Genomic DNA, 144,179 nt, shown 5'->3' on the forward strand with positions numbered 1-144,179 from the left:
AACAACCCTAGGATTTAACCACCCTACTATTTACCCCCATTTTATTAATGAGGAAACTGAAGCAAACAGAAGTTAAGTGACCTGCCCAGGGTCACACAGCTAGTAAGTGTCTGAGGGTGGATTTGAACTCAAGTCTTCCTGACTCCAGACCTAGCACTCTAGTGCTACCTATCAGCAAGACATCAGGTCTATTAGCCTCAAGAGCAGAGCCTCAAATACCAGGCCCCTTGCTGCCAGGACCTCATCCAGAGTAAAGCTTCAGATACCAGAGTGATTCCCATACAGGGAATCTTCTGACTATTTTGGGATGAGACAAAAATAAAACAAAACAAAACCTAGTGCTAAATGTGAGTTGTTAGGCCCCTGAAGGCCTAGGGTACCCCCAGGTATTTCCTGATTCAGATGTCTTACCCTTCTCTATTGACATTTGAGAGAGAACAAACCAAAGCTCTCATCCATGCTCAAAGCACCCCTTCAAGAGGAGAGCTGCAGTCACATGGCATGAACTCACCATTTGGATAGCAAACCCAACTTCTTCTAAGCCCAATGATTCAGTGCTGGGTAAAAATCCCCTTCTTCTGGTACTGCTCCCCTAGCTCACATTCCCATCTACTTCGGCTCTACTCTTCTGAAGTTCCCATCCTGCTCCCCCAGGGTCTCCATTGTGTCTTCTGGAATCCCTTTCCCCCTCATCTTAGATTTCTTCCTCTCCCACTCCCTCTACCTTCTTGCAGTCATGGAAACCTGGCCTCCCCCTGTGAAACCTTGTCCACCCTCCCCAGCAATGTCTAACACATGAATCCAAGAGGACAAGAAGCATATTCTTTGTTCCTAATTGCCATTTTTAGACCTTCCTTCTGCTGCCATCACCCAGCAACGTCTCCTCCTTTTAAGTGTTAATCTAAGATCTGGTAATGGGACTGCTCTCCTTGACCACTATTTGAAGAAAAGCTCAGTCATGCTTCACTTTACTTCCCAGCCTAGCCAACCAGCTTGCTGTTGGGTGAATACAGTGTTCTTCCCTCTTTCCACTCCTTCTTCTTAGTTTGGGAACCATGAATCAGTATCACATCATCTCTAGCATTGTTCAGGACAGGGTATGTCAACTTACTTCTCTCTGGTGGCTTTCACCATCCTCTTTGCTTTCAGCATGAAAGTACTCATCCTAGGTCCTTACTCCCCTTTGTGTGCTATTTCTCCTTTTAGCATGTAAGCTCCTTGAAGACTATCTTTGCTTTAGTATTTGTGTCTCCAGCACTGAGCATAGTGCTTGACCCATAGTAAGCCCTTAATACATGTTTTTCCATTCATTCATTCATACCTTAGATCTTGCTTATTATCACCCTTAGATGTTCTACCTCTGTGGTCCAGAAATTAGTCTCTCTGATCACAATATCTGATTTTTTCTTTTCTCTCTTTGTCTCACTCCTGCTAAACTCATTCTTCACTCTCACCACAACCTCCAATCACTCCATGTCTTCCTATTCTTCCAATCCATCATCACCCCTAACCTGGCCTCATTTTCTTCCCTGTGTCTTGACTTTATAAAGTTTTTTACTTTTAACCAGTTCAACTATAAGCTGTCCTCTGCCCCTGAATCCCTTCCCTCCTTTGTGCTATGATTGCTCATGCCTTGCTATGTACCAACCATGGTTTACCTCCACCATCCACCTTCTCGTGTGTTCCATTTCAGCCAAAATGGCTGCCTTACTGGTGCTTGAAGACACTGTCTGTCTGAGCTGCCATTTTCTGTTCTTAAAATGAGAGGAATTTCAGCTGTATAGAAATGGACTGGATTCCCATCAGAATGAGTACCTCATTTCTATAAATCTTCAAATAAATGCTGAAGGATACAAAGAGAATTCTTGTTTGGGTTTAGATTAAACTAGATAACTTTTGTGATCACCTCCTAAAACTGGGGTTCTTATTATATGAGCTCTGAGGTTCCTTCAACTTCAGTGTTTAGGGAAATAGCCACCAGTTATGCAATGAGCTTCCCAAGTCAGGAGCACTGGGGTGAGAACATTCTACTCTGTCCCAAAGGTCTTGTAATCACCCTGTCTACAGAAAGCCTCAAGGATACAAGTCCAAACCCAGTTCTATAAGGCCAACTCTCACAGAGAGATGGACCAAAGTTAGTTGGCTACCTTCAGTTTAATTCTATAAGCAGTTATTAAGCACCAACTGAATTCCAGGTACCATACTAGGCAATGGGGATAGAAAGCAAAGGTGAGAACAGTCTCGGCCCTCAGGGAGCTTATACACTACTGAAAGGAAGAAAAAGCTAAATACACCAATAAGGAAATACAAGATAGATACAAAGTACAAAATATTGGGGCAGGGGGCAGCCACTAAGGGCTAGAGGATAGGAAAAGTTCTCTTGTTGGAAATGGTGCTTGAGCTTAGCCTTGAAGGGAGTTAGGGGTTACCTGATGTAGAAGCTGAAGGTGGAAGGCATTTCAGGCATTTGCCTATACAAAGATGGGATGGGAACAGGGAACAACAAATAGGCCATTGTTAGGAATGGAGATCAAATTAGGGGAAATTATATGTAATCGACCTAGAAAGATAGGTTGGAACCAGATTATGAGGGACTTTAAGAAGCAGCAAGAAACACATTCAGTTGATAATTGTGCTATATGCATTTCTATTTTACTTGTCTCCCTCATTAGAATGTAAATTCTTTGCAAATAAAGGTTATTTCATTCTTGTTACCTATATCCCCAGCACCTAGCACTGTTCCTGGTCCATAGTGGGTACTTAATGAATTCTAGTGATTGATTGATTGGGTTGGATTGACATGGCCAGACCTGACAAGAACATTTTTCCTGAGGACTTTTGAGTTAAGTAAAGGTCATCCCATATTCAATTTGCATTGTTCCCTTTAGTAATTGCATTAGAGCTGGGGACCCTTTTAACCTCCATCTGTGTCAAACTAGGCACCAACTATATTAAAAGATATTTTTCCCAGTGTAAACACCAGGGGTAGCACCAAGCCAAAAAAAAGAAAATGACCTTCTTGGGTCAGTCTCCATGATTAGATCTAGTCCCTATGAGCTCATAGTCATGGGGGTTAGAGGAAGAGCTGTGACATATATTACATTTTCATGTGTAAATGTCATCTTCTCAAGTAAACTACAATTGCCTTAAGAGCAGGAATTATGTTTTATCGATTCTTTGTATATTGCTTACCTCCAGAGTGCCTAGAGCTCAATGCTGAGCATTTTGTAGGCGTTAGTAATTTCTGGTTCACTTAGTGAATGGTAATAGAAATTATACATTTATGGTACTGGTGGTCTACTGTTCACTGTGGCCTGAGATATGCATGTGGCTCTTACTCTTCAGAGCCTGATAGTCATGTAGGGGATTCTGTGAAGCAAACTAGGCTAATCCTCTTCGCTCCCCCAATAACACTTGGGCAACCCTGACCATATCTCCCAGGCCAAATACTCTTCCCTTCCTCTCCTTCCTCACATGCCTCAACAGTACTTTCCTATGGGAGCAGTGGTATTTTGCTACAGTATTCTCCCCTCTCCCTCCTAGAATCTGGCAGAGAGGATTGGATCGAAGACATAAGACCTGGTAGATGCTTCTCGGGGTTCCCTGACTGGCTGGAAAGCAACTGCTTTCTTCCCCTCTCCCATGATGGAAAGGACCCCATGTACTGTCTGACCCCAACACTACCCCACCTCCTCCTCCAACCCCCAGCTCACTCCCTGTGTCTCTTTTTAGGAACAGAGCACAGCTGGCCAGTGGCTCCATTGCTCCCATGGATCCCTTGAACCTGTCCTGGTATGATGATGACCTGGACGGCCGGAATTGGTCCCAGTCTTTAAATGGGTCCGAGGCAAAAGCAGACAAACCCCACTACAACTACTATGCCATGCTGCTCACCCTGCTCATCTTCGTCATCATCTTCGGTAATGTGCTGGTGTGCATGGCTGTGTCTCGAGAGAAGGCGCTCCAGACTACCACCAACTATCTAATTGTCAGCCTTGCTGTGGCTGACCTCCTCGTGGCCACGCTAGTCATGCCCTGGGTCGTCTACCTGGAGGTAGGTCTGCATCCTTCCCCATGCTTTTTCTCTTCTCATACCCCCTGCAAAAGAGTAATGGGTATCAAAACTGCACTTCCAGTTCCCACCATTAAACCACCATGTAGCTTTAATATGTGCCTTCACCTTCTTGGGCTTCATCTTCTTTTCTCTATAAAATGGGGGGGTATACTTCCCCTTTTCAACCTTCTCATTTTTTGGAATGTTCAGGACTTGGCTAATGCCATAGCTCTTAGTAACACAGTTGAGATTTAGAAACCATGGCACCACAAGATGTGACAACCACCCTAGGAGAGAAAGCCATATGATGCTTTTCTTTCCAAGTCTCCCACCAGACTCCAGAAAGAGATTTGGCAGGAACTGGCTTAGGTTAGGTGGATTGGTTTGGCCTGCTCTCCCAGTCATTTAATGATTGAGGACTTGGATCTTCCTGTGCCCTCTGTTTATGTTGGAATCTTTTTCTCTCCCCTTACAAAGAAACTTCAAGTATGGCTCAAGTTTGAAGTAGAAAACAGAGGGGGTTAGCTGTGCAGAGACAGTCCCTTGTGGAAGCATTGATCCAGGGATGCAGGAAGGGATGATAGTCAGTGGAACTTCAAGCTGCCATCTTGGTACCATTTGGATGGAAGGAATGGGTTTAAGGGTAAGCACTGCTCCCTGGGAGTTGTGGAATCAGTGTTTCTAGACTTGTTCTTTCTCCTGTCATACTTTATGACCTCTCTGCTACTTTCTGAAAGGTAGCTGTGCTATAATGGAAAGAGAAGTAGATTTCCAGTTAGAGAATGCTTATATATGTGCATATGGGTATGTGTGTATATGTACATATATATGTATACATACATACACATGTAATACATATTATACTCCATAACATATAATATACTATGTAGAAGATGAAATATACTACATGAGATATAATATATACCATAATCAAAACTAGCTATTAATATATTATTAGGTTCAGAACAAAGTGAGATCTGAGGGCTAAAGTGGAAGGTCATTCCAGACCAAAAGCTAAGGATATTTTCTCACTTCAGATGAGCACATACAACAGCCAACATCCATATAGATAGAACTCTACAATTTACAAAGTGTTCTATTTAAACCACCATGTAAGGTAAGTAGTACAAATATTAACATTTCCATTTCGTAGATCAAGCACTGAGTTGAAGTAACTTTGTCCAAGTCACATGACTGGTGAATGGCAGAACCAACACTCAATTCAATTCAATTCAGTGAACATATATTAAGTGCCTACTATGTGCCAGGCACTGTGCTAAACTCTGTGGATACAGAAAGAGTCCAAAGACTGCCCCTGCCCTCAAGGAGCTTACAATCTAATGAGAGAGACAACATGTAAACAAATATGTACAAAGCAAGTGATAGACAGGATAAATAGGAAATAATTAACAGAAGAATTAAGCACAGGAATTAAGAGAGGCTGGGGAAGGCTTCCTGTAGAAGATAGGATTTTAGTTGGAGCTTAAAGAAAGGCAGGTCAATAGTCTGAACCTTGACGTGAGACCCAGTGCTCTTTCCATTGTGCCTGGGTTTTAGCCCTGAACTTTATTGCTTTTCCCCTGACCTAATCAAGGCCAATTTCATTACACACAACTCTGCCAAGAGACAGAGCTCTGGATCCCTAGAGACAAGGCAGAGGCCAGGGCTGCATGGGAGGGGCCACCCTGCAGGGCTGCAATTGCCTAATTCAGGGCAGGGTGGCCCCAACATCCTGGATTGGGGATGTGGGTCAAACAGGATCTGCAAAAGAGAGGAATTGATCACCAAGCACTGTCCCTCCCCCACCTTCTGCCCATGATGCCTCTTCTCTGGGATTCACAGACTCAGAGGGAGGAGGCTAGGCAGTGAGGGGTGGGTCCAATGGATTCATCCATGCACACATTAATAAGTTCAGCTGCTCAGCAACTCTGGGAGCAAAATGGCTAAGAGAGTGGAGGATGGAGGGTGTACCTTCTGGTGACTGGCCTAAACCCTGATGCAAACAGGGCCAATGGTGAGGGGTCAGTGTTCTAAGGAGCTTCTATGGTCCAGTATCCAGATCACTGAAATGGTGACCTGGCCCTCTCCCTTAGGACCATAACTAGGACCTAAGGGCCTCTCATTAGGAGTTCTCACATCCCCCAGAGCAGGCAGCTCAAGCTTCCCCCTCCTTCCTGCCCTAGCTTTTAAAGCAGAAAGACAAATGAGAGGGAGTCACCACCCTAAGCCAGAGGAGGGATGCCTTAGGTTTTGCTGCCCATGTGCTCTTAAGGGAAGATATTGTTATTATTCAGATGGCCCCAACCATAGAGCTGGCAGAGTCAGTGTCCAGGATTCTGGTGAATACATAGGCTATGTTGATGCCAGGAATGCTTGTCCCTGCTACTGTTTCTCAGATGGGCTCTATCCAGACCTCTGGGCTAGGATCCAGCTACAGTGGATAGCGAAATGAACTTGGAGTCAGTAAAATCTGAGTTCAAATCCTAACTCAGTCATTTACTAGAGATGTTACCCTGGGAAAATCACTTAACCTCTCTCAGCCTCAATTTCCCCATATGCAAAATGGAGACAACAGCACCCACCTCATAGGATTGTTGTGAGGATCAACTGAGATAAATATATAAAGTCCTTTATGAGCCTTAACATGCTAGATAAGTGTTTAGCTATTGCTATCCCCATCATCATCACCATCACCATCACCATCATCATCACCACCATTGTTCTCATAGCCCCACTCACTACACATCACTCGGTAATAACCTGTGTCCCTGAACTCTAAGTATGAGGGAGTTTAAATGGTCCCAACCTGTTCATCATTGTGCTTACCATTAAAGACTTAGAAAGCTTTTCCCTGGCATCAACACTTCAAAGAATTACTATCTGCATTTTGTAGATGAGGAAGTGGAGAGGTTGACAGATTTGCTTATGGTCATGCAGGGGCCATCACAGCTAAGACATGAATCCAGGTCTCCTGACTCCAGATCTGGGTGTTTTTTCATGACATAATAGTGGTCTCTTCTAGGCTACATGGCTTACAAACCAGATCACACCTAACCTATTCCAGATGGATGGTGGAACAGCTTATTTTTTTAAGATGACTAAGGGAAAAAGATGTCACAATCTCCCTTAGTCTTCCATTTCCATGTCCTATAATCCTCAATCCTAAAAAGTTCTTGCATAGAGCCAATCCATCTTCTCCAATTGAAGCCGATGTCCATAACAAAATCCCTATTGGAAGGAATCATTGTTCACAGGGAAGAGTCCTCCCTCTCTCGGTTCTTTGGGAAATAGATGTCTTTAATGTCTCTCACTTATGTTGAACATTAGGACAGCAGATGTAAAAAAAAAAAATCAGAGATTAGCAAGCAAATCCAGCCTGCCCTAAGGTTAAAAGGCTGCCCAGCAGAGGCTAGAAAGAGTGGCTGTTTATAGCAAAAAGGTGAGAACTTTGCACCTGGTGTAAGAAACATCTTATTGGCATAAATTATTCCCTACTCCCCTCCCACCAGCTCAGACACAACTATAGAGTCCCAAATAAACTGAGTTACTCCCCTCAGAATTCTGGGGAAAGAGCAATAAGAAGTCACCAGAAGATAAGAATTTGTTGTTGTTAAGTCTTTTTTTCAGTCTTGTCTGGCTCTCTGTGACCCCATTTGGGGCTTTCTTGGCAGAGATACTGGATAGTTTAGCTATTCCCTTCTCCAGCTCATTTTACAGATGAGGAAACTGAGGTAAACAGGGTTAAGTGACTTGCCCAGGGTCACACAGCTACTAAGTGTCTGAGCCGAGAATTGAACTCTTGAAAATGAGTCTTCCTGATTCCAGGCCCAGTGCCCTATCTATTGCATCACCTGAAGATCATTCTCAGTGCTTGATTTAGAGTCTAACCTTGGGCAAGTCACAACCTCTCTGGACTTCAGTTTCCTCAGTTGACAAGGGTGGGGGCAGTACATTAGATAAGCTCTGATGATCTTGTCCAGCTCTAAATCTTGATCTTATGATCCAGGAGCTGAGTATGAAAGCCTGGAGTAGAGGTATTTGAATTCTTTTGATTATACCCTTGTTAGTCAAAATATTTTTTTCATGGTGGTTATGCTGGGGCGGAGGGCGGGGTAAGGGTATCAAGCTCAGAAAGGGGAAGGTTGAGAGCTTGAGGTGGGGATAGAGGAAGTAATGGGCCATGTCGCAGGTAAAGGGAAGGGTGCATTTGTATTGGAATCAGCCCCGAATTGACTATCACCTATCTTCCAACCCCACACGCTTAGGGGCTTCTGGCCACCACTTTGGAGACTCCTGGTCTAGAAGGGAAGGTATGCAGTGATACGAGGAATGGAGGCAGAAAAGGAACTATAGAACTTCTGGGATGCCTCTGTAACTCATCCAGACATCTTTGCCCAGCCAAACACATACCCAGAGATCCCTGAGGCACAGGTATCTGGTGCTCCCTGTTGCACTGCCTGAGAAGCAGGAATGGAATGACCAAAGATCCCAGGGGCTCCCTGGAATGCCCTTAGCTTTTCCTTGCTCCCTATCAAACCGTGGCCCAGCCTCAGAAGCTCCCAGGGGTCAGGGAAACAATATTCTCTTGCTCCTACTCAGGGCCTGTAAGAAAGAGCCTTTGCCTATGCTTTGTGGACTAGTGCCACCCCTAGAGGAAAAGTATTTAGAATGGCTCCCTTTAAAGCCATGGATACAATTCTTAGCATAGAGTGCTGGACTTGAAGTTATTTAGCAAGACCTGGGTTCAAATCCTACCTCTGGTGCTTAATAGTCATATAACCCTGAGCTGTATGACCCTTAATCTCTCTTAGCCTCAGGTTCTTTTTTTTTTAATGAAGGGGTTTGGACTTAATGATCTCCAAAGTCCCATGATCATAAGACCATGGAGAAGGGAATTAAGCTATGAAGTTGGCAGGGGCCAGAAGGGGAGGGAGAAACAGAGATACAGCAGACAGTGACCATGGGTGTGGTCCAGGGGGTAGACCTGTCCCTGACCTTTCTTAGCTTTGCCAGCCCACAAGCATCACTCCTTCCCAAAACCCACATTTGCCCCCAACTTCCACTGGATCATCAGCCATTCAAAACTCCCAAGGAATGAGGGGTAGAGAGGATGGTTTGTTGACTGCAGTGGAAAGGAATCTCACCCCCTCCAGGAAGCACTTAACCCCAAATATCAGTGCCTAAGACAAAGTCTTGTCAGACCTACCCTAGTTACAGCTCACTCCCTATTCACATAGGAACACAGATCTAGTTTTAGAGCTGGGCTGAACTTTTGCGGTCATTCTAAACTATCTGTTTAAATCTAAGCTCCCAGACATTTAAGTGCCTCTCGGGCTCTTGGATCACACATTCTTGCTCGTAAGAAATCAGGCTTGAGTAAAGCAAAAGCATTAACAGTCTACATGGGTGTAGGGTGATGGAAAGAGTGCTGGATTGGAGTACTGGACTGAGTTCTTGGCCTAGCTCTTTCACTAACTGTCCATGGGAACTTGGGCAAAGTATTTTCCCTCTCTGGGCCTTGGTTTCCTCATCTGTAAAATTAGGAATGATTGCTAAGATTCCTTCCAGATATAAAATTCTACTAGCCTACCCTTTCACTACCTGTTTTCTCTAACCTCCTACCCAATGAGGCATTCTTTGAGTTTAGAAGGGCTTAGGACCTGGGAAAGGCCAAAAAAAATGGGCCATCATGAATGAACGAATTATTTTTGTTTGTTTGTTTTCTTGGAAGGGGGAAGGCAAGGCAATTGGGTTAAGTGACTTGCCCAAAGTCACACAGCTGGTAAGTGTGTCAAGTGTCTGAGGTTGGATTTGAACTCAGGTCCTCCTGATTCCAGGGCCGGTGCTCTACTGACTGTGCTACCTAGCTGCCCCCAAATGAATGAATTATTAAAGTCATTATTAAGCATTTACCAACTCTGGGTGTATTCTTAAACTTCAGTCCTGAGCAGCTAGATGGCATAGTTGAAACAGTACTGGACCTGGGATCAAAAAGTCCAGAGTTCAAATCCTGCCTCATACACTTACAATGTGACCCTGGGCAAGTGACTGAACCTCTCGCAGCCTCATTTTCCTCTTCCGTAAAATGAGGTTAATAATAATAGCATCTTCCTCCTAGATATAACTGTAATAAGCACCTGTGAACCACAAAGGGCTATACAAAAGCTGTTGTTACTTCTATTCTCTCTAAACTCTTTTGGTGATCTCATAAGCCATAGGTTTAACTGTCATCTCTAGGCATGCAGTTCTGAGATCTATGTATCCAGCCTTTTTCTCTCTCTCCCTTCCTGCCATCATCTCTGTCTCTGTCTCTCCCTCTCTCTGTTTGTCTCTCTCCTCTCTTCTCTCAGTCTCTTCTCCCTATTTGCCCCTCTGTCTCTCTGTCTTCCTGTCTCTCTCCCTCTCCCCATCTCTCTTCCTGTGTCTCTCTGTGTCTCTGTCTCTTTATCTGTCCCTTTCTCTCTCCTTCCCCCATCTCTTCTCTTCTCTTCTCTCTCTCTCTCTTTCTCTCTCTCCCTTTCATTCTCCCTCTTCCTCTCTCTCTGTCTCTGGCTCTCTCTGTCTGGCTCTCTCTCCAATCCTGCATCACCAACAACCCTTTGGACATTTCAAACTGCATGTCTAATAGGCATCTCAAGTTCAACATGTCTAAAACAGAATTCATTTTCTTTACCCTAAAACCCTTCGTGCTATCAAATCTCCCCATTTCTGGCATCATCATTCTTCTAGTCATCCAGGTTCATAACCTTGAAGTCATCCTCAGTTCCATCCTCTCTCTCACCCAACATATCTATTCAGTTGCCAGGTCTTGCCATTTCTACCTCCACTACATCTCTCCCATCTATCCCTTTTGATCTATTACAAAGTCATCACCTTAGTTCAGGCTTGGCCTAAACTATTGTAATGACCTCCTAATTGGCCTCCCTGTCTCAAATCTTTCTCTTTGTTAATACATGCTCTAGTCAGTTGCCAGTGATTTGCCTCAAGCACAGATCTGACCGCATCACTCTCCCACTCCGCAAACTCCAGTGGTTCCCTATTGCTTCTAGGAAAAAATATAAAATCTTTTGTTTGGCTTGGAGCAACCTATCTTGCCAGCTCCAATATATCATAATCTATGGTCCAGCCAAACTGGACTTTGTTCTTCCCACATAGAACTTCATCTCTTATTTCCACGCCTTTTCATCCATTCTACCCTCATTTACACTTCACTGAATCCCTAAGTAGTTCAGAGGGAAATCAGACAAACTGTAAGAGAGATTTCGAATTTGCTTACTTCAAGACAGCTTAAAAATCATCTTCTCTAAAAAGCCCTTCCTGATCCACCTAACTGCTAGGGCCCTCTCTCCCCCATATTTATTGTACATATAGGTACTTGCTGATTCATTCAAAGAACATAAGCTTCTTGTGGTCAAGGGTTGCTTCATTTTTGTCATTCCACCTCTCGTGTCTAGCCTCTGTCTGACACTTGGTATATGCTTAATAAACGCTTGCTCATTAATTGATTGATTACTATGTGCCAGGTACTGTGGTGAACTCTCCAAATACGCATATAAAAGTGAGCTAGTCATTCCCCTCAAGGAGATTACATTCTAACAAATAGGAGGAAAGAAATCATATATAAGAGTTGAGATAGTAACAATGTCACAGGGATGGCAGGTGAGTTGATCTGTAGGGCAATACTTTGACACACTCTTTTCAGAAACACTGGTAATATGGTAGCACTGATTTGATTACTGAGACCAGAGCAAGAGGTGGCAAGAGGGAGGACATATATATATAGGCAGATAGTAATATGGATAGTTTGGATGGATGTGAAGCGTGGTCTAGCCTGGAGGTCTGGGGATCACTACATAAAGTGGTCTGGCTGAATGGGCGCTCATTCCCTTACCAATAGAGACAACTAGACCCCTGAGTGGGCATTCCAAAGCGAAGGGCTTAACTTTCCCTCAGGGGCATTTTTCTGTCTGTCAGGTACAGAAATGCTGCTCTAGATAGGGTGGGAGCAGAGTGAATGGCAAGATGATTGGGCTGGCTGGTTGGCCGGGATATGGAACAGGATCACATGAAGGAAATCTTATTGTCGTCACCCATTCTCTCTCTGTCTTTTTTTCCTTTAAGCCTAGGTAGGATGGGAAGGGAAAAGAAAGGGGAAAAGCATTTAATAAGTGCCTGCTATTCACTAGGCACTATGCCAAAAGCTTTGCAAATATTATCTCATTTGATCCTCAAAACAACCTTGTGAGGTAGGTGCTGTTACTATCTCCAGTTTTGCGAATGAGGAAACTGAGCCAGCCAGGCAGCAGTTAAGTAACTTGACCAGGATCACACAACTAGTCGGTGTCTGAGGCAGGATTTGAACTCACCTTCCTGATTCCAAGTCCAACATTCTTACCCGCTACCCCATCTAACTGCCTCTAAAAACCTGCCCCTCTTCACATAGATAAGTATAAGGTGCCCCATCACTATTGGCGCAATGCCCAAATCCCTTTCCCCAGAGAAAGCTTCTGAAACTGGGAAGCAGCTGCCAGCTAATGAGGGCTGGGCAAAGTGTCCTTTACAGGTAAAAAAAAATGTGCTCCGATTCTGACGGTTTTTCCCCTCCTCCTCCCTCCCCTCTTCCCACAGGCCTTATGATGGCCCATCCAGCTGTCATTCAGATATCATTAAAGAGCTTCCTCCCATCTTGTTAGCACATCTCTTTCCCTATGAAGATCAGGAAGCCCAGGAGAAGAATCTTCAAGTCATCTTTCTATTTCAGAACCCAAACAATAATACCCTGGGGGAAGGTTTCCTGTCTTCCAAGGAGAGGCTTCTCTCCTCAGCATCTGGTGAGAGCTGCTCCAATGCCCACTATTGGGCTTAAATGCTGAGTTTGGTTTCATGCCCCAGAGCCCAAGAAAGCAGTGACTGGAACAGGACAAGTTATAATTAGTCCCCACATTATGACATGTGTCAGAGTCAGCACTACTCAGCTCCATTTCTCAGGGAGTGAAAGGGAAACATTTCTTTCTTGCCTGTTTTATTTTTTTTTCTTCTATTGTTAAAAGCAAAAAAAAAAAATCAGCCTGGGTCTACGAGCTTTTTGGGAAAGTTGTACCCTAACCTTCCTCCCACTTAATCCCTGTGGACGACATTCATTTTAAATAGAGAGTTGTGCTTTAATTGCAGCATGAAGGGTGTGGGTCAGTGCTAAAAGCCTTTCATTCCTCTCTGACTCTGCTACTGACTGACTCTATGGACTTTCTGTACCAGGCACAGAAGCCGTCTCACCCTGGAAGATTACACCACCCTTGCAGCTCCTTCTTCTGATTGGTCAGTTCCTCCCAGACCCTCTCTTTAAGGAAAATGCTCAGGCTAACACTATTAACTTCTTCATTCCTCTCTGAGCTCCATTCCTGACACTATGGACATTCTTCACTACGCCCCCACACAGTCTCTTCACCTTCTCTTCTTCCCCATTCAGTTTCTTTTTATGTTATCTTCCCCCATTAAAATGTAAGCTCCTTGAGGGCAGGGCTTTTTTTCTTTTGTTTTTATTTGTATTTCCAGCTTAGCACAGTGTCTGGCAAGTAGTGAGGGCTTAATAAATGCTTATTGACTTCATTACAGAAGGATTTCCTAACAGTGGCTGGTTCGAGATATTAGAATATGACCAAGGCAAGGTTGTGACATCCATCTTCTTTTAGGGGGCTTCTTTGGCACCGTAGAAAGATGAAAGAGTTAGGATTGGCTTTATCACTTACTGGATGTATAACCTTGAGCAAGTCGCTTAATTTCTTTGAACCTCAATTGTGCTGTATTTTGGGCCCTCCTGGCTTAGAGTGAATGTCAGTGGTAACTGTTTCTCTCTGGAACAGCAACCCTGAGGGTCTTCCTCTCCTAGCTTGATTTTTAAACCTTTTTTTCTAATTACTGGGACCATCCCTTGAATCACTTCTTAAAGAGGCCTATTCATTGAATGAGTGTTATCTCACTCTAAGGGAGTACCTGAAAAGGTTTTAGCCTAAAAGGGCCAGTCCCATTGCATCCTGGGCCATCTCCAGTCTTCCTGTTGAATATCAGGCCACTGGACTAAGATGGCTCTGGAGGAGAAAGTGAGGGTGGTGACCTTGCCCAGCCCTCCCTCATTCAAATCAAAGTCAACTGTAAGTCATGTCATCATTCCCTGATGCCATGGTCCTCTTTGAGAATGAAGGACAAACACAACAAGCTTTATTGACACTGGGCAAGTCATTAATTTGGTGTGGTGTAATTCATTTGAACAAGTATCTATTGTCCACCAAGTGCCGGGCACTATTTTGGGCACTCAGGATACAAAGACAAAACAAAAACAAAATGAAATAAGACACTGTAAAATAAATACCAAGTAATTTGGATAGTGATTACTAACAAGTGAGGAATCAGAAAAGACCTCTATTAGAAAGCAGAACTTGAATTTAGCCTTGAAGGAAGACAGTGGAAAAAACACTGAACAAGGAGTAGAGGACCCACATTGAAATCCTGGTCCTGCTGTTTGCTGCCTTAGTGACCTCTCTGGGCCTCAGTTTCCTCATCTGTAAAATGTGGGGATTAGACTAGATGATCTCTAAATTCCTTTCTAGCTCTAAATGTATTTGTGACCTCTAAGAGCCCGAATTTCTATATCTATAAAATGAAGACACCCCCTTCTGCACTAATCTACTTCATGGAGGGTGAGGAAAGTAAAGAGTTTATAAACCATATAAGTGCTATAGAAATTGGAGCTGTTAACCTGTTGCTGTTGTTGATGATGATGATGATGGTGGTGGTGGTGGTGATGAAGAAGATGATGAAGATGGTGATGATGATGATGAAGATGATGATGGTGGCAATAATGAATGTGATGATTGTGGTGGTAATGATGGTGGTGATGATGAAGATGATGATGGTGATGATAGTGGTGATGATGAAGATGGTGATGATAAAGATGATGATGGTGGTGATAATGAATGTGATGATGGTGGTGGTGATGGTGATGATGATGGTGATGATGAAGATCATGATGATGGTGATGATAGTGGTGATGATGAAGATGGTGATGATGATGATGAAGATGATGATGGTGGTGGTGGTGGTGATAGTGATGATGATGGTGGTAGTAATAATGGTGATGATGATGATGATGATGATTGTAGTGGGTACAATAAGATGAATATGGGGAAATACCTGCCTTGCCTCTTTCACAGTCTTGTTGTAAGGTTCAAATAATATCATAGCTAGCATTTATATGGCACCTTCAGGCTTGCAAAGTGCTTTGCAAATGCTATCTTTTTTGGTCTTTGCCACAAGCCCATGAAATGAATGCTAGTATTATCCCCATTTTATAGATTAGAAAACTGAAGCAGACAGAGGTTAAGTGACTTGCCCAGGGTCACACAGCTATCAAGCATCTGAGGCAAGATTTGAATCCAGGTCGTCCTGACTCCAGGCCTAGCACTCCATACACCACACCACTTGTCTGCCTTATGAGGCAACATTCAAAGTTCCCAGCTGCCCTGTATGTGCTAGGGATACTCTGACCTATGTGACTAAGGGTCCTGAATACCCCTTCTTGAACCTTTCTTCTTACTTTCTTAAAATTGAAAGCACAATTGCACTCTCCTGGGCTTCCTCTAACCGGCTTCCCAGATATTGCTTCATAGGTTCTGACAATATAGGGAAGGGGAAGCCTCCAAGGTCCCTCCAGTTCTCATTTCATTATATTTATGACTTGCCTGGCATCACATGCTATGAGTAGAAGATCTATCCCTTCCCACCCCCCAGCTCTGATCTGTGAGTCTCTGCTAAGGCAGACTTGCCAGCTAGCCTGTCTTCCCAGAGATCTCGTGAGCCTCTAGGATCCACAATATTCCCCTGCCATACTCTGGACAGGATGTAGGGGATGGGTGGATCAAGAACCATTACTGGGGGGAAGCTTCAGACCCACCAACTTGGTGTGAAAGCCTGTGTTTTAGAGAGATCCTGGAGCCTGTTGCTAAGGAAAACATGTGTCTACCTCCTAAAAAGTCAATTAGTCATCAGATATTTATAGAATTACATGAGGGATGCCATATATATCTGTGCTCAGTGTAAATTTATGGTCATTGATTGCCAGACACAATAGCTTGTAAGACTGAGAGATCAGGAGAATGACATAGAGCAGCATACATGATTTTGGCAAGGAATTTGACAGTCTTTCATATTGAGTGTGTGAAAGAGATGGTGAGAAAAGGGCTAGACTAGAGTAAAGTTAGATTCAGAACTGGTTGAATGACTACACTCAAAGAATAATTGACAAAAAAGCAAGTTTGCATTGAAGCGTTCCACAGATCTGGGCTTGGTCTCCTGCTGTTTAATGTTTTTATTAATGACTTTAGATAAAGGTATCAATGGCATGTACCTCTGAGGGACTGAGGCCTTCCTTTTATTTATATTTTGGTATTTTCAGTGCCTGATACATGTCATTGTTGTTGTTCAGTCATGTCTGCCCCTTGGTGACCCCATTTGGTGGTTTTCTTCACAGAGATATTGGAGTGATTTGCCATTTCCTTCTATAGATGGGAAAACTGAGGCAAAGAGGGTTAAATGACTTGCCCAGGGTCACACAACTAGTATGCATCTGAGTCTGGATTTGAACTCAGGTCTTCCTCATTCCAGGCCCTCTGTTCTATATACTGCTCTTCTTACCTGCCCAGGAAGTACTTAATAAATGCTTATTTGGTTGATGTTGAACCCATCAAATCTGTAGATGGCACAAAGTTGGGAGGGACAGTTAACATTGGATAACAGAGTCCAGATCCCAAAAATATAGAGGCTAGCACAATGGAAAACAAAATTAAGGACTTGAGTGGACAACAAACTCAATATGCATCGACAGTGTGATATGGCAACCCAAAAATCTAATTTGATGTCAAGCTACTTTAAACAGAAGTCTAAGATACTCTAGAACTAGGGGGATGATGGCCTTGATATATTCTGCTCTAGTTAGAACATAACTCTAATATTAGGCTGAGTTCTGGGAGTTGTATTTGAAGAAGGCCATAGACAGAAGAAATCAAAGCTTTGTTCTCTTCCCAGGTGGTGGGAGAGTGGAAGTTCAGTCGGATTCACTGTGATATCTTCGTCACCCTGGATGTTATGATGTGCACCGCGAGCATCCTCAACCTCTGTGCCATCAGCATTGACAGGTGAGAGCCCAGCTCAGGTGTCAGGAGGGAAGGGCACAGAGGAGTTACTCCCCTGCTGGCTGCTCTCTGTTTTCTTACATGGTGGCGTTCATTCTGTCCTCGAATTCATTGAGAAAGGTAATTTGGGGCTCCATTTGCCAGCTTTGCAGTTTGGACCCATAACAAGTAGAGGTAGAGACTGATGGAGCTTCTGGGAACACTTAGAACAACAACCCAATCTCATGACAAGTAGGAGGGGAGCACTGATCAGAGGATCCTTGCTGGGACCACATACAATAATAAGCTGGGGGACTGAGACCAGAGCTTATTTCAATCAATCAGTAATTAATAAATTTAAATTGATTAGATGATAAGTATTAATTTTGGAGTCTACCTTCACATCCTCTCTTGTATATGACTCCTTTTCTCCACTTAAATAGCCAATGCCCTGGTACACGTCCTTCTCATCCCACTCCTAGACTATTGACGATGGGTCCATCTCCAGTTTTCCTGATCTACATCTGGCCACTAGACTCAGCTCCAGAGGAGAAAAATGAGGCTGGTGACCATGCACAGCCCTGTCTCACTTAAATCCAATTCACTTGCAAATCACTTCCTGATGTCATGGTCCACTTTGAGAACAAAGGACAAACAGCAACAACTATCAACAGTAAATAGCCTTCTGGTTGGTCTTCCTTCCTCAAGTCTCTCCCTACTCTAGTCTATCCCTCACTCGGTTGTCAGACTAGTATTCCTAAAATGTGGGGCTGACTGTGCCATACCCTCCCTGATTCAATAAATCCCAGTGGCTCCCCTAGGATCAAATATAAACTCCTCTGATTGGCATTTAAAGCTCTGCATAAACTGGTGCCTTTCTACCTTTCCAGATGTCTTAGATCTTATTGCTTCCCATGTACTCTAGGATGTTGATGATCTGCCTACAAGGATCTTCTTGCTATTTCCCTCTCATAATATATCATCTTCTAACCTGGAGCCTTGTTATTGGTTGTTTTCTATGCCTGGACTGTTCTCTCTCTTCACCTCTACCTCCTGGCTTCCACTGCTTTCTTCAAGACCAAATTCAAATTCTATTTGCTACAAGAAGCTTTCCTGGTAGCCCCCTCTGCTAGTGCCTTCCCTCTGAAATTGCCTTTCATTTGCACTCTATTTATCATATATATATATACTTCTATCTATCAATCAATATTTATTAAATGCCTTCTATGTGCCAGGCACTGTGCTAAGATATGTGGATACAAAAAGAGGCAAAAGATTGTCCCTGCCTTCAAGGAGCTTACACTCTAATAGGAGAGACAACATGCAAACAAATACATATGTGTGTATATATATATGTACACACATACATATATATGTATATATATGTAACACACATATATGTATATATATATATATATTAGTATGGCTCCAGCTATATAGTAATTGTATAATAAATGTTGACTGAATTAAGTACTGTGTTAGTCTCTGCAGAAAATTCAAATAAATGATTCAACCCAGTTAAGCAGGAATTTATTGTGTGGCTAATATAGGACAGGCATTATGCTAAGGAGTGAGGATATAGACAATAGTAAAATAAAACAATTCTGCCCCTAAAGAGCTTATATTTTCTTGGGGGAAGGGAGAGTCCATCATGGATTGTGAGATCATAGACCACAGGCTAGAGTCATTTTGTGGAAAAGGAAAGGCATGAGCTAGGCCCTGAAGGATAGGTGAGTAGTCCAAGAAGCCAGGAGGGATCAGATGGTCTTCCCTTTGTCTCCTTCTCTTCCCTTCACTCCTTCAATAACTGTCTCGCTCCCACCCTCACCACTTTAGGTACACAGCAGTAGCAATGCCAATGCTCTACAATACCCGCTACAGCTCCAAGCGCCGTGTTACCGTCATGATCACCGTTGTCTGGGTTCTGTCCTTTGCCATCTCCTGCCCGCTGCTCTTCGGACTCAACAACACAGGTAAATCCAGCTGTATGTACCTGGTGCACCTAGCGGGCCCAGTTGCTGTGCCAATTAGGATGGAGATGTCTTCCAGATACTGAGCAGGGGGATACCTGTGTTTGGAGGGGAGTTTCAGGATATGTACTCCCCTGGCTATATCAACCATGGGTCATTTAACTTCTTGGTTCCCCAAACAACTAAGACTCTAAGTTGCAGAGGAGTTGACTTGGTTTCCAATTCTGGACTTCCTCATGCTAATGGAGTCACAGTTCCAGACTCCTTCCCTGCCCCCAGACCCAAATGAATGCTGTGTAAGTGTTATGCCTAATATGCCACAAGGTGAGTTGTTACCTTAGGAGCTTTTTATAGTGGGGCTGTGGCCTTGGTCTAGAGAGAATCTGGTGGAGCTAGGAGGCGCTCATGTAAATAATTACTGAGATCTACTGCATGCCATAAGCCTATGTTAATCATTGTGGGGAATATAATGGAAATGGAAGATATATTCCATGCCCTGGAGGGGATTAATTATGGATACAAGGTTATTTAAGGAGAGTGACAAGAATGGTGAAGGAACCAGAGATTGTGCTATAGGAGAATTGGTCAAAGGAACTTGGGATATTTGGTCTGGAGAAAGATTGGGGAGGGACATCATATCTGTCCTTGAGTACCTGAAGGGATATTAGGTCAAAGATTAGATTGGTTCTATCTGCTTAGCCTGGAAAACAGAATAAAGGAGTAATGGGTGAATCTGTAGAGAGGAGAAGATTTCAATTTCTATATAAGGGAACAATATTCTAACATTTATAGTTATCCCACAGAAGAATTGTCTGTCCTGGGAGGCAGTAGCTTCCCCCTCCCCAGAGGGCTTCAAGCAGAGGCTGGGTGGCCCCTTGTTGGGATGACATGAAGAGAATTCATACTCAGGTCTCCAGGAGGGGTTGGACAGAATAGCCTCTGAGGTCCCTCCCAGATTTTTGATTATAACCCACAGAAGACACCTAGTGAGCAAGGCAGGACACAACAAAGAATTAAGTGAGTAGGGAAATACTTTAACATTCAATCAATCAGTCAGCAAGCATATATTATATTATATTATATTATATTATATTATATTATATTATATTATGTTATAGCCAGTACATATAAGTGCAAAGGATAAGCAATTCCTGCTTGCTATGAGCTGATGTTCAGTACTACCTATGGGTGCTTAAGGAATTCAGAGACTAGAGGGTGAAACGGAGGCTTGGGATCATCAGGAAAGATTTCATGGAGCAGGTGAGACTTGAGAATGGGAGAAATTTGATTAGGAAGAGGGGACAAAGAAATAATTTCAAATGATGGAATGACCATAGACTGTTGGGATGCTGTGAGAAGTCAACTGTGGCTGCAGAAGGTTTATATTGGGGAGTAGTGGAAGAGAAGTTCGAGTTGGGCTGGATTATGGAGAGGTCTCCAAGGCCAGGCTGAGGAAATTGAGCCCAGCTGACAATCCTGTCTACTTTCGTTCCCCTCCCAGATGAGAAAGACTGCATCATTGCTAATCCTGCCTTCGTTGTCTACTCCTCCATCGTCTCCTTCTACGTGCCCTTCATCGTTACCCTGCTCGTCTATGTTCAGATCTATATTGTCCTTCGAAAGCGCCGGAAACGCGTCAACACCAAGCGCAGCAGCCGGGGGCTGGAATCTGATGCACGGGCTCCACTCAAGGTTTACTATTCATTGGCATTTCCTTATTCCATCCCACTCCACCAGGCCTTAATGCCAGCTCACCCACTGAAGCTCCCCTCCTTCCAACCCTAGGCCCATTTTCTATCCAGGGCCATGTAAAATGCTATAGACAGTCTTGGTTACTCAGGAGTCCAAACCAGATTTTCCAAGCAAAGATGGGCAAGCCTGATCTAGGGAGTTTTGAGGGAGCTTGCCCAGGAGTGAATCCAATAACAGGGACCATGTACAAGAATTTGGTGTTAATGGGACATCAGGAATAGTTATAGGATACATCCAGAAGTGATTGGGGTGGGGAGGATAGTCTTGTATCTGAGGAATAATGTCTCAGTGTGGTTATGGTTATGTTTAGAACTGATGTGCAAACCAATTAACTTCTCTGGGCTTCAGTTTCTCCATCTGTAAGTGAGAGATTAGACAACATAATCACTAAAGTCCCTCCTACATCTGAATCTATGAAGCTATGATTCTGGAGCCATGTTATCAGAGACTTTTAATCCACTCGACTCTATCCCTGAAGAGTTTTTATCTTATCGTTTTGTTCTTAGGATGGACCTCTTATTCTTCACCCTAAGTCCTTTGCATCTCCTGAAGATTCTACTTCTCCCCTTTACTTCCACTGACCTCTTTGCTCTTTCCCCCTAATTTGGTATTCTGGCCCCCCAAATCCCCACCACCTTTCTGCTGTTCAATCTCCTTGTGTCTTACCTGTTCCTGCCTCAACCTTCCCTTCCTCTGATTCTTAGTACCTTAGTACCTTAGTACCTCTAAACCTCTCCCTACCCACCCTATCTCCTATTTCTCCTATCTATTTTCACACACACACACACACACACACACAACTTCTTCTAGGCTGCCCACTTTTTTCTACCTACCTCAAAAGGCCGACCTCTCTGGCAACCTTCGTACTTCTCCCTTCTGGCCTCCTTTCTGTGTGTGTGTGTGTGTGTATACACATATATGTATACATGCATACATAAATACATATATATACTCAACATATATACATGTATGTATATGTATGTAAATATATTTTCAAATTTAATTCAGCAATATTTTTGGATTACCTAGTACATATAGGGCACTGTTCTAAGCCTTTTCTTCTTCCCTCTTTTTGATCTCTCTTTTCTGACCTCTTTTCTCTCCCTCCTCATCTTTTTCAGTCTCATTCTTCTTAACTCCCTTCTCTTCCAACTATACCCTCTTACCTTTTACTTTCTCTGACCCTCCCCTCCTCCTTTGGATTCTCCATTCATCGGGTTTCCCTGCCTCCCTTTTGTAGTGGATGGAGCACTCACCTTGGTGTCAGGACATCTCTCACTAGCTGTGTGACAATGGGCAAGTCAGCTCCTACCTGATAGTGTTTTGACTATGTGACATTTGACTATAAAGTCAAATGAAATAAAATACAGAAAGTTCTTTGCAAACCTTAAGGCATTATGTAAATGCTAGCTATTTTTATTCTGTCCTCACCTACCTGCCCTGAACCCATCCCTACTCCCCTGCCCTGTGACCTCTCGGGTTTTCTCCCCACAGGACAAGTGTGCTCACCCTGATGATATGAAGCTCTGCACGATCATCATGAAATCCAATGGGAGTTTCCCAGTGAACAAGAGGAAAGTGGTAGGTATTATAGGATAGAGTGTCAGGCCTCACCCTCCCCTATCCCCAGGACACGCAGCCAGCCCATGGCATCTACCACACAAGGGAAATGAGAAATTCTCATACACCACCTGGTCACAGTAGGGTGAGCCTATACTAGGAGACCTTTGTTCTCTGCCCACCAAATTTCTGCCTCCTGATCCTTTACAAGTCAATACTGGCAGCATTCAGGGATATGCTACAGATAGAATTTTCTGAGATTTTAACTTCTATGCTATTCTTATAGATAAGATAAAGTGATGTGGGCTAGACCAAAGTAGTTGGATGGATTTAAAACTTATGTAATGATCACATCCAAAGAGTAGTAGTAATTAATATTCCCTTCTTAATGTGAAAGGAAGACTCCAGCAGAATGCCCCAGAGATCTGTTCTTGGCCCCATGATGTTTCCCATTTTTATCAACATTCACATAAAAGCATAGTTGCCACACTTACCAATGTGCAGATGACACATGGGAAAATTAACTAATAGATTGGACCACTCATGATAGCCCTGGGCTGAATTGAATCAGATGAAATTTATTTATTTGTTTGTTTGTTTTTTGGTGAGACTATCAGGGTTAAGTAACTTGCCCAGAGTCACATAGCTAGTAAATATCAACTATCTGAGGCTGGATTTGAACTCAGGTCCTCCTGACTCCAGGACTGGTACTCTATCCACTGGGCCACCTAGTTGCCCCCAGATGGAATGTAATGGGAATAAATGTAAAACCTTACGCTTATGTTCAAGAAATCAACTTCACAAATACAAGATTGGGGACCATATCAGGCACCACTATGCATGAGCTACTGTAGCATCTACCTCATAGCGATAGGGATGGCAAGAGATTCAAGTGAGACAATGCACTTAAAACAACTTGTGAACCTCAGTCACTGTGCTTCTCTACATTTGCATTAACTCTCAGATTGCACTGACACTGCTGACTCATTTGCAGATCATTTGGAAAAAAAAATCTGGGATATTTTAGTGGACTTCAAATGAGTCAACAAAGTGACAAGTCAGACAAAAAAAGTTAACGCGACCTTAGAGTTAATGCAAATTTAGAGAAGCACAGTGTCCAAGCATAATGTGTTTTAAGTGCATTATCTCACTGGATCATCTTGACAACCCTTTGAGGTAGGGATACTGTGACAGGTCATGCTAATGCGGATCAGTCTAAGGACCTGCGGATGTTTAGCCTAAAGATGAGAAGGTTTGGGAAAACAGACCAGGTGTCTGCAGGTGTTTGAAGGGCTGTCATGCAATATGTGGGTTAGATTTGCTCAGTTTGGCCTGAAGAAGCAGAACTTGGAATAATTGGTGGGAGCTGGGAAAAAAGGAAAAAGTAGCAGATTCATTGGAGTGTGATCAATCAATCGATCCATCAAGTATTTATTAAGTACCTACTGTGTTCCTGGCACTGAGGGGAGGTGATGGGGATACAAGTACAAATCATGAAACAATCAACCAACAAGTATTTATTAAGCACCTACTGTATTCCTGGCATTGGAGGTAGGTGCTGGGAATGCAAGTACAAATCATGAAACAATCTATCATCAAGTATTTATTAAGCATCTACTGTATTCCTGGTACTGGGGTAGGTGCTGGGGATACAAGTACAAATCATGAAACAATCAATCAACAAGTATTTATTAAGCACCTACTGTATTCCTGGCACTGGGGGTAGGTGCTAGGGATACAAGTACAAATCATGAAACAACATTTCTTAAAAATTAGACCTGTCCAAAAGAAGAATAGGCAATCTCTAAAAGCAGTAGTTACCCACTTTACCCATGATCTTCAGGCAAAGTCTAGATGACCAGAATCATAGAACTAAAGAGTTGGAAGAGACTTCAGCAGCCATCGAGTCCAACTCGTATGCAGGAATCCCTTCTATAACTTACCCTACAAGTGGTCTTCCAGCCTCTGCTTGAAGACCTCCGAGGAAGGGGACCCCCACCATGGTAGCCTCTTCCCCTTTTGGATCACTTCTTGGGTAGGTTATAGGAAAATTCTTCTTCAGGTATAGGGTTGCCCTCGATGACCTCTGAGGTCTGTTTTGTGAATCTATACTAAGAGGCATTATGGTACCGTGGAAAGATCACAGGACCTAGAATCAGAGGGTCTTGGTTCAAATCCCACTTTTCTCACTTGCTGCCTATGCTGTCCTGGGCAAAACATAACTTCTCCAATTGTAAAATGAGGCGATTAGACCAGAAGACCTCTGAGACCCCTTCCATCTCTACATCTCTACATCCACAGCCCTGGGAGCAGGGGCCCACTGGATCTATCCACAAGTAAATTTTGAGTTTCTAGAAGATGGCTCCCTAACATCATTGACAGTAGGAAAGAACTGGGTCTGTTCTTCACGAGGTCAGCCAGAGCCTGCAGGTGTTGGTGGCAGCAGCTGCTGATGGAAAACTGAACACATTTTCTCATTCCAGATGAGCACATTCCATAGCTCAAAATTATATGTTGCTTTGCAACACCCTTTGCATACATCACCTCGTTTGATCCTCATGATATTTGTTAACCATATGACCCTGGGCAAGCCACTTAATATCTATGAGCCTCAGTTTCTTAATTTGCAAGATAGGTATAATACATGTTTATAGTAGCAACCTCACAAAGTTGTTGTGAGGAAAGCATGGTACACACTTCAAAAAGCTATGTTAGCTAATATTATTATTATTAATTGCCCAAAGGGACTCCCTGCAAGTAAATTCAACTTAGTTTGACAAACATTTATAGAGTACCTACAATTTTCCAGTCATTGTATTAGGCCCTGGGACTACAAAGAAAAAAATAAAAATATGCTTGCCATCAAGAAGCTTACATTCTACTGGGGGTGGTGGGAATACATCATGTAAACAGCTAGTGAAAATAGTAAGTAATTATTTTAGAAGAGAGAGAAAAGGAGAAACAGAGAGGATGAGAGAGAGAGGAAGAGAGACAGAGAAGAAGAAGAGAGAGAGGGAGATAAGGAGAGAGAGGGAAAGAGAGGGAAAGAGAGAAGGAAAGAGAGAGAAGAGGGAGAGAGAAAAAAAGAGGAGGAGAGAGAAGGAGGGAGGGGGAGAGAGAGGGAGAGAGAGAGAAGGAAGAGAGAAACAGAGGGAGAGAGAAGGAGAGAGTGAGGGAGAGAGAGAGAGAGATTAAGAAATAGAAGGGTCAAGAAAGGCTTCCCACCAAAGGCGGTAGCTGAGATAAGCCTTATTTATCTCTATCCTGAGCTCATTTTTTTCTTTCTTGCTCTGTCCTGGTGACCTCATCAGCATCAGTTTCAACTATGATCTCTATGCAGATGACTCCCAATTCTATCTATCCAAGCAAGCTTCATCTCTCTCCTGAGCTCCAGTTCTGAGTCAGGTCTCCACCTGGATAGCCTACAACTATCTCAAACTCAACATATTTAAGACCTAAATTGTTATCATTCCTCCCAAATCCACCTCTATTCCTAGCATCTTTGTCTCTATTGAGAGCACCATCAGATAGTCATTCACACTTTACAGTCTAGGAGTCATTCTCTACTTCTCATTCTCACTCCTTCCCTCTCTCATATTTAATCAGTTGCCAAACATTGTTTTGTTGTTTAGTTTAGTTTAGAGTCGCAGAATTATAGAATTTGAGAGCTGGAAAGGACTTGAGAAACTATTTAATCCAACATGTGCCCGAAAAACCTACAGTGACAGGGACCCCATCTCTCAGGGCAGATCGTGCCACTTTTGGGCAGCATTCATCATTAAGAAGTTTTTCCTGATACCAATCCTGAATTCAACTCTTTGCAACTTCTCATTCTCCTAATTCTGTGCTTTGGGACCAAACAGAACAAATCCTGGGTCTTTTCCACATGAAAGCCCTTCAAATACTTGACGGTAAGCATCTTGCCCTGGAGAGTTCTATCTTCTCTAGCCAACACGATGTTGTATCTGCAAGAAAATTAATGTGATTTGGGGCTACATTAAGAAAGCGAGAGAGAGCCCCCCAGGAATGTAGAGGTGATTATCACAATGTTTAAGTATCACTATGTACTCTGCCCTGATCGGATCTTAGCTGGATATACGTTCAGTTCTGGGCAACACCATTTAAGAAGGACAACGATCAGCTGGAAAGCGTCCAGAGAAGGGCATGACATGGGAGGGTGAATTGGTGTCCTCTGGATGTTTTCCAGATAATCATAGCCCTTCATATTCTAGCTGTGGAATTTATTTTTCCTTTTTTTTCCTCTCTCCTCCACCCCACTCTGAGAGATGGCTACCATTAGACACAAATGTGTGTATATGTACATATATGTAAAACCATTCTATATAGACTTCTATTTATCAATTCTTTCTCTGGATGCAGATAGCATTATCCTTCATAGATTACATGATGATTTTATTATTTATTTAAAAAGAATAGGAAGTTGTACATAGTAGATTTGCAGTTTCAGGTGCAATCATCTTTTTTTCTACTCTACTATGTTACGGAAATGATTTTTTAATTTTTATGTTCAGAATAGAATAAATAAGATTTTTTTTAAATTCCAGCTGTGGTCTGAGTGAAGTAGAATACAGGGGGTGATCACCCCCATATTTGTGGGAGTTCTGTCTTTCTTAATGCAGCCCCAAACCACATGAGCTTAAAATCACCTAATACTGCTGATCGTTATTCAGTCTGCAGTCTGCCCCAGCTGTGTTTCAGGTAAAAAAGCTATTTAACTATGCCTATCCCATCCAGCACCTGGGAGGGTGATTTTTTGAACTCCAGTGCAAAAGTTGATGTTTATCCCTGTCAAATTTTATCCTATTAGATTCAACCTAGTGCTCTTGCTTGTCGGAATCTTTTTGGATCCTCATTCTGTCATTCAGTATGTTAGTTATCCTTCCCAGCTTTGTATCTTCTTCCACATGTCTTACATCAGTCCCCATCTCACACCAGTCATCCTAATTCAGGCCCCCATCACATCCTGCCTAGACTAATATAATATTCTCTTAATTGGTCCCCCTGTTTTCAGTCTCTCCTCTCTGCCATCAGTCCTCCACACAGATGCCTAAGTTGTTTTCCTAAATCTCAGGTATGAGCATATCATTCTCCTGTTCCGGAAGTTTCATTTATCTTACTGTCATTAGGATAAAATAGAAACTCTTCTGTCTGCCATTAATAGCCTTTTATTATCTGGTTCCAGTTTAACTTTCCAGGCTGATTACTCCCCCATCACACACTCTACTTCAGCTACTGTCACTGGCCGATTTGCTGCTCTCTATGGATGCCACTCCATCTTCTGCCCCTGAACACTTTCATTGGCTGTCCCCCATACTTTGAATGCCCTCTATCTTCACCTCTGCCTCTTGGAACCCTTTGATCTTTCACAAGGCTCAGATCAGGTGCTATCTCCTTCCTGATTGTCCCAGGAATTCCTCTTCCCATCTTCTGCTGAAATCACCTTGTATATATCTAGCATATATCCAATATGTACTCATCTGTGAAGGTGTTGTATCCTCCTAATGGAATGTCCTCCATGAGGACAGAGTCTCTCTCACTTTTGCATTTATTTCCTGTCTTAGTTCCTAGCACCGTCCCTGGAACAAAGTAAGCACTTAATAATAACTGTTTGTTTAATTGGTTGAAGGAAGGAACCTAGGAATTCTAAGGGGCAGAGGTAAAGAAGGAGTGGACTCAGGCATCAGCAAAGGCACTGAGGAAGGAGACAGAATGTTGAAGTCAGGGCATATCTAGTAGGTTAATTTTGCTGGGACTGAAAATTTAGGAAGAGATGAGTCTGAAAAGGAGAGGTATGAACTGGACTGGGAAGGGCTATGTATTTTATCCTCAGGACAATCAGGGGACATTTAAGATCTTTAAGTAGGTGAGCGATTTTGTCAAATGCTTATCTTAGGAATATTAATTTGTCAGCTGTGTATAGAATGGTTCGGAGAAGAGACTGGGAAGCAGAGATCCATTAGGGGTCTATTGTAATAAAAAGGTTGAGAGGTGATGAGGGCCTGAACTAGGTTAGAGGCTGTGTAATAGAGAAAAGAGGAACATGAGGGATGTCACGGAGGTAAAACTGGCATGCTCTATTGGAATGGGGCATGTGGGACAGGGAAGGGGGAGGGTCAGTTTTACTTGACTGGTGGAGTCAGGTCAGATTGCAATGGAATGAGAGTTGAATGTAAGGGGATGAAGTGAAGGCAATGAGTGTAGACAGTTTGAGCGTATTTTGGGTTTTTTTTTATTGGAGTATAGCCATGAAAGAGAAAGGAGATCTAAGGAGTGGCAGGGTTACATAAAGATTTTTGGTTTTGTCTTTTTTGGTAGAGGAGACCTGAGTGTGTTTGAAAGGGATGGGAAGGAGCAATTATATAAAGAGAGATTAAAAATGAATGAGAGAAAATGATCAAGGGGGAAAATTCCTGCAAGAGGATGGGACCAAGAGACCCAACAGAAGGGTTAGCCTTGGCAAAAGGAGCCTTAGAGATGGGAGTAAGAGAGGAGAGAAAGGAGGAATGATATAGAGGGACTTTGATGTGTAGAGTGGAGAGGGGAAGGCATTAACAACTGATAGCTTCTGTTTTCTCAGCAAAGTAGTGGGTGAGGCCCTCTGCCTCCCATTTATGGGAAGCTCAGGGTCAAGGACAAGGTCCTATCCTCAAAAAAAGGAAGATGAGGCAGTTCTCTCCTCATCTTAACGTGAGCTTTCAGAATGGAGGAAGAAATGTTGTGTTGTAGGCAGCTTGAGAAGAGAAGGTTTGGAACAGCTACTGTGAATACCGTGTTAGAATCAATCTGGGAAAAATTAAACCGTTTAGGGGGTGATGTGGACTCACTTGAGTAGTATGGCATAGTAGAATGATTCAGATGATTTAAAGTCAAAGGGCTTGAATTCAAACTGCAGTTCTGACAATTATGATCATTGATGTGACTCTGGGCCTCGGTTTCCTCCTCATCTATAAAATAAGGTGGTTGGATTCAATCATGTCTTAGATCTCTTCCAGCTGTTCTATTGGTCCATTGGGAGATTAGATAAAATTAATTTGTAGTGCACCATTCAGCATAGTTGCATGACGTTCTTGAGCAATACTGGGCAGCATGAGGGAGTAAAGGAGAAAATAGACACTGGAAGTAACCTAGGTTTAGGACCCAGCAAGGGGTGATTGGAAATAGGATGCTGGACAAAGGATTCAAGGGGAGAAGACAGTATAGAGTTGAATTTCTTTACCATAGGATTGAGACTGATTTGAAATCCCATATCTACCACTTACCCCAAGGTATGTGACCTTAGAGAAGTCAGGGTACTTCCATGGCCCCTTCCCTCCCTAAGTCTATGATCCTAAGGTCATGTGAATGTGAAGGGAAGAATGTAAGGCCAGAGCAGGAATGAGAAGATGAGAGAAAAGGGTGAGGTGGAGGGAATGGGAGACAAGGTGAGCATGAAGACTAGATTTAATGGCAATGAGGCAGAGGGAATATGGAGGCATAAGTGCTCAGGAGGTCAAAGATATAGTCTCTAGCTGGCCATAGAGGTTGTGACAGGTGTCTAGTGTAAAAAAACATTAGTTGTACCCTTACAAATTGTACTTCTTCAGCGTTCTCCTGAGTGTCCCTGGTCTCTGGTCCCTACCAGTGTCCCTGGTAGATATTTCCCCTTCTGCCCCAAAGTGTTCTCCCATAGAAACAAATGTACAAGCCTATATACATACACACATACTACATATATGTATGTGTATATATACATATATGTGTATGCATATGTGTGTATATGTGTGTGCATGCATGTGGGTGTACACACACTTGTACCCAGATGAATATATGAACCCAGGCACTTATCTAACACTTCTTCAGTGGATCCATGATCACATCCACATAGATATTGGGGGATATTCCCTCCACCAGGGCAAGTCACATTCCATCTGCTCTATCTCATCCTGAATGATTCTTGTCCTCCAGAAAGGTTCTACTTAATATGCCAGAGGCCTCACTTTAGGTTCTTGAATATTTCTTGGATACCAGTCAACATCTGAGCTGTGCATCTGTGATCTTCGCTATGGGATTGACCCAGCACCATTTTTCTTTCAGATGTGCTCTTGATGGCATGCAAACCTAGATATAAGTAGGTTTTTTGGGGTGGGGGGAGAAGAGACAGGCATTTGGGGCTGGTAATAGCTCTTCTTAAGCCCAGAAACTTCTCAATCCAGAAGAACTTCCTAGAAGAATGAAAGGAATGATTTTTTGTGAATTTTGGGAAAGAACCAAGAATTGGGTTAGATTATTCCATTATCTGGATGAGGTAAAAACTTTCATTGTGATAGATTTCATCCTCTCCCTCTTTGGGGCAGAAGGGGAAATATCTACCAGGGACAAGTTTGGCCAAGATGGAAGTGGGCAGGGCAAAGTCATGGGTCATATCCTCTGGGGAGTCCAGGGTTCAGGAATACTACAGTGAAAGTCAGTGAGACCAAGCGGGTGTTTGGGGGTATCCATATATAGGGGTACTTATCTGGCTTTATTTTGGTGGCTTTTGATCCTTGTCCAGGAAGCTGCACGCCGTGCAGAACAGATGGAGATGGAGATGATGTCCAGCACCAGCCCACCAGAGAAAACCAAATACAGCCCCATCCCCCCAAGCCACCATCAGCTCACTCTCCCTACCCCCTCCACCCAGGGAGTCCATTCTTCCCCTGACAGCCCCATGAAGCCAGAGAAGAATGGGCATGCCAAAGGTCACCCCAGGTCTGCCAAAGTATTTGAGATCCAGTCTATGCCCAATGGCAAAACCCGGACTTCACTCAAGACCATGAGCCGGAGGAAACTTTCCCAACAGAAGGAGAAAAAAGCCACCCAGATGCTGGCCATCGTCCTTGGTGAGTGAGTCTTCCTACTAATGATGATCCCACACTGTTCAGCCTTCCTGGGATGGAAGCCATTGGTTTAGCTTCAGAAATGCCTTTGCCCCTACCTGCCCCCTGTCCCCTTGATCAATCCCCAGTCATAGACAGTGGGCCTTGAGTACTAGTGAGCAAAAATATAATTAGAAGGAAGAGAGTCCATGGTACTCTATAGTAAAGTGCTTGCTTAAATAATGTCATTTGGTCCAAAATTAACTGACCAGGGAAAGGAACGATTTAAGTGAGCTGGGAATGTGAACAAACCAAGGAAGGTTTAATGGAGAAAGCGGTACTCACCTAAGCCTTGATCATCAGAGGGCAATAGAGTGTGTGTGTGTGTGCGCGTGCGCGCGTGTGTGTGCGTGAGCATGCGCACATGCGTGTGTGGTGGAGGAAGGCCTGGATTATATGGCTTCCTGACATGGAGAACAATAGTACAAGCAAAGATGCAAGGCAGAAATAAGTTTGATGCCTGTTGATTGCTTGGAAAAAAAAATCCTGTCCCTGTCCTCAAGGAGCTAATATTCTCTTTGTCATTAAGAGATAATGACACTTTGAATTTCTAGAACACTTTTCAGAGTGACTTTACATAACCACAGATAGAATTTATTTTGGTCTTCACCAATTATTCCCATCAATTGAGGGGTTAGGAGGGGAAAGATGGAGGTGGGATCTGGAACATGTGAATCCATGAGCGTGGGGAATTCCCAATGTGGAATATTTCTCCATCAAAGCAGATCTGCAGCTCATCTTTAACTCCTAATCTTAAAGAACTGTTCAGGGCACTAAGAAATTAAATAGCAGCTATAATTGTGTCAGATTCAGTACTTTCTCAGCTCAGTTCTTTCTGCCTCCAAGGTCACCCCTCTTTTCACCTAAGAGCACTGGGTTGGTTCAGATCTTCTGAGATTTTACCACTTGTGTGACCATGGGCAAATCACTGAACTTCCCTGGATCTCTCTTTCCTTCTCTGTAAATGAGAGATCTCAGATGCAGCCGATGTGTTGATTTGTTTTACTTGAGTATACATTTGTCACAAGAGCCAAGAGAGAGGTTAGTTGGCAGTGATAGATAGATGTGGAGAGGGGGGAAGCCCCAATAAAACTTTTTTAAATGAAGAAACAAATTTTAAAAACTAAAATGAGGGGGTTGGATTAGATGGCATCTGAGGACCTTTCCAGCTCTCAATCTGTGCTTTTCCCTCAAGTTGCTTCTCTTACAGATGAGGAAGCTAAAGCCTACATAGTTTGGTGACTTGCCCAAAGACATACGGCTAGTTAGCAGTAGAGCCTGGACCATAATCTAAGTCTCCTCTACCACTAATACTCTGGATAGGCAGTGCTCTTAACAGTGGGTCCAAAGACCCTCAAAGGGTCCATGGATATTTCAAGGGATGTATAAATTTAGGGATTTTTTTAAGTACCTTGATAACAATATTTCAATACATTTGGCTTACCTTGTACTCCTATATATTTTCTTTTGTGAATTTAAAAACATTCTGAGAAAGGGCTGGTAGGTTTCACCAGACTGCCCAAGGGATCCAAGACACAAAGAAGGCTAAGAACCCCTGCATAGTGGAAAGAAAATTGGATTTTGGAGCTAAATATCCCAAGTGCCATTCTAGGTTCCCACGTTCGTTTGCTGGGTGTCCTGGAGGAAGTCACTTAACTAAATTTCCTCAGCTATAAAATAAGTGTGATGCTATTTGTACTGCCTCCCTCGGAGTTGTGAGGGAAGCCTTTGGGACCTTAAGGTGCTGTAAAAATATGAGTTTTTCTTATGATGACTTCCTTGTCCTGCATTCAGGAACAGGGACAGTATCCAAAAAAAGGTAAACAGTCCCAGAATCTGTCTGACCCACTCCAGAAGTTGGGTTCTTGGTGACTGAGACAGGATACTAGGCAGCCTTATTCATGCCCACCTCACTGGCTCCTCTCTCTTCTAGGAGTGTTTATCATCTGCTGGCTGCCGTTCTTCATTACTCACATCTTGAATATGCACTGTGACTGCAACATTCCGCCGGCCATGTACAGCGCATTCACGTGGCTGGGCTACGTCAACAGTGCTGTCAACCCCATCATTTACACTACATTCAACATTGAGTTCCGCAAAGCCTTCATGAAGATTCTCCATTGCTGACCCCAGCAGCTGCCTGCCCACCCGCCTGCCCACCCAACCACTCTCCCACCTGTGTCGCCAAGCAAAGAGCCTATGGTGATGAGGGGAGGGAGAACTGGCCCTCCTTGCTGAGTCCGATGTGTCCTGAACAGCTCCCCCACCACCTCTCTGGTAGGCAGGGTGGGGGCCCTAGGGGCAGATTCAAGGGAATTTGTTACAGAGTCTCATTGCCCACAACTGCAGCATCTAAGCTTCCTAGCAGCAAGATGCTTATTGGCCCTGTTCCCAGGGCTGGACCCCTTGGGGACTCTGGGGAACAGCTACTATGGAGAGCAGGGTCTGCTCACAGGGACATCCCCCTCTGCTTCCTGGATGTCTCCCCTTTGCACCAAAGACAAAGCCACCAGCTGCTGTCACTATTTTCTGCCCCCATCTCCTCTCTGGCTCTGAGCATGGATGCAACAGCTGAGAGACCTAACTGAGGTCTCTTGACCCTGCTCACTCTCTACCTGCCTGGCCCTGGGTGGGGTTTGAGAAGTTAGTGGGAGGGGTTTGGTCAAAATCAGGGACAGTGGCAGCAACAGCTAAGGTTCAGTCTGGTACCCATCTATAGCACCATGAGACCTATGTAAATACTAGACCACAGGATGAATCCCAGAGAAGCCCAAGTCAAAAAAAAGAAAAAAGAAAAAAAAAAGTAAATCATTCTCCAAGATGCTGCTTTGCATGGCAGTGAATAGTGGTCTAGGGGCTCCTCCCTATGCACCCTCCAGCTTCCTATCTTGTGGCTGCTATATGAAGGACTGACTGGAACAAATGGGCTTTGTGCATTAATCTGGGCAACCCACGGGCCGCTTAAGCAAAAGGGAGAAAGAGAGATGGGCTATGAGACTTTGCTTACTTTCTGAGAGACCCCATGGTCTAGCATACTAATAAGTGATTACAGATATCTGCCTCAAAACCTTAAGACATGAATATTGGCCTGTGGCTGAAGTGAAGGCATCTAGGCTAGGGGATGGCAACCTGTGGCAAGGGCATCATAGTATTACTTGAGGCGATAATGTTGGTAGCCATGTGCCACCCTTCCTCTTCTCTTCTTCTCTTCTTCCTCTCTTCCTCTTCCCTGCCCCTGCTTGTCCCTTTCCCTTCCCCATTCCCTGCCTCTGCCTTAGACCTGCCATCAGCTAAACAGGCTGTTGACCCTGGCCCAGCCTAGCCTGACGTGGTCCTGTGGGGGCCAGGAGAGACTGTGGCTGCTGTGGAGGTTACTTGACTCCTGTGTCTACAAGGCCACCGGCTGCCCCCAGGCCCCAGTCTTTCTGTACCATCACTGTACATATGACAATCCAATAAAATCTAATGGAAACAGGTGGACTGGGCTGAGTGTTTGAATAAGCCCAGTAGGACGTAGACAGATCTCCATCTTCTTCTTTCCATTGCAAGAACAGTCCAATCCCCTTAGGACAGAGTCACATCCTTTGTGTTCAAGGGAGAGCGCAGGGCACCTGTTCTTCATACCTGGAGGTGCTGGCGTCTGAAGAGGAGTGTCTATGTGTGGAGGAGGGAGCAAAGTTGCACTAGGCTATGTAAAGGAAAGGGGATAGGGAGCGGTGAGTTCTCAGAATCAAGGATACTGGGACATTGTCTGGATCAGCCCCTCAATGGGGCAGCTGGGTCATGTGTTGGGGAAGAGGGAGAGAGAAGAATTTTTTTAAAATGTGAAGCCCCCTAGAAATATTACACTCCCAGAGCAGCAGGGAGAGGCAGCTAATATGTTATATGATGGAGTCAGCATCCAAAGATACCTTAATAGGCTAGAACACTGGGTCAAACTAAATATCATAAAATTTAATAGGAATAATGGTTAAGTCTTACACTTGGATTTTGGAGAGAGTGCCAGGCCTGAAGTCAAGGAGGCTCCTCTTCCTGATTTCAAATCTGATCTCAGACACTTACTAGCTATGTGACCCCAGGCAAGTCACTTAATCCTGTTAACCTCAGTTTCCTCATCTGTAAAATGAGCTGGAGAAAGAAATAGCAAACTACTCCAGTATCTTTGCCAAGAAACCCTCAGATAGGATCACAAAGAGTCAGGCACAACTCTTAGATTTTAAAAATATGGCTAGATCAATCAATTACTTATCCATACATATTTACTATGGGCCTATTATCTGCCAGGCCCTGTGCTAGGTAACGGAGATCCAAAAATAAAAGTCAAACTACTTTCCCTCAAAGAGCTCAAGTGAAGCAACACATTATATACAGAATCATAGAACCCCAGAATTTCCCAGTTATAAAGGACCTGAAAATGAGGGTGCAGAGAGCCTCATGCTCTGTATGAGTCAACAGTGACCTGTCAGAGAAGAAAAGTAATCCATGTTTAGCTTACACTAAGTCCAGGCCCGGAGCGCTGACACTTCTCCTGTACTCTGCCCTGGACACAATATATCTGCAGTATTGCGTTCAATTCGAGGCACCCCATTTTAGGAAGGACGGATAAGCTGAAGAGTGGCTACCAGAGGATGGCAACCAGGAAAGCGAAGGGTTTCAAGACCATTTCACATGGGGATCAGTGGAAGGAGCTGGTGCTGTTTAGCCTGGAGGAGAGAAGGCTCAGGGATGCATGATGGTTGTCTCCAAATATTTAAAGGGCTATCATGTAATTCAAAGGGTAATTTAGTTAGTCCTGTTTGACCCCAAAAGGCAGAACTAGGAGCAATGAAGGGCCATTTGAAAGAAGAACATTTCCTTAACATAAGGAAAATCTTCCTAATGAGTAGGGCTATTCAAAAGAATAATAATGTGCCTGAGGAAGCAGTGGGTTCTCCTTCACTGGAGGTCATTAAATAAAGACTGAATGGCTACTTGTTGGGTGTGTGGTAGAAGGGATTCTTATTTGGTTATAACTTGGACTTGAAGGCCTCTGAAGTCCTTTCTAACTCAGATTCTGTGGCCCCTGGTGGAGTGTGGTTAGTCCTACCTACAGCAGAAATGAAGAAGCCATCAGCATTTTCTCTTTCACCTTTAGAGACCTCAAGCAAGAATTGGCACTCCTCCCTAAGAAGACTTCAGGTCCATTGTCTTTATTCATGCTCATTGCGGGTCTCTACTGGTTAAGTCTGCACCCCCCTCCCTCCAAAAGGCAATTCCCCACATAGGCATGACTTTGGAATAGGCTGCTCTCTCTCAGTCTCTGTCACTTTTCTCTATTTCTTCCTCTCTCGATCCTCTCTGAAGCATATCTCCTCTGAAGCATCAGAAACCCCTCTCTGGGGCCAAAACAGAAGTTGGAAGGTGGGTTAGGTGACCTGTGTCAGGCAGTCAATGCAATTTTAACCGCTATTCATTCTTGATCTTCCTGTCCTTGCTCTCCTTGGTCCAACCCAACTTATTCCCTTGACCAGGGACCAAGTTGATATGACCTCAGGCCTTTTCTGGAACAAGCCTTGCTGTTGCTGCTGCAGTCAGAAAGTTGGCTTTAAAAATGAACAATAAATCGACCTCATGAAGAGGAATATTATCACCACCTTGAGAATAACAGGGCTGATGACAAACAAGGTGGAGGCGCCCACGGGCTCCCACTTCAGGGAAAATACAGGGGAGCTGTCAGGGAACATGGCACCAGGGATAATTTGCATGCTAAATGCAATATTTTTAGCACCAAAGTTTAGAGCACTCTACTTGCCCTGAACACTTAATTATGGACTTGGATATCTACCTGAACCAGAAGTTCAAGATCAACCCTAAGGGTGGCTCCAGCTCTTACCAACATTCCCAGGGGCTCAGGAGGTTGGTCAAGAGAGAAGTAGATATAGGAAGCAGGAATCAAGGTCAAGAGACATACCCCTGAAACCCAATGGCCTCTTTGTGGGAAATGGCACCATGTCCACAGCTGACACATGAGCCCGTCAAGCCTGAGAGGTGGTTCAGCTGGTACTGCAGGACTAAGGGCAGCATCGACAGAGCACTGAATTTAGAGTCAGAAAACTGGGGTCCAAATCCTACCCCTGTCACCGTATCGCTTTAGACAAGTCATTAATTTCTCTGGGTCTCTGTTTCCTCAACTGTAAAACTGAGGGCATTGGACGAGGTGTCATCTAAGGTCCCTTCCAGTGGTAATTCTAGGATCCTATGATATGGTGCCAGAAGGAAATATTCAAAGGTCATCATTGTCAACTCTTGTTCCTCTCAATCCCCCGTCATCATTCTACCCACCCCCACCACCCTCCCCCAGCACCGCTCCCCATTGTACACTCTCAAACTGAAGCCTTTTGGATTAGGAATGAAGGAAACAAGCGTTTGTTAAGCAACTACCATGTGCCAGGCCCTTTACTGAGTGATTTACAAATTTCAACATGTTTAATTCACACAACAGCCCTGGGAGATAAGTAAGGTACTATTGTTATCTTCGTTTTACGGTTAAGGAAACTGAGGCAAACAGTGACTTGACCAAGCTAGTAAGTATTTAAGGTCGGATTTGAATTCAGGTCTTCCTGACTCTAGGGCCAGAGCTTTGTGTGCTGTACAACCTAGCTGCCTCTTTCATTAGAAATCTCTACAGGAGAGAAATCAAGTTCAAATCGTCTGGTTCATAGAATTCAAACATGAGAGGGATCATCTAGTCCAGGAATGGTAAACCTTGAGGCCACATACAGCCTCAAGGCCACAGGTTCCCCACCCCTGATCTAGTCCAACCCTGTCAATTCACAAATGAGAAATAGGAAATCAGCAGACTTAGGTTCTAGTCCTGCTTCTAACACTTACTGCTTCTATGATGTTCACATCTCTGGCCTCACCTGTCAAGATAGAGTAGGACTAGGTGGCCTCAGAAAGCCCCTCCAGTTCTATGGCCTGCAGGCCTAAGTCTAGAGCTATACTCCTGTAAAACCCAGAGGAGCTGAATGATCTGCCCAGAGTCCCCTCAAGGAATAAGCAGCAGGTCCAGAATCTGAACCCAGGGCTTCTGACTCCGAACTCAGTGGTCTTTCTTATTATCAGCTTGGTGGGGATGGAAGAAAGATGACACAAGATTTTGAAACTTAAAAAAAAAAACAATTTACAGAGAAAAGCAGCACTAAGTTGATTCTGCGAGAAAAGTGCCAGAAGAAGGAAGGAAAGGGAGGGCAAAAAGAGAGGGGTGATAGGGGGAAAAGTGCTGCAGCTGTCATCAAGCTCCTCTTTGTTCCTGCCAGAGCCAGATTGACAGCTGGAGTGGGCAGGGGGCGGGCTTGGCTCATCCCCAGCTCCCGCTCTCAGTGGGGAACACGGGGAGGTAGGGTGATGGTAGGAGATCCCTAGCCTTCATCTGGGCAGGCTCCGCTGCTTCCAAAGTGGGGGCAGATGAAGGGGCAGAAAGGAGGTCAGAGGCAGGACCAGGGCAGGCTAAGGGTTAGACATGGTTTTTCCAGGGTCTCTGTGTATGAGTCTGTGTGTCCATTTCTATCTGTCTCTGTCTCTCCCTGTCTCTGTTTCTCCCCTCTCTCTGTCTCTCTTCTTTCTGTCTCTCTCTTTTCTGCTTCTCTCTTTCTGTCTCTGTCTCTTCCTCCCTCTCCCTGGATCTCTCTTCCTGTCTCTCCTTTCTCTCTCTTCTCTCTCTTCCCTTTCTCCATCTTTATCTGTCTCTCTCTCTCTCTCTCTCTCTCTCTCTCTCTCTCTCTCTTTCTCTGTCACTCCCTGTCTGTCTGTCTTTCCCTGTTTATCTCCTCTATCTGTCTCTTTCTGTCTCTCTCTGTCTCTTCCTCTCTCTCCCTGTCTCTCCTTTCTCTCTCCTATCTCTGTTTCTTCCTCTTTCTCTCTGTCTCTCCTTTTTCTTCTCCTCTCTGTCTCTCTCTCTTCTCTTTCTCCATCTTTCTGTCTGTCTGTCTCTCCCTAACCATCTGTCTTTCCCTATTTATCTCTTCTCTCTGTCTCTTTCTGTCTCTCTCTCTGTCTCTTCCTCTCTCTCCCTGTCTCTCCTTTCTCCTCTGTCTCTTTCTGTCTCTCTGTTTCTTCCGCTCTCTCCCTGTCTCTCGGTCTCTCCTTTTTCTCTCTTCTCTGTCTCTGTCTCCATCTTCCTGTCCGTCTCTGTGTATCTGTCTGTCTTTCCCTTTTTTTTCTCATCTCTCTGGCTTTCCCTTTCTGTCTCTGTCTGTCTGTCTCTTCTTCAAAACCAGATGAGCACTGTAGCCCTTGGTTACTCCCTCCCCAATCCTAAGTGTCCCAGGTAGCAAAGCTCATGGGGCTTTCTTTCCTGGCCCTGGAGGGCTTCTTGCACTCCAGAGGCCGGTCTGGCCACAAGCTGTGAAGGACATCCTGAGGACGCTAAGAAAAGCAGGCACAGTTTCAAGGTTAGCCACCTCACGAGCTCCTGTGAGCCTCCGTCATGGATAATAACCCCAGCTCCACTGTATATGCCACTTTATGATTACAAAGTGCTTCATATTCCCTAGCTAATTTGCTCTTCACAACAATCTTTCAAGGCAAGTACTATAATGGTTCCTTCTCCTGTATTTAATACTTCAGAGTTTATAAAGCACTTTCCTTACAACAGTCCCATTGAAGTAGTCAGTAAAAGTATTAGTCCTCATTTTCCAAGTGAGAAAACTCACACTCAGGAAGTTGAGGGATTTGTCCACAGACCCACAACTACCTCAAAGCCAGGTATTTCAATTGCAAGACCAGTGTTCTTCTCAATGAGGGGAGGGAGGCAGAGGGAATGAGGGATGAGGGGTTTATTTTAGAAATTGTATGCTTTTTTGTTTTGTTTTGTTTTGTTTTCTGGGGAAGGAAGCCTAGTGGGAGAAGACTGAAGGCTTTGTCCTGGGGAGGTAACCCTTTCAGGGAGTTCTTTGCAGCTGGCTGCCTCACCCCATGCAGGAGAAAAGAAGAAAAAAAAAGACAGAAGTGAGAATACTCATTGGCTAAAAGTTGTGAGAGACCTTGAAGGGGTTTGCAAAGGCAAATCCTGGAGACCTCTCAGAAAAGGAAGGTTGGACATTTAAAGCTATCCCAGACACTGGTTAAAGCATTTCTACCAGGCCTCAGCTTTCCTACTTTGGACCCCGCCCCTTTTTTTCCATTCCCAGACCCTACAAAAAGTCCCTGGTGATTTTCCTTTATCAGCTGGGCCCCACCCTATGTCTTCCCACCCATCCCCAAAAGAAATCATAACAAATCCTAGTCCTGACTGGTACTGCTGGCATTCAGTTCAAGTTCACCCATATCTTCCCACCCTGCTATGCCAACAGAACAAAAATTCCCTGAGATCCACATGGGGCTCCAGATTTTCAGGGCTGCAGCTTCCCTGAGAACTGTCTGATGGCCAATAAGAACTCAAATCTCTGTGTGAAGGGCATGGAGGGGGATGAGACTGAAGAGCTCTAGAGAATATTAGCAACCGGGATCCTGAAGACACTATGGAGAGAGAGACAGACAGACAGACAGATATAGAGAGACACAGACAGAGACAGGTGGACAGAGACAGAGAGAGTTGGCAGTTCTTATGGAGAGAGAAATGATCCTCGATCTCTTGTGGCACAAAGGAGCCAAACTAGTGACAAGTGTAGCTTTCAGGAGAGGTTCTAGTACCCAAGTGAATTATGATCTAGATGGACAAATGATACCCTTGCCAAGACACAGAATGAAGAACCCTGTTAGGCTGGAGAAAGTCAGAACCTGATACCTCAAAACTGAAGACATAGTTAAAAACAGCAATAGAGTAAGGGACTCCTCTCTCCCCATCTCTCTCCATAAAGGATGTGGAAAGCTCATTTATACCCCAAGAGTCTGTAACAAAGAGAGATCCCAGATCCTAGAATGAAGACCTTGTCAACAGTGTCCCCTTCCAGGCATCTCCCCCACCCCTTCCCCCAAAAGGAACCACATGAGGCTTCTCCCTTGGAGATCTTCCTTTTGACATGACCAGTTCTGGAAAGATGTGAGAAAATTGTGTCACTGAGATACAGGGCATGCTAGAAGTGGAGAGATGTAAGAAGAGGAGCATCTGAAGCAATGGGAAGGGCAGGAATGATGGAGTTACAGATCTGGAACTGGAAGAAACCTCAGAGGTAAACAACTGAGGCAGGATTTAAACTCAGGTTTTCCTGACTCCAGGACCACCAGTCTATCTGTGGTGCCACACAGGTGCCCATAAGCAACCAGAGGCAAGATTGGAAGCCAGCTTCCCTGACTCCAGAGTCAGTCCTCTTTCTAGGAGTGAGAATTAAGGAAAGAGATGGTGCTAAGCCTGGGGATTTCATGTGGTAGCTAAATGAAGCCATGGATTGACCACTGGGCCTAGATTCAGCAAGGCTTGAGGTCAAATCCTTCCTGAGACACTGACTAGCTGGGCAAATCACTTAGTTTTGTTTTTTTGTCTGCCTCAGCTTTCTGATTTATAAAATGGGAATTATAATAGTACCTATGCTGTGCCAGTCACCATTGATAGATGCTTCACAAATATCATTTCATTTGATCCTCACAACTACCTTGAGAGGTAGGGGCTATTATTATCCCCATTTTACAGGTAAGAAAATTGAGGAAGGGGTTGAGTGACTTTCCGGTGTCCAATGGGTAGCAAACACCTGAGGCTGCATTTGAACTTGGGTCTTCCTGACTCCAGGCCCAACACTCTATCTACTGCACCACCTAGCTGCCTAGAGTAGGCAGTGACCTTAGAGACAAGTTATCCAAAATCCATTATTTTCCAAATGTAGATACAAAGTGAGGCCCAGACAAGTGGAGTGACTTGACCCAGGCCACACAGGTAATGAGTATTTGGAATTCAAACCCAACTCCTGGGCCTCTGGTCCATGCTCATTCTCTGCTCTTTTAGTGACTCGTGCTCTTTCTACCAAAGCAAGTTACTTCCTACATCATTTCAAAGGTGTAGTTGAAACAAGGCCGAGCTGAAGGTAAGCAGTCCTGGGTTCCAGTCTTGGTTCTACCATTATTAGCCATGTGGCCTGGGCGTCATTTAACTCATCTGTAAAATAAAAGAGCTGAACTAGATTTTTTAAAATTGGCTGGAATTTAAAAAAAATATTTTGATCTTTTTTGTTTTTATATACTCTTTCCTACCCAGAGAGCTATCCCTTATAACAAAGAATAAAAAAAAAAGATTACAATATCAGTCCAGCAAAACAAACCAATATATCAACTGAGGCTGACAATATTCCACATCCACAGTCCATCCCCTCCCTGCCCCCAAACTCTGCAAGAAGTGTGTGTGGGGGAGGCTTTCTAAGGTTCCCTCTAGCTCTAGCTTCTATTGAGGGGGCGGGGGGAAAAGTGGAGGGACCTAAAGGCCAGCACTGGCCATCACAAGGACAGCTGGAATTTGGCCTCAGGCTGTGTCTGAGCCAAGTGGAAGAAGGAAACAGCAGAGCTCTTCTTATTCAGCCCAAACACCCACATAATGAAAATTCAGACCAATCCTATCCATACTTTATTGACACAGCTTTGATGGAATCCAGGCAGTAATGCAAACTTCTTTGGTGAGTCGCCTTGGACTCATTCAGAGAGGGTTCCTTTGCAACTCATGACTCAACGGTTTTGAAGAATTTTCCAAAATCCTAATTTCTCCAGTGCTTTGTTGAGAATGCTCTCATAATGATACTCAACCATTCTGCATTTTCACACTACCAATATTCAATGAATGCAAGAAATGAATAAATGAAGGAATGAAAAAGTCTTGAAGTGCTTATGATGTGCCAAGCACTGTGCAAATGGAAATTTACAAGAGAATGCTGAAAGTGGGGAAACCAGCGACAACATAAAAGGGATCCATTAGCCCTGCTAATATACAAATGCACAAGACAAGATGACACATATTTTATCTCTCTGATACTGGGGGAGAAAATCCTCTTCCCTTCTCCTCTCCATCACAGTACATGTGGAAGTGTGCCAAATAATTTTCACCTCTCTCTGGGTCTCAGTTTCTTCATCTGTAAAATAGGTCAGAGTAAATAGAAGATCTAGGTGTGGAAGAAGTCTTCCAGGTCATGTAGTCACCTCTTACTTCACAGATGAGGAATTGAAATCCAGAGAATTCAAGTAATTTATGCAAGGTTGTTGTGTTTGTCCTTTGTTCTCAAAGAGGACCATGACATCAGGGAAATGATGACATGACTTGCAGTTGACTTCGATCTGAGTGAGGGAGGACTGTGCAAGGTCACCAGCCTCACTTTCTCTTCCAGAGCCATCTGGATTCTGTGACCAGATATTCACCAGGATGCATTGGGAGACCCTGGCCCCTGCCCCTGCCTCTGCCTCTGCCTCCTCTCCACACTCCATTTCCATGGCTGAAGGCTGTTTCCTTAACTTTGGGTTTATTGACTAGATTTCTTTCTCAAAACCCAAGATTTAAACCCAATTCACTCTGGAGCTCATAGATTGGACAATAAGTCCCTGCCCTTCTAACAGAGAGTGAATGTAAATACTCAATGGTAACTGTTTTTCTTTTGGACGGGAACCCATAGGGTCTTCCCCTCCCAATTTGATTTTTTTTTTTTGAGTTTTGGTTAAAGGGGCCATAGCTTGGTTAACTTCTTAAAGAGGCCTATTCACTGAATGCAAAGTTTATGCAAGGTGACATGGGTAAGTCAGCAGTCAGTAGGGATTCTAAGTAAGGTCATGGGATGGTGTATATGTAGGGCCAGAAAGGAGCTCAATTAACCAAACCACCTCATTTCGAAAACATAGAAACTGAGGCCCAGGGAAGCTAAGGGACTTATCCAAGGTCCTCCAAATCCATTATGGGTCATAGATTTAGGGTGGGGAAGGGAGATCATCCAGTTCACCCCTTTCATTTTACAAATCAGGAAACTGAAGCTTAGAGAGGTAAGAAGTGGCAGAGCTGGGGTTTACTCCCAGTCCTGGGGCTCTAAGGTCCACCCTTTTTCCACTGAACCACACTGGGTCCCTTTTACCTCTAAATCTATGGTCTTGGAATCTCACGACCCTCCAAGACCATAAGAACTACTCAGCTACTGTTCAACCAGCCCCGTCTCTAAACAGAATTTTGTCTGCCTCCTTTTAATGCTCTGGGGAATTTTGGGAGCTCCTTCTTGCTGCCAGCCCAGCCTCTCTCCCACCCTTTGCCGCTGCTGGCCTGGCCTTGATAATTTATCTCCATCACAGCCTTCCTCCTCATTCCCCTCCCATGCCATCCTATGCTACAGCATTGCTGAATCTTCTGAATGCGTCATCCTAATTCCCTCATCATCTCTCTGCTCAGAAACAGACATCAGCTGCAGCTTGCCTTCCTATCAGACTCGGCAGCCTGAGTTTCAAGGCCCCAAGTCCTGAATGGCCCTTCTCTCCATCAGGCCTTCCCACTGGGTCAAACCACAGCATTTGATCTAGTGCTACACTCAGCCCTTGTCAAGTAAACAAGTTTGCTCTGTCCATTGTTAGAACTGGCTCGTTTCTGTTGATAAGGTTTTCCCCTCACATGCCCACCTAGAATGAGCTTTGGCCCTCTTTGCTAAGCAGAGGATCGTTTGACCTTCCAGACACAGTTCCTCAGGGAAACTGTCCCCCTTAGCCTTGCCTGGTTCTGTCCCCTTTCACTCATTCCAGCTGAGGTGGGGGAGTAGGAGACTTTTAGGGGAGTCCTTCAGGACACAAGGCCTTATGGAGGGAGACCCTGTGAGGAGGAGAAAAAGCCTCTGATTCTCCCAAGGCTGCTGCTGGTAAGAGAGGAGGGTGGGGCCAGGCAAGAGAGCAGAAAAAGTCATGTCTTAGATGTGGGGCCAGCAAAAGACATAAGAGACATAGATGAGAAACCAGAAGCTCCAGATTTGGGGCCAAGTAGATAAAAGCCTTCATCGTCTTGGCCTACTCACAGCTCTGGCTGGCTAGGTCATTTGGTCAGAACAGGGTACTCAGGAGATCAAGCCTGAGTTTATTACTAATAAAAATCATCACAGCAGTACCAGTGCCCTAGGCCCTTGCTACCACACAGGGTTGTGAGGATCACCCTAGATGTGATTGTGTATATAATGTAATATAAAGTATCGATCTATTTTCCAGTCACAGTGTGCACCTATAACCCAAACAGCAGATGGAAAAATGAACTTGTCAACAGAAGAAAAGTCAAAAAGAAACACAGACAAGCAGGACAGCTTTGAAAGCTACAGGTTGAACTTATGACCTTTTTTTTAAAAAAAAAAAAAACTCAAGCTGTCCAGATCAGAGAAACACAGCTCTATTGTGTTTAAATTTAGAATCATAAAAAGTTGTGGTTTTTTTTGAATGAACTATTTTTGATCACAAGCAGATCTAGGCAAAAAAAAAAATAGGGAATGGATTGGTGCCTGTCACACAGTAGGCATTTAATAAATGCTTCTTGGTTAGTTGATGGGTTCAAAACCACCCCCAATTCCAGAAGGACAGGGGAAAGTAAAGGTATGATCCAAAGGTCTGAGGACAAAGCCGCAATGCACTCGGTGCATTTTCCTTATATGTGCCTTGTCTTTCTCATGCAGGGCCCTGGACTTGGGTGTGAGGAGTAGCCAGGACAGAGGTAGAGAATATTCTTCCTTACCCAAGCCCAGTTCTCCCACTCCTGATTGACTGGTTCAAAAACCCCTGCAGGTTTGATCCTGTAGAGCCTAGCAGTGTCCATTCCAACTCTTCCCCCTCTTCCCTCCTTCCTCCTCCCTCCTCCCCACCCCACTGCTGGCTCAGGCATGTTCTGGAGGAGAGAGATTTCCCAGGAGCATTTTTGACAAGGAATTATTTGTTTCTAAATTCAATTATGCCTTTCAGAAGAGAACAGTTTTACCCAGGGCTTAGCCTTAGAGAAAACAAAGGGAGATCAGGATGCTGGCAGGGGAGACAGGGTTTTCTCATAAGCTCAGTCCTGTGGCCTCTAGCCCCCTGGCTACACTCATTCCAGTCCATCTGACCCAAAGAGGAAAATAAATCAATTCAGAGACAACCTGTGGGCCAGGAAATGTTTGCCTGGTGGTGCTAAGGAAGGGCTCATAGGAGTGTAGGTTTGAAACTGGAGCTCTTAGAAGGCATCCTGTTCAAGCTCTTAATTTTATATAGAGAAAGCTGAGGTGCCAAAGGTTAAGTGACTTGCCCAGTGTCACACAAGGAGTATCAGTAGTGGGACCCAGCTGCTTTATGTCTAAATCTGGCACTCTTAACCTGAGGTCCACAAACCCACAAAGGGTCTGTGGATAGATTTGGGCGGGGCGGGGTTGGTACATTTATTTTTTAAATATTTTGACAACTATTTCAATATAATTGGTTTCCTTTGTAATCCCATGCATTTTATTTTTGAAAATTTACAAACATTCTTCTGAGGAGTCCATGATACCAAAAATGTTTAAAAATCCTGCACTATAGCACAATGCCTCCCTAAGTGGATGCAAGTGAGCACACAGTGAGATGACATGCCTGTTTGTTATTTCCCCAGATCTCTCTATTTGTTGCTGCTCTCAAAGAAAATAACAAGGGATAGGAAATCTGGATGATCACCCTGAGTCTCATGCTCCTGCAGGAACCAGGGAACTGGAGCTTCCTTCAAGTCAAAGCTAAAACCCCATCTTCTACAGGAAGCCTTTCCCAACCCTTCTTTAATCTTCCAGTTTATCCTGCATGTAGCTTGTTTGTAAATGTTTGTTTGTTGTCTCCCCCATTTGACCAAAAGCTCTTCAAGGGCAAGTGACTGTCTTGTTCTCCTTTGAATCCCCAGTGCTTAGCATGGTGCCTGACACGTAGTTGGTACTTAATGAGTGCTCACTGATTGACAGACTAGAGCTGGGCAGGGACTGAGGGAGGCAACTTGTAGGAGGAAAAAGAGGTATCCCCACAAGAGGGGAATAAAAAAGACCAGTGACTTATGTGGGACTGGCCTTTAAACTTCTCCCCCTCCTCCACTGTCCCTTAAGACTGCTGAAGCTGGCTGCCTAGCGACAGTGCACCCCCTCTGTTCCTGTCCCCCACACCCATTATTTTTTTCTATCGATTTTTTAGGTTCTTAGATTTAGAACTGCCAAGGATCTTAGAGGCCAGCTAGTCCAAACCCATCATGTCATAAGTAAAGAAACTAAGGCCGAGAAAAGTTAAGTGGCTTCCCCAAAGTCATACAAGTAGTGAGTGGAAGAGCTGAGATTTCAACCTAGGTACACTGATTTCAAATATAAAAGCTTTTTTTCTCCACTGTACCATGCCTGTTGTCTTTTTCCCATTTAAGGTTGCCCTTAACGTTCCTTTCAAGCAGATTTCACCAGGACACAAATCATTGTCCAGGCCCCTACAATGTGATTTGTTCCTTGTTTCATGTCTGCCTAGGACTCTATTTGGATGCTCTGACTATAGGAAGACCATTTCTTAAACTGCCACCTAATGCTAACATGTGTTGTTGTTTGTCCTTCATTCTTTTTTTGTGTGGGGGGGGAAGTCAGGGCAATTGGGGTTAAGTGACTTGCTCAAGGTCACACAGCTAGTAAGTGTGTCAAGTGTCTGAGGCCAGATTTGAATTCATGTCCTCCTGACTCCAGGGCTGGTGTTCTACTCACTGTGCCACCTAGTTGCCCCCTGTTTGTCCTTCATTCTTGAAGAGGACCAATGGCATCAGGAGAGTGAGGTCTTGACTAGCAAGTGAACTAGATTTAAGTGAGGCAGGGATGTGCACAATCACCAGGCTCACTCTCTCCTCCAGGGTCATCAGTGCCCAGTGGTAAGACATATAAGAATGGAGGCAAAAGATAGCCTAGTTTGCCTTCACAAAACAATCTGGGAGGAGACCCTCAGAGTTTCTAGCCAGAGAAGAAACAATTGCTATTTACATGTGACAATAGACCAGGTTGCTGTCCTAAGACTTGGAATAAGGTTGGACTGGGGATTTCCAGCCTCACTCAGGAGAGTGAGTTTGGCTGAAGATTTTAAGACTCAAAAGATAGGCTCCTCTAGTTACCACTGGCACAAGTTTTGTTTCTGATTCCTCCTCATCCACCTTTCCCGAATGTTTCGGAAAGAAATCCCAAGATCCTTTGATTATTGCAAGATAACAGGCCCTCCAATGGCGTATGGACTGGCCTCTCCTTGGAATGCAAAAGACTGGGTGGGTCACAGCTGTACCTCTGACCCTAAACCCATTTAAGTCTCAAAGGCAGTGACAGATGCCTGCTATCAAATTCTTTATATTAGGGGTTCCTGAACTTGAGTTTTTAATATCTTGATAATTGTACTTCAACATAATTGATTTCCTTTGCAGTCTTATATATTTTATTGCATTCATTTAAAAACATCATTCTGAGAAGATATCATAGGCTTCACCAGACCACCAAAGAGGTCTTTAGCACATAAAAAGGTTAAAGATCCCTGCAAGAGGGTTCTCTGGGGTCCTGTTTTTTCATCTCTGTCCCCATCAAACCTTTCTCTAAGAGCTTGAACCCAATGTCCTAAAAAGGACTGGGCAGGTGTTAACAAGTCTATTCGCATGTAGGTGAAGAGAGGAAAGAGAAAAAATACAGTGCACAGTTGGGCTGGGATTGAGGTCACGTCTGAGAGGCAGCCTTACCCTGTCCCACCCCTCCCATGGCTTCTAGCTCCTCTGCTGCCTTTCTCCCCAGACCTGCTGGACAGGCTGGGCTAGGTGGAAGTGCTACATGCATGAGAGGCCTCTGAGACTGAGAGTGGGACGGGGAAATCCCTGAAAATACAAACAGCAACTGAGCATGGGTGTGTTAGGAGCTGCCCAACATCCAAACCTTCAGGTCCCCCTGCCCACTCAGCCCAAAGGACTCCATCTCCAAGGTGACGGATGGACAGCTGTCAGATGTGCTATATAAACACGAGCTATGATTATCATTATAACAGAGACATGGCTTTATTCAAATGAGGACACACATCTGGATACAAAATGCACATCAGGGTCAAGGACACAGTGAGGTCAGGAAAAGGTCAGAGAAGGCAGGTAACAGGATAAGCAATCCAGGTAAAGGCACATTCCAGATCAGTAGCCGGTTTGTGGACAGGAGAACCCAAGAGGCCTGGGCAGCAGCGGTACCTGGGCATGAGGAGGGGGTGCCCATGGAGTGAGGAGAGAGCTGGAAGCAAATTAAAGTCCATCTAGTCCAACTTCTCATTTTACAGAGGACCAAACCAAGACCCAGGGAGGCTTGCCCAAAGTCACACAGGTAGTCAGGAACAGAGGTAGGATTTGAATTCAGGCCTTCTGGCTACAGACCCACTACCTTTCTCCCCTGTACCACACACCTGGGTTGTGTGTGTGTGTGTGTGTGTGTATAGATATATGTATATAAAGATATAAAAATATGTTTGCATGTGAACATATGTGTGCATATGTACGTGTATATTATATATCACAATAATTATATATAATTAGTAATATATTATATAATACATTACATACATGTTCTATACACACATTTACATATGCACTGTATGTACATACACATACATACACATATGAAGAGACATTGCCGCAGAATCCTCCATCATTCAGCCCAAAGCATGAAGCTCACAGAGGCACTTGGATGCAGGGAGGATGCCCTAAATATCAGAAGGGAACAAGAGAAAAGGAGCTGGGCTGAAAGCAGAGTCTTTGCTGACTATGGGTCCCATTTCCATTGTTATTTAAGATTAACAGCAACCCATATATAACCTCATGAGATGTATAAGCCACATATTATTATCTCTGTTCATTATATTTGGGGAAATTGAGGTTCAGAAAAGTTAAATGACTTGCCCAGGGACACACAGCTAATAAGCAAAGGAGCGTGGATCCCCCGATGGGCCCCTAGTCCTGGATGCGGTCAGTCAGCTCTAACCAACCAAACAATGAACACCCTTTTACCAAGTGTTCTAGTCCCTGGAGATACAAAGACAAAAGTGAAACAAGTCTCCGGCCTTCAGAAGCTTCACTCAAGCCAAAGACCACGTGCACAAATACAGGCATATACAAATTATACACAGAGCAGACACAAAGTAGCCTGGGGGCTTGGAGAAGCCATGGGGAAGGGGCCAGGAGGCCAGCAAAGGGCTTTTGTAGAAACTGATGCCTGAACTGAGACTTGCTGGAAGACCAGGATCCCAGGAAGCAGAAATAAAGGAAGGGGTGTATGGGGCAAGCCAGAGTAACAACACAGAGCTGGATGACGGAGTGTTGTGAAGTGTTATGTGTGAGGACCAGCCAGGGGACAGGTGCAGGGAGTAATGTAGTAAGGCTGGAAAGGTGGGATGGGGCCAGACTGTGAAAAGTGTCTAAGTTCCAAACAGAGAATTGATGCTAGAGGTAATGAGGAGTCCTAGGGTTTATTGATTCAGGAAGTGAGGTGGTAAGATCCGGCCTTTGGGAAAATCACTTTGGAGGTTGGTGGGAGGATGATCGGAGAAGGGAGGAATTTGAGGCAGGGAAACAAATTAGAAATGTAACTCCAGTCCCAATGCCCATTGGCATGGGACTCTCTCCTCATTGTCGGAGATCAATGCCCAGAACCTGCATGAGGGCTAGGGTGGTGTTGGTGAAAGCAGAAGAGAGGAGAAGTTAGCTCCTCTTCAAGCTCTAGGGTCTCTTCGGGATCTGGTTCAAGGCTCTTCCAGTTTCACTTTGTCTGGGAGACTGTTCCTGAGCATGGATGGGAACCAGTTCTATGTTCAGTGCCCTTTCCAGGCTTCCAAGTTCTAAATGGATCTAGAGGGATCTATATTCAGTCAGGGAACAGGAGGTCAAGCCTCCTTCATGGTCTCTGATTCAATATCAGCCAGACATGGAGCAAGGGGGTCCTTGCCCTCCAGGAAGGAGATTACATTCTGTTTCTGATTTCGGATGGCCAATTGTAGCACCGTGCAGCCAGTAGCATCCTGAATGTCCAGCCTGGCACCAGCCTTGATCAGCACCTTGAGGATAGCAGTATTGCCCTTGAGGGCCGCCAAGTGCACAGGTGTCCAGCCTACCTTGTTGGAAGCATTAACATCAGCCCAGTGCTCCAGAAGATTAATGACACTCAAGAATGCACCTCGTTGAACAGCCAAGTGTAAGGGTGTCCAGCCAGTCTGCTCAGCCATGTTTGGGTCAGCTCCATTCTGCAGGAGGAAGGAAACCACTGCCTCCTCCCCTTGGCGTACTGCCAAGTGAAGTGGGGTCCAGTCTTTTCCCCCCTGGGCATCCAGGTGGGCATTATTCTCATGCAGCAGACGGAGAATCTCCAGGTGGCCCTGGAAGGCTGCCAGATGTAGCGGGGTCCAGCCCTGCTGCGTCTTCAACTCAGTGTTGGCTCCATACTTGAGAAGCATCCTGCAGATAAGGTACTTATCTTTGGCAACAGCTGTATGCAGTGGGGTATAGCCATTCTGGTCAACCATATCAGCGGCTGCCCCACTCTTCAGCAAGTGCTGGATTGCACGGACCTTACCCTGTTCCACAGCCAAGTGCAGTGGGGTCCTGAGGTTCCCCTGCTGGGCATTTGGCTGGGCTCCCTGGCCAATAAGCAGCTTAACCAGGCTAACATGACCAAAGTAGGCAGCCACGTGCAGTGGGGCCTTCCCTTCCCCCTCTTGAAGGTTGGGGTTAGCATGGCGGGAGACAAGGAGCCGGGCCACGTTTTCAAAGTTGTTCTGAGAAGCAAGGTGGAGAGCTGTCCAGCCCTCATGCTCCTGGGCATCCACATGGGCACCATGGTCTAGGAGGAGTCGAGCAATACGGTCATCCCCATTCTGAGCAGCAAAGTGGAGTGGGGCCCAGCCATCCTCATCAACCAGATTGGGGTTGGCTCCTTGGCTAAGCAGTAGCATGCACAGGTCAGATGACTGATCCTGTGCAGCAATGATGAGGGGTGTGTAGCCCTCGGCTGTTTGGCAGTCCACATCTACCTCCTGCCTCAACAGCAGCCTCACCTTCTCCACATTGCCCTCAGTCACCAGGAAATGGAGGAGGGTGACATTGTTCTCATAGATGCCCAGCTCTTCCATGCTTGAGACCAAGCTTTCACTGTCAGATAGCTGGAGTAGCCGCTTCAGGGAGTCACCTGAGTCTGGAGAAAGGAAGGGATCTGAGTTCCCCAGGGGCCATCCTATCTATTCTACCACAGGATCATACGACTTAGCACTGGAAAAGGACTCGAGAGATCATCTTGTCTATCCCCTTCATTTTACTGATGGGGAAACTGAGCTCCAGAAAGCCTTTATCACCATACAGGGCTATTCTTTACCCCCAAAAGACTAGAAGGGATAGGCAGAGCTCTAGAAAAGGTGATGAATCTATGACAGACTATGTTCCAACTCTGAGCTCAATAGTTCTTCCTGTTGTCTAATTGAATCCTCCCTGTTATAATTAGAGTTTCATTCCCTCTGTTATACTATGAAAGGGGAGAGAGAACAATGAGAGCAACAAAATGGACAGGTTCCCACCCATCCTCCCCCATTAAGATCCTAAGGGGATGGGACCAGGATGGCATAAAGTCATTGTGCCGATCAGCCAAGTGTCCAAAGCCCCACCACACTCCTGATTTACAGCAAGTCATTTCAGAGGAGCTGGATTTAGGTGCCCTCTGTGGAACCCAGAAGGAGCTAAATGGAAAAAATGTGAAGGGCTGCAGAGATGGAGCCCAATGGAAGGATTCCATTTCTTACCCTTCTTTGAATCATTTAGTTGAGGTGTGGGGCCCTATACTTACCACACTCCGTCAGTTCCTGGCTGACTTCTCTACTGATCTTGGCCAGCAGAAGCAATATAAGTAAAATAAGGAGAGAACAGGTTGACGGTCAGTGACTTGTCAGCCCACCAGCACTTCCTGACTAATATAAGGGTCCCCATTTCTACTCCTTGTTAGTTATTCCTAGCCTTCCTGTGAATTAGAAATTGAACTGCTCTTCCCATTGGTTATCCCAAGAGAACAGAGGACAGAGCGTACCTTCCTGTCTTTAGCTGAACTAGCTGGGGAAGAGTAGCCATGGCCGTTTCATATGAGCAGCTTATTAAATAGACCATATTTCTCAGCTCAGCAAGATGCAGACATGTTAAACACCCCCCAGTGCCCAGAGCTGAGCTTTACAACAAGGGAGGTAAGTAATGTTGAGTTCACTGGCTCAGAATGCAGGAGAGGAATAGAGTTTCCCATGGGGTCACAGGGTTAGAAGGGGCCCTTGAGGTTACCTGGACCAAGCATGTTCTTATGGCAGAGCCAGGTGTGGCATCCCACCCAATATATGCACCTATGGGCAGAGCTCTAGGGGGTCCCGCCCCTTTGAGAATCCCTCATTTGCTTCCCTGATCCTTCAGAGACCCTCAAAGAGAAGCATCCCTTCTCCGGAACCCTGGGCACCAAAACAACATGTTCTGCTAGCATAGGAAGGTGGTGCTGGCTGGTCCCATGCTCTGAAACCCTGTCCTTACCTCCTGGGCCTTGCACAGAAAAGGTTTGCTGGATGTCTTTCTGACCAAGGACTCTTTCTCCAGGTCTACTACAGGATTCTGGAGTAAGGACAGCAGCATGTCTGTCTCAATAGTAATATCTGTTCAACGGTAGAGAAAGGGAAATCAATTGAATGCTGCTTACATGTCTCCCATCTATCCCATATTTCTTCTTGAATCTCTTAACACACATGCTTGTACATACATACATATATGCTTACATACATGTACAGGTGATTGGGATTCTAGCCCCAGCTCTATCTCTAAGCAGCTATGTGGAATTGGGCAAATGAGACAACTTCTTTGGGTCTCAGTTTCCCCTTTTGGGGCCTAATTTCCAGGGAAGGAAATGGTCTGTTTTTGCTTTTATGTCCCCAATGCCTAGCACAATGACTGCTATTTTATGGTAGATGCTTAACTGTTTGTTGTTCAATTGAATCTGTTACATGGAGGGGGAATGGGGTATGTGAATTGAACATTCTCTAAGGTCTCTTCTAAAGTTCCATGATAAACACCCATTTAATCAACGAACAAATATTTATTAAGCATCTCCTGTATTCTAGGCACTCTGCTTGGGGCTGGAGATACAAAGACAAAAATTTTTAAATGAAAGACATTCTATAGGAGAAGATAATGTGTACACACACACATATATACACACATATAAGTACATATACAAAATCAATACAAGGTAATGGGGTAGGGGAACACTGGTCACTGGGCTATTATGGTAGGCCTTCACCATATAGATTAGACATCGTACTTTGGCCCTTATATTGAGCAGCTTATGAGTTCCGCTGCCAAATTCTCGATTTTGGAGAGAGTTGTTGGTTAAGTATGTTATATAATAGAAAAAAATACTGGTCTTGGAGGCTCCAGGTTCTAGCTCAGATTCTGGCTTGGATTCAAATTCTAGCTCTTACTTTTACTGACTAGCACGATGGGAGGACCAGAGTCATGGAAGCTTCAAGTTGGCAGATACCTCAAAAGTCGGCTTGTCCAACTATACTACTTCATAGGGTGACAGTGCTGGAAACAAATTTTCCAAAATATCTAATTCAATTCCCTCATTTTTCAAATATGGAAACTGAGGCCTAGAGAGGTGAAGTTACTTCATCAAAGTCACAGCTAGTGATAGAGTTAGGCCTGAAACTCAAATCTCTCAATTCTTTGTTCAGGGTTATTTTCTTTCCACTAAGCTGCCAGCTGATATAGATGAATGGATAGGACCTTCTTCCTCCCTACAATCTCTCCCTTGGTGCTCTTGTCCACTTCCTTGGTTTCACTGATCAACTCTATGCAAATGACTTGCATAGATCTCTATCTCCAGACCTGAGCTTTAGTACATTCAGTTCAAGAAGCATCTACTAAGTACCTACTATGTGTCAGGCATGGCTTGGTGCTGGGGATAGAAAGAAAAACAGGAAATAGTCCTTGCTCTCCAGCAATTAACATTCTACTGGGGGGGGGGGCAGGGAAAAAGAGGGGAACACAAGATGCATGGTGTTTTCCACTACCTCTTTGCCTATCTCCACTGGCGCCTCAACCTCAACCTCTCTAAAACTGAACTAAGTTTTCTCATGAAATCTTTTCTCATTCCCTTAGCTACTAGTGATTGCCACCCCACCCCACCTCCAGTCTGATATCTATTTTTATACAGCTATATAGGTACACATTACCTCCACCTCTAGATTCTAAGTTCCTTGAGGGCAGGCACTGTTTTGCTTTCATCCTGGTGCCTCTGGCGCCTGACTGACTGACTTGTCCCTAAACCTTCCTCTCCCATCAAGTTTCTTTTTCTATCCATAATATCCCTCACTATCCAGGCTCATAAACCTGGCATCACCTCGAATTCTTTTCTCTTTCTCACCCCATACTGGCAATCAGATGCCAAATCCTGTTGTTTCTCCTGCCACACTCTATCTCATACCTGGCTCTCTGTCTCTGCTCCCAAAGCAAGTAGCCTTGTTCGGGTCCTTATTTCTTCTGAAATACCATTGTTTCATTTGCTTTTTTCAGCTGTGAATGACTCTTCGTGACCCTGTTTGGGGTTTTCTTGCAAAGATACAGGAGCGGTTTGCCATTTCCTTCTCCAGCTCATTTTACAGATGAGGAAACCAAGGCAAACAGAGCTAAATGACTTCCTCAGGGTCACACAGCTAGTAAGTTGCCTGAGGCCAGATTTGAACTCAGAAAGTTGAGTCTTCCTGACTTCAGGTCTCACATTCTATCCACTGCACCATCTAGTTGCGTCTTGTCAAAATGGACTACTATACTAGCCTCCTTACCAATCTCCCTGCCTCCAGGCTATTGCCTCTCTAGTCAAACCTACACATTTTAGACCAAATGATCTCCGGTAACGCATAATCATATTGCCCCTCTATTTGTCATCATTGTTAATTAAAATAATCACTCATTTTTATGACACATCGAGGTTTATAAAATGCTTTCCTAATGAGAGGCACCTGGTAAGGCAGTTTTCTCAAGGAGTTTATGCAGAAAGCTAAATGGACAATAGCTGGGAGGGAGCAGAAGTTTTTCTTTTTTAAGGATGGAGGAGAGATGGGCGTGTTTATAGGCAGCAGGGAAGGAACCAGTAGATAGGGAAAGATCAAAGAAAGTATGATGATGATGGGAGGGTTAATGCTGGAGAAGAAAGGATGGGATGCTATTAAGGGTACATGGAGTAGAACTAGCCTTGGCAGGAAGAAAGGCTACATCTTTATCTGAGATAGGAGTAGAGAAGGGGAAGCTATATGAATGATATGACACGAGTAGGAGAGAAGAGTCAGAGAACCTTGGAGTTGGAGATGGCTTCGAGGCCATCTAGTTCAGCAGCATCAAACCAAGAGGCTTAGAATGATCTCAATTCTTTTTTGGTGATTATGAGGTGAGTTTCTCAGTTAAGAAGGTGGAATGAGGGGCTGATATGGAAAGTTTGAGGAGACATGAAAAGGTTTACAATGGCCACTGCAGTGAGCATAATAACTCACAGATTAGGGAGGCATTTGAGATTACATAATATAAATCTGTAGTGGATTCAATCAACATGGTTTTGTGATTTTTCTCCCCCAACTACTCAGCAGCATATGAATGGGAGCAAAGGAGAAACATGGCAGGAGTAATCCAGGGTTGAGATTTGGCAAAGCATGACTGGCGAAAGGACAAAGGGGTGAGGTATTTGAGAGTAGAGGAGACTGTAGAGTCTAAATTGGTTCACTAATGAATCAAGAGAGAAAAAAGGAGTGTACAGCTAATGCAGGAGGGATGGCTGGGGAAAGAACCGAGAGGCAGAGGGATTAGAAGTAACGGTGAGGATGAAGAACAGTACCAGGAGTCATAAGGCATAGGAAAAGATGGAATAATGAAAGATTGTGATTAGATAAAAGAATTGTAGAGTTCATGAAAATAGAAATAGGACAGTTATGGGTGCCATCATTAAAATTAAGGTATAACCATCTCTGCGTGTAGCTTAGGTAGAGTTAGGGTTGTAGGAGTTGAGTAGAATGAGGAACTTGTAAGTTAGGCTAGCCAAAGGACTATCAATATGAAGACTAAAGCCTCTTAGTATGAATGAGGGCAGGTGACAGGAGGAAGAGAGGATGTAAACATGATATTGAATTCATTGAGGAAGAAAGGAAAATATTCTGAGTTGATAGTTAATTTCCACTAGGATCACTAGGATCTGGAAATAAAACAAAATAAAATGCTTTCCCTACTACAGCCTGGTGAGGTAGGAAGTGCAAGTATGATTATCTACATTCCAGAGATAAGGATTTGATCATTTTCATTCTGGGGAGGCAATGTAACTTAGTAAATAGAGGAAGACCTCAGCTCCAATCTAACCTATGACACAACTGGCCGTATGACCAGTGCCCTAAAGAAATGACCAAGAATGGAAGCTGTAAATATAGAACTGCTCTGTATAGGAAGAGAGTGTTTCCTAATTGGGGTGTTCCCTAGGCCAATGAAATAACATTTTAGTAATTATCTAAAGACAAGGGAACTCAGACATTGAAGTGAAGTGATACAATGGCTTCCCAGTATCTACCAAAGAGAATAAACTTCAGAACTTGGCATTCAAGCCCTTCCATAATCTGGCTTCAACCACCTAGTCTTATCTATTCTTGTCCATTCTCCATCAAGCATTCCAGTCGATTTAGACTACTGTCCTTCCATCATGCTCATCCTGTCCTCCCTAGTATCTGTTCCTTTGGTCACACCATCTCCCCTTACTAGAACAGACTCTCTTCTAAGCCCTGCCATCTCTGCCACTTGAAATCTCTCCTCCTCTTCCAGAAGCAACTTTTATGTGTCCCTTTCTCTATGGAGTCCAGGTAAAAGTTGTCTCCCCTGTCTCCAATTTCTCCTGGTGCTTTATGCAATTCCTTCTCTCCCTTGTATTATAATTATTTGTGAACTTGTCCTTCCACCCTTTATGTTGTAAGCTCTTTGAGAGGAAGCCTGTGTTGTATCTGATAGGATTTTATCAGTGGAAATGATATTAAAGAAGAGGCATTAATATCAGCCTTGCCGCTGCCCCTAAGGACCATGGGCCTTATTCCATCTGACTTGTAGCTGAAATCTTCCATATATGTTGTTTTTCCCATTAGAACATGAGCTCCTTGAGAGCAAGGACTCCCCCCAGTGCTTAGCATAGTTATTTACACATAATAAGCCCTTTAAAATGTTTTATTTATTCATTCATTCACTCATTCATTCATATCTGCCTTTGTTTCCCTGGCACCTACCATGATGCCTTGTATGGAGTCCTAGCTTAATCAATACTGGTTGAAATGAATTTACAACCCATAAAGAACCTAGGTACTATTAAGCTGGACTGGCCAGTCCTGCCTTAATGAAGAGGATTAGCTGGCCTCAACTTCAGGAATCCCAATGAAAACCATACACATGACATTGTAGGTCGCTGAGATGACTGCCTAACTCCTACCTTGACTCATCACCACACCTCATCCCTCTGGGCTGCCTTGGTTCAGATCCTTGCCTTCAGGCAAGCTCTGTAGGAGGGTGGCTGGAGGTCTGAATTAAGGAAGACCTGAATTCCAATCCCACCTCATACACTTGGTAGCTGTGGTTAAGCAAGTCATATTAGTCTCTCAGCCTCAGTTTCTTCATTTGTAAAATGGTGATAATAGTACAAACCTCATAGGGCTACTGTGGGTATCAAATGAGGTTTTATATGTGTATGTGTATGTATGTATATATATATAGATATATATATAGATATAGATATAGATATAATCACCTTGAAAATCTTAAGATGATACATACATATACATAAATATGAATGGATGGATGTGTGTTCATAAACATACACAAATGGAAATATGGATGATTACCTGTGAAACATGGCCTCTTCTTAGGGTCCTGGTCCCAGCAGCGCTTCATCAAGTCTACCATCTGCTGGCCCTCACCTGGCCACTCATCTGAGATGAACTGCAGGGAGGGTCGGGTACCAGCAGCCACACGAATGATGATGGTCATCATGTTGAACCCTGAGGGAGACCATAGACTGGGTCAGCGCTGGTGAAGCAGGGAAGGGAAGTGATAGAGAGACTGAGAGTTGCTGGGCCTCATAACTCCAGACAGGAAGCAGGGGCCAAGGACTGGCTTTGGCTAGATGAGTTCCCCTGTCCCAGTTCCTCTAGCCCCAAACAAGACCCCATGCATCCTTATAGTCTACAGGAGATGGTAGCAATGCACATGGAAACAAATATGCCAAAAACTGTTTTCTTGAAAGCTTTAATTTTCTCACTTTGCTATTTTTTGAAGGTTTTGAGACATTCTATATTCTCAGCTGCTGGGTGGGAGTTATTGGGGGGGTGGAGGGTGGAGGAAACTCTTTGAGGGGCAGGAAAGTTGGGTTAAAACCGGCAACTAGAAAGCCTGTGGGCTTGAAGTACATTTTAACTTTTCTCCCTCCTTTCTTTCCTAAGGAATGTGCTCTGATTTGGGGAAAACCAGGTCAGGATTCACCTGCTTCTTCCTGGAGCCTCACAGTTTCCCCCCTCCTCCAGCTCTGATATCAAGTTCTTTCTCTGAGCCCCCAACCTCACTCCCACTTGATCACTCTCATCCTGGGAGACAGGGAGGTTGTGACTAGGGAAAGAGAAGGTGAGAGAGGATAGAGTTAGAAAGAGGGGTAGGGGTCAGAGGGACTCAGAAGAAAGGAGGATGTTTCCCATACAATTTTTGGGGGGGGGAAAGACCATATATAAAGTCTTTTTAAAATGGGATCTTCCTTAAAATAGAGGTGGGAAGGGAAGATGAGGACAGAGATACACGAAGAAGGGGTGAGATGGGGTTCTATGAACAAATGCCACCTACTACACCTACCCTATCTAAGCCCATAGCCTCTTCTCTGTGACACCCCCACCATAGCCACCACCCTCCAGGACTCTATCCCAGGGTTCCCACAGTGGCAACCCTCAGTATACTACCTGGATATGGCTTCTTCTGGGTAAGAATCTCCCAAATGACAATTCCAAAGCTGTAAATAATAGAGGTTTCTCCCTAAGTGACCCTTCTCAAGGATCCACAAAGTCCCCAGCTTTCTAGACCTCATGAAAGAGTCAGATTCAGTTATGAAAAACCAGCCCTCCCTCCCTGCCCATCCCCCAGCCCCAGGTCTGGGCATCCCACCTGCCCCCAGAAGGTAGAGACGTGGATTAGATCTGTTCCAGTTCCTAGAACCAGGCAGGAAGCAGCCCATGTGCAGAGGGACTGCTGACCAAGCAGAGAGTGTGGTAAGCAGCTTAGCTTGAGCCTCAGAACCTTATATCCACTATACACCAACTCATCAAGGAGTGGCTTTCAACTCTGGAGCTAAGCAAAGAGTTGTTAGAGTGGTAGAAATGCAAAAAGATCCAATGGAGTGTCCAAGATTCAAAATTAATAAAAAGATGTCTGTCTTCCCCCTACCTGTATACATCATATTTGGGCCCAGGTGCTTTGGTGCTCTCCAGAAACATTTCAGGGGGAATATAGCTGAGTGTGCCCCGAAGTGCTGACCTCTCAATGTACTGCATCCGTGTTGACTGCTCCATCCACTTGGATAGGCCAAAGTCTGAAATCTGGAAAGGGAGTGATGGATACGTGATGGGAGCTAGGATGGTGACTGGTTTAAAGGGACAGATAGTTACCTGTTGTTGCCTATTCACCCCATTCACCACTGGTCAGCCCATCCGTTCACCACTGACCACTCTATCCATTTACCACTGGCTAGCCTATCCATTCACCACTGACCACTCTATCCATTCACCACTGGCTAGCCTATCCATTCACCACTGACCACTCTATCCATTTACCACTGGCTAGCCTATCCATTCACCACTGACCACTCTATCCATTCACCACTGGCTAGCCTATCTATTCACCCCAGAATCCATAGTTAGGTACCAAAATAGCTAAGGATATTGCATCAATAGCCCCTTGGGTCCTGACAATCCTACCACAGCTCCCAAAGCACTTAGAAACGCCATATTGTTTAAAGGAATACCAACTGCGATTATCATATACTTACACCATTCCTATTTCTCCCACTTCTCCTCGCCAAAAAAGGATTTCTCAGAGATTGTTTCATTTACTCACATTTCGGAAATAGGGATCAGTAGCATTATCCTTCCACTTTAGAGATAGGTAAACTAGAGGCCAGAGGGTGACAACGTCTAGGCCAGAGCCATACATCATATGTCAATGGGGTGCTCTATATTACAATCCACATCTCCAGATGGCCAGCCAAATGTGCCACACCCTATCTGTCTTTCAAACGTACTCCCTGCCTCTAGTAGGTCCTTTTGGAAATGTGTACCTTAAAAACCAATGTAGGTTTAACACAGAGACAGCCAATAAACATCCTATGTTTAGAACACATTTGGGGAGATGAATTAGAACCTTAATTGGCTCCTGATTCTCAAGGTATCCTCTAGAGATTTCCCATTCTGTGTATCCCCCTTCTCTGGGGCTAGGGAGCAGAGCTCAGGCCAGAGGAGTGGAAAATACATGGGACCCTTTACCTTGGCATGCATGTTGCCATCCAACAAGATGTTGCCTGGTTTGAGGTCCAGATGGAGCAGAGGTGGCTTAATGCTGTGAAGGAAATTCATGGCCAAGGCAGTCTCATGGATGATTCGGAACTTGAGTTGCCAGGAGAGGCTATGGGTGGGCAGCATCTTCTCTAGGGAACCCTTGGCCATGAACTCCATCACAATGCCCAGGGGCTGCTGGCACACTCCATAGATGGAGACAATATGCTGGAATTTGATCTTTTCCATCTTGGTTGCTTCTTCAATAAGGCACTTCATGTCTGAGCTATAGAGGAATGGGGAGGAGAATGTTAATGAATTAATTAATGGATTAACAAAATATCAAGGCACTGTTCTAGGATATGAGGAATGCAAAGCCATAAAATATATATAGCTTCTGCTCTCCAGGGTCTTAGAGTCCAGTGGGGGGGGGCGGGACAAGTCACACACACACACACACACACACACACACACACACACACACACATACACACACTCATATATAACAATATAAAGTGATTGGTGCTACAAAGAGAATAATGCAAAAATTAAGGGTAAGCCTTCCCTGACCACCCCCAGATGAAAGTGATTCTCTTCCATCTGAATTACAGCAATACTTTTTATCTATTTCACTCATCATACACTTACCTGTGTCACAATATATGTTATGTGGGAGTGGAAAGGTCTTTTGCCTACCCATGCATGAGGGAAAGTGAAAAGTCTCCAGGGCTAGGAATCAAGAAATTTGGGATCTAGTCCCAACTCTGCCCTTAGCTAACTGTAGGAATTGGAGCAAGTTAAGTGAAGGGTGGTGCCTAGAGGCAGCTCACCCTGTGCATAGAGTGCTGGACCTGCAGTCAGGAAGATCTGAATTTAAATCTGTCCTCAGACACTTACTAGCTGTGTGAGTGACTTAATTGCTGCCTGCCTCAGTTTCCTTGTCTATAAAATAGTGACAATAATAGAACCGACCATGAGGAATTCAATGAGATATTTTTCAAGTGTTTAGCCAACCTTAAAGTACTACATAAATGCTAGCTATCGTTATTAGAAAACTAAGGCTTTTTCTTTCTCTAACGTTCTTAAGGCTGTGATGCATAAATATATGATTTTTTTTATATTGAGCTGGAAATAGGAGGAGACAGAGGTAAGGAACAACTGGCACAATGTTGTGTTTTTTTCCCCTTAAGTTTCAAAAAACATTATTTATTTATTTTTAATTTATGAAATAAAATAAGCATTTCCATAATGTAATAGAATTTTTTTTTTAAAAAAAAGATGATTGCACATGTAACTGCAATTTCTGCAGTGTTCTCTTCACATTGCCCACGTGGAGACGCAAGAAGGGGCAGGGCCCAAAGGGGATAGAATCACCAGAGATGGCCTGAAGAAATGTTTGTGATCACCACATCCCCTTAGATCACAAGATGACAGGATTGTAGAGTTACATTATATAGGACTATAGAGATCTGGAAAGAGAATAAGAGATCTGGAAATACAGGTTTCTCCCTAAGTGATTCTTCTCAAACTCCATGACTTTCCAGACCTCATGGAAGAGTCAGACCCAGTCAGAGACTTCTCAAGTCATGGAGAACCATCCCTCCCTCCCTCCCTCTCTCTCTGTTTGTCCTGCTTAGAAGCCATCAAAGGTCACATCACCTAGATAGAAGACTCCACTCTCTGAGCCCATTTTCTCATCTGTCAGATGGGGGCAATACTACCATCTCTAGAATCTATATCATGGTTGTGGTGAGGCTGAAATAATACGATGTATGAAAATGAGTTGTAAAATCTAAGATTTTATATAAATGTCAGTCATTATTCTTAGGCTGACTTTCATGTTCTTTACTTTGTCCCATCATTGTCCCTCTAACTACTGAGACCTCTGTGTCCACTATGTCTTTGTCCCCTAACACACACACACACACACACACACACACACACACACACACACTCCTCTTTGCCCCAGGGACAATTCTATCCCTGAGATTGAGGGTTATTTCTTTTCTTGCTTTATTAAGATCGTAAGGATGGGGAAAATGCAGCTCTCCCCATTAAACACAAAAAACCTTATCCAAAAGATGAAAAGATGAAAGGAGTCAGATAGGAGGAAGGAGAAGAATTGGATGTTTCTTCCATTAAACTATTATCAGCCTCTTTCCCACTCCTGCTCCCACCCCACCCAAACTCTCTTCTGTCTGGCATTTCATCTCATTCCTTCTCAATTTCAGGGGCTGCAAAATAATCCAGGGGACTCCAGAATGATTTGACTCCACTCCAATGCCAATGGGATTAATGATAATGTGGGGGAAGGGGAGGGAGAAGCACTGAGTATTAACAAGTCCACCTGCCCTCTGACTTGCTGGGAGAGGCTTGGGTTATCCCAATCTAGTCTAAGACATGAAAGAGATGGACAATATGAGGGTAAGAGAAGGGTCTGGTTAGTGCCTGAGAGCCTCATGAGTAGATCCTGGGGTCTTGGCTAGTGGCTAAATAGAGTATGATGAGACAGACCGGGAAACAGCAAAGATACTGACTGACTGACACAGGATGCCCAGTCCTCCCCAGTTCTACAGGGCAGATGTCCAGGGAGGGTCTGATATCCCAAGGAACCCTGGGAAGACTAGGTGATTAGGACGATCAGACTTCATCTCCCAACTGTTTCCTCTACAGCAGCATACAGAGCAGGCACATGGTTTATTCATAAGAAACATCAAGCAAAGAACAGACAGAGAGGGAGAGGGAGTGTCAGAGGGAGAAAAAGTCAGGAAGAGGAAAAAAAAAAAGAGATGTCAGAGACAGAGTAGCAAAAACATGCAGATCGACAGCTGGTGAAAAAGAGAGACACGTAAAGACAGATAATATGAAGCTCCAGGCTTTGACCTGTAGGTCTACAAGGGTCTGGGTAAGCCACACAAGAGGTCACGACGAGCCCCTTCCCACACGTGTAAGCAGGTAAGTATGTAGGTGTACCCACACAAACACAGGGCTTCTCCCTTCGCAGTATGCCTCACGTCAACTTGCCCGAACCAGGTACCCATCTAGTAACACAACCTCCCCAAAGTCGGCTGGGCCAATCCCTACAATGTCACGCCCCAAGCCGGTTTTCCCTAACCCGTGACTACTGTCCAGCTCTTCCCTATACGGTTTCCTCCGCGGGAAAAGTAATACTGGACAAAAGTCTTACTTTCCGGGGGGGCGGGACCTGTTCATTCAAACAGGGGGCAAGTCCATCACCTTGGGAGTTAATAGGAAGAAATCATCTGGGTGGGAGCAAGTTTGGGAGGATGAGACGAAAGGCACAAGACTGCACTAAGTTCAAAATTCTGATCCCTCAGAGAGAGAGCTTCAGCGCTGAACCTCAGTCTTGTCCAGGGCACCTCTTGCAGGAAGTCTCCCCGGGTTCTTTCCCCTGGGGCTGAAGAAGTAGGAAACTGGAAACTCCAAGGCTAGAGAGAAGGGGAGGAGGGTGGGAAGAGCGGATACCTGGTGGGGCTGGAGTCCGCCAGCGTGCAAGGGGAGCACTTGATGGCATACTCGGTCCGCCAGCGTTTGTGCCGCACCCGGAACACCTGCCCGAAGCCCCCGCTGGCCACGCGCTGCCAGTCTCCTTCGAAGTCGTCCCGGCTGAAGATGGTCAGGTTGCCCAGACGCTGCTCCACCCCCAAGGCCATGAGAACCTCCCAGGCCGGTCCGGGCCTCGCAGAGCTGTCCTTGCTGATGCAGCCTCTGCCTCCGCAGTCTGCTCCAGCTCATTTGCAGCAGCCAGGCCAGGGTGTCCCGGGACGGGAGCCTCGAGTCCTTCCTATTTCCACCGTGTGCGCGAGGGTGGGGACCCAGGAGGGGCGGCGTCCTCACTTCACTGCACCCCACTATACCACACCCTCCCTTCCCCGATCGAGGAGGAGCCGGATTGGGCTGGAACTAACATGCCTGGGGAGCCCCCAGTCCCTCCAAGGGTGTGGAAACTGAGACGGCACCTTAGGGGCGGGGATTGGAAGAAAAACCTCAGAGACCTTTGCACTGAATGGTCTTTGGGCTGGGAGGGGTTAGGTAGAGAGCCTCTGGGCGGGGACAAGGTGAGGAATCCGGGCGGAGTGGGAGGTAGGGGTGTCACTTCTCTGGCCCCAAGCCGCCACAGGCTTTCCCTTGCTCTAGGCTGACATTTGGAGGGCACCTTGTAAAGAGCTCCATCAAATGATTTGAGTTTAAGTATCCATCTCTGCTTCTTACTTGCCATGTGACCTTGGGCAAATCAGCTAGCCTCTAAGGTCCCTTCCCGGCCTGGAGGTATGATCCTATGTATGATACCTCTGGGCCTCATCTATTTTCTCTTTCCTAAAATGATGGGAGATTGGATCAGATGATCACTAAAGCCTCTTACAGAACTAAATTGTTAGGGTTCTGCCTGAAGGTGGAGGAAGTTGCTTGAACCTGAGAGGCCAGGCTCAAGGAAAGAAAATGCGGCTGAAATATTCATGGACTTTGTCAGATCCTGAGCATCCATCCTGGTGCTGGCGACCTGTGCTGGGGGAGCGGGGGAATATATTTCAGCTGTTTGTGTCCTAGGAGCCTGTGCAGGAAGGCAGAAAAAACAGCAGATCTCTTCCAAGACAGGTCTTGGGAATGTCGCCTTCCCAGGAGATCTCAGAAGCTGGGAGTGGGGAGACTCTGTCTCTCTGGGGCTAAGGAAGGGGCAGGCCTGCTTGAAGACTAGGAAAGAGCCTGGAAATGATCGTCACCTCTGGTGACTGGGTGAGTCGATGACCTGGAAAGGGCCAGCCACTTGGGCTGAATTCCAGCTTGTGGGTATGGGTTAAGGGACACATTTTCAACTCCTTATTGCTCAGACCCACAGCCAAGCCCAGCTTAAACCCAAAAGGGCACCTTTGTCCAGATCTTCTTCTAACAAAATCCTTGAGGGCCAGGACAGTGTTTGCTTTTTCTTTGTATCACCAGGCTCAGCAATTTGCCTGAGGCAAAGCTCACCCCTTTATTTTTAAAGCTCAACCCTTTTTATTTATATAATCCTTCAGTGAAGTTATGTGGCTCTGGGTGATGTTATACCACAATTTTAGAAGAATCTGAGAGGCAGGTAACCCAGAAGGCATTGGGCTGGTTCATGGGAGGTGTAAGCAGGATGCAACTTGTACTTGAAAAGTGAAATAAAAGGAATCATCCAAGAGATGTCTGACTGGAAAATGAGCTGAGGCTGTAATATAGGGAAGATGCTGACAACAGATGGATAGCCTGAGTGCTGCCCTGGCATCTCTGCAATATGAAAAGAACCAGAGACCCCTTATACTTTAGTTAGATTCCTAGAAGAAAGAGAAGATTTACAGCTGTCTCCACAAAAAAAGGAGAAGTAGGAGAAGAAAGAGAAGTAGGGGAAGAAGAAGAAGAAGAAGAAGAAGAAGAAGAAGAAGAAGAAGAAGAAGAAGAAGCAGCAGCAGCTGATGAAGATGAAGAAGAGAAGGGGAGAGGGTAGGGGAGGGGAGGAGTAATAGGAGGAAGAGGAGGAGGAGGAGGAGAAGTAGGGAAGAAGAAGGAAAAGAATAACCTGCATTTTTGAATTCACACTGCTTATTTCCATTGGGCTGAAATTAATTACCGTATTTTAGTTACCATTTTGGAATTACCATATTTGGGGCAGCTAGGTGGCACAGTGGATAAAACACTGGGCTTAGAAGCAGGAAGACCTAGTTGAAATTCAGCCTCAGACACTCGCCAGCTGTGTGACCCTGGGCAAGTCATTTCGCCTCTGTTTGCCTCAGTTTTCTCATCTGCAAAATGAGGATAATAATAGCTCCTATCTTCCATTGTTATTGGGGGGATCAAATGAGATAATATTTGTAAATCACTTAGCACAGTGCCTGGCACATAGTAAACACTATAAAAATGTTAGCCATTGTATGTTACATAAGTATAATTTGGAATAGTGCAAATGTGAATACATACAACCACTTCAAAAGATTCTTTATTTGGAACTAATCAGAACCTAGCTGTATCTGAAGGACATGAAGAATGTCAGGATGGGGTTGTGGATGGGGATGTAGGGTGTGTGAAATTGGGAGCAATTTCAAATTCCCCATCTGATCTCTTTTTATATGCCAACAAATTTGGGGGTTCCAAAATATCAAATTAATTCTCTCCACTTTTGACCCAGCTTATCTCTCCCTTTCCTCTCTCCAAACAAATATCATATACTTGGAAGAGACAGTCTTCTTGGGTGGGAGGGTCCTTAGTCTATATTCAACTCATCTCCAGGCTTCTTCCATGTTTGGGATCAACAAAGCCATACCATGTACCATACTGTAAAGGAAAAAGCACTAGATCTGAAACCAGAGGACCTGAGTTCCAATCTAGGCTCACCAACTGTGTGATCTTGGGTAAATCACTTCTCTCTGCACCTTAGTTTCTTCACTTTTAAAATGAGGAGTTGGACTGATCTCTAAGGGTTTTTCTAACTCTAAATTCTGTGACCCAGAATAGGGTGATGAAGAGCCAGACATGACTGAAACAGTTGGACAACAACAAAAATAACAAGTTAGTTACTACTTAATATAAGTAATAAGTCATCAGTCAATTAGCAAGCATTAATTGAAGTTTTTCCTGTGTCTGCATTGCACTAAGGACTAGGGATACAAAGAAAGACAAAAACAGTCTCTTTCCCCTAAGGAGCCCACATTTTAATGGGCAAGAAAAATATGAAAATAACTGGATACACATGAGATATACAATAATAGTTCACATTTACACAGCACTTGATATATTTTATTTCATTTGATCCTAACAACTCTGTAAGACAGTTGTTGTCCCCATTTTATAAATAAGGAAACCGAGGCTGAAAGACATTAAATGACTTGCCCATTGTCACACAGCTAATCAGGATCAGTGGGAGGATTCAAACTCAGGTCTTCCTGACTCCAACTCCAACACCAGCCATTGTACCTAGAGCCATTGCAAATATGGACTCTGGAGGTGGACAGGTGTATTTGAAGAGTGTAGCAAGAAGGCCACGGAGGGGAGCAAAGTGTAAGAAGACTGGAAAGTTGGAGAGGCCAGGTTGTGAAGAGCTTCCAATGCCAAAGAAAGGACTTTTGAATTCATCCCAGAGGTAATTGGGAAGCCCCTGGAAGTTACAGAGCAGGGAAGGTAACGTGGTCTGAGCTGCTCTTCAGTAGAATAACTGGAAGCTGAGTAGAGGATGGAATTGGGAGAGGTTTGAGGCAGGGAGGCCAGTTGGAAGGCTACTGCAGTAGTAGTCCAGGTGAGGGGTGAGGAGGGTCTGAACCAGGGGGGTGGCTGTGTGTGTATGTGGGGAGTTGGGGATGCATACAAGAGATATTGTGAAGGTAGAAACAACAAGATTTGGCAGTGGATTGGATATGTGGGATAAGTTTATGAAGAGATGAGAATAACACTGAGGTGTGAGCCTAGGTAGCCTGGAGGATTGTGGTATCAATAGTAACAGGAAAGTTCAGAAGAGGGGAGAATTTGTGGAAGGAAGATAATGAGTTCTGTTATGACATGTTGAGTCTGAGATGCCTATAGGACATCCAGTTCAAGATGTCCAAAAGGAAGCTGGAGATGCAGGAATGGAGCTCAGGAGAGACATCAGGCTACATAAGTAGATCTCGGAATCTTCTCTATAGGAATGATATGGAAGCTGGTGAGATCACCAAGTGACATGGTATGGCTGGAAAAGAGAAGAAGCTCCAGGATAGAGCCTTGAGAGATATACACAGTTAATGGGCATGGCATGGATGAAGATCCAGACTTAGAGGCAGATAGGTAAAGGGGCAGTGTCATGAAAAGCTCAAGAGGAGGGAGTATCCAGGAGGAAACAGTGATCAATAGCATCAAATCCTGCAGCCCTAGGGGTCGAGGGATGAAGAGGGAGAAAAGGCTTTTGGAGAAAAAGGACAATAGCTGGTAGGAATAGTCAGGGCAAGTGAGGGTTTTTCAAGGGTGATAGTAGGGATTCAGATTCAGATCCTGTAACTCCAAGCTCAGCCTTCTTCCCCCCATGCCACATAACCTCATGCATCTTCATTTTCCTGAAGAGACCAAACCTGTCCCACTCTTACTCACAATGGTATTTTGCTCTGTGTCCAGAGGCCAGGCAAGCAGAACAGGATTTCCTGGTTTCTAAAGTTGGCTGTGACTGTCACTGTTTTTGCCTCCTAGGGGGTGTGTGAGCATGAATCAGTGCTTGAGAAGAGTTCTGGATAATATTAGTACTCATCAGGGAATTTGCCTCCAGCTAAAAGATATCTTTAGGGGCTATGCTTATGGAAAAGCTTGGATCCACTCAATCACTGCCAACTTCTAGAGTAACTTCAGTATTATTTATGTAGTGGGTATACCCCTGGGCATTATCCTGGCTTCTGGTTGCCCCCACCCTCAATGGCATTTTGCCCCGATGATGTCTTCCTTTGAGTCATGGCCATTATATACACCTAGCCTTGCCTTTGAAGGGGAGACCAGAGACACAGGGGAAAGAGAAAATGAGAAGTAAAAGCCTTCCTTCTCCCCCTTTTTAATTATGAACACCTAGACACAAGTCAAATTTTGAGGGAGGCGAGGCAGTGTGGTGCATTGTTAAGAGCTCTGGGTTTGGAGTTCTCCCTCTCTCCCCTTCCCTCCTTTTCTGTATCTCCATCTCCTTCCCTCCCCATCTCCTTCTTCTTGCTCTTCAGTTCATAGTACTTAGGAGCAAGAAGAGATCTGGGAGCTCATCTAGTCTAATCACTCTAATTTTGCACACCAGTTCTCTTTCTCTGCTTTCATTCCCTTTCTCTTTCAGCTAAGTGGAAAGTAATGGACTCTTCACCTATCTTTTCACAAGAGAAGGGAAAAAAATCACATGGCCTAGTTTGTGCCTGAGAAGAAAAACTTGGCAACACAGGACCCAGCAGGTGGAAAACGAGGTTAGAAAGATAGAATTAAGGGGATAGAGAGAAAGGTGAGCCTAACCAGTCCTCACCCACTCTGCCTCCTAACCAACAGGGACATTTCTTGAAAACTGCACCAAACTAGAAGTGAGGAGAACCTAGGTTCTAGGCCTAATTCTGCCTCTCACTGGTTGTGTGACCTTGGACAAGCATTCTTCCTTTCTGAGACTCAGTTTCTCCTTTTATAAAGGGGAGGAAGGTCTGGACTCACAGATCTGAAAGTTCCTTCTCAGTACTAATATCCATGAGTTTCAGATTCTAGGTCAGGGCCAGCCTACCATGAGGTCTGAGTCACCATCATCCCCATCCATTCCCCACCTACCAGTTCAGTCCTGTTACACTGGTGTTATTTTTCCTCTTTCCAGTTTAGGAAAGTGACAGTTGCCATTTCCATTCCTGGATCTCCACCTTATCAGCACTGTGGGCTTTGGCTCAGATGAACCTTGCTTGGATGTCTGTGAAGAAATGCCCTAGATAGGAAGGGAGCAGCACTGCCAGAGGAAACCTAGATCCCCCTACCAGAGGTTTGCATTTTTGCCTAAAAGGCTCAGTATTTCTAGGACCCCAGAGGGCTATTACTTCACCTCTGAAAAAAATCCTGAACATAGGATTGTAGAATTTAGAGCTAGAAGGTACCTTAACATGATCTAGTCCAAACCTCTTCTGTACATCACAGGCCTTCTGAACATTACATGGATGTCAGTGGAACACACAACTGTCCACTTGTTATGCTTCCTTCTCAAAATATGACCAATCTGCCTATTTATTTAATTAATGATATATTTTGTGCTGCTTCTTGTACACTTCTTCACTGGTAATATGCCTATGCTCACTATATGTCTTGCTAGTGACCCACAGTTGTGATTCTTCCATTTGTTAGCCTTCATTCATGGCCATACTGTATTCCCAGAATATCAGTGCTAAAAAGAGGAGCCTTTGTTTTGGCAAGAGGTTCTGAATTATTAAAAACACTGCCCCGTTTCCCAAAGGTCATGCAGCCCACTCTGACACTCTTTAGTTCTGGCTCCCCATTTCATTGTCCAAATATTGTATTTCTCCAAAATAGACATGCTGATGGACTAAATTTATGGGTTATCCCTCCAATTTGGTGTTATAACCCAAATTATAGATGTTCTTCAGCCATTTGGTTTTTCTTATTTCGATCGCTAGGTCAAACTCTCTTCGGTTATCGTAGATGTAGAAGACTCTGGTATGTTCTGTCATATATAGACAGGAGCTTTCAGAGGATCTCTCCATTTAAAGGGAATCCCTCTTTGATTTGGACTCATAGCTGGATGTGCTCTGTGACAGTGACACATACTTTTGGAAAACATACAGCTTTCTCTTTTATGCCTTATATGATATGACTCATAAGAAACTTGTAGAACAAGGTTTATCTATAAACATCTACACAAATACGTATATGTATATGTATATATATACATATATATATATATATATACATTATTGTTACTATTAACTCTGACTCTTCCTTCTGTAAGGGTCAGTTTGCTGGAAATATATTCCCTAATCTATTGTTAAGTCTGGCTGTACTCCTAGGTGAAATTTGCTTTTTGATTCTTCCTACACATAGTAGGAAATTAATAAATGTTTGTATAACATGACATTGGAGGCCACCGTATGTTGGCAGGGAGGATATCTCCATCATTTTCCTCCTTGACTCCCTGAGGAACTTCCCTGACTTGAGGACTAAGGCAAAGCATTTACTGACAAAATATTTCCCCTCTCCTAATAGAGGGGAAAGGCAGAATCCATGTTGAGGAGAGCTGGTATAAATGGCCTGAGCAGGCAGTCAATAAATCAATCAATAAACATTTATTAAGTGCTTACTATGTGCCAGGCACTCTGCTAAGCTCTGGGGATGCAAAAGGAGGCAAAAGACAGTTCCTGCCCTTAAGGATTTTGCAGTCTAATGGGAAGGACAGCTGTTGCCTCAGTAAACAGCTGCACCAGGGTCTGAGAGCATGAGGTGAACATGAGAGAAGGGATAGAGCAGAGGGCATCTGGGAAATCAGCCCCAGGAAGTAACAGAGGGGGAGAGTAGGTGCCTTGTCATGGAAGTGGGAACAGAACTGAAACAACCAAGTCCTCAGTACAGCTCTCAGGGCTCAGGGGTGTAGGGTCAATGGGGAATAAGATCTTTCCACCCATCACTAGGCCTCATGTAGACCCCTTAAGGGAAGCTTGCTTGCTTGTAGGAAGGCTTACACACTTTTTGTTAATTTCTAATTAGGCACTGACTCAGGAGGGTTCTTGCTCTGAGCCTATTAGCTGAAAGAATATATATTTTGAGAGGAGCTTTTTGCTTTGGGGGCTCGTTTATGAGAAAGAAGTTGCAATTCCCTGGTCGAGACTCTGAGTGGCTGTGTGTTCAGACCCCCCAACTGCTCAGAGGTAAAGGCTCTCTCAATCCAGTGGTGAATGTAAAGTGTGTGTCAGTTTTGCTTTGATTCAGGCAGTAGAGCCCTGTCTCTTGGTCTATATTGCTCTTCTCTGTATTTTTCTGTTTAATTAAAGAATACTGTTGACCCCTGAAACAGTTGTCTTTCCTAGTAAAGCAGATATAAAAGAAGCTGCACTAGCCTCCACCCTAGGTATGCCAGTGTGGTTGCCATTACGAGGAGGTGTGTCTGAGTAGAGCCTGTTTTGCGATGATCTCACCTGGTGGTCCAGACCCATGGCTAGTGATTCCTCACTCTCCTCACTTCCTTCTTCCTCTCTCTCCTCTCCCAGGAGAGGTGTGCCTGTTTCCTGAACTCCTTAAGAGTTTGTTTGCTTTCTCCTTTGGATTTTGTAAACATAAAGATAAGTGTGGTTAATCATTGCATTAATATCGATGGGCTTCATTACCCAAATAAAATAGAAAAAAAAGATAGCAAGAGGGGGGACACCTAGGAGGAGAAAAATAGATCTTATGACTATTATATATGTGTGTGTATACACTTTACATACTATATACACATATACATATGACAGGGCTCAGAGTATAGACTATTTTTTTTTGGACAGGGGAAGGCAAGGCAGTTGGGGTTAAGTGACTAGCCCAAGGTCACACAGATAGTAAGTATCAAGTGTCTGAGGTCAGATTTGATCTCAGGTCCTCCTGACTCCAGGGCTGGGGCTTTATTCACTGCACCACCTGGCTGCCCCTACACTAGAGGACTGCTGATGCATTTTTATAACTTCACAGAGCAAAGAGAGAAAGTTGGAACTGGATCTTTCAAGACACATGAATCAGCAGCTTTGGTTCAAGAAAACTTCAATGAGTTGGGACTAGTCTGACAAGTGAACCTTGGGCTTTTTCTCTTCCTGTTGTTTCTTTTTCCCCAAGGTCAGCTTGAAAGGAAAACCAAGCCTGATGGGTGGAGCCAGAGTATCTAAAATGTCATGTCTAAAGGGAGGTTCTGAGGAGTAATGCAGTCCATGAGGTTTGGGACCAGAAAGAGGAGCAATAATCCTTGCCCATTAGTCCAACATAGTACCACATTTCCAACTGCACTGCCAGGTATTAAACATACGTGTAATATTAAGAAACTCCTGCTAGGTCCAGGGCCCTTGGGTACTCTCTTTATCACAAAGAGAACCCTCTGCTCTAGATCCACAGGTCTCATCTAGACAGAGCTCAGTCCTGGGAGATGCTGGCCTCTAATGAGAAGGGGGTTTGTCTCCCTTTTATCACACTCTTCAGTTCATTCAGCCCACACTCTGTTACCCAGGAACAAACTATTTAAATATTAGGTTTCTACCCATGTCTAGAACTTCCCCAAAGGAGGGAGTAGAATATATCCTCTTAATCAGATATGAGACACATTTAATTCTTACATGAAAAAAATGCTATAACACAAAAGACTCTTATAAGTGTATTTCAACAGTAGGATAAACCAAACAAGTCACAATGCACATTAGCATTATATCTGGCTAGACTGATACCTAAAATCCCATAAACATGAAATAGTGTGGGATTGATGATTATCAGTTCCATATTTCATCTCTGTGCTGCACTGCCTTCCTCAAAAATCCTTTTCTTCTGTCAAATCAAACCAGGGGCTGGGGTTGTTTCTCCTGTTAGTGGTCATCTCCAGTGGAGAAACTCCCTGTGCCAGTCAGACAACTTTAGTCAACAGCCAGTGAACTGGACCACTGGGTGACTTGAATAAACTTGTCTCCCAGCCTGGACACATTCACTTTGGGGTTGATTGCTTGGTCGCCTATTCAGGAAACACAAATCAGAAAAGGCTCAGTACAAATTCATCTGATTGAGCACTCTTATTGCATCCAGAAGCTGTGGGGTGGGAAAAAAGAGCATTGCTATCTCCCTCACTTCTAAGCCACTCCCATATCTCTGAGAAGCAGAGATTTGAAGAGACAAGCCAGAAGCTACTATCTCCTTTTAACTGATGCAGCACCTTGTCCCTCTCTGCCGCTGTTGTGGGTGAGGGGAGGATCATGCAGGATTTTCATTATCATACCCAAAATACCAAGGCCTTTCAGCACTAGGTCACTGTATATAGCTGGAAGAAGACAGAAAGTGCATCATCTCTGACACTCAACATTGAATCCCACATGTTCCTGGATTCCTTGGAAGTTTCCTAGGATGGTCCCAAATATTTCCTGTGGGCACTTGGGTGACGTTGCAAGTTTTTGGTTGAGTCGGTGAATGGCAGATGAAAACAATGTTTGGGGAAGATCAGTCTCGTATCTGTGCGATTGAAGTGTGGAAGACCAGAGACTAGCTAGGAAATGGTTGTAATAATCCAGGGTGACCTAATTAGGTGTGTGGTTTATACCACAGGGGTGGATTTGTGGTCAGAGAACCTGGGTTCCACAACAGTGTGACATTAATTAAGCTACTTTCTGGGCCTCATTTTCATCATCTCTAAAATTGAGGCCAGTGGACTAGATGACATTCTAAGGTCCCTTCTATCTCCAAATCTCTGACCCTTTTCCTGTTTTTCACCTGCTTTTTTTGGTCCATTTAACTGCTAATTAGTTAAGGAGAAGAAGGGAAACAAACTCTCGCTGATATATAGTGTTCCTGGTCATCAGCTCTGAAGGAAGGCTGAAACTGTTGGTAAAATGTAATGGGGAATTAGCTGTGAGCTTCAGTTCACGTACCCTTGGCCAATGATGCTCTCCAATAGAATATAAGCTGCTTGGGGGCAGAACTGCTGTCTTTTTGTCTTTGTATCCCCAGTTCCTAGCACAGTGATTGGCATACAGGTGGTGGTTAACTATTGCTTATTTCATTGAATATTGCTTCATTGAAATGAGACTTCCCAACATAATGTACACCAGCAGTCCTTAAATACGTAATACGCTAGAAAATTGTGATTTGTTTCCGAATGTAGGTAGCTGAGCTGTCTACCTTTTGCCGACTGAACCCTCTAGGCAGGGCCACACCTAAGTCATTCCAAACAGTTATAGGCCACCATACATTTTTCCTCCTTCTCTATTTTAGCACCTTTCACTTGCTGAAAGATCTTTTGATTTAGGTTAAATGACCCCTGTCATTGATTATGTAAATTTGTTTCTCTGCTGCAGAAGTTGATGGGATGGGACAAGAAGGGCATGTCTCCTTGTGATCTGAGGGGGACAGAAGAGTAAATGAGAAGAGGACTGTGGAGATATGAAGCCTGAATGTGAAGGTAGAGAGAAATGAGTAGCAAAGGTGGAAAGAGCTGACTGTGCTTTAGAGGAAAACCAATCATTCAGCCTAGGCTCGCTATATAGCATTAACGCACCAGACTGACAGGTACCCAACTCCAGGGCTCGGGGGAGGTAGAGGGGCTGGCTCTGGGGGACAGAACACCAAGCATCTGCTCCCTTTGCCCCGGTGAGCTGGTTCCCTTAGCTTACCTCTTCCTGAAGGCACATTCAGTTTTGGGCACAGTTTCGTTGGGGCTGCACAGCAGGGGGAGCTGACTAAATCAGATTCGGATCCATTGAGGAAAATGATGAGCAAAATACCTTAGAGAAGAGTTGATTCTTCATCTCTTCTTCTTGAAGCTGAGTTCAAATTAGTTGTCTTGATGGAAGAAAAAAAATAGCATCCTACAGGCTTCAAGCTCTTCAGCACAGCATCCATTTCAGATATTCCTTCCTGCCCATGACCCATTGGGCTGGGAGCTGCCAATCTGTTTATGCATAACTGGGCATCGTGGGCCAGTTTAACTAAGGAAGCACAACTTCTTTTCCCACAACCTTTCCCCTAGTGCTTTGTACTTTGAATTGAAAGAAAAGTAGAACCCTAAATTAGTTTAGATTCACAGAATATTCAAACTAGAGGGAATCTCAATTTACAGGTTAGTCAGTCAATCATCAAGGATTTATTAAGTGCCTTCTAGGTACCAGGTACTGTACTAAGTATTGGGGAAAGAAAGAAAGAAAGAAAGAAAGAAAGAAAGAAAGAAAGAAAGAAGAAAGAAAGAAAGGAAAGAAAGAAAGAAAGAAAGGAAAGAAGAAAGAAAGAAAGAGAGAGGGAGAGAGGGAGAGAGAGAGAGAGAGAGAGAGAGAGAGAGAGAGAGAGAAAGAGAGAAAGAGAAAGAAAGAGAGAGAGAGAGGGAAGGAGGAAGGAAGGAAGGAAGAAAGAAAGAAAAGAAGGAAGGAAGGAAGGAATGAAGGAAAGAAGGAAGTCAGTCCTTATCTTCAAGGAACTTATGGAGGGGTAGGAGGGGAAGCAAAACATAAAAGGAAACTAGAAATCAGGAGGAGAAGGTGCCCACATAGGGAAATGGTGGAGGAAAAAGTCCAAAGAGTTGATAGTAGACCCTGGAGGAGAATGAAGGAGTAAACATAGCTGGCCTAGGCACTTCTTTAAAATGGAAACTGACCAGTCAGATGAGGAAACTAATGCCCAGAAAACCTAAATCCTTGCTAAAGGTGATCCAGCCAGAACTAGAACCCAGGTGTCCTGATTCTCCAGCCAAAGTGCTTTTCAATAGAACAGGATTCTTGGGCTTGTTCTTACTTCTCCCTGTAGAATCTCTCCTAGGGGGATTTGTTTCTACTTTGCCACTGAGTTCCCCCTGGGGACGCATCCTGCCTTCTTCTCTTCTGGCATGTTCCCTTACCCACTCACCCACTCATGCTGAATCCCATGCCTAGAATGGAATCCCCCCTTTTCTTCAAGAAGCAACTCAGGACCTACCTCTTCCATAAAACCTTCCTTGGCCTGTCACCCCTGGTGAAAGAGCTTTCTTATTCCTCAGACTTATCATAGCGCTCACTCTTCTGTACCTATTCTAATAGCTAGAAATTACATAGTGCTTCAAAGTTGGCAAAGTGCTTTACAAATTTGTCTCAATTCTCACAACAACCCTGGGAGGTAGGTGCTATTTTGTGAATGAGCAAACGGAGGCAGAGAGAGGTTAAGTGACTTGCCCGGGTCACATAGCTAGTCAGCGTCTGAGGCCATGTTTGAACACTGGGTCTTTCTGACTCCAGGCGCAGCACTTTATCCATGCACCGACTGGTACATCCTCCCTTGCACTTGTGCTATTGGACTGTAACTTCCTTGAGGACAAAGCCTGTGCCTTAGTTATCTCAGTATCCTAGGCTCACCAACTGACCAATTAACAGTCATTCATTAAACATACTATGCAGCTGGCACTGTTTTGCATGGCCTATCAACTATAGTATCCAGTTAGTAAATGTTGGTTAAATTGAATGGAATTGCCTCATAGAAGTTTGGGGGAAAGGGGTTTGGGATGCTGCTAATTCTGTTTAAATCTATTTAAATCAATGGGTTTAGCATATGACCATTAAAAAATTCAAGTTGCCAATAACTATTGGTTATATTTAGAGAGGGAGTTCTTAGTGTCCTAGGACCCCAGTGTGAGGGCTTTCAGCCCGCTGCTCACCAGGGTTATTTACCATTCATTTGCCCCAGGTAGCTTTTAAGGAGTATTTTACTCCAGTGAACTATAGGCAAAGTACAGAGTCTAAATTTTAATACGTCAGGGCCGCTAGCTGGCTATCTTGGCTCCTGCTAAGGTCCTGTGTTTAGATTTGCCATGATAAGGTCAGGCTCACACCTCTTTAGAGGTAGCTAGCTAGTACATTGTATAGAGTGCTGGGCCTGGAGTCAGGAAGCCCCAAGTTCAAATTCCACCTCAGACACTTATCAGTTGTGTGACCCTAGGCGAGTCCTTTAAACTTTGTTTGCCTCAGTTTCCTCAACTTTAAAATGGGGATGATAACAACACCTATCTCTTCAAGTTGTTTGTCCAATGAGATATTTGTAAAGTGGTTAGCACAGTGCATGGCGCATAGTAGGTGATGTGTATGTGTGTGTATGCTGATTCTCTTCTTACCCCTCTTCACTAGTTATAACTAAAACTATGAGCCACCACATCTAGTCAAAGGCCTCAACGAAAGATAGGCACCGTGCTCCCAGACTAATATAAAGTCTATTCTTTAGTTCTCTCTATCTGAGGCTGAATTGTAGTATATTATGTGAGACATTTTATTTTACTTGGGGCTAAAAATTCCTTGTAATTCCTTTTTAACCCCTTTCTGGGACACCTGGGTCCTCCAAAACCCATCTCAGGGTCTCTACCAAAGAAAGAACATGGGAGTTGAATAGGTCTGAGGCACTGCAGTTGAGGAACCCAAGATCCTCTGGGTTTTGGTTTGCAAATGAACAGTTGGGGGGAAGGCAAGAACAAAATGCCAGGGTTAGGGTCACTGGCAGGCTATAACCTAGTACCTAGATTCCTTTATCCCAAAGCCTTTAACATACAAGTGTGGCTAACAACACACTTTCCAAGGTTTTAAGCTGCCCTCCAGTTACATAAAGACTGTGGAAATACTTCTCTGCCTTCCCATCTGAGATGCTACCCTATTCATGAAACCTGCCTTGATTCTCTCCATGAAAGGCAGACTCCAAGCTTTAGAGGTAGGAAGGGCCTTGGGGTCCAACTCTCTTATTTTTAAAAGTTAAATGTTATTAACTTAACTTTAAGAAATCTATTTTCTCTTCCTCCCATGTCTACCCCTGTTGGGGGAAAAAACAAAAACAAAATCCTTGTAATGAATATACATAGTCAAGGAAAACAAATTCCCTCATTAGCTATGTCCAAAAAAATATTTATGCCCCATTCTGCCCTTTGTGTCAGGGGGTTGACAGTACGCTTCATCATCTGACTTCTGGAATCACGGAGAGTCATTTCATTATTCGGAGTTCTTAAAGCTTTCCGAGGGATTTGGTTTTTTGACAATGTTTTTATTGTATAAATTATTCTTCTCGTTCCATTTATCTCATTCTTCCTCAGGTTACATGTACCCCAAATTGTTCGTTTTTATAAAAGTGATGTTACAGTATCTGACTCTGCTCACTTCACGCAAGTTTCCCCATGTCTCCGACGTCATCTGCATCCTCATTTCTTACAGCATAATAATAGTATTCCGTCACATTCGTATACCACCATTTTTTCCCCAGCCATTCCCCAAGTGATGGGTATATTTTTAGTTTCATTTTACAGATGAGGGAACGGAGGCCAGGAGGAATGAAGGACTTGTTCAAGGTTACGTAGGTTGTGACAGAGCCAGTATTCACACCCCAATTTTCTGTCTTCCAGTCCATTTCTCATTCTACTACATCATTTGACTTCGTATTATGCTAACTTTTGTACAAATCATATACAGAGACTTTATTGTACTTATTTTTGTGTGCCTAGGACAATGCCTTATACATAGTACCTTTTACCTAATGAATGTTTGTTGAATTGAGGCTACTCTATGCCTTTCTCTACACATAGTGGATCTTCTTTGGAGTAAAGAGGAAAACCATGTATTTTAAGAAAATATCCACGTTTGGTCTTATATTTATTGCGGAGAAGTAATATGGTGTTAACTAGCGGCTGAGCCATCCAGGGACGCCAAAGATGGTTTACTGATTGCATTTTTTTTCTGAATTACTAAGGTATTTTAATTAAAAGTCAATTCTGGTAGATGACACTACTCAGTTATACTCTGAGCCTACAACATCTGATAAAAATGAATAGAGTCCAAGCCTTCTCTCAGCTCCTCCTACCACCCCTCTTTCCCACAGAGTCCCGGGACAACATTATTTGGTTGTCTAAAGATATTTGATTTTCTTCCTGAAGGGCTAAAAACTCTTCTTTGTAAAGAAAGATCCTAGAAAAGCCATTTAGAAGTGAAGGGGAATAATGGGGAATCTTAGCTCCTAATTTAGCTTCAGAATCCCCAGTGACCCTTGCTCCTTTTCCATTGACAAATGAAGAAATTGAGATCCAAAGAAAAGAGCTACAGCCCAGCTCTTTTGATTTGAGATTGAATGTTCCTTTCCTTACAACACCACTGCCTTTGAGCTGGCGGTAGACCTATGTTTGTCATGTCTATAGGGCTCAGTTGTTGAACCTGTATTTAAAAACAGAACTATCTCTGCTTTTCAAAGCCTAAGGAAAGGTTCCACCAGATGGGCTGGGGTCTAATTATTTTCCTGCTGACTAAATCCTTTTTTAAAATTAAAAAAATTAACAAGCATTTTTCTCTCCCACCAGCTCTTGTAACAAATATTCAAACCATTCCAGTATCTTTGCCAAGAAAACCCCACGGACAGCTTTGGCATGTTATGGTCCACAGAGTTACGAAAAGTCAGACACAACTGAACAACCAAACAACAAATATGCCAGTACTGTACCGAGCGTCAGGACAGTCCCTGATCTCAAAGAGCTTCTCATGAAGAGAAGACAACACATAAAAGGGAGGGGGAAAAGGAGGTGGGAGAAGGGGTATCACTCTAGGGGCATGGGAGAGACAGTGTGGAGATGAGTCGGCAGCATAGCCTGTGGAAGGATAAAGACATCTTTGTCCCCGGCCAAGCTTGAACACTTCTGAATTTTTTTTCAGGTTAAATGATCCCAGTTTCCGAGTGTCCACAAATTCAGACATTAAGCTGTGCCCTGGGCCTTTGCCAGCAGTCTTTACTCTGCCTAAAATGAAGCACATTCAGCCACGTTACAGCGCTCAGTCTGAGGTCAGCTTAATGAGGAGCATGACAACAGTTGCTGGTTCAGCAAAACAAAGTATTTCTTAAATATCTGATCGATTTTTTTTCTCATCCCACCTGAAAGGTCTGCACCACAGTGTGCTTTGGAGATAACAAGATTTAAGAAGAGGAGGCCCAGCTCTGTCCGCACCAAAGATAGAGTATGCTGGGTATATAATCTATCCTCTCACACCAGCACAGTGGAAAGAAAACTCCTCAGGTGCAGAAACAGATCCTTCCTCTGAAGCATACAAGATTATGGCTCTCAGCAGGCACTGTGAAGCAAAGATAATGATATAATTTGACATTCCCTACTCTTCAGGGAAGAGATTACATATATAATAACCACCCACAAACGTCTAAAGGGACAAAGCCAAAAGGCTGGAGGAGGGGGGTTCCACTTTAAATCAAAAGAGGCAAGCCCCCAGGTTAGGTACACAAGATGCCTTTTGCATCTTGCAGACAGTGAAGATTACAAAGTGAGCCACAGATTTTTTCTTTTCTATGATCTGCATCAAACATGGCCTCTCTTTTCCTTTCAATGGTCTCTTAGGTGCAGGCTTGGGAAGACGCTAGGTAGAAAGCGATGGAGCATATGTGTTTACCTTATTGGGGGGTGGATACAGACAAGTTTATGGACTCTCAGCCTTGGATTTGCTTCTCACTATGCTGGGGGGAGTTGCATAATTATTTTGCATAATGAAAATCCAGGGTGCTTCACCCACAGCTCAGCATAGCTCCTCTGGTTCCAGGTGGGGATGCCTATCTTGTAAGCCCCCTTTAGTCACGAATCATTTGTCTTTGCTTAAGATGAGAATGAACCTTTATCAGATGTGTTCAGAGATGGGGGCTCTGGGTTTTCTTTTTCTTAATTATACAGATAATTCTTGGCTCTGATTCATGGGTGGGTAAATTCTTTACTCAGATCTACTTCCTATATTGCACTAATATAACTTCTGACTCTTTAGCCTTGGGATGGGCAGTAGCAAACCACTCAAACCTCTCAAGAGCTCAAGCTGTTCTTAATAAAGGCTCCCAATAATGGACATTGTTGGGTGTTTCCTTTAGGAACCCTAGGGTCTCCAGCACCTGACTCATTATGTCACCTGAGGTAACAGAACAACAGTTATGTCTGATGGACAGGAAGGCAGTGTTTATTCATACTCAATGTAATTTCCACACTTCTGTTGCTAGTTAAAATTCGAGGGGGAGAATTCTGAAAATAAATATCCACTACCTGGATATATATATTTAAATAATAACTTTATTACCATGAGAACAAGATCAACAGTATAGAGTGAACATCATCTTAAAATACAGGCATGATGTGACACCTCTCACGTTTTTTTGATGTATTTCATAGTTGAGTTGAGGATCTCTATCCCATGAAGCTCTTCGAGTTGAAGAGTGTACCTGTAACAATGAGATCGCAAAACTTCAGTTCCTGATCCAGGAAACCCTAGCCATTGTTCAGGCCAACGTCTGGACCCCAAGAAGTTCAGCTACCACTGGACACCAGGTGTATGAGGAAGGGGAATGGCCCTGTCACATTAGCAGTCCCAATACTTTGAAAGGGAACATGGCTTCCAGGGACTCTGCACTGAAAATGATCATCAAGCCATTTCTGATCAACAGGGACAGATGTGGTTGGCTGATCAGAAGGGTGCAGGTGGGGACCGTCCCTCTCAGGAATCCCCACCATTTGGCCACTTCTTAGTGGTCCTCCTCCACTATTCCACTCAAGCTACACATCTTTGATCTTACCAAGACTTTGAAATTCCACTCCTCAATACAGCTTCCAATTAATCCGTTTCTTCCACTAGATCTATTCTTAGCCCTAATTACGGTCTGTGATCCCTGGAGTCATCCCCTGTCCATACCACCCATTCTAATTTGCTTCTCAGTCTGGCCTTCTCCATACAGTCTATCCCTTTAGTGTTGCACTAACCATTGCCCTAGAACCCTGTGCCTGCTTGACTTTCTACTGTTCCTGACCTGCTAATCACCATTTCTGGCAGACTTATCTATAATTTATGGTCTTTGAGAGTTCCCTAGGGCTCTGAGAGATGAAATGCTTGCTTTTGGTTAGGTACTTGTCAGGGGCATGACCTGAATCCAAGTTTCCCTAACTTCCAGGCTAACTCATGCTCAATTATGCCACAATGCTTCTTAGGGCTAATTTTACTTACTCCAAATTTATGATGTATAACATAAACTAGACCCTCGCTGCTGCTCAGTAACCTTCTATTCTTTTGTACTGATGTTCTCCCATTTTCCATGTTGTCTGATTCAAATTCAATTGAACACATATTTATTAATGTGCAAAGGCACTGTCCAATTTTTTTCTTCTGTCCCCAAGTCCCATCTGCTTCTCCACCTTCACACATTGCTTAACCTGATATTTTTTCTACTCTTTACCACAAATTCTCTCTACCTACTACTAAACGTGTTCTCTTAAAGATTACCAGTGACCACCCAAAGGGCTATGAAAATGTGCATATCCTTTGACCCAGCAATACCACTTCTAGGGCTGTATCCTAAAGAGATCATAACAATGGGAAAAGGAACCACATGTACAAAAATATTTATAGCAGCTCTCTTTGTGGTAGCCAAGAACTGGATATTGAGGAGATGCCCATCAATTGGGGAGTGACTGAACAAGTTGTGGTATACGAATGTAATGGAATACTGTTATGGTATAAGAAATGAGCAGGTGGACTTCAGAAAAACCTTGAAAGACTTATACGAACTGATGCTGAATGAAGTGAGCAGAACCACTAGAACACTGTACACAGTGACAGCCACAGTGTACGATTACTGACTTTGATAGACTTAGCTCTTCTCAGCAATGCAAGGACCTAAAACATTTTCAAAGGACTCACGATGGAAAATGCCATCCACATCCAGAGAAAGAACTATAGAGTCTGAATGCAGAGTGAAACAGACTATTTTCTTTTCTTTTTGTTTTTCTTTCTCATGGTTTCTTCCATTTGTTACAATTCTTCTATACAGCATGACTAATGTGAAAATATGTTTAATAGGAATATATATGTACAGCCTATATCAGATTACAGGCCATCTTGGGGAGGAAGGGGGTTAGGAGGGGAAGAAAATTTAAAACTTAAGGAAATGAATGTTGAAAACTAAAAATAAATAAACTAATAAAAAAGAAATTAAAAAAAAAGATTACCAATGACCTAATCACACAGACCTAATGTCCTGGTTCCATCCTCGACTACCTTGACTCTTCTGCAGCACTACTGACTACTGCTCTTTCTCTTTTTTCTGTCTTTGGACCTTAGAGATAACCATGTTGCTGGTCATCTCTAACAATTCTGACCCATCCAGCCTTTGCCTTTTTTTTCTGATTCCTTCTTCCTCTCTCAACCCCTTAACAAGATGTTTCATTCTCTCTCCTTTAGCAGCTTCACTCCTTCTCAAAGAATTTAGCTGCCATCTCCAGACTGCTAAGTCCCCACATCTTTATTTACTGCCCTGACCTCTCTTCTGCATGCTGGACTCATATCTTCAAGTAACTATGGGCATTTCTATCTGGATGGCCCACTGGAATCTATCTCAATGTAACCAAAGACCAAATTTAGAATTCTTTATCCTAAACAAGTTCCTCTTTCCAACTGTATTCTTTATCTCTTAGTATTATCACCTATCATCACCATTTACCCAGTCTCTTGTGTTAGAAACTCTTCCTAACTTGCTGTGTCCAGTACTTTGCTATTTGCTGTTGATTCTGTCTTTGAAATATTTCCGGACTCCTTCACTCCTCTTTCCACTGCATTTCTCTTGCACAGGTCCTCATTACCACTCACAAGGAGTACTGCAATAGTCTTCCTGCCTTCTTTCTCTCTCCCTCCTATCCACCTTTCATTATGCTGCCAAAATAATCATCCTGAAGCATAATGTCAATTTTCTGCTCAGAGATCTTCAGTGGCTTCCTGTTGCCTACCGATTAAGATTTTTTCCCTTTGCTTGGGCATTCAATGCCCTCCATAATTTGGTACCGCCCTATATTTCCAGGTTTCTCTCTATTACTCCCCATAAACACTTTATGCTCTAAGCAAATGAGATCATTTTCTGCAACATCCCCCCAGCCCCCAAACACACTTTCTTGCTTCCCTTACTCACATTATTTTCCCATGCCTGGAATGATGTCTCTTCCCTTTCACTTCCAAGTCCCACTCATGCTTTAAAGCCCAACTCAGATGTCATCTTCTCCATGAAACTACCCCTGGTTTTCCCTATTTGTAATGACTTTTTCCATCTCAAAACTCACAAAACACTTTACTTTGCTTCTCTCTAATACTCTCACCATATATTGGTGCACTATAGTTAACTCTGTAAGAATCATATGTTCCTAATGGATTAAGTTCCATGAGAACAGGGACCCCAATATGAATTTCGCAGCTCCCTTAATGTCTACTATGGTGCTCTGCACATAATAGATGCTTAGTGTTGAATTAAGTTGGCAAAAGAATTCAACTTTTATAAAAAAAAATCTGTCTACATTTTCACCTGATTAGTCAGGATCCCGCACATCCCCCGCATTCACACTGCCACATATTCCCTTTGCTCTTGTGACCTGACAGATAATCTGGCTGGCTTATCTTTCTACCCCTTGGACGCCTGGTACCTTGGTTCAGCTGTGCACAGTTTTCCCAGAGCAATCCCCGCATTCAGCTGCACAGACCCTTCCTTCCAATCCCCCCCTGCAAGTTTTAACAGGATCTTCACGATATCAGACTTCAGCAGCACAGAAGCGGCTCCAGGCACCTCTACACAATTACCAATGCAGAGAGCTGCGTTCCCCACAATAATCTCATCTTCTGCCTGGAGCAGCTTGATCAAAAGACCAAACCCTGTAGGAAAAGAAAAGAAGAAAACAGTGCCACCAATTCTCTTAATTTCCAGGGTTCCTTTAAACTTTATGATCCAGATAAGTTTTCTAGGCTGTCTAAAGTTAGATGGAGAAATTGTGAACTGTGCTCAACTAGGGGGTTGACAAAATAGGGAAGGGGCAGTAAACACACCACTTCATTAGTGCCGGGGAATTGGAAGAAAAACCCACAGGAAGGACAATCCTACAATGAGCGGTACAGGAGAAATGAAGGAAGTAGGTTTGTTCAATTTGCAGAGGATGGCTTCAGACCTCTGGAACTGAAAAGTACTATTTTACCTTTGGAAATCAGACAGTAACTATTCCCCCAAGACACCTAAATTAGGTACGCTGCGTACCTGCCGGCTGAGCTGTTTGAGGAGGAACTGTTTGATTTTTGTTTTCATATTTACAAAGCTTGCAGCAGTACTTTGCACACAGCAGGCACTCATAAATGTTTGTTTAGCTGTACTGAGGTTATCAGTCTGGGAAATATCTCCCAGTGCTAGTCTCTCATCCAGGACGGTTACTCAGAACAGCAACAACAACACAGGCACATCCCAGACAGATTCCACCCTTACGGATGTGTATGTTTTTGTACCATTATTGGGTCCAGGACTTAAAACAGGGTCTTTCAGTTACCCTGTGGAGCCAATCAGAATGTGCTTCAAAGTCCTTTTCAGAAGACCCCATTTCCCTAGAATAAACATCCCAAAATCAATCAAGAAAGATTTAAGCACCTGCTAGGACTTAGGCACTGTGCTGGGTGCTAGAGATATAAAGACAAAATGAGGCAGGCCCTGCCCTCAAGGAGCTTACCTTCTATTAGGGGAGACAACCTATACCTAAAGAATCACATACAATGAAGTGTATGGGAAGGGGTCGTAGCCAGCAGGGATGGGAAAAGGCTTCATGTTAGGTGATGCCTGACCAGAGGGCAGGTTCTGTCTGGGGATCAGCAAGAAGCACATTTGGACTGGACATGCAAGAAGAGGAATGTTTTAATAAGATAGGAAAGGGAGTTCAGGCTTAGGTTGTGAAAAGTTTTAAAAACAAACAAAAGAGCTTATATTTAATCCTAGATCCAAAAGGAAGCAAAATTTATTGAGTAGGAGAATGGCATGTTGGGGCCTGAATTTTTAAAAAATCCTTTTGGCAGCAGTGTGTAGGCTGGATTGGAGAGAGGGGATAATTGGAGCAGCTGGTCCAATAGAAAGAGACTATTGCCACAGTCTAGGGGAGGGGGGATGAGAGCCTGAATTAGGGTGGTAGTTTGTGAGTGGAGAGAAGCAGGCAGATGCAAGGGATGCTGTGAAAGGAAGAGTGACAAAATTTGACGGCTGACTGTACATGGCTGATGGTGGTGGTAATGATGATAAGGAGTCAAGGATAACACTGATGATACCAGCCTGTGCCCTCACCAGAAGCAGGGTTGGTTGTCATCAGAGTAAACAAATATCTAACCACTGCCTCCTTCCCTGCTCTCTGCTGCATCTTATCATCTTCAACCTTGAATGGAGATATTCGGTCAAAATATTTGGAAAAATCTTTTTGCCAACAAGAAGGAGCTGGAGGTGGGAAAGGTCCAATTCTGGAACAAATTTCTAGATGCAATCAGTGTAGGTGACTTTGGCATGAGTGATATGCAAATATCTGACACAGACTGTCACCACACCCCCTGGCAGCAGAGCCCACACAGTGCTGTCTTTGGACTCCAGCCTTAACATGACTTTACAATTCGACTCAATCAGAAGACCGAGAAGCTGAAAACTGTTTGGAAAGTTCCAGCGCAGTGACTGTGTCCCAGGAGCACAGACTGCCCCACACAGAAATGTGCTGTTGAGACAGTTGGGCTAGAAAACACTACAGTGAATAACTGTACCCAAGTGTCCTGGGTAAGTAAGCAGCGTGCCCATCCTGGCACATGCAGGGCAAGTAAGAGAAAATGGAAGCAGAGTCCTCACCTACAGCAGGGGCCTTCCCGGGTTTACATTCTATCCACATAAATGTGCTGATAATTACTATGGATGCCATTATGAGGCTGTCTCAGTTAGAGACCCTCTGGTATGAAGCTATGAATCTGAAAAACCCAGTGACAAAGTTAAAGCCAGTCTCTTACCCAAGAGGGTTTTCTCATTTACTACATATTAGATCATATTTTCCAAAGGCAAAGGAAGAATCTGTGTTAGGCCAATACAGTGAAGTGCTTTAAAAATTATGCTAATGACACTTGGTGAAAAGACATTGTTTCTCAAATAAGAACTTGTTGTTTCTGATTTTTGCTTTGTCTCTCTCAGAGGGAGGAGGATCCCCAGTTCATTTTCCAGCATATATGTTCCACCTTTTTCTAGTTGAAAGACGAAATGGTCCTGTAACCAAAGACAAACTAACACATCGTTCTGAAAACAATTCTGAGTTCTGGAGAAGGTTTAAGGACATCACTGCTATTTTTTTAAACCACCCTTAAACTCCAGTCCTTTTTAGCACTCCAATTCAAAGCAGCCTCTGCCTATTAGGTAGAAGGCACTGTGCTAAACTTCAGAGCCAGACCAACCTCTGGGACTCAGGCCCTGTCTCATTAAATTGTCACTTACTTTTATCCAGTCTTGTTACTTCTTCCCGAGCCTGGTAATAAACATTAGTACAGACAGCGAGTATCTTTATGGCATAATGTGATGCAGTTTGGCCTCCAGCCTAGATTTCAGAATTTAAAAAAAAGCAGAAATAATAAGAAAAAAATACACATACAACCCTATCATCTGATACTCACATAGTTTAACCTTGCCTGGAAACTTGAGTCAACCAGAGAGACTGCAGCAATGGTTTACTGATATTTTATAAGTGAGTATTCTGTGAAAGGAGGTTTATATTCTCTAAGGAACTAGGCTCAGATGACAATGAATGAAACACTTATTAAAGGCTTACTGTGTGCAAAGTATTGTGTTAAACAGTAGAGATACAAATAGAAAGTCAGCCTGACCCTGGTCTCAAGGAGCCCCCATTCTAATGGGAGAGATAAGAAACGTGGAAGGCCTCATTTGCAAATCAGATGGATAGATCTTATGGTCCATAGATTGCACTGGCAAAACAATGTTAATGCCTCTTCCTTAATGGCATTTCCAATGATAAAATCATCAGTTTTTTGACACTGAAACACTTGACAGTCCCAAGGAATTTGGTAGCAAGACCTTTCTTTTCTGGGTCTTGTGCAGCTGTGGCTTGGGCAGGAGCAGTGGCCAACCAGGCTGGAAACATAGTTATCCCCAAGGCTCAGGGTCTAAGGGGAGTTGGCCATCACAGGGGTGGTGGCCATCTGACCTTCTTGGCACCTGCTGGCTCCTCTTTCTCCCTCAGGGTACCCTGATGCTTTAGATCTTTCTAGTTTTAAAATTCTCACTCTCATCAACTCTAATATTCAAACCAGGCCCTCTGAAATAGATGTATGCCTGTTATGCAATGTCCGCCCTGGCTAATTAGCCCTGGGGAGGCTTCATAAGTGAATTGTTGAGAATAGAAGGAAGTTACCAAAGTGGCAGCCATATCTCACCCTAACGAGAAAAATGACAAAGGCCTCCCCTGTAACATCCCCACTTGAGAGTGGCTGCTGTCTTACTAAGGCTGTCAGGCTGACAGCTCTGCAGGGAGAACACCATGAACTTAAATCATTCCAAGAGGTGAAAACTGTCAAATCATCATCTCTCAAATTACAAAGCACAGCTTTTTAAAAAGTGTGTGTGCATGCACGCGTGCATGTGTATGTGTGTGTGTGTGTGTGTGTGTGTGCGCGCGCGCGCGTGAGAGAGAGAGAGGGAGGGAGAGAGAGAGAGAGAAGATGAAAAAGGGAGGAGGGAGACAGAGGGGAGAAAGGGGGGAAAGAGAGAGACAGAAGAGAGCAGGGGAAAAGGAGAGAGAGAGAAGAGAAAGAAGGGAGGGAGAGAAGAGAGAAGTGGGAATAGTGTGTGTGTATATATGTGTGTGTGTGTATGTATACACACACACACATATATACATGGAGAGGTACAAGACAGAGAGAAAGAGAAAGACAAAGAGAGAGGAGAGGGAGAGAAAGGATGGGAATATCTATATCTAGATATGTTGAAAGAAGAGAGGAGAGAGAGAAAGAGAGAAGAGAGAAGCTAGAGAGAGAGAGATTGAAAGCAAGATCAGGAGCTTCTGGAACATTCATAACAGTTCTAAGGAGCTAACCTCTAAAAGGCAAAACTCCCAGCTTTCAAGAGTGGAGAAGAGAAAGGGAAATAGAATAGAATAAGCATTTATTAAGCACCTACTAGGGCAGCTAGTCAGAAAGACTCATGTGCCTGAGTTCATATATGGTCTCAGACACTTATTAGATGGGTGACCCTGGGCAAGTCACTTAACCCTGTTTGCCTCAGTTTCCTCAACTGTAAAATGAGCTGAAGAAGGAAATGGCAAACCACTCCAGTATCTTTGCCAAGAAAATCTCTAATGGGGTCATGAAGAGTCAATTATGACTGAAAACCAGCAACAATAAACACCTACTATGTGCCAGGCACAGTGCTAAGAGCTCTACAAATATTATTTCATTTGATCATTTGAGTGGTGGTCTCCATTCAAAATCTGCCTCAATCTTCCTCTCCCTATACTCAAGAACAGCTCCTCTTTAATCTAATCTATATCATCAAGAGATTTTTATCAAACCTCTCACCTCAGTTGAGTGGGTAGAAAGGGATCCTGTATAGTTCACTAATTCACTCTGCTACCTTTTCAGTGCTAGACAATTAATTACCCTAACTTCCCTTCTCACTCTCTCCTCCCTAGATTTACAGTCTCAAGCATAAGAATCCAGTATTGCCTCTGTCCTAAGGCATCCTTCTGCAGAAAAAATAATCTTTCAGATTAGTAAGGTGCTGGGTATTATCATTTAATACTTTTCAAATGAGTAATAAGAAACACTTGTAAGGAAAAGTTATCAACTTTTGTGTTAATTAAAAGTTAATTAAAAAATTAAAAGTTATCAACTGTGGCTATGAAGTGCTGCTGAGGATGATGGGAACCACCTTTTTAAAGAGAGAGGCCACACAATAATAGATGTAGATCTGGGATATCCCCCCCCCCCACTTCTCTCCCTCCCCTCTCTATCTCTGAGAACCTGAGAGCTCATCCAGTATAATCCCCTCATTCTAATAGTGAGAAAACTGATTGCCCAGGGTCATACAGGCAGTACTCGGCAGGGCTGGTGTACACACCCAGGTGTTTCCCACTGCACTGTGCTGTCACCCACAGTTTCTAGGTTAGGCTCGAGTGAAAAGTGGGTGCTATGAGGGTCCGTTAGCATGGCAGAGGGGTGTAGTGGATAGAGTGCTTGGTTTGGACTCAGGAAGATGTGTTCAAATCCTGCCTCTGACACTTACTAGCTGTGGGACTCAGGGCAAGTCATTTAACTTTCAAGGACTTCACGCAACTCCCCAGGATTTATCCACTAAGTCACAGAGGTGATGCAAGTTGCATCGGTGGAGGGAGTTCCCATATTCAGGGTCTCTTCAACTGATGAATCAGAGGGGATGCATGTACAGATGTATAGGAGTTCCCAATTTGATTGATTGATTGATTCATTCAATAACCTTTTAGTGAATACCTGGTTTCACAAGACACTGCACAGGACTAGGCAATATGGGAGGAACAGAGAAGTAGCAGAAGAAGATACCCTCAAGAAGTTCAGAATCTAAGTGCCATGAAACAATAAAGCAAATTCGCTGAACAAAGTCTATTGAAAAAGAAAACACTGCTACTAGTGCTAATGATAATAATAATTTTAGACCCCTAAAATAACATTTACAACCATAAAAAATGCAAATTATAACAATTAGACTCCATGAACTACAGGAAGTTGCAAGCTAGTATTACCTTTAGAAACTTAATCATCGTCTTCATCACCCCTGCTTTCACCGTCTCCTCGATGGCTGTCATGGAAGCTGAGAGGACCCGACTCAGAACCCCAGCAGCTCTCTTAGGGAAAGAGAAAACAAAGCATGAGCAAGGTTTTTAGGGAAAAAAAAGCCCAATGATGGCCTTTAAGAGTTAATGAAGCTCCGACTTCTTTCATTTGGCAGATAGTTTGGTAATGCAAAAGCAATCATTAGTGTTGGGATCAAAATATGCCCCTATAAAAATCTAATAGCCATGTAATAGCTGGAGAATGCTGTTCTTTTTAATAAAGCTGTCGGGAGGCAATTCCAAGACCTCAAAGATGCTTCCCAGCAGAGAGAAGCCCAGCATGGGCCAATGCTGGTAGCTGCTCAGCAGAGCTTAGTTTAGTTTTGCACACATCCAGGGAGTCAAGGCCTGGAGAGAAGAAGATAAACTATAGATGGCATTAGGAGGTTCAGGGATCTATCAGTCATCATGCAACAGAGCGGGCTGCTTATCCATTCTAGCAGAGGAAGAGCTCTCAGAGGAAGATCATTACATGGGAAAAACAAGGCCAAAAGTCATCAGTAAGTACATGCTTGGGTAGCTAGCTGGTTGAGATGATGTTATGACCTCAAATCCTCAATCCGAGTTTAGAGGAGGCAGTTCTCTATTAAGGGATGCAAGCTAATAGAGCTGTGGTTAGCAGTTTTGGTGTCTGGGGCAGGGACCATGAAAGATAATCCCAAGTAAAATGTTTAAGACAAATTCAGTTGGTGAGGGAGGAGAGATCACCAAACTTAAGGCTCTGATGGGAGTGATACTCTGGGATACTGTATCATGTAATAGAGACAAGAGATTTGAAACATTGTGAGGCTACAACTGGGGAGGCAGTGGAGAGTTCTGGGCTTAGGAGGGACTCAGCTGGGATGTGGTTCCTACTGTGGGGAAGAAACATGCCATCTAGTAACTTCCTCATTTAACCAGTTATTCCAGCTAACTAGCCACCAAGCTCCCTTGTTTCTGCCTTGAGAGAGCACAAATGATAGGATCCTCTAAAGTTCAGTGCCCTGGTCGCTCCTTCCCTCTATGGCTCTATGTGCTAATTAGATCTCCTGGGTAAAGTTCCTGTCCAACTCAAACAGTGTGCCCAAAGCTGCTGGATTTTAGGTTCATGTGGAGTGATCACTCAGTGAGAATACTCGTCTCAGAAGAGAATTATCCACTTGGGATCGTCCTAGGTTTGGATGGTGGATATTTTGTTTGGTTCTCAGGGTCCCCTGGCTAACGGCTCAGTTCTGAAGAGCCTGTGGAATTGCTGAGTTCTTCCAAGGTGAAGTCTGGAGCGAGCTATCCTTAACTGAAAGTTGTAACATTTCAGGGAAACCCTGGAAATATCCAACTTCCCTGAAAAGATGACCTTAGCCAAGTCACTTAATCCCCTCCCCTCCTTTCCCCCAGGCCTTAAGTTCTTTACCAATAAAATGATTAAGTTGGACTAGATAGTTTCTGAGTCCCTTCCTACTGGCACATAAAGTCTCCTAAATGTATTTAGCCTGAGATACGAGAAGAATACTTTGCAGTGACAACTTACCAGGCCCAGACAAATAGTAACTATAGCCATAGAGCTGTCCTAGGGATCAGGATACAGGGTCACAAACATACTTCTATTTTGTTCGGTGTGTAATGATAGTATGCACTTGTGTGGTAGTGACATTCCTGTCCTGCTAGACTGTGTTAATTACAGGCCCATCCCAGCTTTCTTTTCCAAATGTCAAAATCAGAATCAGTGGAAAAGGATTATACCCCTAGGGCAACTGAAACCATCCTACATAAATTGCTGCAGCACCACCTGAACTAAACTGAGGTCAAACGTATAAGCTTACGGAAGATGGGATTCCAGATTAGAAGAGTTAGCTAATCCACTAAGCCTGTCTTAATATCACACAAGGTACACATACCATTTTTAGAAGAACCAGGACTAGTAGCTACCTACTGGGAAATACAAGGGCCTCTTTTAAACAGCATGTTTTACCAATTAAATACAAATATTTTAATGCTAGCAAATTCTACTTTTCAAAGCACAAACATGTTGACATCATAGGGGACATGGTTTTTCAGTCTGTAACTCAGAGTTACACACAGGACATAGATATGTCATTATGCCATATGCCATTTCTGACTTCTGTGCCATACAGTCCAGGTATATAGACACACACACAGACCACAGGCACTTATTTTTACAATCTGGCTCATTTCCAAATCATACTTCGGCCTTTCCTGTATTTCCTTAGGACAAACTTACTGTCAGGATTCCACCATGTTCACTATTTAGTAGAGACACACACCTCCTGCTCACCTCTTCTGCTAAGACCTGGTATAACAAAGAGGAACAAAAAGGATTCAATAGGTTTATTGATGCCTTGGGTAAAAATAGAGACAGAATGCCTATCAGATCTGCCAGTAAAACAAAGCAGGGTGTGTGGGGGGATCACTAATACTTTGGATGACAGAATTGGGATGCAAAAGGATCTCAATAGGTTAAAATGATAGGTTAAGTCAAATAGGATAAAACTTTAATATGGAAAAACACAAAGTCCTTAATTTAGGTTCATTTCCACAATATAGGGTGGTGGGAAGACGGCACAACAAGAATTCACTCAAAAAGATGAAGGAGTTTTAGTTGAGTGGAAGATCAACATTAGTCAACAGTATGACACTTTAATCCTTCAGTGAATCTGTGGGAGCCCAGTGGCCCAGATCACAATTCATCCCTACCTTCTTACTCCATGTCTTCCCATAAGTCCTCTACAGAAGGCCCACCAAAAATGTGGAGGGCCTTGCTCTGTGTGTCTTGACATTGTGTGGATATCAACTGAGCATTTGAGCTGCCCACCCATCAGTCATCTCCTTTCACTACAGGACTGACGCACCTCCTTTGCCAGTCCTTCATGTCTCTAATGACATCCTTTTCATTGCTTCTCCTGTGCAACTCATTGGTAACATGTTACAGCCTACTCACACCTGCCATGAGCCTCTCCATTGTCCTTTGGATGACCCCAGGACTTTGATTCTTTGGAGACCAGGATTCCATGACACGCAGACAGCACCATTGGATGACTATTTGAGTGGATCTATGATTTCAGCAATATGGTCGTTCCTCCAATAATGCAGATCATAACCCACCTTTGCCTGCCCATCCTCTGTGACTCTTGCCCATGTCCTCTTCTTAGTTCACAAGGGGGGTCTACCTGGCTTGGTGGGGGCCTTCTTCACTTTCTTCTGATGTTTCAAAGACACCAGTGGGCAGTATTCTATCTAAGCTATGTAGGTACACAACTATACAGTGACTGAGATGGTCCCATGCACACTGAATTATTGTCACATAAGTGAAATTTTCTTTTAAATACATGACTATTTTTGTTCTCATCTGCTGACACTCTACATATTTTAATTGGTTAATCATCTGCTGTTGTACTGATCCAGTCGGGTCATATGACCCTGGCTGGGGGACAGGGGCCTACTAAGAATGAAATAGGCAGCCTTCCTATTTCCAAAGGGATGGGAAGGCCATGACTGGCTGGAGCAATTGCTTTACTAAAGTCATTTGGAGGCAGAAAGCCCATGTTATGTGAGGCAGACTCAAAGCGTTCTGTAGGGTGACCTCAACAACAGAACAAGAAAGGAAAAACATCCATGTGAATATTGACTAATGATGTGAACATTCTGATAAAATTGAACTAAATTTTACTGCGTTATTTAGATAATAAATAAAATTAATAGTATGTAGATTTTCAGTTTTCATTGGAAACATTAGTATTATGTATACTTAAAACCAAAACTTTTAAAAGGCCATGCAATCATGAGGTTGTATAGAAATTTTCAGCTCAAAGCAATAACAGATTCATGTGACTGTAAAAAAAAAAGTGAGAAGGAACATTGCCAGGGCAGCACATGCCGCATGACTAGACTGGGTGCTTTTTGATCATACATTTCCTTGATGACATCCTTTACTCAAGGTCTTCCTTGCAGTTCCCCAGTTGTTCTGTTTACATCCATCCTGTGCCTCCCCATTGTCCTCTTCATGATATTCACTCTTAATTTTTTTTGGAGATGATAGTAATCCATGACTTAGTGCCATTCAACATGACCAAAAGAATGTTGGTTTGGAGAATATGGGCTTTCCATCAACTGGGGAATACCCAAAAATGTGGTACGTGAATATAATGGAATATTACTGTGCCATAAGAAACAACGAATAGGAAGATTTCAGGGAAGCACAGAAGGCTTTACATGAAAAGAAATAAGGAGATTGAAATAAGTGGAACAAGGACAACCATGTAAGATATAGCATGATTACAACAACAGGAATGGAAAGCACAAGCACAGGAATGGAATCGCTTATTACGTACAAAAGCGCAGTGCCAATGAGCAAAGGCGGCCCCAGAGAAGGGAGAAGAAGTGCTACAACCTTCCAAGGGTTGCAGACCCTCGCAGCCCTGCAGAGAGAGGCAGCTGTGGACCTCCAACATCACACACACTGTCAAGACTCAGTTCATGTGCTGGTTTGGCTCAACTTTTTTTTCTCTTTGTGTTTTATTTTGTGTTGCTGAGCTGAGGAAGAGGGAAGGATATATTCAGAAATAATGGTAATATAAAGGCAAAAGGTATTAACATTTTAAAAAAAAGATGACTCTTTGTTTCTCAAAGAAATCTGGGGTCAATATAGTTCTGCAATTCCCTTAAGGCCATCTAACCCACTCTCCTCCTTTTGTCCCCTTGTTTAATTTTGGACCAGAATCATTGTCTGTTTTCACTATCTGGTGTGTGTGTGTGTGTGTGTGTCTGCATATGTGTGCATGTGTGTGTGTGCACTCATATGTGTGAGGCAGCCTTGATGTCAGCCTCCGGGTTCAAGCTCTCCCACTGACCTGTGCTGGCAGTGCACTCTGGGCAAGTCATTTAACCTCTCACTGCTCTAGACAACTCTCCCAGACTATAATTGCAGAGAAGGTGCCAACCTGAATTGTAGAGGGATTTTCCTTATCCAAGACTTCCTTATACCAATGAAATTACAGATACAGTCCCTAACCCCAACCATACATGTGCAATCTGAGAAATACGGCATGCTTCACTCATTTGTTTTTTCTTGTGTGGAAGATTAGGTCAAATACTATTGCGCAGATGGCTTCCAGAAAGCTCTGTCATGTTCCTGGACTTCATGCAAGTAGCACAATGTTACCTGCAGTCACAAACTTCTGGAGGACTTTGGCATCCATAGGAATTCTCTCCTCAACTTGAGCCTCTGTGCTGACTTTTCATGTCAATGGTAAAAACTTGTTCTGAACATTCATCTCTCCATTTTGTTTTGCTTGAAATTAATGATCAGAGGTTCACTGAATGAGCTTCTCCCTGTTATCTCTTTAAAGGAACCTTGAATATTTTGGCATACAAATGGGAGCCATTTTGTTGGATGAGAAGCTGCATCTTGCTCTGCCAAATCAAATGTTTTGTAATCAAGAAACAATAGGTAGAATGGGCTATTATATTCCCTACATCTTCAGGTATCAAGTATTAAGAACTGACTACATGCCAGCCACTGTGCTAGGTGCTGGGCAATGGCAAAAATATGGTCTGCTGGGCAACGTGGCTTGAGAAACCTGACTATACCCTAGTAATAGCCTCATCAAGGATATTCTTGATGTAGATTGTTTTCATAAAACTTTCATATAAGTGGTCAAGTAAGCAGCATATAGGTGTGTGGTTACTGATGTTCTCTCATTTGCCTTTTTTGGTATTAATGAAGTTAAAGTTTCTTCTGCACCTCTTCATCTTCAGTCTCTGGGTATTTTCGCTGGCTGGTTCTTTGTTTGGAAGGCTCTCCAATCCTTAACTCTGCTAACTGACTTTATTCACTATTCAGTTCAAATCCCAATTTCTCCAGGAGACCTTTCTTGACCCTTCCATTTACACTATTTATATCTTATATACACACAGCTGTTTCCATGTTGTCCTCCTCAGAATGTGAGGTACTTGAGAGGAGGGACCATGTTTTTGTCCTTCATTGTATCCCCAGCCCCTAACACAGTGCTTGGCACATGGAAAATGCTTAATAAGTGCTTGCTGACTGGTGGAACGTCTCCAAGAGCTTGGGTTTTCTTATTTGTAAAACGAGAGGGTCTCTTCTAGTTCTATGATCCCATGATTCATGCACTGGTAGACTGGATGACCTCTAACATCACTTCCAAGTCAAATCTAATTTCTTAGTGCATCTAAATACAAACCAAAATAGCATACTGTCCCTCAGTGAAGTGAGATATGCGGAGCTAGCATAACTTTCAGTCACATTTCCAATTTCCATTGCCAATACTGGATTGATTAATAGACAGTCATATAACATTCTTTTTTTGCCTCAGGAAATTAAAAAACCTAATGGAACAGTATGTGTCTCGGGGAGTGCACCAAGCTAATTTGGACAGCAGAATACTGTACCTCAGTTATAGACAGAGATTCCAGAGACAAATTCATCATGAGACCTAGGGTTGCATATAAGTTTTCCTGGAATAGTTCATCTTTATTCTCATTCTCCTCACACCTCACCTTTAGAAACAAAAAATAATGAAGATATGATCATTATGCATTGTGCCTTCAGAGTCAGTCTATACTCTTTTTAAAGTTAACATTTCTTAAGGGACTGGAATTGAGCACTTTCCCCCTAGAGCTAACAAATGCTTTCTCCAAACTTGAGTTGCAAAATGGGAAATTTATATTTAAAGGAGAATGACTGACAAGTGAATGGATGATGAAGAGAAATTTATCTGGAAACCTTTTAAAAAAGAGATTCTAATAGGACAGACCCACCCAGCTTAGGTGACACATGGCTTAGAGGTGGAGGTAGGAAAGAAGGGGTGACCTTTTAAAGTTACATGAGCCCTTCTCTGAGTCCATAAAAGACAGTGATCTAGATGCTTACTCCAAGACTTTCAAAGCTAGAGTACCAAGAAATTCTGGAGAAGGAAGAAGTAAATGGCCCCCACAGAGTTAACAGATTAGCTCCAAATAATAAACTTAATTTACCATGAGACTCAAGCATGCATCCCAGCATTCTCCACAATCAGACATCTGTTTCCTGATGACAGCATCAGTACTGAGGTTTCCCAAGATGGCAATGCACTGGCGGAGAGTTGATGGATAGGTAATCTCAGGATTTTTCTTTAAGAAAAAGGGAAGGAATGAGATAGTGACTTCTCAAAGACAAAGATAATGATGCCACAGCAAACTATAATGGCCAATTTTCACATGCTGATGAAAGACCCAAGTTGCAGAATGGATCCCAATTCTGCCTGAGGCCCTTCAGCAGAGTAGCAGCAGAAAGGTGTGTACTTGTTGGGGAAGAAGGACACATTTCCTAATGCTCTTTTGGAAAACACTAAACAGCTATTGTTACTCTCTCCTGTTGCTCATCAACCCAAATGTGGTACAACTGTCCTTACTGATGGAGCAGATTATTCAAATGAATTCCACCAATATTAAGTGCTCTACTGTGTACAGAGCACCACATTAAATTCTGGGAGAAAATACAAAGTTTGGAAAAAAACAGAGTTCCTGCCCTCATGGAGGTTACAGCCTATTAAGATGCATGTACAGAAATACACATTACAGATAACTAACACACAAAAAAGATATCATGCAGGTATCAGAGATGTGCAAACCAGAGTGAGAGGTCAGAGGGGAAGGGCTGTCATGGAAAGAGGACACCATAGAAAGCTGGCTTTCTGAGGGAGACGACATTCCAAGCACAGGGCAGAGGATGAACAAAGGCAGAGGGATGAAAAAGCAGAGGGCACATTTGGAGGAACAGAGAATAATCCACTTTGGCTAGAGTAAAGAATGTGTGGAGGGAATATGAGATGTAGCAAGTAGGGATGGCCCCACATTGTGGAGGGCACTGATTGAAGGCAAACAAGTTTAAACTTTTCTCAGGGGACAAGAGGAAGCCACTAAAGATTTTTGAAAACAGAAAAGATATAATTGAGTATACACATAAGATTATTCTGGAAGGAGTGTGAAGGATGGAATGGAAGAGAAAACAGGTAGAGACTGAAAGATCTATTATGAGTCCAAACAATGAGCTTGGCTTTGGACATGTTGAATTTCAAGTGTTGGTGGGACATCCAGATAGAGATGTAGGCCTGGACAATGGAAGAGAAGTTAGGGCTAGAGACAGAGATTTGGAAGTCACTCATAGTGTGAATAGCTGAAGCCCATGGGATTAATGAGGTTGACAAGTGAGAGCACGAAGAGGGTAAAGGGAAGATAGTCTAGGACAGAATCTTGGGGAATACATATTTAAAGGAGATGAGGGAGAGATCCAGGCACCACCAAATCAGGCAGAGAAGAAGCAGGGAAGGGAGCAACTAGGAAAGCATGGTTTGTCTTAAAGGAGAAAAGAATTACCCGGAAGGACAAGGTGTTCAGCAGCGCCGTAAAGGTCAAAGAGGCTTTTGGTTGCATGCTTTGCATGCTGCGTTGATAGAGATGAGTGTGAACAAGAAGCTGATGGAAGCTGCTACATTCTCTCCACCTGCTGCTTGAAAGGTATTCTCAAACCGGCTTTCTCTGCCCTGAGCTAACAAAACACATCCATATGCCTCCTCCACCTGCCCCAACTGAAACTGTTTTACTAACTAAGGATTTGTGTAAACTCCAGCTGTGCACAAATCATTAATCAGCCTGTGAGACAACAGGTCTCTGTTTGACAGTATAAATCATTTCTAAATAACTATTTTCATGTTTCTGTGTATGTTTGCAACCAACAATAAAGATGAGACCTTGCTTACCAGTATACTTATGAGTGTGAGAAGAGCACGTAGGTTGGTTTGTACCCAGGTTTTGAATCTGTTGGGAAAAATCAGCTATCACTCTTATTTACATAATGTAAATTTCAAGATAAATCAGAGTTGTGAATAAAAGAATAGCCAATTTCATCTTCTGACTCTATGCAATGATATGCATTTTTGCACATATCCTGTACACGCTGGAAAAATATCTCTTGTTTAGAATGTGGTCTTACATTTCTAAGTCTGGAGAACCTCCTTTGATATTAAACCACAAATCTTAGATAGAGGCTGTCCTAAGTATAAGTTGCCAGAATGCTAACCCTCTGCAAGCTGCTTTATCCCGTCTCTCACTGAGTCTATATGCTAAGTGCAATGCAAACATAAGATGAAGTCCAAAGATATTTACTCATCACAAGCCATTAGGGGAGCCCATGATACAAACACCCTTCTGCTGTGATAGAGCAGCCATTACTCATTCCACACCCATACACCCATACCATTTAACCATCCTGTCTGCCACACTTCCTCCCATGTCAGGGACTCAACTGTTTTGCATAAAGTGGCCACTTATAATCTATCCACCCTAAGGCTTTCTTTTAACAAAATATGATAGCCGTGACAAGTCAGGGAAGATTACGTGAAAACGGAGGCCTAAGATCTACATGGTTTCCCATCTTCCTCTAATCCTATTCAGACAAAGGATATTCAGGTAAATGATGATGACTGTTACTATGGCTGATGATTGTTACTGTCTATCCCAGAGGTAGCGGCAATCACTATTATTGTAGAAAAAGAGATTTTCTAAAGCCTACTGGCTTCTCCTGAGTGCCAGACATTACATCAAGAACATTACAGTTACCTGTTCCCTTCCCTGAGGACTGAGCCACTATGGTTTGAGGAAACAGGCCATGGGCCACAGAGATGCATGTAGTTAACTCCTGCGAGAAATGCCTAGAAGGAGTCATTACCTCCACTGACATTATGATCGTGAGAGTCTGCAGCCTGATCCAGTCCACCTGTTCTTACTCCTAGCTTTAAAAATCTTACAGAAGACCAGAAACTAAAGAGACAGGAATAGCCATTTCCAGAAGTAAAACTTACCTGTCCTCCAAGGCTAAGTCAGTTAGTAGCTGCATCACAGTTCTGGCCTCCTTTTCTTCCGACATACTGACAATTGCCACAAAGGCTCGCAGCAACCTGTAAAAACCCACAGACGTTGATGGCTCCTCGACCAATCTGTACCCCCAGAAATGTGAACTGTTTGAGAGCAACCATGAAAGATGTGGCTCATTTAGATTGTAGATATATTACCCAGAAATCTCTCTTATTTCTAGGCAGGTGAGTCTCTTACATAGCTTAAAGACAAAAGACACGGTCTCAGTATTATTCTTCTCCAGAGAAGAAGAGCCCACAACTTCCCCAGGGGTGGATTTCATGTTTCCTTAAAGGTCTACCTAAGATCTCTCTGGAATCTCTGGTACAGAAGACGAAAGTCGATAGATGTAACCAGCACAGAAGATGTGATTGCAACAGGAAAGGGAAACAAAGTTAGGGCACATAATTGGTTCAAGGGGTAACTTATGACAAGCTCTGGAGAAGATATGAGAAAATCGACCTGTCTTCTTTTCTTGGTGAGGTGGGTGACTATGGCTGTGGAACGTTGTATCACTTGGTTTTGATGAACTGTTTTTTTTTAATCTTTGTGACCATGAGAGGCAGCTCTCCAGATAAGAAGCATATTCAAAAATGGATGTGACATTAAATCAAATGGGGAAAAACGAAAAAAAGCAAGCAAGTATGCAGGCAAGCAAAAGGTAATTCATCCAATGTATTTTGTAATTATATCTTGGTATTTTCTCGGAAGGTCTATGTCAGGGGTGGGGAACCTGTGGCCTTGAGGCCATATGTGACCTTCTAGGTCCTCGGGTGCAGTCTTTTGACCAAGTCCAAGTTTTACAGAACAAATCCTTTTATTAAGGAAATTTGTTCTGTGAAGTTTGGATTTGGTTAAAGGAGCACACTTGAGGGCCTAGAGGGCCACGTGTGACCTCTAGGCCACAGGTTCCCCACCCCTGGTCTATATAACCAAGATAATTCACATATGTGATGAAATTCACTTATTTTTTTAATCAAGAATTTGTTAATTGCCTCCTATGTGCAAGGTACAAAGGATGAAATAATCCTGTAGATAAAAACCTTACATTTTAGTGAAGGAAACAAGTATACCTAAAATATGGAGCATACATATATAATGAATAAATACAAATACATTTTAGTTGTCGTTGAGTCGTTTCATTTACGTGCAACTCTTCATGACCTCACTTGGGATTTTCTTGGCAAAGATACTGGAGTGGTTTACCATTTCCTTCTGTAGCTCATTTTACAGATGAGGAAACTGAGGCAAATAGAGTCAAGTGACTTGCTCAGGATCACATAGCTCAGACACATAGTGTCCGAGGGTGGATTTGAACTCATGAGGATGTCTTCTTGGTCCAAGCCCAGGCCTCTATTCACTATAGCACCACCTAGCTGCCTATACAAATACATACAAAGTAGTCTAAAGAAAGATAACTTAGAAGGGAAGGCATTAACAGTTGGGGAATCAGGAGAGGCTTCATGCAGAAAATGGTGCCTGAGCTGCACTCCAATGGAAGAGAACTCCTTTCTGTGGTGGAGAAAAGGAAGGCATGCATTCCAGGCATGTGGCACAGCTTGTGCAACAGAGATGGGAGGTGGAGTGTCATAGAGAGGAACAGAGACGACCGGCTGAGCTGAACTGCAGTGCGTGGGAGGGGGAGTAATGGCCAATAAGTCTAGGAAGATAGGTAGGGAAAATGAAGGTAATGAAGGACTTTACAATCTAAAGAGAGGAGTTTAAATGCAGGCTTTCTAAGCTCTGGGGGATCCAACCACTTAGATTTCTTCATAGGATTCATAATGCTCCCACCTCCAGAGTACCGCTTCTTTTCCAACTTGATGCTATTCCCAAATAGTTTTGTAAAGATGCCATCCTATGAGTGTATATTATTGTAACAGCTGTCTTTGGGTTATAGTGTGGCAAATGGAAAGCTGATGCAAATATTCAAGTGAACCATGACTTTGGCCCAATATCCTAGGGCTCTGAACAATAGAGCCTCCTGAGATAAAATGATAAGAATGCCACTCCAGTTCCTTTTGGCTCCTACTTCTCTCTCCCACCTCCCAAGTGAGGAAAAAGGTTTAAAGGATGGCCTATCCTTCACGAGAGGTGTGATCCACAGAGCGGAGTCTTGCCCTCTTTCTGAAAGTCTCATTTCATTACGGAGGTTCCATTACATCTTTCTTTCGCTCTCTATCTTTAATTGCACAACATTAAAAAGCAGAATGAGCATAAAGGCAATAGACTGAGGTTCTTTCACTGGCTAATGAGATGGTGGAGAACTCATGGGGTGATCATAGACTTCACTTTTCCAACTCACTGGAAAAATTCAAATAGGAACTCAAGGAATACTGCAATTAATTAGGAAAGGGAAGTCTATGATAACCGGTTTTACATTTCCTGAGATTAAATTAAATTAAAAATACATTTTTTTAAATTTTATCAAATGGATCTATGATTTCCTTGACCCCAGAGTTGCCTCCACTGGTGCAGAAACCAACCTATCTTTGCTTCCATGTCTTCCCATAATACTTTCTCCAGTGACAATTTAGGAGTGTTGAAACAGGGCCCCTTCCCTTCCTGCTTTGTCTATAATGGGGAAGAGGAACTAGAAGCCCGTCTCTTCACTATGAAAGTTATGCTGTCCTCAGAAGGCACTGTGCTGTGAAGGGTCCTACATCTGGATGCCAGGCTCAGGGTGGGGCTGAGTTTTCCCCTGTAAACTGTACAAGCCAGGCCTGGCAGCTGAAGACCCACACTAAACTACTCATAGCAACTTTGGTCTTTGCTCTCAGAGATCATCCAACCCAATTAAGTGAAAAGAAAGTTAGAATTGAAGTCAGATGATCTAGCTTTAAATCCTAGTTCTGATACTTATTTAGGGATACAACTAATAACATGTGTTATGGTGGTCCACAAAGCTGATGGGATCCTAGGCTGCACTAACAGAGGCATAGTATTCAGGAATAAGGAGGTAATGGTCCCCTTGAATTCTGCATTGGTCAGACCACAGTCAAAGGGACGTATTCAGTTCTGGCTACCACATTTGAGGAAGGGCACTGATTAGCTAAAGACTGTCCAGAGGCAGGTAAGCAGGATGATGAAGGACCTTGAGATCTTGCCATGAGGATAGTTGAAAGGAAGAAATAAAACAGAATCCTCACCTAGGCCAGGAGGCTGAAGGGTGGGAAAACATTACAAAAAGGAGAAAGGGGAGGACAGCTAAAAACTTGGAGCTAAATAAGAGATCTCAGGTTCTTCTGGAGGAGCAGGGAGCTGGACCCTCCAAAGAGAAAGCAACTGCTCATCCTTCAAGGCACAATCATGCAGATTTCCAAGTATTAACAGGTGAATCTCCTTCCATTAATGCACATGTGGAAAGGTCACAGTTACTATTTGTGTTTAAGAGTTTTCTTGGGAAAAATGACATAAAATGATCTCTTCACTGAGGACTCTGGAAACATGCGTGAGCATCAGAAACAAGACAGGGGCCAGTCAGCACCCCAAACTCTAACTGTAGAGTCTCTATTCCCAAGGGATAAAGGTCAACTATGGTTAGAGATCTTAGGAGGCCACATATGTTCTCCAGGAGACGTAACAGATTGCATGATTTTACCTGGTCAAGTCTACATGGCTTAAGACTAAGATTCTTCCATTCTGGGTCTGGCATAACAGGAGCAGAAGGTTCAGACCGTGCTGCCGGATAGAAGACACTTTTGAAGTGAGGAAGAAAGGCAGCAGGACGTCCATGTCAGAATGTGATAGTAACAAGCGCTGATTCTCTTCTGTAAAACACAAAGTACAGCCTCGTGCTCCAGATTTAAAGAAATCTAACCAACGTTCCTGCCATAGGAAGTCATCCCCAAAGTAGAGCCCACAGGAACACCCTCTTCATCCCTTCTCTGGCTGGTTGCTGCCTGGGGTTAACTCTTGTAGTTTCTCAGCCTGCCTCAGGGCTGGTCCTAAGTGGGGTCAGCGGTGGTAGAAGAGCCAGGGACAGGGGACAAGGAGCAGGAAGGAGGGAAGCACACAGAGCTGCTTCTCTTTCAAACCCTCACCATGTCCTGTGGGCAGGGTTTTCCTAGAAGTGTCCGCAGTTCAACACTCCTTTTTATGCTTCTATCCCATGAGCAATGACCAAATCATACAACAGTTCTAAATGGCAAAGCTTTATACAGGGACCGATGTAAATTTCATTTATATTGAGAGGAAAACCAAACTCAGGCCATCCTGGGCATGGTCCCAGGTGCTAAGGTAGAACTAGGAAGCCCTGAGGTAAAAAGCCAAGCAGTGTCTCTGAGTTGAATAGGGCTGGGGACACTGTCCTTAATCAGGAAGATTTTTGCTCCCTGACTGCCCTTTATGAATATTAAATTTCCTTAGGATACTTGAAATATCTATGTGTTAAATATTCTCATAATTAATGGACAAAGGATTCTTATGGAAACCTACTAGAAGTGACTGAAATCATATTATGATATTTTATGCAATGAAATTAACTTAAGTATAAACAGCTACTAAGTAAATCTAGAATTTTGGATTGATGTTTATGATTACATTTTTAATAAAACATGAATGTTTTATTGAATTAATTAATGAATTAAATGGGAAAAAGGTATCTACAATGCATGTGCACATATGCATGAGAGGTTATTTAGCCTTTGCTTAAAGATGTCCAGTGACAATGAACTCACTTATTTTCCTGCCACCAATCACCACAGGATTCTGGAAATGGCCTTCTGGACACCATCCAACTTACTAATGTCCTTTCTAAAATGTGGCATAACACTTCAGATATAATCTAGTCAGGGCATTATATGTAGCAGGACCATCATTCCCCTTTCCTCTAGAATGTTTTTCCCCTCTCCCTCTACTGTCCTCACAGAATCTCAGAATTGGAAGGAACCTCAGGGACCCTCTAGACCAACCTGTCCTTTGTCCTCTACAACCCATATGACTCTTCTCTTTTCCACATTAAACATTCTTAGTTCCTTCAGTCTGTTCTCATATGGCATGATCTCGATACCCTTCACCTTCCAGGTCACCCACCTCTGGTTGCTCTCTAGTTAATCATTGTGTTTCCTAAAATGTGGCACTCCAAACTAAACACAGCAGTCCAGATATCACCTGAACCAAGCTCCAAACCAAGAGACTCTCTCTCTCACCTGACTTCTTTGGTATATTATGTTTCTTTCAACATAATCTAAGATCATCTCTACACTCTCCAGGTTATTAGAAAGAATAGTGTTCTTTGAAAATACACACACACACACACACACACACACACACGAAGAATTTCAATCTGAAAACAAAGAAGAAAAGAATTTGGAGAGGTTGACCAGAATTCTGACCTAGGTTAGGAGGCCGAAGGGTGGGAAAATGTTACAAAGAGAGGAAAGGGAGGACAGCTACAAACTTGGAGCTAAGAAAAAGATCCGAGGGTTTTCTGGAAGAACAGGGAACTGAACCCTTCAAAGAGAAAGCAAATGTTCATCCTTCAGGGCATAATCATGCAAATTCCGAGGTGTTATCAAGTGAGATATGATCCAGCAATCAGAGGAGAAGAGACAAGGCAGGGACATTGGTGAATCCACTATATTGTACCCCATCAGACCACATTTAGAATAAATAGTGTACATTTGGTTCTGACTGCATTTTAGGAAAAAAAATACAAGATGAACCATATCCAAAAGAGGTGGAAAGCAAGTGTAGGAAGGCAAGGTCATTCTGATTTTCAAAGGAAGAGAATGGAGTCTACAAGCTATAATCCAATAAGCTTAGCATCTATTCTTGGGGAAATTACTGAATATATCATTAAAGTAATGGTTAATGAAAATTTAGAAACTGAAGCTGTGTTCACAAAAAAGGCAGCCTGGCTATGCCAAGAACATGTTATTCCAGACTAGCCTCATTTCCTTTATTGATAGGGTTTCTAGATGGGTAGGGGAGGAAAATGTTGTAGATAGAGTTTCCCCAGATTTTAGCAAAGCATTTTGAAAAAAAGTCTTGATAGTTTTATAGAAGAGATGGGCAGACGTTGGGCCAGTAGGCAATAAAAGTTTGATTTGGAACTGGATGAATGGCTGGACCCCCAAATTAGTCCTTAATGGCTCAAAGTCAGCTTGAGAGGACATCTTTAGTGTAACATTGCAGAGATCTGTGCTGTTTTATGTTTTTTTTTTTCACCAATGACTTGGTTAAGGGATAGAGGCCATGCCGATCGTATGTGCAGATGTCACACAGCGAGGAGGGATAGCTAATGCAATGGATGAGACAGTGGGATCAAAAAGAGCCTGACGGGCCACATGCAATGCTGGGCCAGACTTACTAAGATGAAATTTAATAGGAGGAAATATAAAATCCTGAATTCTCTAAGCCAGTGGTGGCACAAGATGGGCAAGGCCTGCCAAAGAGCAATTCATTTGAAAAATATCTGAGATTGAAGCAGCATGAGTGAAGTGCAAACTCCACATAAGTCAATAGCGTGATGTGGGGAGAAAAAAAGCTTAGGGCCAGGCAGAAGGCAGAGGATGGAGAGCCTCTCTGTTTTCAGCTCTGGTCAGATCGTGTCTAAAGCACTCAATTCAGGTCCAGTGCTACATTTCAGGAAGCAAATTGTTAAGCCAGAGGGCATCCAGAGGGTGACTGGAATGGAGAAGGGCCTTAAGATCATGAACTGGAACTGGAGATATTTAGCCCAGTGGAGAGAAGACTTGGGGGAAACATTAGAGCTGTTTGAAAGGTATCATGTGGAATAAGAATCAGACTTAATCTGCTTGGCCCCAGAGGAGCAATAGGTAGAACAAATTTGAACTCAATTAAGGAAAAGTCTCTGGCAATTATAACCATCGCAAACTGGAATACTGTGATCTTGACTCATATTTACTTTCATACATATTTTCTACAAATCCAATATCCATCTAGTGGTCTAAGTGACAGGGGGAAGGGATAAGGAAAGAAGGGAATAAGCCTTTCTCAAGTGCCTGCTATGTGCCAGGCCCTGTGCTAAGTGCTTTACAAATATTACCTCAGGTAGGCCATAGGGGAAATTTTTTTCAAAACTCCCTTTCAACTCGACAAAAATAAAAGTGGTATCCAGTGACTATGCCAGGCCCTAAAGGGTCAATGTTATGGGTTCTTGGTGAGGTAGAGTCATTAGAAGAAACGCAGCTCTCAGGCAGCATAATCGTTTGCACAGAATTGGTGTTCCGTAAATGTTTGCTGATATTAGCAATGATGATGATGACAGTGGCTTTAAGGAAAGGATCTTCCTGTTTTTCTAGATTTCCAGGACACCAGGTCCTACACCTGAAGCTGCTTACTTAATCTTGACTCAGAAGCTAGCTCTGCTTTCACCAAGAACGTGACTTCCTGAGAGTATCCCAAAATAGGCAAAAAAGAGAAAGAAACGTAGAGAAATAGTTATGAACACTATTTAGATTTATTGTATTGACATTATTAAATCCACTATCTTGGTAATGATATATTATTGAGACACAAAGAAATTCACCTCCCAAATTCTAATATGGAGAAGTGTAGCAAAGTGTAGCAAAACCAGCAAGGTTAATTAAATAACCTAATTGCTGAATTCCATTCATTAAGCATCATGTGAAGACCCTGGAGGGATGACCATACATCTAAGGCAAGTGAAAGGTATACTGTGGTTGTCAGTAAAAAGGTATACTAGCTTTGGGGGATGGAAAATTTTCCTAGCCCTGGAGCATGACGGAAAGACACTAATATAAAAGGACCAGAAGCATCTCCTAGGTGACCAAGGCCACGAGGCACTGGAAACAATCATATACATGATTCTGCCACATGGCTAACTCCATGGCTGCCTTCTTTAGGGACCCCAAATGAACAGTAAGGCTACCACTAACCCTTGCTGCTTATAAGGGCTGCAACTGAGCTCAACCCTCAAACCTCTGGAGCATGGTCAGGTCTAGACACTTCCCCTCCAGGAAGCAATCCTGCCAGACACAGTCCCTGCCACATTCATGGCACTTTAGCAGTAATTAAGGGTAATTACTTGGTCTTACCATTCCCATTGCATACTGCTCGCCAGAGTTTGAGAACAGCAGCACAAAGAACCTCTTCAATTTCATCTTCTCCTTCTGTGACAAAGCACCTGAATTGGGAAAATAAAAGGAATTAAAAGATTAAATCTGGAAACAGACATCATTTCCCTTTTCATCTGGTTCTTTTACCTCCAGGCTTCCTAAATACAGTGATTTGAGGATCCAGAGTCAGCTCTGCTTTGACTAATCAGGTAACTTTTCCCCAAAATACTCTGAGAAGCGAAGTGAGGAAAATGAAGAGCAAAAAGTTAACATTACTTAGAAATGTTAGATTCTGATTGATGCCACTAACTTGGTAAGAAAGCATTAACAACAAACCCATGGATTCAGGGGCCTCTGGTACCAGCCTTAATTTAAGGCTGATTTAAGAACTCTTAGTGTTTTTCAAGTTGGAAAGTCAAATTTATGGAAGAGTTTGAGCTGGGATAGGGAGAAACTAGTCTTACAAGTGATGAGGAAGCTGCATCTGGACCTGTCAGTACATCCAGGCTGTCAGAGACCCGTGTTCAGGTCAAGTGGGGTCTTCTGCCACTTCTGAGATATATGGCTATGACTCTGGCCTACATCAGATGGCCAAGTCTAAAGAATAAACCATATTCCATTAAGCTGTATAGTGATCCATTTCAAAAATGAAATACAATTGAACAAGAAGGTCGTGTCATTAATTAAAAAGCATTAACTCCTTTTATATATCTTTTCAGAAGAAACTGCTCTTGGACCAATCTAGACAGTGTTGGCATGACCATCTCATTGACTTCATCGACATGATTTGAGGGATAAATAGTAATTTATGTACAGATCAGAAATCTATAAATAAATTATATTTAAACATTGAAATTAACTCTGCAAGAGAGAGAAGTGACAACGTTCCTAAAACTCAAGTTCTTTCCCTTTTGGAGAGAAATTATTCTGCTTCTCTCTTCTGAAAGCAGTTATTAGAGACCAAAGTACAAGAGGCACTCCCTTCAGCCCTCAACAAAGATCCCATCACTGTTTGCTAGATATCAAACTAAAGGCAATCTGATCATCATATAAAATTGCTGTGTGATTGTTTATTATTTTCTATGAACTTCACAAGTGACTGCTTCCTTGAAAAATAACTGTGTGCATGTATTTTCATGCCCTGCTGCTCCTCTCACAAGTGAGTGTCCTTACCGCTTTATGACCATGTTGTCATTGATGATACTGAATCCATTGTGTGTTCTAAATAAAGTTTGTTCTGTGCCTAAAACAAATCAAAGGTAATTGTATCAGTTTTCTAAACATCTGGCTCATGTGTTGTCAAGGTCACCAATTTAACACTTTGGGAATAAAAAATATACCTTTATATTGGTTATAGAAAAGGAAAATTCACAGGAATCATAATATGGCAACATTATTTGCTGAATAAATGCTGGAGCTGGGTATTATAGGTTGTCTGTATGATCCACCATTTCATAATCTTTAAAGGGTCTCCTGAAATTACTTAAGAAAAAAGTCCAAGAAAAAATGGTAAATCCATCTGTTCTTAAAATATTTATTTAACAGGTGTTCTAGAAGTCTAGAGAACTCATAATTTTTTGGAGGTGGGGGTAGGACAAGGAGGGGATGCTGGAACATATTCAACTCTGTATGCTAAAAGTAGGCCAAACACTCCCTCTAGTTGAACAAATCACTCTAGTTTGGAAGTGAAAACTGTTTCAGCCTTCACACTAGCATTCACCATCCCGATAATAACACCTTAGCAGAAGTATAAGTCATGTCTGCTTCTAACTGATTTCAGGCAACAACTGCAGGAACCTCAAACTTTGTGCTATAAACTCCGAGCCACTTCAGGCTCTGTCTTCTGTTACTCAATTATTTCAAATATTTCTCTTTGATTAATTTTTTAAGTTCTTGTAGGGTAAGAACTAAGCTTCATATTTCTTTTTCTTATTTTTGGCAGCAATTATTCACTGAAAAAAATAAAAGAATTTACATCAACTGAGTGAGGCCAACTTGCATTAAAACCTCTATTCTCCTGATATGCTTTCCTGTTATGTACGAGACACAATGCAGTCTTGTGGAAATAGCCCTGGAATTGGAGTTGTAAGGTCTGAGTTCAAATCCCGAATCTACCATTTATTAGCTATGACCTTGGTAAAACACTTAATCTCTCTGAGTCTCAGTTTCTTGACCTGTAAAATGAGAATGTGGGGCAGCTAGGTGGCTCAGTGGATAGAGCGCTAGGCCTGGAGTCAGGAAGACCCGAGTTCAAATGTGGCTTCAGACACTTACTAGCTGTGTTACCCTGAGCAAGTCACTTAACCCTGTTTCCCTTAGTTTCCTCATCTATAAAATAAGCTTGAGAAGGAAAGTATCTTTGCCAAGAAAACCCCAAGTATGGTCACAAGCATGACTGAAAATGACTGAATAATACCAACCAAGATAAGAATAATAATTCTTACAATACTTACCTTTTTTCCCAAGGAAAATTTTGTAGATAAAAAAAACAAAGACAGAACTCTAGAAACATGAGCTAATATAACATTTGCAGATGACATCTAAGATAGAAATCAGTCAAAAGAAAAGACTAAAAGAATATGTATCTTGAACTCACAGTCTTTCATGAGTTCCGTGAGGAGCTGCATGCCCCCTGTATAGAACAAAGGGATCTGATCAGGTTCAGAGAGAGCCTGGAGCAAGTTCTTGGTGGTCACTGCTGCTTCCTTTCCTGACTCCAGCTCTTGTAGGGCTAGTTTCTCTTGTAATTCTGCTTTTTCTTGTTGGTCTACTTTATTGAGGAAGTCTTGGAAAAAAAACAATAACACAAAGATGTTTTGTTTTTTTTTTACCATTGGATCTTCTTCCATACCTTCCTCCTACCCCCACAGTTGGAAAGTCAGAAATAGAAAGAATAAACTTTATTGTCAATGAGAATGGTTAGTCCAAGAGAGGAGAAGTGGATGGGATGTATAGAATCTCGGAGAGGTTTCAGAGTAAAATCCAAGGTGATTAAGGGGAGACTAGAGAAGGTTCTGATGGAGGATGGCACAGTGCAGGAAAGAAGGTGACTCAGCCACAAGAAAGAGAAATGAACACCAGAGGAGCTGAATGTGTGAAACAGGTGAAATGGGCATACACAGTTGATGCTACATCAAAAACAGGAGATAATAAAACGCAAGGGGAGAGGGCCAGTGGGGACATTCTCACCATTCACTTGTGTTTGCAATTTGGGGTTTATTTCTAGGATCTTCTGGTAGCACTGCCTGGACTGAAAACAAGAGACAAGAACTTTCAGGTCAGTGACGGGTAGAGGTGAGGACATGAAAGGCCCGATCAAGGCCTCCCAGGATTTCACAATTATTTACTTCTAGGCCCCTGCTCTCCCTCAGCCCAGGAGGCAGTCAGAGTAGGCTCAGCATGGATTTCATATAACAGCCTATTTGTTTGCACTTCTGTGGAAGCTCTCCCCCAATCTGTGTGGTTGCGAGAATGCCTTGTGTTGCTGGAGCAGAAACAATTACAAAATACATGAAAAGATGACGTGTGGGGGTCAGAGATACAGGGGCCTGGAGTAGACAGGACCTCAGGGGCCATGTGGGCCAGCCACCTCATTTTACAGATGAGGTGACCAAGGCTAGCAGAGGGAAAGTGACTTTTCTGAGGGCACATGACCAGTAAGTGGCAGAGTCAGGGTTCCAAGCTAGGTGAGGCTTGTAAAATTACCATAATAACAACTCACATGTATAGCAGCACTGTTTACACAGAGATTTTCCTACACTAACCCTACGAGATGGGAGGTGTATCATCTCCAAATGCGAATAAGAAAACTGACTTCAGGGAGGCTAGATCAATTGCCTAAGGCCGCATACCTAGTAATCACCAGTTCTGGCTGCAAGGCTATTGCTGTTGGGGTTACTGTAAATCTAAGACATGAGCATTAGCCATGCAGATGTTTGTGCTCAGTGAGGAGGTACTTGAGTATCTGAAACACTGAAGAACGGGCACGTAGCTGGATGAAAAGGGTGAATAACTCCCACTTAGATAGAGCTGGAAGAGTGACAAGCTTTCCTCTACAACTCCTGTTTTCAAATCTATTATTCCCATTTCACATATAAAGAAAAGAGAAGGGAAGTGACTTGCCCAGGGTCTCCATGCTTATTTCTTCCAGACCCAGGTGTCTTCTGATGACTAAGTCAGCCCTGCTGTCATGGCCTGCCGCCCTGCAGAGAGCCTGGGAAACCAGCTACTAGGAGGGTGTGTGACTGAGGCCACCCGGCTTTCATAGCAGCCTGGCGGGTTCCCCGGGTAATTAAGAACAAGCTTCAAGGAGGGCCGTGGTCACTGCAGGCAATGTGTCTAGTGATAGCAAGTACACAGGACAGGGGAAAGCAGTAGTTTAGAGGGACTACAGTCACTAGGAATAATCAGTGCCAGGTGCTGCTTGCAGGGAAGTCTGGCCTAGGCCTGAGGGTAAAGCCTGAATAAACGACATAGAAAGGGCTCCAATTTCTTAGGGATTAAGAGAGCTGACACAGTATGTTAGTTCCAACAGAATCACCAAAATGTCAGGGCCAAGAAAAGAGCCAGCACACATGGAGGTAGGTCCTGGCTGGGTACCTAAGAACAAGGTAGAGATGGAGCGGCCCCCAGCTGAGACCCAAGAGCAGAGTTCCAAGAGGAATCTACAGAACAGCCCTCACTTGCCCTCATCCCTGGCCCCCTATTCAACTGCACCCCGCTCTACTTTGACACGCCTGGTCCAGTCCATGGCCTCCTTTAGACTTTGTTGTGTCTAAGAATGCCTGGCTCCTGACCTGGCTCAGCATCTGGCTGATGCTTTGGTTTGATCCCAGTGTGAACACCCCCATTCTCCCAAAGTTGTGTGTGTGGTGGGGAGTCCCTCAGGCCTTGTGACTGCCCACTCCAGAAGTACTGTTAGTACCCCCAAAGGGGATAAAATGAAGATGACCCTATGGCCGGCTCCTGATGAAAGCAGAGACCGGACCTATGCTAAGTTCATTAATGTAAGGAACTCCTAGGTCAGAAAACATCTGCCAATGTATGTTGCTACTTTCTCTCTAACTTGAGTCTCAAAAAGTTAAGTAACTTGGCCAGGGTCACACAGTCAGGATGTATCAGGGGCAGGACTTGAATCCTGGTCTTTTTGGCTCCAAAGCTGGCTCTCTAACTACCATGCCACACAACAGGTAGAAATAAGGGGGATAATGAGAAATAAAACTGGAAGTAATTTTAAGAGCATGGTTATCATGCTAAGCCCTAGTGAAATGAGAAAACTAGGTGGATAGGCATGGTGGATAGACCCCTGAGGCTAGAGCTAGGAAGGCTGAGTTCAAATCTAGCCTCAGACACTTACTAGCTGTGTGACCCTGGGCAAGTCACATAACTTCTGTTTGACTCAGTTTCCTCAACTGTAAAATGGGAATAAGAATAGCACCTGCCTTGGGAGGTTGCTATGAGGATCCGATGAGATAATACTTGTGAAGTGCCTAGCAAAACACCTGGCACATAGCAGGCACCATATGTAAATGCTTATTTCCTGGCCCCAAAATGGAACTGAGTCATGAAGCTACGCACCTATAGTTTTACCTGCCTGTATAATGAATGAGTCCCAAAGTCTCTATATAATATGATAAAGGCTTTTAAAGCCTAGCCATTTAACTGAGCATCTGTTGTGCTGAACACATTACTGGAAAAGAGTTCAAGGGAGGAATAATGGAGAAAGATCGAGGCTCTGAGGTCTTTAGAGGAAAAAACGCTGATTCTTTAGGTGGTATCGACAGAAAATGACCAGGTCTAGAAGGCCTGCTATTTGGGGACCCTCTGGGTTCATGTCCTTAGATGGCCAAATCCTTAAGCAGTTCCATAGCAGGAGATGAACTCAAGAAAGAATTCATAAAAGAAAAGAGCAAACTTTTTTTCTTCTCTCCCCAAAAAGCACGAGGTTAATTTACAAAGGGCAGTACTAAAAGGCTGTCTGACATCCAAGCCACCTGGGTGGAACCTTGCCTTTTTCATCTGCTACCTCCTCTAAGGTGGGCAGGCTTATCACTCTGGATCGAATGTGCCATGTGCAAGTTCCTAGAACTTACCATGCTGTAGTTCTTCAGGGCCAGGTGAGCTTTTCCCATGTGGAAATACGCTTTTGTGGAGTTTTCATCACACTGCACAAAAAGAATGATCAGACATGCTTCAGGATCCTCTAAGCCATTGCATAGGATACGAATAGGGACTGGATGTGTGATTTCTTTGATACAGGGAACTCCCAGATGAGTAAACTGTTTTTATCAATGCATCCTTCCAGCAACTTAAGAATCTTGGAATTGCCTAGAGCATTGAGAGGTTAAGTGTCACACAGGGTCAGGCAATTATGCCAGAGGTATGACTACAACTCAGGTCTTTCTGGTTTCAAGGCCCTCTATCCAGTACCACAGGCTGGCTCTCAAGCCATTAATTTTTGTTCAGTTGTTCAGTCATGTCTGACTCTTTGTGACCCTGATACTGTCTATGGGGTTTTCTTGGCAAAGATACTGGGGTGGTTGGCCATTTCCTTCTCTGCTGGATTAAGACAAGCAGAGGTTAAGACTTGCCCAGGGTTACTTGCCCTAGTAAGTGTTTGAGGGCAAATTTGAACTCAGGTCTTCCTGACTCCCGGCCCAGTGCTCTATTGACTGAGCCATCTAGATGTTTTCTAAACCATGAATTAGCTCCTGATAAGTGTCTGGCTTTTGTGTAACAAAGATAAGTCCATTCTTTGGTTCTCAGGACAGCTACACTAAATCAGATTAGGGGCAGCTGGGTGGCAAGGTGGATAGAGTGCTGGAAAAGTCAGGAAGACTCTTCCTCTTTCTGAATTCAAATCTGGCCTCAGGCACTGCCTAGCTGTGTGACCCTGGGCAAGTCACTTTACCCTGTTTGCCTCAGTTTCCTCATCTATAAAATGAACTGGAGAAGGAAATGGCAAACCACTCCAGTATCTTTGCCCAAAAAAACACCCAACAGGGTCCGACAAAGAGTTGGACACAACTGAAATGACTAAACAAGTGACCAAATTAACAAATAATCAAGTAATAGTCACGATCATTTTTATAACTGAAATTTATATAGCACTTGTAGGCTTACAAAACACTTTACATTCACAATGCCTGTATTTATCTGTGAACACGATGGCTCCCTCTAGTGTAAGTTCTTGGACAGTGAGAACTGTCTGATATGTATCTGAGTCCTCAGCACCTACCACGATGCCTGACATATACGAGGTGGGTTTCAAACTCAGGACCTCCTAGACTCCCCATCCAGCACTCTTTCCAGCTGAGCAAGGAGCTCAGCCATGCTGGGTAGCTCTCTGTGATCGAACATATTTTCATTTTCAGGGCAAGAGAAGAAGCAAATGAGAAGCCTTTCTCTTAGAACAGAGCTGAAAATAGGGGTAACAAAGTAGTCGGCCATCCAGGGCACAGAATCCAGGGAAAACATATGAGGCACCTTTTAATACTGCTTCTTTTTAATGTCCCAAAAGTCAATTTTCTATGGCACTTAACACATTGATTTATTCTATGATGCTGCTGCCAAATCATATCAGTTAGTAAAGCTCAAAGCCTCCAGTGAGTGTTTAGGAAAATGTAGAGGGCAAAACTTTAAGCCTCAGCTAGGGAATACTGGCCAAAAAGCAGTGATGAGAAATTAAAATGGGAAACTAGCTTGCTGATACCAAATTCTGAGGGCCTTAGAAATTTCAGAATAGGCAATTTTTATGCTGCTATAACTATTACTACTTATAAATATTAATATAAAATGACTTCCACTCATCTGGGGTTGGGAAGAATTCTTCTTACTAGAAGACATGGCTGAGATGTAGAGCAGTGTGTAAATTACTTGGGACAAATGACAGCTTTGATATGGTTTCACTTGGGGAGAGCAATGTTTATGTGTGTCTGCTTTTATTGGTGCTGACCTCACTTAGAGTGGCTGCCTTTGGCTAGATGAAATCAGATTATCTGGTTTCACCATCTTTAATTAGATCTCTGTCATTTGCATTCTGGATTTCGTGCTACACAGATATGCTTCATTGTCTCTTTCGTAGTGTTTTTATTGAGTGATTTTAAAGAAAAGGTATTATTCCAAGGGAATAACTGCAAAAGCTGCTCTTAAAGAGCACACCTCAGTTACTGTTAGAGATATTACAGCACCTGTTGGTGTGGGGAAGTCAAGTGTTTTAAGGAATATTCAAGCCCACAATGAAACGAGATTAGTATCACTGGAGTGGAAAATGGAAATGGAAACCAAAAAAAGCCAAATAACTGACAAACCATTGCTGAAAACCAGTCTAATTAATCTTCAGAAAATAAACAAAGACATTCAGAGGGACCTGGCAGCAGGAGGGGTTCTCATGGATTCCTCTGCAATGCAGCAAGGAGCTGTTGGGTGACGCAGTGGATAGAGTGCTGGGCCTGGAGTCAGGAAGATTCATCTTCCTGAGTTCAAATCTGGCCTCAGGCCTTTACCTTGGCTTGCCTCAGTTTATTCATCTGTAAAATGAGCCAGAGAAGGAAATGGCAAGCCACTCCAGTATCTTTGCTAAGAAAGCCCCAGGCATCACAAAGAGTCAGATACAACAGATACAATTGAAATGATTCCACAACAACAGTGCAGCACAAGTTTCTCTGAAGTTGAAAAAGCAGTAGGAAGACCGATAAAAAACAAACAAAAACCAGCTGCTGATCACTGCTATGAAGAAAAAGTTTGTTATGTGCAAGACAATACAAACACTGGAGTGCTCTAGGTCACCCCCTCCTCTCTCTAATCTTCAACCTCTCCCTATCTGTTGGTTCCTTCCCTATTGCCTGATGTACTTGAGTCCCCTCATCCTTTATCCTTAACTACATCTGACCATCCCTTCAAGCTACTGTCCTTAGTCTCTCCAAGCTTTCTCAGCCAAATTCCTAGAAAAAGCTAACCACACTTGTTGGTTCCACTTCTCCCCTCACCCTACTCAGTCCTTAACCCTTTACAATTTGGCTTCTCACTTCGTCTCAATTGACACTGCTCTTTCCAAATTTACCAATGAGCTCTTAATTGCTTAATCTAATAATTTTTCCCCCTAAATCTTCATCCTTCTTAATCTCTCTATTGTATTGACAGTGCTGACCATCCTCTCTTCCTGGATATTCTCTCTTCTCTTAGCTTTCATGTAATCCTCTTTCCAGGCTTTCCTCCTACCCATCTAACTACTCCCTCCCAGCTGCCTGATTCGTTATCTAAATCACACCCTCTAACCACAGGTTTTCTGTAAGTCTAGGGTTATTACTCTTCCCTCTCTTCTAGTCCTCGGCTCTCTACTGTTCTCTCTCTATTGTCATTCTCTTAGTGACCTCATCACCTCCCACAGACTTAATTAGCAGCTCTAGGCCAATGATTCCCATTGAGTCCCTCCCCAGGTTTCAAGACTGTATCACCAAATGTCTGTTGGATATGTCAAACCTTGTCCAAGAGTTATCTCAAACTCAACATGTCCAAAACAGAACTTAGTATCTTTCCCCCAAATTCAATCCTCTTCAAAGTTTCTCTATTTCTTTCAAAGTCACCACCATTCTTCTAATCCCCCAGATTCATAACCATGGCTTTGTTCTGGCCCCACATATCCAACCAGTTGCCAAATCTTGCTGTTTCTATCTCCACATCATCTCTTTCATCTGCCCCCTTCTATCTATTAAAAAAAGCCACCACCTTAGTCCCAGCCTTCATCACCTCTCACCTAAGATTATTCAAACAGTTTCCTAATTGGCTTCCTTGACTCAAATCTCCCTTCCCCCACTTAATCTATCCTCCATACTGATTTTCCTTAAGTGTGGATCTAGCCACGTGACTCCCCTACTCAATGAGCATCAATGGCTTCCTTACTGCCTCTAGAATCTAATATAAATTCCTCTGTTTACCTTTCAAAATCTTTCATAAATTGGCCCAGCCTCTCTTTCCAGGCTCATTACTCTTTCTTCCAGACAGACTGTGCCCTTCCATTCTTCTCCTCAATCCTGGCCTTCCATGTCTGGTCTCTATGCCCCTGTACTAGCTACCCCCATGCCTAGCATGCACTCCCTCTTCACCTCCACCTGAAAGAATTCCTCTCTTCCATCAGAATGTGGCTCAAATATCACATTTTATATGGAGCCCTTTCCTCATCTTCTCTCTCAAACTATCATTAAGCTACTTTGTGTGTGCATGTGTGTGTGTGTGTGTTTGTGTGTGTGTACACGTACACTCCTGCAGACTATAGTAACCTCCTTGCAAACAGAGATTGTTTCATTCATAGTATTTGTGTCTCCAGCGCCAAGTACAGTGCCTAGCACATAGTAAGTACTTAGTAAATATTTGTTTTTTAATTATATTCTTTATAATTTCCTTTCCTATCTTCCAAAAGTTTTCAAATGGCTTCAAAGCCTCAGTAGGCATTTAACAAATTTAACTGCTATACTGCTTCAACCATGAGGCCCGATTTGCTTTGGTTTCACCATTAATTTTCCTGCATTTTAATTAACTATTTGGAAACAGGCCAATATATTACATAGAACCAGCATGAAAATGAGCCTGTCCTCTTTATCCTTTTCAGATCCAAATAGGGAGGGATGCCTGGTGGCCCAGAGAGAGTTCCCTAGAAGAAATGAAATCCACTCTGGAAAAAGTTGGACAGAACTCAGACTATAACTTTGAGGTTTGGTAACAATAGCCCAGGAAGGTTTCTTTACCTCCTTCTTTCTCATTTGGAAAAAAAAAGAATTCATGACTCCAAAAAGGCAGGGGAATAGGTCAAAACTGAAGATGAGCTGCATTTGACAGTATTATAAATTGACTACTGTACTTCAAAATATGAAAAAAATAGCAAGTGTTTTTATAACATGAAAAAATAATATATCCTTGGATATCAGCACATTATTTTTTAAAGAAGTACCTTATTGCTATCATTAGCCACTTCATCGAAGTTCTAATTTGCCCCCTTTGTTTGATTAACCAATCAACAAGTATTTGTTGAAACCCCTAGATGTGCCCAAAACTGTGCCAAAAATGTAAAGTCTTATGCTGGGATCTGGGGTGGGTAGAATTTATTATCCTGTTGTCTCAGAATAAAATATAAATGCCTCTCTTCAGTTCTCAAAGTCCTTCACAAGAGGGCCCCAGCCTACCCTTCCAGCCTCATTGGACATTACTCTTCCACTCATGCTGTGATTCCGTCAAGCCCACCTAGTCCCTGCCTTTCTCACAAACAGCAGCCCACCTCCCATCTCCACCCCTTGACACCACCCATCCCCCCATGCCTGGATTCGCTCCCTCTTCCCTTCCCCTCCCAGAATCCCTTTTTATCTTCAAGGTCCAGCTTAAAAAAACAAAACAAAAAACCTTTAAGATAAAACCTTTCCTGTCCCCCACTGCTAATGGCCTCTCTCTTAAACTGTCTTACACTTACCTACTTTGTATTTATTTGAGTTTATTATTTTTATATTTATTCTGTATGTATTTATACCTTTATTTGTTGTCTCCCCTATTCAAATGTAAGCTCCTTGAAAGCAGGGATTGTTTTACCCTTTCTATTTGTACCCTCAATGCCTAGGACAGGGCCCGGCATGTGGTAAATACTTAATAAATACTTGATTGACTGACAGATTAAAGATTATTTAAATACCAACTCGCTTGAAATAAAATAACAGCAGGTGGGCATATAATTTCATTATTAAAGGACCTTTTCAATTTCATCCTTCACTGCCTATTATGATAAATTCAGGATGATCAAGAATTACAGAATTTTAGAACAAGAAAATACCACGTACAGCAGCACTATACCTGAAGCATGACAGGCAGACTGGCTGAACAATAGAAATTCTTTCTCCTGATTATTCTCCCCAAAACAGGGGGGTGGTATAGTAAATTTACAAATGATTAGGGGTAGAGAAAAATACAATTTTGTGAAGAAGATTATACATACGACATTTCAGAGCACAACTGGCTGGGCTGGGAGCCCACAAAAGATTAGAGGTTCTGCCTCCACAAACCCGACCCTGATAAGCTGGTTTATTTCAGTTCAGCATGGGGCTGCCTAATCCATATCTTGTCCAAGTATATTGCCATCTGGTAGAAGGAAGAGCATCTTCTTACCTTCAGAGCCCAATCACAATCCACCAGTGCTTTTTCATATTCTTCCAGTTTTATGTAAGCCTGCAACGACATGAAACTTGTGAGAGGCAGCACTGGTCAGTGCGGGATGGGTAGAGTTATCTTTGAGACACAAAGAGCTGCTGAACCTCTGCAAAGAAAGGGTACCTTTGGGGTGATTTCTACTGAATGGAACCAGAGAGTGGCAAGGGAACGTGGACACAATTGTTTATTCTCTCCTCCAGAAAGTCTGAATTAAAATCACAGAAACCAAGAGCTCCAGAAAGCTCAGTGGCCCCTGTATGGAACAGGAAATTGTCACCACCATGCTTGGATGCCTGGCCCCTTCAAGGGTGCAGTAGTACTCACACATAAAGCTCTGCGGTAGGGTGAATGCTCCCAAAAGGAGAAACTCCTAGCTTCACTCTGTGGTATTCTGGCTTACAGTGCTTCTTGGGAATGAAAATACGATCTGCATTTCTATCCTCATCAGTATTTTAGGAACACTTAAGATTTCTGTGTATTTATGTAGTTCAAAGGAGCCCCTCTCTCAGCCTGAATTTCCTCATCTCTAAAAATGAAAGGATTGGATTAGAATTCAGGGGTGGGGAACCTGTGACCTGAAGCCACATATGCCTCTCTAGGTCCTCCAGTGCGGCTCTTGGACCACAGAACATATCCCCTTAATAAAAGGCTTTGTTCTGTAAAACTTGGACTTGGTCAAAAAGCTGCACTCAAGGACCTAGAGGGCCACATGTGGCCTCGAGGCTACAGGTTCCCCACCCCTGGTTTAGATCATCTCTAAATTGTATTTTTAGAATTTAATATTCTGTCATTCTGTGACATTGCTCACACTCCAGCCCAAATACATCCCCCCTCCCCCAAACCCCCTGGATGTAAGTAAAGCAAGGGCTAGGCAGGAGCAGGGCTGGGAAACACAGATTCACTGTTATCACTGCTTTGATATGATCATGCTCTTTAACAGGTACATACATATGTTTGACACTTTTTCTTTGGAGAGTTCTTTATAAGGCAGAGGATACCAGAAATTATCCTTTTTTCAAAGAAGGGGAGACTGAAGTGTCAAGAAGCTAAGTGACTACTCTAGGGTCTGCCAGCAAGAGAAGCAATACCAGAAGCCAGGTCTGCCAATAACCCAAGTCACAGGCAAAATATTTTGTAAACAGAAAGTGTACAAAGGGCAGCGAACATAAAAAAGATATTCACACAGATCATCCTATCATGAACTAAGGGCAGTGTGTGGTGGGGGGATGTTAAACAGTCAAGCACACTGATCAAGAATCAAGCAACAGCTTGCACTAATGGATGTCTGCAGTGCAGCTCTTTGAAAAGGAACCTGAGATGTGGTGCTTGCACTCAATTGGTTTATGGTCTAATTGAAAAAGAGGAATCTGGAGCTATCTGTTTCATAAAGCACCCTCCATTTCTTCTGGTGTTTGTCATTTCATTTAAGGGTCAGGGCATGTGAGGAAGACGGCAGCATCCATCAGACACAGTGGTTATTATTCAGGATAGGGATTCTGGGAAGGCTCAGTATAGGTTTTCCCAATATCATGACATGGTCTTTTCCCTTTCTATGCTTTGACTTTCTCATTCTGTATTGTTTCCTACATCTTAAATAGACGTGTATTTTCCAAATGGCAATTAAACTCCAAATATATCTAAATTACACTAGCAATCTATTGATCATAACATTAGCTCTAAAAGGAAAACAAAGTGAGGAAAGGGTAGGATTTCTCTTCAGCACAGAGCAACATAATTCAAAGGCCCTTATTAAGTGTTCTGTAACACTGTGTGCACATTAGCAAGGAATTTTAAAAATAGTCAATGGTTCAAACGATTCCTAATACCAGGCTGTACAGTGTGTGTTTTATTTCTCTCTGAAGAAATGCTTCTTAGGATAAAATGGAAAAGGAATTTTTCCTCAAAACTTTCAGAGTTTTTCCTCAAGACTTTTGGAGTTTTTGCTCAAAAGTTTTCACCATTTTTCCTTATGCACATCATAATTTCAGAACATTTTTACATTTAAAGAAGCTCTTCTGTTATAAAAATTAAAGTATAGTACAGTAATGTCTCGATAATTTAAATCAGAACTCAGGTTGGTCTATATTGGTGAATGCTCTGAATTAAAATTTTTAAACAACTGCAGTTTCGTTATTTTCTAATATCTAGCTTATGGCACAGCACCCATAGGCTTTAGTCTTATGTCCCCTAGGTGCACTCTTGGGGATGCTCCCCCAAATCAGCCTCTTTGGCTACTGTCACCCCAGGGAAATACCAGAATAGAACTTAAACAGCTTGTCTGTAGGGCTTCCCAGATGTGGAGCCAAAAGGTTCCCTGAAAGTTCAAAACCCTGAAGTCTTCTCTGAGTCCTCACTCTCGCTCCACATATCCAGTCAGAGCCAAAATCTTGTTATTTCTATTCCCACAACATCTCTCTTCTACATCCCCCTTTCTCTAACTCTACTTAAGGCCTTCATCCCTTCCTACCAGGCCTATTGCAATAGCATCCTGATTGCTCTTTCGGCTTCCAGCTTCTCCTCACTTCAAACCACCCTCCACAAGGGAGCCAAAGTGAGTTTAACTACTCAGTAAATCCCATTGGTTCCCTATCACCTTTGGGACCACAAGTAAACTACTCTTTTTGGCATTTCAAACACTTTGCAACTAGTGTTTTCCTACCATTCCAGTCTTCTTTTTATTCTTTACCCCTTTCCACACACTATGGGACAGTCATATGGGGCAACTGGCTATTACTTACAGATGGCAATCCTTCTTTGATGTCCAATCTCTTTGCAATGGCTGACTCCTATATAGAGAATGCTCTTGCTCTCTCTCTCTCTCTCTCCCCTCACCTCCACCTCTTGGAATCCCTGATTTCTTTCAAGACAAAGCTCAAAATTGATGTCCTGCAAGAAGGAGGCCTTTCCTGTTCTCCCTAGATGTTGGTGCCTTCCCAAGTTTACTGTGCATCTACTTGGCATTAATTTTGAATACACCTATGTATGTATGTACAGGTTGTCTCCACTATTGCAATGTAAATTTCTTGGGGGAAAGGGCTATTTCCAATTTTGCCTTTATATCGCTAGTACTTCACAGTGAGTAGCACATGGTAAGCACTTAATATATGCTTATTGATTGATTGAATTCACATGTCTGGTCCAGGGCTGCCATTATTTTAACCCATGGAAAAAGAAGAAAACACGTAACAGCCTTACAGTAGCTAATAAATGAAATTTATAAATGAAAATTATCATTTTCCTTCCTCTGTGGTTAGTCTCATCTTTCCTTAGGGTCCTAAAGCCTTCCAAATTCATAGCATCACATGGTAGTTTAGACTCCTTTCAGAAAGGAAAACAAACATGGGGATACCAGAGATGCAGCCCCTCTAACACCCTGGTAAGTTACACCTTTTGCCCCAGAGACTCTGACAGGTTCCCAACACTATGCTACTATGCTGTCACTTGGATTCTCCTTAGAAGGGAAAAGAATTTGGGGATGCTATGCAGGTTCTCCTCTTCCCCCAAGTACCTGTACTGTCCACATGACTCACAGTAAGAACAAAAGACAAAGCCCAGGTTGCTTCCCCACATCATGACTTTACTTCTTTGCAATCCATCTGGCTGTAGCTCAGAAGAGACAGGGAAAGGGAACGTGTGTTTGATTCTCTTTTCTCTCCAAGAGACACATGATACCCAGAAGATCTCTCACTAGAGGGCTGGATTCCAGGATTCCTGAATTTTAGGTCACACTTAAAATGGTGACCCCTGATGCTAGGGCAGAAAATTCTCCTATTGATAGAAAGCTGGATTTGAGGATCACACTGTTCTAGATCTCTCTTGTCCTCTATCTAGGAAGCTTGGTGGAATTTAAGCCTCAGTTTTTGCCCTACCACTATGCTGCGCTGGAATCCAAGAACTGTCTTCTCAGCTTATGTGGGTGAAAATATATGCATTTCTCGTCTGCCTCTCCTTCAAAGCAATAAATCAAACAACAAACATTTATGAAGCACTTTTATAGTCTAGGTGCTAGGAGTACAAAGACAAAAATGAAACAGTCCCTGTCTTCAAGATGCCTAAATTCCACTGGACGTCATAACATGTAGATACGTATATAATGTACAAAATTTATATAAAGTAACTTTGCGAGAAGGTACTAGCTGCTAGGGAAATCAAGAAAAGCCTTAATGTGGGAAGTGGTATTTGAGCCAACCTTTAGAGAAAAATAGGCATTCTAAGAGGCAGAGACAAGAATGGAGTGAATTCAGGGAAAAACTTTGCAAAAGGTATGGTGAGAAGAAATGGAGTCACACAGGAGAAATGGTGAGAAAGGCCAGTTTTGCTGGGATGAAAAGTGTCTGAAGGGGGGAAATTTATAATGAGGCTAGAAAGGCAGGCTGAAGTCAGGTTGTGAAGGGCTCTAAAAGCTAAACTGAGGATTTGCATTTCATCCTAGAAGTAATAGGGAACCCCTAGAATTTACTGTACTTAGGAATATCACTGGCAGTGGTGTGAAAGATGGATTGGAAAAAAGGAGGAATCTGGGCCAGGGAGACCAACAGGGAAGCTACTACAATGGTTCTGGGGGAAGATGAGAGAATGACATAGGTGGGTGGCCATGTGTGTAAAGAGAGGTTAATATACATTATATAAGAAGCGTGATAGTGGAAATGACAAAATTTGGCAACCAATGGATACGCAGTAAAAGAGAATGAGCAACTGAGGACAGTGCTGAGGTTTTGCATCAAGATGACAGAGGATGGTGATACTCTCAAGAGAAATATGAAAGTTCAAAGGAAGGATGGGTTTTTTAGGAAAGTTTTGGACATAATGAGTTTGAGATACCTAAGAGACATTCAATAATAAGTGTCCAGTGATAAGTACTTAATAATCATTTTCATTTATTCATTCATTAGTAATGTGGGATTGGAGCTCAGGAGAGAGACTAGGGTTGAATTTATAAATCTAGGGGTCATCTGAACAAAGATGATAATTGAACCCACTCGAGCTGATGAAGTTGAGGAGAGGAAAGAGACAGAAGTCTAAGATAAAGCCTTGTGGAAGACCCATAGTTAAGGACTTAGATCAAAACCCAGAAAACATGACTGAGAAGTTGCAACCAGATGAGTTGGGAAAGGAACAAGAGAAGGCATGCCATGAAAACTCAGAGGGAAAAGGGTTATCAATAATGTGAAATGCTGCAGAGAGAGCAAGAAGGATGAGGTGTGAGAAAAGGTCACTCACTGGAGCTTCCTAGACTGGGAGTCATGAAGAACTGGCTTAGAATCCTGCCTTAGACACCCAGGTATGTGACTTTGGGCTGGTCTTAACATCTTTGGGTCTCCATTTCATTATCTGTAAAAGGAAGGTGTTGGACTAGGTCCAAGTTTCCTTCCAGCACTAAATTTATGGTTCTATGACTTGGCAACTAAGATGTTACTAAAAACTGTTTCAGTTCAGTAATGGGGTTGAAAGCCAAACTGCAACTAGCCATTAATGAATGGAAAGAGGAGAGGCATTCCCACCCACACATTCACTCAGGTCTGCTCCTGCCTCCGCTGTTTTTCAGGATCTGTCCAGGAAAATAATAATAATAATAATAATAATAATAATAATAATAATAATAATAATAATAATAATAATTATGGCTGAGTAGAAGATGAAGACTCCCTTCCTAGGTTAGTTAAGTCCATCCCATTAAAGTCTGATTCAGCCAATTCAACACTCATCAATTAATCAATGAAGAAATATTCCCAGTCTTCTGAAACAGGCGCTAGTAGGCATACTCTCAACCTCCAAAGGAGGATACTTCCAAAAGTCCTAAGGAAAAGCTTACCACACTGTAAGATCAGACAGGAAAGAAAGAACAAAAACAGAAACAGAAAACCTAGGCTAAGAAAGTGTTAGCAAGTAGAATTATTTATAGATCTGCCTCTATGGTTCATAAGACAGTTTTCTAATTAGCATACCAGTTATTTATAGACAGATAGTACTTCAAAAGTACTTTAACTGGAAGCTCTAGAGGTGGCTAGCCATTCCTCAACTGACTCAAATCAACAAGTATTTACTGTTGAACTACAATGTGCCTAATTATTGTGCTAATTCAGCTATAAAAATATGCTGCCCCTCCTTACATAACCTTCTCCAGGCAAAAAGTAGTGGGTTTCAAAGCACTTATAATTTCTTTAGGGAGACAACCAGACACCGAATCAGGGAGCAGGCTTCTGCTGTCCTGTCTCCATCCTTCCTCTGCTTAAAAAACCCTTTGTTCAGAGATAAAGAAAAGATACATTTTAACCAAGCCTGTGTCTGAATTACTAAGGATGTCTGAAGTAATGAGATTATACTGTACTTTGTATGGTTTCATTTATCATTGTCACTATAATATTGGTCTTTTCTACTTTCAGTATTTCCACCTCTTGTTTTCAGTGTTTTTCCCCTCTGCTATATCAGTTCCTCAGAGGAATTACTGAAGTGAGTGGAAGAGAGAAGGAAAAAATGAGGAGAGAAGGGGAAGGGCACCAGAAACTAAATCCCTGAGTAATTAGCTCCAGTTCCACTAGGTACAAATTGATTCAAGATCTTAAACTAACAGGCAAGTTATCCTCTACAAGGTTAGGCTGCTTCCAAAAAGTAGGCTTCCTATGATGACAGAACTCTCAGGAGACAGAAGTCCCTTTCACCCTCCCTCCTTATCATGGGAAAAATTACCGATTACTGCATAGGCCATCAGATAACTACAGGCCTCACTGACCTGATTTTCACAAGATAAGTCTCAATTCTGTTGGCCATTCAGAGTCTTGGTCTCTTTCTAGAATCCATGCCTCTGAATATTAAGCCATGGCCTTCTTCCCTGTATCTCTTGGGAATTATCTTTCCACTTTTCAACTTCATGAAGTCCTCTATTTGCACCTTTCTCACTCACTTACTGTGTGTTATTTGATATTCTAGTTAGTATTGCATGTCCTATCCACCTAACAGACAATAAGTTCCATGGGGTCAGGGACCATGTGCTATCTAAATTTGGTATCTTGCCTAGCACTTAGTAGTGGTCAGAATTTCAAAATAAAATACTTGCTGGATTGTTGCTTTTTTTTTTAAAGGAATGTGCTTTGCAGAACCTGTTTCTATGATACACAGCACATCAAATACAAGGGCCAGGTAGAAAGGCTGAGCCTGGAGTTCTGGTTAACACCCTGCTCACCAAAAACAAAAAGGTGGGGATGGGAAGGGGGACGGCATTGCTCTGACCTCTAGAGGACGCTTCAATTTCTTGAAGTCCCTGGTGTTAACTGACCTGGGCCCTGTTGGTGTAGAGCACTATCATGTCCTTGAGTTTCTTCAGGCCCTCACTGTAGTGCTGGACAGCCATCCTGTAATCACCTTTCAGAAAAGCTTCATTGCCTTTTTCTTTCAAGGCTATGAAAACAAAGATCATAGGCATAAGATCTCATTTTAAACGGGAAAATCCTCCAGAACCTCACAACCTGCCGCCTAAACATACCTTCCTTCACTGGGAATAAAAGAGACTTGTCATTTCTTCCAACTCCTCTGTGACTACAGTATAATCTTATTTTATGCTCAAGGGTAATTTTCCTCTAGCCACCCCCAATTCCGTGTTTCCTCCCTAAAAGGGTAGGTGCTCTTTTTGCTTCAGCCCTGAGCCTGCTACAAAGACCAAGTTTCCAGAATTGAAAGCATGTTGAGGATCGTGGAGTCAGTTGGTAAATATGTGGTCATTTATACCTGTGCCATGCAGCCACCAGGAACTTGGGATGACACTGAGTAGTGCCCTCCCACTAGATTGATCCACTTTTGTTTGTTCCTCTCTCTCCCCTTTGCCCAAATCATTTCTTCTTTGATAGCATTTCTTTTTCTTTGCCCCTTTTCCCTCTTCTCTCCTCACATCTTTTGGCTGCTAGTGGTACCTGCTGGCATCATTTAGCCCCACTGATGGCATTTGGGATTAAATAAATTGCTGACCCTTCCTGTTACCTCCAATGCCAACCTAGATACTTTAGGGATAAATCTTTTGTTGTGAAGATGTGATCTAGGACAACAACATCTTCAAACTCAGAGTAAGAAGGGCCCCTAGGGGCCAACTCATCCCAACTGTCATCCCTATAAGATACCCAGTAAATAAGTCACCTAGCTTCGGCTCAGAGACTTCAAGTAAGGGGAAACGCACTACTTCCTGAGGCAGCCCATGTCATTTTTGGACAACTTTAATTGTTAGGAAGTCTTTCCTCATATTGAATTAAATCTGTCTTTCTGCCCCTTATGGCCACTGCTCCTGGAGATCTGGATGGAGGTGTCAAGCAGAGCTAGTGCATGCCCCGTCCCATGTCATAGCTCCACAAGTCCTTGCAGACAGGCATGAGGGGCCTTAAATATCTCCTTTTCTTTTGGGTTGAAGGAATACTATTACTCTCACAATGGGATTATTCCCAATTTGTTGAGTGGGAGAAGAAAGTATCCTAAAAACAAGTTTTGGTGAACAGCATCTTCTCTCCATGGGCTCATTATAAGCCAGCCAACCGAGAACCTGGCGCCTTCATGTTTGAGCCACACTTGGGTTCTCTGAGGTTCTTTCTAATCTAAATTGGCCCATCTAATGATGGCAAACCTCAACAACCATTACCATTTGCTAGGCTTTTGTTTTCTTTTCTTCTCTCGGCTCGTTCTCTGGCATCCTTCTCTAATACCTCCATGAAGCCATCTGACAGCAGAGAAGAGAGGTTTAAATGGTTAAACAATGAGAATTCTATAATCACCCCTCTAGTTCAAAGACAGAAGAAAGCATCTGTGTAGCCAAGCTTTCTATGCAAAGACACGTGCACGCACGCACACACAGACACACACACATACACACAGGCTTCTGAAGCCACCAAGCTGACATCTTCTTAATTTGACATTAAATGGTAAAGTATGTGATGTATTATTATACATGATGGCTATGACTGTGTGTCAGATTTGAATTATGCCTTTTAAAATAGTTTTTCTTTGGGGGAGAGACTTTTTTTTTATTCCTTGCAGAATAATGAGCCTCTGAGCTGAGCAGCAAAAGGAAAGCCTAGATGCCTTGGGTATCGAAGAAGTGGAACAAGAGGTGAAACGCTAACAGGGCTCATCATACAGAGGGCTGGTGAGGAAATAAGGAAGGGAAATTTCATAGAGCTGCCAGGGTGATGCAGAAGAAGCTTGCAGGTCACAAAATCACAGAAATCGAGGCTATGAGGAACCTCTGAAGTCACTCGGTCTAACCTGTAGCTGAACAGCAATCGCCCCTCTAATATTTACAACCAGTGTCTTTGTGAAGATATCTAGTGACGGTGATCCTACTAACAGTGGGAAAGATTTTTGCCCACTCATAATTCCTGAGTTCATAAGGCTATGATTTACTGTTCCTGAAGCTAGGTAAGATCAATCAAATTGCTGAGAATAAAACAAAACCTATTGGGAAGAAAGATACTGCCTTACCTTTGGTTGTCTCATCCACATTCTGCTTTGGCAGGTAGTTACATAGGTCACCAAAAAAAAAAAAGAAAAGAAAGTTTCATTTCATATGTGTGTGTATATATATATATATATGTGTGTGTGTGTGTGTGTGTGTGTATGTGTGTGTATACACACATATATGTCAAAAAGGGAAGTCAAATCAGTGTTATGAAGAGGACTACTGTGGGCCAAGTTCAGTTTCCTGATTTGTGAAGGCTGCTAACAAATATTGAAGTGTCCACAATTTGCTTGGGATGACACAACTTATGAGATTAAATCATGAATTTGATTGCTATGAGGCTATGAAAGAATTTTCTCCCAAATGATAGTTCCAAGTTGTGATCTGTTTGGAAGAGTCAAAGGCTCCCAAAGGTGAACCAAACCCTACTCACTAGTGGAATCAAGTTGATAAACAAAGCACTGTGACTTTAAGTATGGTTCCCAAGTACTATGTGGTCATAAAAAAAATGAACTAAATCTTAAAGCTTATTAAAATTAACCCAGTATTCTTGTTAAAGATGAACAAAAAGATCAGAAAACCAAACCTCAGGGTTCAGACTTCCTTACTGTCAGGTCCATCAGGCCCCAGTGACAATAATTTTCTAGCTTTGTTAGTGTTTGTGTCTCGGATCTACTATCTACCATTGTTTATTTAATTCCGTAACAGAAAGGAAACCTTCATAGGGACTTGTGGAGGACTAATCATCGTTTTGTTCAAAGTGGTCCTGCATTCATCTTCCTCTTGGTCCTCCAGGAGCTTCAGTCTCTTCTCTGCCTCATGCATGGCCCTCTCACGCACACTGAGGTCATCAGAATTCAGCCCCTGAACCAAAGTAGCTTAAGAGAAATTAGACATGAACCAATCAAACAAGGCAAAATCAAACAGAAGAGAGCCTTCTCTACTACTAAGATGTTCTAGAGAGATGGAATTCATAGAGATATACTGAAAAGAGTTCACAAGAGAAAATAAGAATGAGTAAGTAGTTCCAATAAGAAAAGAACAGGGATTATTTAACTTGGAGAAAGCTACGGCAGGGACCTAACTATGGCCTTAAGAATATAAAGAGTTATAACCACTTATGAGTTTGAGCCCATTCATACTTTTGGCTTATATTTCCTCTTGAGGATAACTGGGTTCTGTAGATTTTTCCTCTTTTGTGTAGAAGATTTCTTTTATTAAGTCTGAAAAGGGCTTTCTCGAGCTTCAAGAGGTGACTGCTAGTTCTAACAGAATGCAGAATAGCTCTAGTGCTTTGTACAATCAGTAGAGATTCTCAATAATCTTAATTGAGCTAAGTTGGGAGTATTTTGCCATTAGAATGGACAAAAATACCTCTTTAGGCCTTGCTAGCCACATGAGTCCATGACATACCTGTACATTTAATCTTTTGGCCCATGAGGGAAAAGTGCTGCCTATACTTTTACAGAAGTAAAAAGGAAATGAACATTCCCTCAAACAGCAGAATGCCAGATGTCAACAGCTGCAACCTTTGGATGACGTCCCCTAACACGGTAACTAGAATTCCCCTATTGTATAAAGTAGAGTAGGAAATCACAAGTTCTTCTGGCCCTATTCTAGGTAGAAGGATCTTAAACATAGACAGAGCTAACATTAGAATCTCACTCATAGCATTAACAGCTTCTCTTGAACCAATTAGCAGCCAGAAAACATTGCCCCCAAGCTACAATATCACTCAATTTCTCAATACCCCGTCAGTTTAAATTCAATTACAGTTTTTCTTGAAGTCATAAACCTGTCAGACAGCCTAGTAACTATGTCCAAGTAATCATTCCTTTTTAGCCACCAACACTCCCCAAAATAGAACTTAGTTTGTTTATGATTTTCCAGTACTTACAGATTTCATCCACATTCTTGAGAAATTTCTCCAAGTCTCTCTCTTCTTTCTCCTTAGCCATTTCAGACCACACTGCCTGAGGGGGCCAGCAACAAATGATGGAAATTAATAACAATAAAACACTAAATGGAATTTGTCAGTCTTATTAGCTCTGAAAACTAAAAAGAGTCATATAGTTATTTTTAACACACATTTATGTTTATAAATCTATTTCTTTTCAGTTGGTATTTAAAACCAACCCATACTCATTAATTGTGGATGCATCCAGAGAGCTAGGAGTTCTCCCCCTGCTGGCAAATTCACCACTGCTGTAAGACCCCTGAAGAACACCTCCAATCCACATACCCCTTCAAAGCCAACACACCAAAGCATGTCAGGAACAAGAGACACAGGTAGAAAGGTGTCTGATTAAAGTTAAGGCAGAGGGGAGCTAATGGGGAGCCCTAGATGGAATTGAATTGCTGCTGAGGCCAGGCTTTGAGTCTGTCGGTTGGAAGGTCTCTCTTGGTGGTGGCTGCCAGGAGGCAGGATAAGGTCGGGTTGGCGCTTCTATAGCAATGTGACAGGTATTCAGAAGCTGTTGACAATTCGCATCTAACTATTTACATGTACTAGTAACAACTAAGTGCAACTTATGGCTTAGCTTGTTTCTAGGAGGGACAGAGAAGCTGCTGACTAGATGAAACGATCAGCATTTGCTAAAATAATTAATAATAATCCCCTTAATCCCAGTCTATATTTCTTAAGAGGCAGTGTGTTAAGAAACCTGAATTTAGCTTGTCTCCTGGCTGTCACGAGTTCAAGCTGTGTGACCTCAGGCAAATCATTTAACTTTTCTATGCCTCAAATACCTTAAATATAAAATGGAAATAATACATGAAATGCCCAATTTCCATTCAGCTATCAAATTGAGCTTTCTAAAGCACAGGTCAGATCATGTTACCCTCCTTCCATAAACTTGAGTAGTTTCCTATCACTGTCAAGATCAAATAAAATATCCATTTGGTGCTCAAAGCCCTCCATTACCTAGTCCCCTCCTACCGTGCCAGGCTCCCTACACTTTACTCCCCCCAAGCATGAGCTCTGGGATCTAGTGAGGTTGGCCTCCTGGCTGTTTGTTCTTCACACAAAACACTCTATCTTCCAACTCTGAGTTTTCACTGGCTGTTCTCCATGTTTGAAATTCTCTCCCTTCTCATCCTGGCTACCCTGAAGTCCCAACTAAAATGCCACCTTCCAGAAGCTTTTCCTTACCTATGCTTTTTAATGCCAGTCCTTTCCCTTGGTTGATTACATCCACTTGATCCTGCATATAGCTTGTCTGTACAAAGTTGCGTGCATATTGTCGTACTTTATATCCCCAGAGCTTAGCACAGTATCCCACAGTGCCTAGCATATATCAGGTGCTTAATAAATGCTTGTTGGCTTGACTTTTGTGAGGAAAGCACTTTGTAAACTTTAAAATGCTATATAAAAGATTGGCTAATACGACAAACAAAAGGAAAATGATAAATATTGGAGGGGATGTGTGAAAACTGGGAGGCTAATACATTGTTGGTGGAGTTGTGAACTGAACCAACCATTCTGGAGAGCAATTTGGAACTATGCCCAAAGGGTTATAAAAATGTGCATACCCTTTGATCCAGCAATACCACTGCTAGATCTATATCCCAAAGACATCCAAAAAATGGAAAAGGACTGATTTGTACAAAAATATTTATAGCAGCTCTTTTTGTGGTCTCTAAGAACTAGAAATTGAAGGGATGTCCATCAATTGGAGAATGACTAAACAAGCAATATGACTGTAATTGCATATTATTGTGCAACAAGCAAGGTGATTTCAGAAAAACCTAGAAAGACTTACATGAACTGAAACATACTGAAATGAGCAGAACCAAGAGAATGGTATATACAGTAAAAGCAATATCGTATGATGAACTGTGAATGACTTAGCTATTATCAGCAATATGGTAGAAGGCAATCCCAAAGGACTCATGATTAAGTATGTTATCTGCCCCCAGAACTGATGCTGTCTGAAAACAGACTTTCTTTCTTTCTTTCTTGCTTTCTTTCTTTTTTTCTTTCTTTTAATTCAAGTCTTCTTGTACAAAATGACTAAAGTAAATGTTTTACATGATTGCACATATATAAATTATATTGGATTGCTTACTGTATCAGGGAATGGGGAGGGGAAGGAGGAAAAGAATTTGAAATTCAAAACTTTTTAAAATGTTAAAAATTTGTTTTAACATATAATTGGGGGAAAATAAAATATTATATATTTAAAAATAAGATAAAATGTTATGTGAATATATTTTAGTGTTAGGAGGAGTTCAAAACACCAATAACCACTGACCAACGGCCACCTACGACTAGGTATACCCACAAGCCTTGGGAACAGTAATGGTCTCTCAGACCACTGGTCCACAGACCAGGAACCAAACCCATTGGAAAAGCAACCTGCCAACTGCTTCTGCTTGTTCTGAAGCTACTCCCTCAGCAAAAGCTTTACCTATTAAAGATTCAGAAAAGTAAGTCCTGGACACCACAGTTCTAGGCACTGTTAGATGTCAAACAGTACAATGCCAAAATCATATATGATTTTATAAGCTGAAACCACATTAAACTGGCAAAACCATCCATTTGACTACTTCTCCCTAAACACTATGGGACCTTTGCATCTGTCCTGAAGCTAAACCTTCCTATATGTGTTGTTTCTCCTGATAGGATATGAGCTCCTTGAGAGGAGGACTGTCCAGCTTTTCTCACTTCGCAGATAGTGTTTAATAAATGCTTTTTTTCATTCATTCATCGACTGACTTTCTTAAATATTACCTTCATTTGATCCTCACACAGCCCTCAATAGTAAAATAGGTATGACAGGTAGGGAAGGAGAAGAAAACACACATTTATATAACACTTACTGTGTGTCAGCCGCTGTGCTAAGTGCTTTTTATGGATATTACTTCATCTGACACATTTTATAGATGGTGAAACTTTAAGTGGAAAGTTGGTGTCAGATACGGCTGTGTGTGGAAGAGGCTATATAAGCAAGGACTCAGTACAAGGGTTCTTTCTGCCTAAGACATGACATAAAGAACAGCAGGAAAGGCAGACATATTAGAATTTCACCTGCTGGCATGTTTGGATGGAAGGGGGCTTTGCTGGAGGCCCTCCTGGTCCAGAAGCTCTCGAACAGTATTCTTAACCTGTATGTGTTATGGCCCCCTTGGACAGTCAATGGACAATCTCTTCTCCCAATAATGTTTTTAAATGCATAAAGTAAAATACAAAGGAAACCATTTAAGCACTTTTACATATGTAATCATATTTAAACCTCACAGGAAACTGAGGCTGAGAGGTTGAGAAACACACAGCTAGCAAGTGCCTGAAGCAGGATTTGAACACAGGACTTCCTAACTCCAAGTCCAAATTTGCATCCACTGTGCCACTTAGCAGCCTGAATTTTACTGAAATAGTTATAAGAATATTTTTTTACAAAATAAGTTCACGTTTTTAGTAATATTGTAATGATGATCGCTGTGACTTTGCTATTCTAACCAATGCAATGATCCAAGACAATTAATTCCAAAGTACCCAGGAAGAAAAATGCTGTGCACATCCAGAGGACTGATGATCTGAGTGCAGACTGAAGCATACTTTTTTTCACTTCCGTTATTTTTCTTGCTTTTTTTTTTCAACATGCTAATACGGAAATAGGTTTTGTATGACTTCACTTGTATAACTAATATATTGCTTGCTTCGTCAATGGGTGGGGGAGGGGCTGAGGGAGAGAATCTGGAACTCCAAATTTAAAAAAAAAAAGTTAAAAATAAACAAAACCTTTTATTTTTTTAAAGTTAATGGACTCTCAGGTTAAGAACCCCTGCTGTATTAAAAGGTCATGTCTCTAGGTGACTTCCAAAAGTTTTCGAAGTGGGGACAGATGGGGGCCCCTGCCCCCACCGATGCGTTTTCTTTCGTACTCTTGGGCATTTCCAGACTTTTCGGCGTAGTTCAGGCAGCACCATCCCCAAGTTTCCAACTTAGCCAAGCAAGACCCAGGGAAGGAGCGCGCCTGAGGATCCAAATCCCCGCCCCGCCCCCATCCGCGTCCCCGTTGACGTGGCAACCACCGGGCCGCTTTCCTCTCCCCTCCTCCTTCCCCACCCCCAAGCACCTGCCCAGCGGCGGGCCCCGGAGTCAGCGGCGGTTCCGTAGCAGCCCACCTGTCTTAACCCGACCTCTCCTGCTCTAACCTCTTGCCGTTCGACCCCGGGGATCGGCGCCCAGGAAGATTCCCGCCTACCTCGCTCCACGGACCCGAGGCGCCCACTACTCGGACTAGAAATGGCGCTGGCCGGGTGGGAGAGCCGGGCAGGGATTGGCCAGCTAGAGGGAGAGCGGGAGAAGGGCGGGCCTGTGAGGGGACGGTGCGGGGATTGGTTAATGAGAAGGACGGGGCGGGGTCATTGGCCTCCCAGGGGGCGGGGTCAAACGCTCTGGTGTGCTGCTGGCCCGGCACCGGAAAGGTGTAAGGGCTGGCTGTGTTGAGGTCATTGGGTTCTCCCTTTAGCCGTGGGGTCTAGGGTGGAGGGATCGATATATGGCAGGAATCGGAGCTTGGGGCTGGTGAAAAGGACACTAGGTGTGTGATCTTGGGGAAATCAACCTGTGAATGATGTTTCGATGGAGGAATGAGAGGCAACTTTCAGAGAAGCACGAGGAAGGACCCCAGAACAGGATGGGAAAGGGGCAGCCTCTTCTTCCTCCTCACCTTCCCTTCCTCCTCCTCCTCCAAAAATGGCAGTCTCTATTCTTAAGGAGCTTCTTCCAACCAACCTCCCTCCTTCCCCCAACAAGCCAACCTCCCTGTTTTTGTCCTAGATGTTGCCCAGGCATGCTGAAATGTTCTTTCCAAGGTTACCAGTGATCTCTTAAAGAGCCAGATCTGATGGCCTCTTCTCAATCATCATCCTTCACCACTCTACAGCATTTGATACTGTTGATTATTCTCTCTTCTTGGGGCTTTCTTGACACTCTCCTCTCTTGGGTCTCCTTTTACCTGGCCGGCCTATCTGAAGTCTCCTCTGCTGGATCATCACGTATATCATGCACATTCCCCCCTCAAAAAAAAAAATTAGATGTATCCTAATGTATCCTAGGCATATCCTAATATTCTGTCTTTATTTGCATACACCCTCTCCTTTATCGACCTCATCATCTCCCATGGGTTTAAATATTATCTCTAAGTAGATGACTCCCAGATTTATATATCCAAACTTAGTCTCTCCTCTGAGCTCCAGTCCTGCCTCGTTGATTGCTTTCTGGATTCTTCAGATACGTCAGGCGTTGTGCTCAGTGCTTTTTACAGATGTCATAGGATCTGATCCATTTTATAGGTGGTGAAAAGTGAAGCTGAGCTTTGGACTGAAGCTGCTCCACTGACCTGGATGTTGGTGTGAGTGGGCATCTGGATGTCCCATAGGCATCCCAAACTCAACATGTCAAAAACTAAAGTTTTCTTTCCAGAACTTCAATGTCTCTGTTTAGGGCACCAGCAACCTTCTAGTCATCCGGTTCAAAACCTAGACCTTAGCTTTCACTCCTCACTAACTCTCCCCCCACAGTCAGTTCCCAAGTCTTGTTGATTTTACATGACTGAATGAATGAAAGGAAAAAAAAAATTATTACACACTTTCTATATGCAGGGTGCTGGGGAAGCAAAGAAAAAAAGCAGACAGTTCTTGCCCTCTGGGAGCTTACATTCTCATGGGGGAGGTTACATACGGGGGAGTAGAGGGAAAGGAGAGAATCTTTAGTCCTGGAAGTTACAGGGTTGGTGAGTGTGGGCATAGGGGAATAGAGACACACCTGGACAACTTTTCTCTTATGTATCCCCTACTTCCTACTCTTGCAGCCGTTGTCCTTAGTTCAGGTCCACATCGCCTCTCTCCTGGACTGTCAGTGTAGCCTTCTAATTGATATCCCTTCCTCAGATCTCTCTCCACTCCTCTGAATACCATCTTCCACACGGCTGCTAAAGTGCTAGGTCCCACTGGGTCATTCAGGTGACAATAGTTCCTTGTTGCCTTTAGGATCAAATTTTGACTCCTCTGTTCGTATGGAAAGTCCTTCCAACCTGGATCCTTGCCAACCTTATTATCAATCATTTAACTTCTCTCTTTGGTTTGAGAACAGAAACTATAAAAACAAGTGAGGCTCTTCCTGTATCTGTCTTAATCGAGTTGTGGGACCCACTCTGCTCAGAAAAAGGGGATAAATAACCATTTAATCCTCTTACTGTAAAGAATGTGAACCAAGGAGTGGAGGAAGGAAACTGCAGGTAGCCCAGAGGAAAATGCTATAGAATTATCAGTTATTATTATTATTATTATGGTGGCATGATGGATAGAGAGCTGGTCTTGAGAGTCAGAAAGACCTGAATTCAAATCCAGCCTCAGACACTTACAAGCTACGTGACCCTGGGCAAGTCACTTAACCTCTATTTGCCTCAGTTTGCTCATCTGTAAAATGGGCATAATAGCACCCACCCCCCACACCCCCAGGGTTGTTGTGAGGAGCAAATGAGATAATAATTTTAAAGTATTTAGCACAGTGCCTGGCACACAGTCATTACTATATAAATGTTAGTCGTTATTATTGCTATTTTGATTTTGACATGTGCTGACTGCATGACCTTGGGCAACTCACGATCTTTCAGGAGTTTAGCCCTAGGCTGTCAAACTCAGAAATGGGGCCCCTAGATCATAAATAAGGATCCCTGCTGGGCCTCATGTTGACTTAGAAAACCACATTAACATTATCTTTATGCTTTTGTATTTTTATTTATTTTGTTAAATATTGCCTGATTCATATTTTAATGTGTAATATTAAATTAAATATTGTTAAATTATTAATAAATTAAACATTAAATCTCTAATACTGTAAGCTGCAGAGAAGGTACATTGGAAAGGAGGATTTTTCCTCACCAGGCAGTCCTTTATACCTGCTCCATTTTCCCTCTATCCCTGAGTGAAATTACTCTGACATAGTCACATACTCTAGCTATATTGAAAAGAGCTTTATTGGAATGGGTTTGATCTGGAGTCCCTCTGTCTTGTAGACAGCAGGGTCCTTATCCCTCACTAAAGGAGGGGGGCGGTTTGGGGAGGTCATACCTTCATGTCAGCATATAAAGAGGTTTTGTTTGGTTTTGTTTTTTAAGACTATGGGTGTTGGGAGAGAACAAGGTTTTATAATATTCTCTTCACAAATGGACAGAAAACTTTAAGTTCTGTTTTATAGCTCCCCAATCTATTCTTCTTTGAATGTATTTTCTAAATCTGAAGACTATGGTTGCTACAAAAAATGAAATTTTCAGACCTAGGGAGAATGCTTCTGTTGAGTTGGCCAGTCTTCTTGGGCTGAACAATTACCTAAGAGCCACTTGTCTCTATCTGTATCCATTACGGCTACACACAGGCAAGGAGTCAGCCCAGTCCCTTTCTCCATCATGCTACAGCCCCACAGACATTTATCTTTTTGCTCCAACACTTTGTCACTCTTACCTTCTCAAAGTAAAACTGATGGGAAAAGATAAAGAGAGCCTAGGGGTAGTCATGTAGGCCCTTAATCACTGCTACTAGAGAGGCTTAGGCTGGTAGATTGTTTGAGCTCAGAGGAAGGGCTAAAGTGATAGGTGTCCATGCTCAGTCCAGCACTAATATGGTAAATCTCTGAAAGCAGAGAACCACTAGGTTGCTTAAGGAAGGATGTACTGGACCAGGTTGGAAAAATGGAGCAGATTAAAAAGCTTCTGAACCAATCAGCATTGGGATCAGGCCCATGAGAGGCTGCTGACTTTCCAGCCAGGAAAGATAGGGGGATTCAGTCTCAAAAACCAAACAAAACAAAAGATGAAAAAAACCTAGGACTAGGTGTATTTGCAGGGGAATATAATATAGTGGAAATAGCATTCGATTTTGACTCAGTTTACTTGGATTCAAATTATTTTTCCGATGTTTCCTAGTTATGAGACTTCGGCCGAATCACTAAATATCTTTAAACCTTCCTTCCCTCGCCTGTAAAATGGAGATAGCAATCCTTGAACTGCTGACTTCCTAGGGTTGTTATAAGGAAAGGACATTTTATGTGGAGATCAAGAAAGCAAAGGAAGCTGAATGAGGAACACATTCATAATGGTTTCCAAGGCTCAGAACAGATGTGATACAACAGAAGGCAAAGAATGAACAATCCATTCTTTATCTGTACAGGCCTACCTTGGAGATACTGCAGGTTCAGTTCCAGACCACTGCAGTTAAGGGAGTACCGCCATAAAGTAAGTCACACGAATTTTTTGGTTTCCCAGTGTATATAAAAGTTATGGTTACAATATACTGTAGTCTACCAAGTGTACAGAGTATTATGTCTAAAAAATGTACATACTTTAATTAAAAATACTTTATTGCTAAAAACCAAATCTAACCATGAGCTGAGCCTTCAGTGAGTTATAATGTTTTTGCTGGTGGAGGGTCTTGCCTCCGTGTTGATGGTTGCTACATGGTCAAGGTGGTGGTTGCTGAAGGTTGAGGTATCTGTAACAATTTCTTAAAATTAGGTAACAATGAAGATTGCTGCATCAGTTGACTCTTTTTACTTGAATACTTAGAGGCCATTGTAGGCTTATCAATTGGTCTAAGTTCAATATTGTTTTCTGTCAGGGAATAGGGAGGCCTGAGGAGAAAGAGATGGGAACAGCTGGTAGATGCAGTCAGAACACACACAACATTTATGGATTAAGTTTGATGTCTTACACAGGAGCAGTTAATGGTGCCCCAAAACGATTAACAATAGTAACATCAAAGATCCATGATCGCAGGTCACCATAACAGATATAATAATAATGAATGCAAGAATTACCAAAATGTGACACAGAGACACAATGTGAGCATGTGTTGTTGAAAAAATGGCTCCAATAGACTTGCTTGATGTGTGGTTTTTGTTTAAAGGAAAATTCTTCAATTGGGTTTTCACCCTGATTAATGAGGCAAAACTCAGGACAAAGAGAATTAAAAGCATTGCACTATAAGTATGTCAAGGTAGCAACAAGTTGACAGACTGGTCACTGGAGAGCAGCAATGGTTTGAAGGTAGGGACAACTTTTATAGGTAACTAAAACAATTCGGATACTTCCAACTCAGCAAAAGAGGTTGGGCCCTTGTATCACCCCCAAGGAAGCAAGAACGTGACAATTTGCAGGTAGAGGTATGTGACAAAGAGCAAGTAATACAAAAGCTGCAGATTTGGTACCTCTTTTCCCACCACAGCCTCCCCCAGTACTGGTTGATAAACAGGTCTGGGAACATTGGGTAACTAAGTCAGCATAACTTTCAACAGTTGCCACAAACTTTCAATTTTTTTTAAAAAAAATGCCATATTTGGGAAGAGCAATAAAGCAAAGCATAATAAAACGAGGTATGCCTGTATTGAGGACATAAAAGAAAATTGACCTAAACTGCAATACGTGGGATTTAGGTTGGAGTCAGAGAGCAGTCATTCTGAATGAGGTTCATGAGGGTTTGTTTGCCAGGACATCTGTGAAATGGTCCAGACTGTAAGTCATGATAGGCAACAGTGGGCCTGGAGTCAGGCCTGAGTTTGAATTGGGCTTCAGACACTTAGGAGCTGTGTGACCCTAGGCAAGTCTTTCTGCTTGCCTCAATTTCCATGACTGTAAAATGAGGATAATAATAGCACTTACCTCCTAGGATTTTGAGACTCAAACAAGATAATGTTTGTAAAGTGCATAGTACAGTGCCTGGCACATAGTAGAGGTTTAGTAAATGGTTACATCCTTCTTACATATATTTCTCACTACAAATTTTAAATTTGTCAAAAGCAAAGAAAAAGGGATACTT

General features: G+C 43.1%; 3 protein-coding genes across 4 annotated transcripts; 1 reads left to right on the forward strand and 2 right to left on the reverse strand.

Annotated features, from left to right (window-relative positions):
* The first annotated feature begins 3,742 nt into the window (after nucleotides 1-3,742).
* DRD2 (dopamine receptor D2) lies at nucleotides 3,743-33,541 on the forward strand. 2 transcript variants are annotated; one of them, XM_036746530.1, is made up of 7 exons: nucleotides 3,743-4,054; nucleotides 17,132-17,241; nucleotides 19,054-19,190; nucleotides 20,689-20,879; nucleotides 22,434-22,520; nucleotides 31,051-31,378; nucleotides 33,348-33,541. In XM_036746530.1, the coding sequence occupies exons 1-7, from the start codon at nucleotides 3,770-3,772 to the stop codon at nucleotides 33,539-33,541; spliced, it is 1,332 nt and encodes a 443-aa protein (XP_036602425.1). In that variant the 5' UTR covers nucleotides 3,743-3,769. The 2 variants fall into 2 exon arrangements, with proteins under 2 accessions (XP_036602425.1, XP_036602424.1); XM_036746529.1 differs by lacking the exon at nucleotides 22,434-22,520 and having other exon boundaries at nucleotides 3,770-4,054.
* A 16,985-nt stretch (nucleotides 33,542-50,526) lies between these two features.
* ANKK1 (ankyrin repeat and kinase domain containing 1) lies at nucleotides 50,527-65,781 on the reverse strand. The gene is made up of 8 exons (XM_036746170.1): nucleotides 65,423-65,781; nucleotides 61,928-62,222; nucleotides 60,834-60,985; nucleotides 60,353-60,402; nucleotides 59,252-59,407; nucleotides 53,874-53,992; nucleotides 53,155-53,191; nucleotides 50,527-52,512 (listed from the first exon to the last, which is right to left on the reverse strand). Exons 1-8 carry the CDS (start codon nucleotides 65,608-65,610, stop codon nucleotides 51,209-51,211), a joined length of 2,301 nt encoding a protein of 766 aa, XP_036602065.1. The 5' UTR covers nucleotides 65,611-65,781; the 3' UTR covers nucleotides 50,527-51,208.
* A 17,390-nt stretch (nucleotides 65,782-83,171) lies between these two features.
* TTC12 (tetratricopeptide repeat domain 12) lies at nucleotides 83,172-138,597 on the reverse strand. The gene is made up of 22 exons (XM_036747797.1): nucleotides 138,569-138,597; nucleotides 134,260-134,335; nucleotides 133,080-133,240; nucleotides 132,386-132,407; nucleotides 131,547-131,624; nucleotides 130,203-130,324; nucleotides 122,888-122,947; nucleotides 116,836-116,907; nucleotides 113,933-113,993; nucleotides 113,340-113,528; nucleotides 111,917-111,986; nucleotides 110,723-110,811; nucleotides 106,300-106,468; nucleotides 102,647-102,742; nucleotides 101,546-101,603; nucleotides 99,783-99,917; nucleotides 99,198-99,305; nucleotides 95,011-95,079; nucleotides 92,703-92,804; nucleotides 89,411-89,510; nucleotides 86,574-86,799; nucleotides 83,172-83,338 (listed from the first exon to the last, which is right to left on the reverse strand). The coding sequence occupies exons 2-22, from the start codon at nucleotides 134,318-134,320 to the stop codon at nucleotides 83,263-83,265; spliced, it is 2,124 nt and encodes a 707-aa protein (XP_036603692.1). The 5' UTR covers nucleotides 134,321-134,335; nucleotides 138,569-138,597; the 3' UTR covers nucleotides 83,172-83,262.
* Between the last annotated feature and the right edge of the window lie 5,582 nt (nucleotides 138,598-144,179).

The sequence above is a fragment of the Trichosurus vulpecula genome, chromosome 2, assembly GCF_011100635.1.
Source record: "Trichosurus vulpecula isolate mTriVul1 chromosome 2, mTriVul1.pri, whole genome shotgun sequence".
Classification (NCBI taxonomy): domain Eukaryota; kingdom Metazoa; phylum Chordata; class Mammalia; order Diprotodontia; family Phalangeridae; genus Trichosurus; species Trichosurus vulpecula.

Coding starts and splice junctions, on each gene's coding strand:
- ANKK1 (XM_036746170.1), bottom strand. CDS start 65,610: ATGGCCTTGGGGGTGGAGCAGCGTCTGGGCAACCTGACCATCTTCAGC. Junction 60,986..61,927: donor ATGGCAACATGCATGCCAAG/GTAAAGGGTCCC, acceptor CTCCCTTTCCAG/ATTTCAGACTTTGGCCTATC. Junction 59,408..60,352: donor CCAGAAGAAGCCATATCCAG/GTAGTATACTGA, acceptor GGTCTCCCTCAG/GGTTCAACATGATGACCATC.
- TTC12 (XM_036747797.1), bottom strand. CDS start 134,320: ATGGCTAAGGAGAAAGAAGAGAGAGACTTGGAGAAATTTCTCAAGAAT. Junction 110,812..111,916: donor GACAACATGGTCATAAAGCG/GTAAGGACACTC, acceptor TTCCCAATTCAG/GTGCTTTGTCACAGAAGGAG. Junction 89,511..92,702: donor CGATGATTAAGTTTCTAAAG/GTAATACTAGCT, acceptor TCTGAAATCTAG/GCTGGAGGCCAAACTGCATC.
- DRD2 (XM_036746530.1), top strand. CDS start 3,770: ATGGATCCCTTGAACCTGTCCTGGTATGATGATGACCTGGACGGCCGG. Junction 17,242..19,053: donor TGTGCCATCAGCATTGACAG/GTGAGAGCCCAG, acceptor TCACCACTTTAG/GTACACAGCAGTAGCAATGC. Junction 22,521..31,050: donor CAGTGAACAAGAGGAAAGTG/GTAGGTATTATA, acceptor ATCCTTGTCCAG/GAAGCTGCACGCCGTGCAGA.